This window comes from Eucyclogobius newberryi, unplaced genomic scaffold (genome assembly GCF_026437365.1).
Source record: "Eucyclogobius newberryi isolate DKJ021-1_F unplaced genomic scaffold, fEucNew1.0.hap1 SCAF_19, whole genome shotgun sequence".
In the NCBI taxonomy this organism is placed as follows: domain Eukaryota; kingdom Metazoa; phylum Chordata; class Actinopteri; order Gobiiformes; family Gobiidae; genus Eucyclogobius; species Eucyclogobius newberryi.
The window spans coordinates 25,580,752-25,714,174 of record NW_027315823.1 but is presented as its reverse complement, the minus strand read 5'-3'; the positions used below and the strand labels follow the sequence as shown (position 1 = coordinate 25,714,174).

The 133,423-nt window shown below is 40.8% G+C and overlaps 8 protein-coding genes across 11 annotated transcripts in view; 5 read left to right on the top strand and 3 right to left on the bottom strand.

The window, feature by feature from the left end:
• The first annotated feature begins 12,748 nt into the window (after positions 1–12,748).
• On the top strand, positions 12,749–45,862 carry grm2b (glutamate receptor, metabotropic 2b). The gene is made up of 5 exons (XM_072452452.1): positions 12,749–13,351; positions 37,000–37,837; positions 37,962–39,025; positions 43,540–43,720; positions 45,325–45,862. The coding sequence occupies exons 1-5, from the start codon at positions 12,833–12,835 to the stop codon at positions 45,396–45,398; spliced, it is 2,676 nt and encodes an 891-aa protein (XP_072308553.1). The 5' UTR covers positions 12,749–12,832; the 3' UTR covers positions 45,399–45,862.
• A 5,447-nt stretch (positions 45,863–51,309) lies between these two features.
• rrp9 (ribosomal RNA processing 9, U3 small nucleolar RNA binding protein) lies at positions 51,310–58,368 on the bottom strand. 2 transcript variants are annotated; one of them, XM_072452448.1, is made up of 15 exons: positions 58,144–58,368; positions 57,964–58,055; positions 57,762–57,874; positions 57,346–57,413; positions 57,226–57,267; positions 57,022–57,148; positions 55,965–56,089; positions 55,794–55,886; positions 55,546–55,646; positions 55,339–55,473; positions 54,754–54,816; positions 53,694–53,851; positions 53,539–53,618; positions 52,793–52,866; positions 51,310–51,496 (listed from the first exon to the last, which is right to left on the bottom strand). In XM_072452448.1, the coding sequence occupies exons 1-15, from the start codon at positions 58,222–58,224 to the stop codon at positions 51,391–51,393; spliced, it is 1,458 nt and encodes a 485-aa protein (XP_072308549.1). In that variant the 5' UTR covers positions 58,225–58,368; the 3' UTR covers positions 51,310–51,390. The 2 variants fall into 2 exon arrangements, with proteins under 2 accessions (XP_072308549.1, XP_072308550.1); XM_072452449.1 differs by having other exon boundaries at positions 53,706–53,851.
• Positions 58,369–58,483: 115 nt separating this feature from the next.
• LOC140365870 (uncharacterized) lies at positions 58,484–61,232 on the top strand. 2 transcript variants are annotated; one of them, XM_072452450.1, is made up of 6 exons: positions 58,484–58,791; positions 59,050–59,210; positions 59,297–59,450; positions 59,728–59,957; positions 60,469–60,700; positions 60,768–61,232. In XM_072452450.1, the coding sequence occupies exons 2-6, from the start codon at positions 59,055–59,057 to the stop codon at positions 61,001–61,003; spliced, it is 1,008 nt and encodes a 335-aa protein (XP_072308551.1). In that variant the 5' UTR covers positions 58,484–58,791; positions 59,050–59,054; the 3' UTR covers positions 61,004–61,232. The 2 variants fall into 2 exon arrangements, with proteins under 2 accessions (XP_072308551.1, XP_072308552.1); XM_072452451.1 differs by lacking the exon at positions 58,484–58,791 and having other exon boundaries at positions 58,908–59,210.
• A 708-nt stretch (positions 61,233–61,940) lies between these two features.
• LOC140366252 (probable G-protein coupled receptor) lies at positions 61,941–66,412 on the top strand. Its single transcript, XM_072452917.1, has 3 exons — positions 61,941–61,995; positions 63,516–63,909; positions 65,349–66,412. The coding sequence occupies exons 2-3, from the start codon at positions 63,562–63,564 to the stop codon at positions 66,270–66,272; spliced, it is 1,272 nt and encodes a 423-aa protein (XP_072309018.1). The 5' UTR covers positions 61,941–61,995; positions 63,516–63,561; the 3' UTR covers positions 66,273–66,412.
• Positions 66,413–75,505: 9,093 nt separating this feature from the next.
• Positions 75,506–77,960, top strand: cav4a (caveolin 4a). Its single transcript, XM_072452446.1, has 3 exons — positions 75,506–75,846; positions 76,373–76,560; positions 77,555–77,960. Exons 1-3 carry the CDS (start codon positions 75,622–75,624, stop codon positions 77,703–77,705), a joined length of 564 nt encoding a protein of 187 aa, XP_072308547.1. The 5' UTR covers positions 75,506–75,621; the 3' UTR covers positions 77,706–77,960.
• A 105-nt stretch (positions 77,961–78,065) lies between these two features.
• Positions 78,066–79,944, top strand: LOC140365867 (caveolin-3-like). The gene is made up of 2 exons (XM_072452447.1): positions 78,066–78,563; positions 79,195–79,944. The coding sequence occupies exons 1-2, from the start codon at positions 78,435–78,437 to the stop codon at positions 79,534–79,536; spliced, it is 471 nt and encodes a 156-aa protein (XP_072308548.1). The 5' UTR covers positions 78,066–78,434; the 3' UTR covers positions 79,537–79,944.
• Positions 79,945–80,050: 106 nt separating this feature from the next.
• Positions 80,051–84,207, bottom strand: oxtrb (oxytocin receptor b). The gene is made up of 2 exons (XM_072452445.1): positions 83,203–84,207; positions 80,051–80,693 (listed from the first exon to the last, which is right to left on the bottom strand). Exons 1-2 carry the CDS (start codon positions 84,101–84,103, stop codon positions 80,431–80,433), a joined length of 1,164 nt encoding a protein of 387 aa, XP_072308546.1. The 5' UTR covers positions 84,104–84,207; the 3' UTR covers positions 80,051–80,430.
• A 21,823-nt stretch (positions 84,208–106,030) lies between these two features.
• LOC140365864 (SLIT-ROBO Rho GTPase-activating protein 3-like) overlaps positions 106,031–133,423 on the bottom strand; it is a 43,909-nt gene continuing 16,516 nt past the window's right edge. Inside the window, exons 3-22 of one of the 2 annotated variants that reach the window (XM_072452443.1) lie at positions 131,731–131,893; positions 129,179–129,241; positions 124,770–124,955; positions 123,618–123,746; positions 121,808–122,029; positions 121,627–121,728; positions 117,686–117,883; positions 116,812–116,896; positions 115,571–115,598; positions 113,497–113,599; positions 112,365–112,425; positions 111,181–111,258; positions 110,686–110,820; positions 109,962–110,067; positions 109,532–109,759; positions 109,340–109,413; positions 109,075–109,255; positions 108,510–108,644; positions 108,059–108,359; positions 106,031–107,975 (exon numbers count right to left, since the gene is read on the bottom strand). In XM_072452443.1, coding sequence (XP_072308544.1) covers positions 107,514–107,975; positions 108,059–108,359; positions 108,510–108,644; positions 109,075–109,255; positions 109,340–109,413; positions 109,532–109,759; positions 109,962–110,067; positions 110,686–110,820; positions 111,181–111,258; positions 112,365–112,425; positions 113,497–113,599; positions 115,571–115,598; positions 116,812–116,896; positions 117,686–117,883; positions 121,627–121,728; positions 121,808–122,029; positions 123,618–123,746; positions 124,770–124,955; positions 129,179–129,241; positions 131,731–131,893 — 3,040 coding nt within the window. In that variant the 3' untranslated portion in view covers positions 106,031–107,513. Of the gene's footprint in view, positions 107,976–108,058; positions 108,360–108,509; positions 108,645–109,074; positions 109,256–109,339; positions 109,414–109,531; positions 109,760–109,961; positions 110,068–110,685; positions 110,821–111,180; positions 111,259–112,364; positions 112,426–112,685; positions 112,717–113,496; positions 113,600–115,570; positions 115,599–116,811; positions 116,897–117,685; positions 117,884–121,626; positions 121,729–121,807; positions 122,030–123,617; positions 123,747–124,769; positions 124,956–129,178; positions 129,242–131,730; positions 131,894–133,423 lie in introns of both variants that reach the window. The other variant, XM_072452444.1, reaches the window with a different exon arrangement.

Below are 133,423 nucleotides of genomic sequence, written 5' to 3'. Positions count from 1 at the left end.
TTGATATCATGGGATGTTTTTCAATGTATATTTGGCACTGTTAAAAATGGAACACAGTGCTTTCTAACTGCAAAAATATAGGCTGTAATATAAAATGAATAAAATATGGTAAAGCAAAATTCTGAACTGAATCCCACAATGTAGTTCTTATAAAAGTTGTCAAAATATGGCATGGTCTGGTGCACCTCAAATCTCCACAGAGAAACACCACAGACAAAGTTACAAGTCACTGTAGGAATGCATGTTTTTCAGTGTATTATGGCAATACAATCACTAGCAAATCAATGCATTCATTTATAGGTTTAATTTCATATCATGGAACTTTACTGGTGAATCCATAACATCTCCATGGAGACCAGCAGGTGAATCCCCCCTTCCACTAGAAAAGTTACACAGTGGACCTTTAAAGAGTTGGGGAAACTTAACTGTTTAGTGTCCCGATTCTGTGACAAACGCCAATTAAGATTTTGAAATGTCATTGTCTGATACGTTTAACGAGACGGAGGATAATGGGGACAAATTCTTCCAGCCAGCACGCATTTCTCTGCGCGTTAGAAAAGACGCATGTGTATAGCCTATACTTATTATTCTAATGAGTGATTATCAAGAGTCAAATCGTCTCCACGGGAAACGTCCAAATGAGAGCGTGCGGGAGAAGTGTTTGCGCGCTCTCAGACGTGCCTATTATTGGTTTCATTATTATTTTCAGCTCCATTCGCCCCATTATGAACAAACGCTGCTGCGCGCGGAGTGAAGGGGCGACACCACTGCTCTGCCTTTCATTCCAGACAGAGAGAGAAAGAGAGGGAGAAAGAGAGAGGAAGAAAGAGAGGGAGGGAGAAAGAGAGGGAGGGAGAAAGAGAGGGAGGGAGAAAGAGAGGGAGGGAGAAAGAGAGGGAGAAAGAGAGAGAGTAAGAAAGAGAGAGAGGAAGAAAGAGAGGGAGGGAGAAAGAGAGGGAGAAAGAGAGAGAGAGGAAGAAAGAGAGGAAGAAAGAGAGGGAGGAAGAAAGAGAGGGAGGGAGAAAGAGAGGGAGAAAGAGAGAGAGAGGAAGAAAGAGAGGAAGAAAGAGAGAGAGGAAGAAAGAGAGGGAGGGAGAAAGAGAGGGAGGGAGAAAGAGAGGGAGGGAGAAAGAGAGGGAGGGAGAAAGAGAGGGAGAAAGAGAGAGAGTAAGAAAGAGAGAGAGGAAGAAAGAGAGGGAGGGAGAAAGAGAGGGAGAAAGAGAGAGAGAGGAAGAAAGAGAGGAAGAAAGAGAGGGAGGAAGAAAGAGAGGGAGAAAGAGAGAGTAAGAAAGAGAGAGGAAGAAAGAGAGGGAGGGAGAAAGAGAGGGAGAAAGAGAGAGAGGAAGAAAGAGAGGGAGGGAGAAAGAGAGGGAGGGAGAAAGAGGGAGAGGAAGAAAGAGAGGGAGAAAGAGAGAGAGGAAGAAAGAGAGGGAGGGAGAAAGAGGGAGAGGAAGAAAGAGAGGGAGAAAGAGAGAGAGGAAGAAAGAGAGGGAGAAAGAGGGGAAGAAAGAGAGGGAGAAAGAGAGAAAGAAAGAGAGGGAGGGAGAAAGAGGGAGAGGAAGAAAGAGAGGGAGAAAGAGAGGGAGAAAGAGAGAGAGGAAGAAAGAGAGAAATAGAGGGAGAAATAGAGGGAGAAATAGAGAGAGAAAGAGAAGGATGGCGAAGGAGGGAGAGCGCGCACATGTGATCAACCAATCTTCAACGAGATTCTATAATGTAGCCATCCCTTGAACTTTACTTCACTCAGAGCCACCTGCACGACGCGCCGCACTCGTAAATCGCACTCGCGCGCGTTTCATCCGCGTCGACTCTCTTGAAGGCGCGCGCGCGCTCGCGGGGGATTCTCCTTTTACGCGTCGCGGGATCCACACAAAAAGGTGAGTCGGGGAGCGTCAGAAGTTTGTTTTTGAACGCGCTTCAGTACCAAGGACAGAGCACCACCGGGAGGCGACGCGGCGGTGCGGCTGGGAAACACGCGCGCGGAGTGTGCCACATCTGGACACGGCTCGCCACATGAAGCATCTGCCTCGCACAGACGCGCAGCCGGTGGAGCGGACGCCGGGAAAACACAACTAATACTTAAGAGCGAGCGGCGAGCGGGTGAGCATGTCCACTCACAACCGAACAAGATCACGGGGCACTGCGTTTTGATCGCGAGTCACGACGCGCCTGGTCGCAGCTCAACGCGCCAGCCACGCACCTTTTACGCACCTCACATTTTACGCGCCATAAGTTGATGTTCACAGCGGGATTTTCTCTCTCACGAGGCCAGTGCTCAATTACGCCGCGTAAACTTTCTAAGGAAATGAGACGCGCCGTTTGTTCCTCTTCAAAGTCACGCGTGGTTTTGTCAAGTTTACCACTGTCACTGTTGTATCTGCAGGTCTGTCGTCGGGGAAATGCAGGCTTTTGGGTGCATTCAGGCACTTATTATGGCTCAGTGAGTTACAGAACTACACTAACATTATTTATTGCCACGATTTGCAAGGCTAAATTACTGCAAACATCCCTTGTGTATAGGATTATTAAAAAAACACGCAATAAAATCTCTCATATTTAGGTAACGTTTGAGTTTTTACAGATCATTAACAGCAGTATGCTCCATGGATAGACCCTCCACCAGAAAAAATACATACAAAGATATATATTTATGTCATGTTACAAAATAAATGATATGAGTAACACAGCAAAAAACACATTAGTTATACTAATTATTGCGCATGTACACTTTGAATCCAGATTTCGTTTAGCGTACGCTCTTATTTGTGTTCATAACATCCGGTTGAAGTGAAATCCGACTTGAGAAGAGAATATATTGTGGTCTGTTCAACATCTGATCATGTATTTGTGCTTCAAGTAATCATATCAAACCAATCTGTACTGTTATTATGATTGCAATCTACGATTTATATGTGGTTATAACAGTTCAATGTGTGAAAATAAATAAATAAATATTGTCTCAGAGAGCGATTGAGTCATTAGATGAAGATCATATCGCCGCTGGGAAACCGGGGGCTGAGGTAGGCTTTGTGCGCAGACAAACAAACAAACAAATGAATTGACTATTGTTCAATTTCGATCCAGGACACCATTAACTTTATGGATATCGTTCTTTCTGTGAGGCCGGGAGAATGGTAGGACAATAAAACAAACGTGCAGGACGTCCTCATTCTTCTTCTTGTAGAATGCCGTAAAACGCAACAACAAACAGAGAACTCGGAGCATTTCCCCAAAGTCGCATTTTTGGGTTTCAGATTTAGTTGTGTTCTCTCAATGGGATTTATTTGCATTGGCCTCTTCTGTGCGGCGCAGATGGACGGATTAGCTGCCTCAGAGTCAATACCAATATGACAACCTGCAAGTATTGGCTGTCAGAAAGTAATTAAGTCGTTTCCAAGTTTGTCTTAAAGTCCTATTGCCGCACATTTTATATGATTCTCGATGAGATGTCTGGGTCACAAAACCAGTGTCAGAAACATCTCTAAACTGTATATTACACCACTGTATGGGTCCACACAGAGTTATGTTATTTAGTCTTGGTATAAATGCTTTGTCATGTGTTTAGTCTTTAGTATGACACCCTCTACCTGCCCTTAACCTCCTGCCGTTCTTATTTTCTCCCCTGAGTTACATCATTTAGCGTGCTCTGTGCAACACCAGTCACAGTCGCTACAGGCCACTTTGCTCTGAGTCACCCCGTCACACACTATAGACCTATTTAGAATAAGACTTGTGCATCTCGCAGCTGGAGGAGAGCACATTTTGTCTCCTGAAAGTGTAATTCTTGACTTTGTTGTGCCGAAATTTCTGATACAGTTCAGTGAATTTGCTTTGCGTGTAAAAGAAAAACAGTAGTTCTCAAACTGCAGTTGTGGTGATGGTTCATTGCTTCTGGTGGTTTGCAGGCTCCTTCTGGAATGGATTTAGTTTTCGTATTTTTGTCCTTATTTGGGTTAGCATTTGCTTAGAACTAAAGATGCTGAATTATTTTTTCCCCTGGTTTTAGTCCCCCGAAGGTCTTATAATCATTTAAACTTTAACAGTTCTACAAAGTTCATAGTTAGGCTAATTGAAGAACAAACAAAAGTTACATTACATACAGTATTTGAATTTGTTCAGTTGTTTGTTCACAGCTTGATATCTAGAAACGGCAGTTTACTCAGATTTGACTTAGAGATGGTGTTTTCCTGGGTCACTTTGTCATTAAAAAACATCACAATTTAACAATTATTCACCATTATTACTGAGAACGTGACCAAACAACGGTGAATTTTTCATTCTTCTATCTCTACATCTACATCATTCTCATTACGTTACTATTCTTCCAGTTTGTGATCATTGTTATGAAATCAAACTTTCTTAATGACAAAATCAAGTAAATGTCACAAAAACAACCGGATATAGAAGAGCTTTACACTTTACAGGTGTTTTGTTTAATTAGAATATTGAATGTTGCTTCAATTAACCTAATAATCTTGACATCCCTGGTCAGTTTTGGTTTAGAATCTTTCAGACTTGTGGTTTTGAACTTGGTCTCGTCCTGTTCTTTTTTTGTCATTGTTTGAACACCATTTTAGTCCTATTTTAGTTCATTCTTTCTTTCCACACAGATTCTTTTCTTGCTCAAACCTGAAGATGATGCATTCAAGTTGCCCTTCAAATTGTATCAATGCTAGTGGAGGGTACGCCCAAAGCTTTTCTCCATGCAGGCCATTCTTTGAGTAGAATGTTCCACAATGTGACTTTAGACTTATATTTATAAGATCAGATCTGTCGAGACGCGGCCCCATTCACAATTGCATGTTTTTCAAGGTATCTATGAGCCATAGAAGCGCAGGCAATGAGATAAATGCAAGATGGATACGTTTAATGCCATACTGTGGAACACTACAGGCAAAGCATTGGCATCTCCAAGGAGACAAGCAGGTGGCGCACCCCATTGAAGTAGGTAATTCCTCTGAGTGGTAGTCAAAGAGTGATGATGGTGCTTTAAGGCTGAGCGCCACTGGGATTAAATAAAAACAAGTTTGGAGTTAATGTTGGTCCAGGTCCTCTCATCGCATCGGCGTAATGGCTCTGAGAAAAGCACGGCGCCGTTTTCTTTTTGAACTCGGATTTCAGAAGGAATATTGTGCCGCGGAGCAAAGTGGCAGCGCGCGACGACAGTGAGTGGCTGCATTAAGATACTTCTAATGATGTGATCAAAGCCCAGTAGGGGAGACTCGAGAGCTATAAGCAAGTCTGTGCAGGAACGGGTATTGTTGAGTTACGATCAAGACGAAGGTTAATGTAACGATGCAGGAATATTCTCTCATCAAAGAGGGTCATGTTGATCTGGTGTACGCCTGTCGCCATAATTACTATATCGCCTCGTCGGTCAATAAACAACAGCTGGAGCAGTATTTTTTGGGTCTATATATGTATCGTGTGTACATATTGGGGAGTTTTTTGTTCTTTTTTTTGCAGTACCATAAGATTTGTAGCGTTTGTAATGGAATAAAGGACATTTCAACTGAATATAGATGCTAAATAAGTGCAAAGTTCTGCTGTTTTTTAAATGATAGCGTACATTTAGAAAACGTTTACTGGGATTGTCCTGCTTTAGAGATACTGCGTGGGTGGCATAACGTAGTGGTAGTATTATAATTTAGTATAATATTTTTCTGTAGAAATGTAAACTAGAATGTATTTAAATATAAAAGATTGTATCAGACATTTGTTGTAAATTTTTTAAGAAGCGCTTGTCACAGCTTTTCATTTTCTTCCATCAAATAATAATAATAATAATAATAATAATAACTTTTATTTATATAGCGCTTTTCAGTGACCCAAAGACGCTGAACATAATAAAAAAAAAAAAAAGGGGGGGGGGTATTTACAGACAGGGGGGACAACACGTACAGAACACATTAATATACAGATAAAATGAACAAGACAGAAGACGTAGAGAGAAAAAGATGGGGATGTAACAGGGGGTAGAAGTGTAGGCAATGGGGTAGAGGAGGCTAGGGGTAGGGGAGGTCATAGGCTTGGGTGAAGAGGTATGTTTTTAGGCGGGATTTGAATGTTGTGAGTGAGGGAGAGTGGCGGACAGGTTGGGGGAGGGAGTTCCAGAGTCGGGGTGCTGTTCGGGAGAATGCTCTGTCGCCAAAAGTTTTGAGTCGGGATGTTGGTGCAGTCAGGGTGAGAGAGGAGGAGGATCGGAGAGCTCGGGAGGGGCGGTGGGGGATGAGGAGGTCAGACAGGTAGGGGGGGGCAAGGTGGTGAAGAGCTTTGAAGGTGAGGAGGAGTATTTTAAAGTTTATGCGCTGCTTGATGGGGAGCCAGTGGAGAGAGCGGAGAACGGGAGTGATGTGATCACGGGACCGGGTGTGGGTGAGGAGGCGGGCAGCGGAGTTTTGGACCATTTGGAGTCTGTGGAGGGAATGGGAGGAGATGCCAGTGAGGAGGGAGTTGCAGTAGTCAAGGCGGGAGGAGATGAAGGCATGGATGAGGGATTCAGCAGCGGGGAGGGTGAGGCAGTGTCGGATTTTGGCGATGCGGCGGAGGTCTGACAAGGAGGTGGATACAGTTTGTACAATGGCTTTATTTGTCCTTTTATTCAGTAAGTTCAGTGATTAAAAGACATTTGTTTGCAGAAATGTTCAGTGTTCAGAACTAACTAAATATTGGTGTAGTGAAAGCTGGGTTAACCAACAGTCTTTGAGAGTGGAACCTGCATCTGCATTCAGTAAATGTGACCGTGCAAAGGTCTCTGTCTCTGACCATCAACATCAGCAACAACAGCACAGCACTTATTGTTGCAGCCCCCATAAGTATGTTTTAGTTCAGAAAATAGTGCGCAGCAAAAACTGTCCATGATTGGGCCTCATAATCAAACATTATCATCACCATACCGTTAAGCACCACATGTTGTAATCTCATTTATCTACCTAAATATGTAAAAGTTCAGTATCAGTTTATTACTAATACAGTTAAGTTGGCGATCATATCAGAGGCGGTGGTCTGCCTTGGGGGAAATTCTCTGTTGAATCAATTGGAAACGCAACTTTTTCACACGTCTATTACATTTCTTGGCAAATTATGTCCATTTTACGCACAACTAATTCAAATCAAGTCAAACCAAGTCATAATGGACTTTGTTGACTTGGCGTTACCGCTGCAAAATAAACAAAGTTGTTCTGTGGATGTATTAATAAGGCAGGTAGCACAAGCACCGCGGTAGCAATTAGCACGCAGCGAGTGTTAGCATTCTTGGAGTATATTCGATGAGTTTATTCTCTTAGTGACTTTGTGGCTGTATTTGAGTAACTCCAAAACTCTGCATTCGTCATTGTAGTTGTTGAACATGCCGTGAACTTACTGCGAGTGGGTTTGCATCTCCACCTGTAACTTTACCTGGTGATGCTTGTCTCTGTGAAGATATATAGATGAGTTTCAGCCACATCGTCCAGACAAAGGGAAAACACAGAACAGTGAATCTTTAGCTGATAATCAAACAATGACTTGCTGCTCAAATACATCACTTCATTCTTCAACTTTTATTCACAAACCAATTAATGGCAGGTTATTTGCATGCTTCATGGTGACATCGAAGGTCCTAGACGCTCCTTTCCTCCGGACGTCCTGCTGGGTTGTGGGTTCTGTCCTACTTACATGATTCGGGTCTAATTGGGCGTGTTTTATGGCGCCATTAATTTGGACGGTGACCCAGTCTTAGCACCAGCGAGCCCCCATCTGCTGCACAGACAGACCATATTCACATCATATTCTCCTCTTCATCACTCTCTCACCTCCGCGCTAATAATAGGAGCACGTTAGGGAGCTTTATTTAGATATTTTAGCCTATTCTAGACCAAAGAGGAGAGAAAGTCAGAGAGAGACGTAAAACTGTTAATACCATGTTTTATGCAACTGTTGCTTCAGATCACAAGCCGACAGGAGTTTGCGTGTCCATGTTTACAAAACAGCGTGTTCGTATGTCAAATGTACTCAATTTGTTTACTGGTGTTTCATGTGGATAGGTCCAGTAATTACACAGATATGAACCATACACCAGGTCAACAAATCAACAAGTTCCACCATGGAATACTGAGTTGCCTTACAGTTTTTGACAAAGGCAAATACACAAAGGAGACAGCCATTTTTGGAATCACCAAATCATCTTTTATGCACCTTATGTTACCCACATAAACACAAAGAGGACCAGAAGAGAGGATGAAGAAGCGCTCACCAGTTTCTTTATGAGAGATCTGAGCCACGAGCAAATGAATTAGTTAACGGCTTGGATCTGGTTCGATTCTGCCTTAGTCCTGATCTAGACTTGGTTTGGTCTTGTTCTAAAGTCTTGATTTAGTCCTGGTTTAGGATCAGTTCAGGGTTCATGCAATTATACATCTTATTCTATAAATCTATACATTTGTATCTTACAGTGGATTGTAAATTTGAGCAAAATATTCTAGTATAATATAGTTATATTTTTGCTTTATTTAGCTATTCATAATTAAAATAGTGCAACACTGGAACTATTGAATGCATTTTTAATGTAGTCATTTAGATATGCTCATTTTGTTCAATCTTATCCGCACTATACATCTGAGTTCATCACATTTTATCAAGTAATATATCAGTTTTTCATTACTTCCGAATCACTCTTTCATCAAATTTGAATACATACTGTATATCTCTCTTATATATCTTGAATACTTAATTGCAAACTGTTTTAAAGTAATTTGGTGTATTTCATAGTTGTCTCTAATTTATATTGTGAATTTAGCGTAAACAAGTCCACAACATCATTTTTATAGGATTTTATTTCTATTATCAAAACTAGGCGAGTGCAATTGTACATGCAGACTCTGCCATTGCTCCTAATATCTTTCACATCTCTTCAATATTAATTCATATTACATTGTCGGTCATGAATAGATAAAGATTATAATAAGCCCCCCGCTGTTGGTTATAAAGGGTCTCTGTGTAATTTCTTAAAGCTCTTCAGGCCTTTCCAGTATTACTTTCTAATCTAAATGTAAATATGTCTATGTTGCTTTATTGTCATACTTATCATATATCATATCAGTTTAAGTGCTTATGACAGGTCAGTGTAATCCCTCACTCATCCAGGAGCGTTCCATTCCATTGTCTGACAATTTTGGTGACGTTTTTCATTTTACTTCCTGGTTGGACAAGAGCAGCAGATGTGACATACGTAGAGGTAGTACCTGGATTAAACGGTTATAGCCACGCGTAATTTTTTTTAATTTTGCACATAAAATTTGCACCCATGTTTTTCAAATTATGGGATATAACTTGTGGTGAATAGTCATCATGGTTTTACATCAGTCAAGTTGCAGTTTGTGAAGCAAATATGAAAAATAAAAGTTGAAAAAAGTACAGCTGACACTCTATGAATAAGCAACATCCCAATCAAAATCCAGAGACAATTTACATGCAACTGACAGTTCAAACAACAAAACAAAGATGTTATGCGGTATCATTATTTGTCAAATAAAATACAGACTCCCCCATCACCACCGTGGACTCCCTCCGCTTCCTCTGCACCACCATCGTCCACGACCTCAAGTGGGAGCTCACCATCAGCTCCTTCATCAAGAAGGCCCAGCAGAGGATGTACTTCCTGCGGCAGCTGAGGAAAGCCAAGCTGCCAGTGCAGATGATGGTGCTACACGGCCATCAGTGAGTCCATCCTCACCTCCTCCCTCACCGTGTGGTACACTGGAGCCACAGCCAGGGACAAACCGAGACTACAGCGCATTGTGCGCTCTGCTGAGAAGGTGATTGGCTGCAGACTTCCATCTCTGCAGGACCTGTACGTCTCCAGGACTCTGGGACGAGCAGGTCGGATCACAGCCAACCCTTTTCACCCTGGACACGGACTATTTGAACCACTCCCCTCAGGCAGGAAGCCACTCCCCTCAGGCAGGAGGACACTCCTCTCAGGCAGGAGGACACTCCTCTCAGGCAGGAGGCCACTCCTCTCAGGCAGGAGGCCACTCCCCTCAGGCAAGAGGCCACTCCCCTCAGGCAGGAGGCCACTCCCCTCAGGCAGGAGGACACTCCTCTCAGGCAGGAGGACACTCCTCTCAGGCAGGAGGCCACTCCTCTCAGGCAGGAGGCCACTCCCCTCAGGCAAGAGGCCACTCCCCTCAGGCAGGAGGCCACTCCCCTCAGGCAGGAGGTTACGGTCCATCCGGACCAGAACCTCCCGCCACAAGAACAGTTTCTTTCCCTCTGAACACTTTATAACGCCTGCCGCTTTAGCAGTTATATAAATCGACAGTTATTTCATCGCTATTTTCTCAGTAAATTCGTATTTACCCATGAACATGTTTGTTATAAACCTACACTAATTATTTTAGGAATATTCAATATTCATTTAGTTTTATGTTGTACTTCTCTGTAATAATACAGATTGTGTAAGGTATAACTAAATAGAGGTGGTCAATATATTGAAAAAGGGATAATAACGTTGTTATGAAGGTATGCACAAATTGAATAATGTGCAAATCGTTGAATTGACGAGTAAGACAAAACCAGCACAAAACCAAGGACTAAAACAGGACTAAAGCAAGACAAAAGAGCACAAAACCAAGGACTAAAACAGGACTAAAGCAAGACAAAAGAGCACAAAACCAAGGACTAAAACAGGACTAAAGCAAGACAATAGAGCACAAAACCAAGGACAAAAACAGGACTAAAGCAAGACAAAAGAGCACAAAACCAAGGACTAAAACAGGACTAAAGCAAGACAATAGAGCACAAAACCAAGGACAAAAACAGGACTAAAGCAAGACAATAGAGCACAAAACCAAGGACAAAAACAGGACTAAAGCAAGACAAAAGAGCACAAAACCAAGGACTAAAACAGGACTAAAGTAAGACAAAAGAGGACAAAACCAAGGACAAAAAGAGCACAAAACCAAGGACAAAAACAGGACTTAAACAAGGAGAAACCAGGACTAAATCAAGACTAGAACAGGACTAAACCAAGGACTAGGTTCATAACACACATCTGTCTGAATATCATTCTGGGGGATACTTCAAAAAAAGTATTGAGGTATTCATTTTTACAAATATTGCCCACACTTATGACTAAAAATGTAAGAAATATCTTTAAACGCCTATAGCCAGACTCATCGAGCCGTGCAGCAGGTTTTCAGATGGAACCTCCAGGCCACTGAACTGCTCATACTGTATACGACTTACTGCCCTGCACTGCAGCCAAACTCTTTTTACTTACTCTTGGTTTCCTTGACAACTGCGCTCACTCAAGATTATTGGCTATGTGTCCTTTCTGCTCAATATTACACTTTATCCGAGGAGTACATTACATATGGGGTCAATAAAGGAGTACAATAGTAAACTTACACTGAGAAGAAGGCGTGGGTATAAAAAGTCATGTCTCGCAGTGGTGAAGATGCAGTGTCCGGACCACTTTTGGAAGCAATCAAACTACAAATCTTCCAATTCAGGGATGAACGCTCCTGTCACATTTTGAACTGCAATATATTGTAGAAGAAAATATTGACGAGAATAAATGACAATATACAAAGAACAGTACTTTACTTTAAGTCTAAAGCAGGATCCCCAAAACAGTTCTAAATGTGCAATATTGTAAAAACAAAGAAACATACACAACAGAACTTATTTATTCAGCCCTCTACTGCTCAAAGACAATCTTAGAATAGAAAAATAACAAAAGTTCCCCACTATTGCAAAGGAAATAGAGCTTTAATCTATTAAACGTTAAACTCGGTATAAAAATAAAAATGACAGACAGCCTTTTCCTTATGACAATTAGTTTAAAATGACACATTCGAGATTTTAATAAATCACAACTCAACAAGCCAACAATATTTAATACAGATGGGGGACAGTCACTGATAGCAATGATCATGTTCAACATTTGTTCAACATTAGTGACACCATCAAAGTGGCATTATAAAACAACAGAATCATACGTACTTTACTTAATGTAAAAATGTAAATTAATCCGAATGAGTAACTAACAGGCAAAAGACAAAATTACAAAAGTACAACATAAAAAATGAAGTAATCATGATGAGGGTGAAATTGGATTACAATCGTCAAATTGTTGTGACAGGCAACAAAAGCATGAAATAAAAGTGACAATAAAGGTACACGATGTAGCTTTTCTAGTGCTTGTCTCTCCATTGCTTTGTCGAGAATGTCTCACTGTGTAGCATTGAACTTGATCTCCAAATGCAAGATAAGATTAATGCCATACTGCTATGCCATAACATATCCATGAAGACAAGCAGAACTCCACACCATAGAAAGTTACATAGCACATCCTTAATGTATATATTATCACTTGTTTTTCACACTTTCGCTGCCTGTCACAACAATTGGACTTTTGAACGTTTTCATTTTGTACTTTTGAAATGTTCCTTGTTTGTCTGTTAGTGACACAAATGGATTCAATCTTTTTACAGCAAACAAAGTGCTTCATTTACAAATATTTAGGGCGTATTACTGTAACATTTTGCCCACATTTGAAGAAGAATCGCATACGTCCTACGGTAAAGTCAACATAGCACTCGTCTTTCTTCTAATTGCCTGTGTGAGTGCGTGCCACCTGATAAAAGTGTTTTTGTAGCATCAATACAAATGCCATTACGTGTCTGTAACATATCTGAGGATCACATTACACTGCTAGATTCTGTCTTGACTAACAGATCGTTTCATTTGATCTTTTGTCACCCAGGCTCTTTCCAACATGCTCGAGCACAGCCCTCCAGCTTTGTGAACGCTTTCCGTCCCAACAACGGCTCAATCCAATTACCTTACCATGTCGAGGATGTTGCACTGCCCCGAGACATTGCCAAAACTCGCTAGATTTACCCATTACTGGCCTCTCCATGTGATCCTCTTCGAACTGCTCATGCCAGGCGTCTTACCGAGCATCTCCAGACACGCCCCCGCAGCAAAACGGGAAATCATCCTCGAGGGAGACTTGGTAATCGGCGCGCTGTTTCCTGTCCACGAAAAAGGCGATGGTACGGAGGATTGTGGGAAAATAAACGAAGAGAGAGGCATTCAGAGACTGGAAGCCATGTTGCTTGCTTTGGACGAGATCAACGCCAACGATCGCATCTTGCCTGGGCTGCAGCTGGGGGCTCACATTCTGGACTCCTGCTCGAAGGATACGTACGCTCTGGAGCAGGCCCTGGACTTCGTGAGGGCGTCCCTGACCAAAGTGCACGACCCGGGCTTCATCTGCCCCGACGGGTCCCGGCCAATCCAGAACGAGGTCCCGCTGGCCATTTTAGGAGTCATCGGGGGCTCCTACAGCGATGTGTCCATTCAGGTATGTGTTTCTGCATGTGCATCTAATTATGGAAAAGATGATATAGCGTTTATGCTCCGAAAACCAGGAAGTGCGCTGTCAGCATGTTAGTTGTTGTTGGCGTTACCGTGATGGTCAAATACGCTCTGGCCTCTGAAAGGTGTGAAAAGCGTTTATAAATTTATGATGATGGTGAATAATTAGGAGAGTGCAAACAGTTTAAAATGAATGAGTTCTGTTTTTAAATGCTTTAAAACAGTAAAATTCAGGTACAACAATCTTAAGTCTGTAGTTATTAGTGTTTTAGCTTTGGTGAGTCTTCTTAAATAACCTTCCAATTATTTCAGCAAAAAACTTTTCAACTCAACAAAATAATTTCTGGTTGGGGTGGATGATAAAAGGAAAAAAATATTCTAATCTCTGTGACAATAGTTGATTTTGTGATCTCTAAATGCTGAAAGACACATGTTCAATCTTAGTGAGTGACTGGTGGATTTGATCAAAATAAAGTATGAACCTTCAAAAGTGGCAGATATCTTTACATCATTGTGACATCTCTTATTTTTTCCCTATTGCCAAATGACATCTTTCTGAGAAAGTTTGAAAATAGAAGTTGTAAACTTCTATTTTCAAACTTTTTCAGAACGATACCCTGACAAATCCATCAGTATTTGCTGAATACGAAGGTATTTTGGGAAAACAGAATTTTTGCATTTCAACAACAGTTAAATCTCCAAACAAGCACAACGGCCTGACACATAACGCCAACCAAATCACTTTATGTTGTTCCCCTGGTGATGATGATTATATATATTTTTTATTATTATCTCCAAATTACTTTAATCCCAGTCCATTATTTTAGCCGTAGATATCAAACTTAAATCAACAAGACTTATTATGTGTCGTGAATAGGACATAATTCAAAGAGATGGTACAAAGGGCATTCTTCAGTAATATTGTGTAGATAAAAGACTTAAGTTTGAGAAAATTATTGTTTTGATAGGAAGGGCATCCGACGAAACGTAACTATCTGATCATAAACATCTGGTTTGTGACTCTACCATAAAAAAGAAAGACACGTCATTTATGTTGTGCTGTAAAGCTCATTATTTTATATTTATGGAGCAGTTGTTGTTTTGGAGAAGTGCTAAATTAGTGTAACTTGTCGAGAAAATGTAAACAGAACAAAAACTTGGCCTGTAATCTTCCAAACAAGGATTTTATGTTATATTTCTGCACTTTCTACAGCCTAATCACTTTATGTAAATACTTATGCGCCTCACAGGACTTTACAAAGCTGTGGACAAATTAACATCAGAAACACTGAAACAATATGTATTTTGTTCTATGTTGCTCTCCCTGCTCCTTATTTTCCTTCTTTTACTGAAATAGTGACTGACACGTTTTCACAGTTTTCACACCAGACGTGAAATTCTGCCATGATCCGGCAGTGAGACATTTGTGAAGTGTTTCGGTGTGTTTTCTGTCACAAGTGGAAGTCTCCCGGAAACGCCGTACAACCTCAACGTGAATATGAGATAGTATTTGTGTTTTTGAGGCATCCGGAGCTTTGTCAGCGACTTCACAAAGAGCACTGACCTTCCACACGCGCAAGAGCCACAGGACATTCGCGTGAGCTTCGGTAATTAATTCCCAATGCCCTCACACTATCTAATTACCCACAATGCACTAGGAACGACTGTGGGAATGGGTAAGTTATTAGAGTTAGACTTGAATATGTAAAGATATGTTATTGGTGGAGGGAATGATGTCCACAGAGTAATCCAGCAGATGCAGAGTCTACTCAGTCGATAAGTTTCACACATTAATTAGTGAAAAAGCGGTTTAACATTATACATCTTAGTGTGATAAACATCGTCTTAGATCAGCTTGAATCATCCTAAAATGATAAACACAGAGGTGCTGTAAAACAAACGTGCACAAACGGGCAAAATGGTGTTAACCAGAAGAGGACATGACATTTGTGCTTCAGTTGTTGGAGCATTTGCACAAATCCACAGGTCGACGCTTCAATCCCAGCTCGGCTTTAATCAATGAATTAAGATTGATTAAGACGTTTTCAAATCGTCAAGGTTCACACTTTATAATACCTGCACTTATTCCTGCCTTAGTAAAGCATCAACAAAGACTTAATTCATAGTGAACAAATGGTTTATCAAGAATGATTCAGGCTTAGTAAGTACTTAACTAATACTCTAACCCCCTCTCCTAACCAATAACGTTAATTAAGTGGTTGACAATCCTGAATCAAGCATAACTTCATTATGAATTAAGTCTTTGTTCATGCTTTGTTAAGGTAAATTAAGGTGTAGTTATTATAAAGTTATTATAAAGTGTCTTTTTAATCGAGAAGTCCACATCCAATCCTGTCAGGAATAGGAGTGTCAAGATTATTCGGATAATTGTGATTAATAAGGTCACAATACAAGAAGAACTAATAATCGCGACCATTTTAGAAAAACAATTCAATGTTTTTACTTTTATCTTCTGTCCAAAAACACATATAAATCTGAACTACATAGTTTAGTTAGATTTATTATCTGTTTTTGTCACATTCACTTCATCTATTTCATTCAGAATGTTCAGTTCCGTTAAGCTGGTGTTAGACTATGGGAATGAAAGAAAATTAAAGTTGTCACTGTTCTCAATAATCAGTAAATTGTGTTGTTTTTCTCACAATAATGGTAACTTTGGAAGAATAAAATTGACACATGTTAATGTAAGTGGCTTTTAAAATCAAATGGAATGAAAATACAAGGGGCGAAAAAAACGATGAAAAACAACAGAGTAAGTGCAAGTGTTTTTTTCTGAACAATTTTGCATTTTCAACATCTACCACAGCTATAATGTGGTCTGTTCTTGTACTATTGACATGTTCTGTTCTGATCTGTCCAGTTTGGCACAACAACAACAACAACAACAACAACAACAACAACAACAACAACTTCCCATAAGTGTGAACACCTCTGTTTTTGAACAAGCAACGGAGCCCAATTTCTTTTCCTCCCTTTGCTAGGTTTGAATGAATGCATACTTCAAGTGCCTCTCTCCTTCACTGCCTTTGTGTTGTAATGAAGCCGGCCGTGAGAGCTGCTGAATCCTATGGTCAGTGATTTACACAGACCCCCATTTAAAACCGAGCGGACACTTTGTGAAGAGGAGACTAATGAGAGGATGTGCTGGTTCCCATCTGCAGGGCATCTCTACTCGAGAGGTGTCCACAGGAGAGGAGAGAGGGAGGAGGGGAGAGGAGAGGAGGAGGGAGGAGGGGAGAGGAGAGGAGGGAGGAGGGGAGATGAGGGAGGAGGGAGGGAGAAGTGGAGGGAGAAGTGGAGGGGAGGAAGTGAAAACGAGAAGATTAGGGAGGAGAGTAAAAGAAGAGAAAGAGGACGAGATGGGAAGTAGATAGAGAGGAGGGAAGAGGAAGGATAAGTGGAGGGGAGGAATAGGAAATAGAAATGTAGTGGAGGAGAGGAGAGGAGGGGATCAAAGAAAGTTAAAGAAGAGGTCGTGGAAAAGAGAGGGGAAGGACAGAGGAGAAGTAGAGAGGGTGGAATGAAGAGGAGGAAAGCAGGGAGGGGGCAATGGAGTTGAGGGGAGGAGTGAAAATGAGAAAATTAGAGAAGAGAGGAGGTCAGGAATGAGAAAGGGAGGGTAAAAGAGGGAGGAGAAAAGGGAAAGAAGAGGAAGGTTAAGTTGGAGGAGGAAGAAATAAAATGTAGTGGAGAAGAGAGGAGGAAAGAGAGGGAGAACAGGGAGCAAAGAAGGAGCGAGGGGTGATTAAAGACAAGGGAGATAGTGAAAATGAGAAGAAGTAAAGAAGAAAAGGAGAGGGGAGAGGAGAGGTAGGATGACAGAGGAGATGAGGAAAGAGAGAGAGGGAGGTAATGAAGGAGGGAAAAGTGGAGAGGAGAAGTGAAGACAAGAAGATTAGAGAGGGGAGAGGACAGATAAGGATGGGAGGGAGAATGAGAGGGAGTAAGAGATAGGAGAAAAAGAAGAAAGACGAAGAGATACATGGAGGAGAGGAGGTAGAGACAGAAAAGGAGGGGGAAAGTTAGCGAAGGAGGGATGGAGGAGGCGATGAGATGAGGAGGGGGGGATGGAGGGAAGGAGTAAGAGGAGAAAAAGGGGGAGAGAGACAGACAGAGCGCAGAGGAGAGAGAGCAAAAGAGAGATTTGTGGAGATGGCACTTCCTCAGCCGTCTCAAAGGACAACACCGTTCGTTTGCCAAATCGGATTTTTGGCAGTTTCAGCCACAGTTTGTCAGGATTTCTTCAAACCTGTCTTTTCTACACTCTGATTCACAATATTTAACGCAAACCAATAAGCGGAGCCAATTAATTCCGCCCCGGAATTCTTAAACAAACAAAAACTTCACTCTGAATTGATGTTATTTGGGCCTTTATGCAAACAAAGTCCAGGCCCAATAAAAACCTTCACTTCCTTTTACTGGTTCAGGCTTGATTCATATGCTCAATTTTGGACTGAACGTTGCAAGTATTTAATTGGCCCAAACTGTCCAGTGCCATTATTATTAAAGCGTAAATCAGCGACGCTGCGTTTCGTGTCTTCTTACAGACTAAATTGCGTTCTTTCCCAGTGTGAGTCAGAGCAGCCCACGCAAACAGACAAGATTTCTTTAATTACTATTTGCCGCGCTAAAAAAGAATACATTTCCAACTTCTACCATTTCAAATCCCCACACTGTACAAGCACTTGATTTGTCTTGGCTCCTTTTCCCGTGCCAAACTGCCCCGCAAAATCCAGAATCCCGCCGTAAATTAACCACAAACCAGGCTGAAATGAAAGGTATTCCCAATCGCGGGAGAAGCGCTCGTACCCTTAAAATTTAATATCGCCAAGAAAGTGCCCACTCTATCCTCATAAGACCATTAGACAAACAGAAAGTGAAGCGGCAAAGGGGTCTGTAATTAAGCCACGGAGAAGGTGTGTGAACAGGAGCATGTCATGACTGTTGTGTGCTTTTCACGTCAAAAACCATCAAAGCAACAAAATAAATTAAAAGAAACACTGCTGTTGTTATCTCCTCCGTTCCTCCTCCCATCCTCTATTTCCAAATTGTTATTTTTGAACTCCAGGTTTTAACACTTCGGCAGCGCGCTGTAGCTCACGCTAATTAGCACCTCTCAATGTCATTCGCAGTGAAGGAAACATATTCATGACTGGAAGGTGTATTGAAGTCGAGACCGCTGCGGTAAATATTGTTATGAGCGTATTGATCAGTAGCCGAGCTCGCCTTTGTTCTTTTTAACACACTTTTTTGCACATTGTTTGCTGGAGGAAAGTCTCTGCCGTGCTGTTCAAGATGCAATGATCAAATTAAGTCGCAAAGTAGTAGTCTAGAAGTATTTTATGAACCTACCGCATTGTACTTTGACTTAATCTCACGCTGGTGGCTCGAGTGTGAATTTACCCTACAGAGAAGTTTACCCCAAAAAACAAACACAAATCTTTAACAATTGACAGAGTCCTCTTTTGGCTGGGGCATTTGCAAATCTTTACTAATTTGACAACTGAATAACAAAAAAAGCAGTCATATCGTGTTTATACCTCCATAAGCTGTTAAAAATGTTTTATATTCTAAAAACTATGGCAATGCAACGTGAGCTAGAAGGGTTGAGCGTCTTACTAAAGCAATATATTGAACAAGTGATTATAAAATGGTGAATATGGTCATCTTTCATGGTCATGTTACAGTCTATTCATATTTGTCTGACACTTAAACCTCAACTAATACATTTAAAGACACGTTAAACACATTTCTGTTGGATGTACACAATACTGTCTTAATATAATTGTTGTATTCTCCCAAAAGGTATAAGATAAGATAAGATAAGATATTCCTTTATTGTCCCACATGGGGAAATTTCATTGGTGCAACGCAGGTAGATACAGAGGTAGATACAGAAGAACAGATCACTTATAGGAAGTCTGAAAAACACTTTCAGTAGAAGATCTCCTATAAATAAATAAAAACTCCCATAGACAAATAAATAAATAAATAAATACATAAATACCATTGCATGTGATCACGACAGTAATTGCACATGAATATGTGTCACGACAGCACATAGATTGCACATGAATTTCACAGTAATTGCACATAAATTGCACACGTGTTGTCCCCCCTGTCTGTAAATACCCCCCCCTTTTTTTATTATGTTCAGCGTCTTTGGGTCACTGAAAAGCGCTATATAAATAAAAGTTATTATTATTATTATTATTATTATTATTTACATGAATTCCAACAGCAATTGCACATATGACAGAATTGCACATCAGTATTAGGTTAGGTCAGTATTGCGAGTGTTCAGTACTAACAGTTTTTGTTATAAAGTCTGACAGCAGCAGGAAGGAAAGACCTACGGAACCTTTCCTTCGCACATCGAGGGTGGATCAGTCTCTCACTGGAGCTGCTCTCCAGAGCGGAGAGAGTGTCCTGCAGGGGGTGACACTCATGGTCCAGCATAGATGTGAATCTAGCCAGGACCCTCCTGTCCCCCACCTCCTGCACCGAGTCCAGAGCACAGCCCAGGACGGAGCTGGACTTCTTGATGTCTCTGTCCAGCCTCTTCCTCTCCCTCTCTGTGATGCTGCTGCTCCAGCAGGCCACACCTACAGGAGCTGATGCCACCACAGAGTCGTAGAAGGTCTTCAGGAGTGGCCCTGTCACTCCAAAAGTCCTGAGTCTCCTCAGGAGGTAGAGCCGACTCTGGCTCTTCCTGTACAGTTTGTCTGTGTTATGAGTCCAGTCCAGTTTGTGGTTCAGATGAACACCCAGGTACTTGTATGAGTCCACTCTCTCAATGTCCCGTCCCTGGATGTTCACTGGTGAGGGGGCAGTGGGGTGGCGTCTGCGGAAGTCCACCACCATCTCCTTGGTCTTCCCCGCGTTGATGAGGAGGTGGTTCCGCTGACACCAGTCCACAAAGTCCTGCGCCAGTCCTCTGTACTCCTCGTCATCGTCGTCCGTGATGAGTCCGATGATGGCAGAGTCGTCAGAAAACTTCTGCAGGACACAGCTGTCCGTGTCATGTCTGAAGTCTGCAGTGTAAAGGGTGAAGAGAAAGGGCGCGAGGACAGTGCCCTGGGGCGCCCCCACACTGCAGGTCCGAGTGTCAGACACACAGTTCCGGGCTCTCACAAACTGGGGTCAGTCTGTGAGGTAGTCCAGGATCCACTCTGCCAGGTCATACTCCACACCAGCCGTCTCCAGCTTGTCCCTCAGGAGCAGCGGGTGGATGGTGTTGAAGGCGCTGGAAAGATCGAAGAACAGAATCCTCACAGAGCTGCCAGGCTTTTCCAGGTGAGAGAGAGAGCGGTGCAGCAGGGAGATGACGGCGTCCTCCACTCCGATGCCAGACCGATATGCAAACTGCAGCGGGTCCATGGCTGGGCTCACGGTGGAGTGGAGGTGGTCCAGGACCAGCCGCTCCAGTGTCTTCATCAGGTGGGACGTGAGAGCCACTGGCCTGAAGCTGTTGAAGTCTTTGGCGCGCGGTGTCTTAGGCACAGGTACCAGACAGGAGGTCTTCCAGACCTGTGGTACCACCCTCAGCTTCAGGCTCATGTTAAAGACATGCTCCATAACTCCACACAGTTCATCTGCGCAGGACTTAAGGAGCCTGGGGCTGATGCCATCAGGTCCTGCTGCCTTCCTCACTTTAATCCTCTTCAGCTCACTCCTTACCTGTGCTGCTGTGACAGTCAGTGGTTGGCAGGGGGACCGTGTGCTGGGGGGATGGGTGAGTCCAGGCCAAGTAGGGAGCTGATGGTCCGGGGCAGATAAGCGAAGAGGAACAGATGCAGGGCATATGTCCAGCTGTGGAAGAGGGAGCATGCAGCTGTGCAGGGGGAGGGGCGGGTGACCGATCAAACCTCAAGAAGTGAGCATTTAAATCATTCACCCACTGTAGATCCCCCTCTGTCTGGGCAGGGGGGATTTTGAAGCCCGAGATGGTTTTCAGGCTCCTCCACACTCCCTGAATTTTCTTTTGCTGCAGCTGCTCCTCCATCCTCCTCTTGTAGCCGGCCTCAGCCTGCCTGATCTTCCTCCTCAGCTCCTTCTGCACAGTCCTCAGCTCCCCCTTGTTCCCTGACCTGAAGGCTCTCTTCTTCTCCTTCAGCAGAGCCTTCAGTTCACGGTTAATCCATGGCTTGTTGTTTGGAAAACACCGCACCGTCCGGGAGGGAACAATGTTCTCAAAACAGAAGTTGATGTAGTCCGTGATGCACTCTGTGATGTTGTTGATGTCCTCCCCATGTGGGTCATAAAGCTCAGTCCAGACAGTGGTGCTGAAGCAGTCCCTCAGAGCCTCCTCGCTCTCCGCAGACCACATCCTCACCTCACGGGACACCACAGGCTGCCTGCGCACGATGGGTTCATACACAGGCCTCAGATGTACAAGGTTGTAGTCCGAGCTGCCCAGGGGAGGGAGGGGGGAAGAAGAATAAGCCTCCTTGGTGTTGGCAAAAAACAAGTCCAATGTTCTATTGTTCCTGGTGGGGCAGGCAACATACTGGGTGTCTGTTGGTAGAACAGAAGAGGGAGAAGCGTGGTTAAAGTCACCAGAGATGAGGAAGAGAGACTGTGGATGCTGTGTTTGCAGCCTACAAGTGCAGGAGAGCAGTGCTTCACAAGCATTTTCAGCATTGGCAGACGGGGCCACATAGACTGCGATCAAAATCACATGTGAGAACTCCCGGGGCAGATAATATGGCCTCATGCCAATAGCCAATAGTTCAATATCCTTGTTACATAGCTGCTCCTTCACTGTGCAGTGTTCGAGTTTGGACCAGCTCGTGTTCACATACACCGCCAGACCTCCACCTCTTTTCTTCCCGCATTCTCTCGTTCTGTCCGCCCACAGCAGATGAAAATTGTCCAAACCTACAATAGAGTCTGGCATTTCTGCTGTTAACCAGGTCTCTGTGAAAATCAAGACGCTGCTGTCCCTATAAATCCTCTGGGACCGCATGAGGCTCGCTATTTCCGTCATTTTATTTTGAAGGGACCTCACGTTACCCATGACTACGGCGGGAACCGACTTCCTGTTTTCTCCTCTCTTCTCTCGGAGTTTTACGTCCAGCCCGTCTGCTTCGTTGCGTTTGACGTTTGGCGTTTGACGATCTCCGGGTAAGACGACTGTTCTCCGCAGTTTCATGAGTTCCTCCTTTGTGTAAACGCGGTACGGCGCCGGCGGGGGGGCGGGGCCGGAGCCGGGGGACTCAGAGCGTGTGTGTCTTGACACATCGCAACGACACGACAAAAACACTCAATCCAGCCGAATAAAGTCAAAACAAGTTAATTTAAAGCGATTCCAGTGCGTGTCCCGATCGTTCGTGAAGTTCCTCTTTCATATAAACGTGTATATAAACGTGTACCGACGACACGCCGTACTTTAGCGCGGCCGGAGGGCGCGGGGAGGGGCTGGTGGGCTCGCTCGGAGCTAGCTCACGTCACAACAACACAACGAAAAACGCTCAAATCCAGCCGAAAAAAGTCAAAAACAGTTGAATTAAAAAACTATTCCAGCGCGTGTCCCTACCGTGCAGTAAAATAGAAAAAATATACTAACTATATTTACAAAATATAGGAGATAAAGCACAATAAGTGTGAGAAAGAAGAGAGAGCGTTTACACTGGGCTGCCAGCTGTACCAATCATATTTGTCAAGATGGGGCCAGCTCTAAAGTTGAACTGAGTGAAGTTATCTAGGAATGGTGGAAAAACCTGTCCTAGTCATCTCAATCCACAAAAAACTATCAACAATTTTACCCCGTTGCTAACATTTTCAAAACAAAACGGATATTCTGTATTTTTAAAGCGCTTCAGAGGCAACATGTTTTTCTCGCTGGAGTAAAAGTTTGACTCTTACTGTTCAATGCGTGATGAAAGCTGGAGGCTCCGAGTGATATTTCAAAGCTGTGATGAAAAATCCTGGTTTCTCAGAATGTCTCGAAAGGTCGGCCTCATGCACTGGAGTGTTCGGAGGTGGGAGGGAAATTATACTAAAGTGGAGTGACAAAACTTCTGTGCGATAAAACAATGCAGAACAGCGAACACCTACGGTCACAAACATGCGGCGTTCAACAGCAGTTACTTAAGGATACAAAGGTTCTTTTTCAACGTTTTCCTTCACAACCAGCATGTTTTGAGGGTACGTTTTTGAGTATGGCAAGCAAGTAAGGCAACGGTGTGGGCTAGTTGCATGTGCTTTTCACTAATTACATCAATTGAATCTTAAATGATAGAATCTTTTCTCCATACCGGGCTTGACAGCGCGTTAGATGCTGTAAAGTTAACGTCGATTTGGTTGGAAAGCAGAGCAGATGAATGCCAATAAACAGGACCAAATTTAAATATAAAGGTGTAATTTTTTTGGGGGGGAATGGGTGTGAATGAATCATTTATACACAGCTTGGGACAGGCTGATGAATGTTACCCCAAAAAACAAACACAAATCTTTAACAATTGACAGAGTCCTCTTTTGGCTGGGGCATTCGCAACTTTAAAAATGCACACGCCTGAGATGTTTTATAACGCAAAGTAGGTTTCTTTGGATAAAACGAGTGTGTGCAATTACTGAATAGTTGCTCATTTGCTTGAGAGGTGAACTGTTGATTACCTGTGTGGGTGGCTGCATGCTGCGTACATTTTACCGTTGCTTGAGGGGGTTGAACAGAATTGCAATTGCACTAATTTCACTATCTATAATTCTGAAGCTGGACACGTATGAACAATGCCACGCAGTATTGTTAATCCACACGAATGCGCAGCGCTCCTGTACTTTATTCATCTTAGCCTATAGCGCGGTTCGGCCTTGTTGCGACCGTCGTCTGTGGGCGCTAACATCAAAGGGCACATTGTTACATGCCGTATGCAAACGAGTCATGCGTGGCGGGCCGCTGGCATCATGTCCTGTGTGTTGGACATTGACTGGATTGATCCTAAATTGGACCTAACAATTACTGGCAATGAAAGATGCATAAAGGACTTTGATTTGTTTGCAATGTGACAAAAACGTGCGGCTTAGTGGTGACTCGAAGGCTGACATCTGAAGGATTTAGATGTGTATTATAGAGATGGGTAAAATGAGAGTTGGATTTAACAAGCTGTTTCCTGCTCCTTTTGAAAGTTTTTTTCTTCTTAAATGATCTGGTAAATTTACTTTTAAATGTGTTTTATTTATAAATGAAAATGAATGTTTTTTACCCCTTTCTTCTTCTTCCCTTTTTAAATGTTCAAATATTGTGCTTACGCCACAACAACCAGGGCTAAACAGGTGTTATTGACAGCTTTGAATTCACTGTCGTCTTGCACGGACCAGCAATTTTTTATACAGATGGCACAGATGGTACAGAGGATTATTCAAATTCAGTTTTTGTTGTCATTTAGCAAGTTCTAGTATCTAGTCACTGACAGAAATGGTCAGGTTCAACGTTGGGTTATTTTTCCTTATGGATGTTTCTGTCTTTTGAATACAGCTGCTCAAACAAAGACACATTTTCCCGCCCACACCTCTTTTTGGTCAGCCTCTGCTGTAAAGGAGTGATTTATCTGACAACAACAATGTGTGCAGAGGACGCTAGGTAACTCTTCAAGGCAATTTAAAGATGAAATCGAAATCGTGATCTTATTAGTTAGGCAAATCGCCCACCCATAAACGTTGCCATGGCAATTAACAATCCGAAGCATTAATAATCCAGCAGGTGTAGAACTAGGTTCAAAGATTAGCATGTTTGATCAGGAACAGTTTCATTTGATCTGATCCGGAGGCACTAAAGTATGTGTCTTCAAACAGCTTCGACTGGGGATTGTTTTAACTGTCGATTATTATTTTATTATTTATAGATGACTAGTCAAATGATTATTTCTGTTGCACATTTACACTCTTTAGATTATTTTTTAACAAAATAAATGTCAATAATGTCAATATAAATATCATGATTGAAGGTTTCAAGATAGAGAATATTTTCAGACAAATTGTTGGTGAAATGGTGAAAATCAGATAATTTGATTTAATAATGCCACTGTCTTTGTTGGAAATTAAGTTTTCCTACAGTTTGTGTTTGAGAGTCTGAATAGTCCATGCAGATAATGACACAACATACGTAACGTTATGACCAGTGCACAAGGGACCTTTAAAAAATTGGTAGGTTGGTACAGTTTGTTCCCAAAGTTTGTGCATTAGAAGTAGAAAAAAAATAAATGAACATAACAATTTGAGTGAGTTTGATAATAGACAACAGGGTAAACGAACAAACCAGATTCATTTAGATGATTATTCCTGTCCTACCCAAAGGAAGCATTCACATATTATATCCCGATCAGTGGATGTGTCTTCAAAGTAGGCCATAGTGAAAAATTGCCTGTACGTGTCCTTGCTCTGCAGCAGGAATTCAGTCTCACCTTTTTGGCCTGGCTGCTCTAATCCGCGGCACATCTAACTCCTCCATTTCCTCTCCGGTTTGTCCACTTTGCCCTTGAAAGTCCACGCGCTGCCTGCTCTCCGGTGCCTGACATGTTACGCAGGATTTGTGACAGCTCACAGCGGAGGAAGGGCTTCGTCTCCATGACCCATGCTCCGGCCATATGTGTGCGCAGATCTGTCATGAGAGAACTGATAAGATAAATAAAACATAAAACAAACATATATTCACCACACTTGTCTGTTTAAGCAGCGTGCAATTGAAGTTCCTTGGTTTAAGTCTAAGGCGGAAGTCATTTCCTCATTTAGTTGTGTTGGTTGACTAATTATTTTATGAAGATTATGAGAATTTCTATGGGACAACAGCAAAAGGGAGAAGGAGTGATAAACGATAATATCACGGTGATGTTGTATTCAAATCACTGTAAACTCTTTTCTGAAAGAACATATACCCATGAAACATAAGCTGCAACTAACAAATAGCACAAAGAAACACAATGTATATTAAGTCATTAAGTATTAAGTTAGTTATCGATAATAGCCAAAATTGTTCGACCCAATACAGCTACAACATTAATGTACCACAAAAATTAAGAAAAAAAGCTGATTCCAGTGCAAAAACGGATGTACCATTCATTTTGACCCCTAAAGATTATTGTTCATTCTTTCATTTATTGAACGATAAATCAGTGTACTAATTATTGTGACAGGCCTGCCAGTTACAGGTCAGATCTGTGGAGGTGTGAGCCCGCTAATGTAAAGATACAGTACATGTGTTTGTCCCACTGTGGAGCAAAGCAACAACATCTGATGGAAACAAAACAAAAAAAGCAGATGAACAGAATGCATGATATAAACCTCATAGAGCGCTATAGTTACACCTTCAGACGCTGTTGCCTCCATTGGTCGACATTCCTCTGCACCAGCGCTGCACATCCCGTTAAAATATACTAAAATGTAACATTGTAATGAATCCGATATAGGTCTTTGGAGCATTTTGTAATTATACATTTCTACTGGGGAAGCTCTCTTTGCTGTGAGGAGAGCAGAGTAAAGTACTGCATTGATATCGGCAAAGTGCAGATAAATACTTAACAATAAAGCCTTATGTAGTAAAAACAATGCGCACCAAACCCGTTCCCACCGGGTTTAAGGACAGGACAGGTGCTGATGCTTCAACCTCGTCTATAGTTAATATCGTTGCTATTACTGGAAACAAGACGCTGAGTTCTGTCTTCACAACAGCTTCAGAAAGTGGTGCCATTAGACTTGATTGTTGTCCAGGGTAAGCATTTCAAAGCGATAAAGATCAACACGGCAGGTTTGCGGAGCCGATCCCAAACGAATGACACGATGAGAGTCAACGTTTAGCGGATCAAGTTTGGATGTTTCGTTTGAAAACAGTAAATCTCCCATAGAGTTATAGGCTTCTGTCCTCTGAAAATATGGTTCTAGATCGTGAAAGTAAGTGCCCACTCGCACGCTAAAAGACGCAGTTTTGCACAGTAGCGTGATCATAATCTTCTATTAGGTTATATATTATTTAGACAAAATACCATAGATGAATCTGTTTTGAACTTGCAGTAATAGACCCGCCACTGCATTGTATTTCGTGTGTGTCGTTGTGTACCTACAGAGTATACAGTAAGCCTGAGTACCACATGTTGCTCTGGGTGTGAGATATTCCCCACGGAGCCGCAGTGGATCAAAGAGACACTGCAGCAGTGCGCTACATCACCGCAAACCTCCCTTTAGTAATGAGACTCATGAATATTGAGACCAAGTAAGACGTTATCGGCGAATGTAGTGGATAATCCCTGTGATTTATGGGAGATAACCTGCCGACAAAGTCATCTATCTGGTCCGAGCAGAACAAACGGTCATCTCCAAATCGTACTGGAGATGGTTCGGATACGTGGTTAATACGCGCACATAATCCACGATAAGAGCATCAAATATTGTGAATAGTTTGGAGATTGTGGGAAAGAGAGCGACAGGAGCCAGAGTTGAAAGCAAAACTGGAATAAGGAATAAACCAACATATTCGCGGCAAATTTTGTAGTGTTTTATGATTTCTTGTCTTAGATTTTTGTCTTAAAAATGTTTTGAAAAACTGAAATGTTTTTTAAGGTTCAAAGCCAATATCATTTAACTTGTTTCAACTGTTTCAACTTTTTAACCTAAAACAAGTGTATTTTTCTGTTTTGCAGTGTCAGACTGTCACAAAAACTATTATATTGACTATAAAAATAAATGATAACTGGAACAATTCCTTTTGAGAGTACATTTTTTTGCGGATACTCTTTGCATTAATTTGGGACGTTTTGTTAGGTTCTTGCAATGACTTATGATCCGTAGACGGTTGAATAAAATAGTTTTATGACTCATTACAAACACAATTTAACAACTAGTATTTAATTCTGCTATTCATTTATTGCAGCTCATGTTTGTTTTAATACAATTGTACATTTAGAATATTTAATTGCCAGGATACTACTGGCATAAGTTAGTTTTTATATTATCATTTATCGTCTACATTTTCTCCAGCAATTATTGTGACAGACCTAGCAACTATTTCTCCACAAAATAAACATTTGTCCAAGAGTGAGTTACTTAATCACATCCAAATTCAGACTAAACCCATAACTTAACCTGGACTAGAACAGGACCAAACCAAGTCTACACCAGGACTAATCTGAGCTCAAACCAGTGAATAAGATTAGTACAAAATATGTCGATGATGAGTTTTGCTAGTTATTTCAGCGCTCAAATAGTGATGTTGTTTTATGTAGAGTGAAGTATTATGGGAAACATCCATCAGCGTTCAAAAATAGTTATTTCGCTTGGCGGTAATTAGCAAATCACAATAACTGCAATTACTTAAGTCACATGATTTCCTCCACAAACAACAAACTGCTCCTGCAATACATAAGGTCCTGCGCGTGAAATAAAGAATAAGAAATGAGTACAACACAGGGGATACTTGATGTTTTGGGGATGAAGTCAGATTCAGGTCATTTGTGAAAGGACAAAAATGGAAAGTGAGAACAGTAGTGGGAAGATTTATGAACGGAGAACGGGAGGATGGAAACAGGGTAGTTTTAGATGTAGGAAAATGAATTACTTTGTCAAGAAGAAACCTATTAGTAGAGTGCAGTCATTCATTCCGTGTAGTTCTACGTGGTTTGGACCTGCTCGGATCTGCGTTGTAGCCGATAATTTAAAACGTGACAGTACAGTCTCTCTCACTTTCACACCACTGATGACTGTTTCTCTCTAACGGTGGAGGCAACATTTCTCACTCCTTCTCCTCAACGTGATGTTCATTATCTTCATCAGTTTCCTTAGTTTCGTTTTGCTTTCTTTTCCAACATGCCAAATTAGCACATCTTTATTCCTGATATTGTTAAAATTCTGTTCTAATGGCCGACATGGTCTTTAACTAATTACAATGCAAAATTCACCACACTTTCACTGCCTCATTTGTTCACCCTGAGCAAAACAATCCGGGCGACTGCATTGCATCACCCACCGACGCGAGCGGGAGAGATTGAGAAATGCTGTCTGTCTGTTGCTATAAAACAGGGAAACTCCTCGTTATCATGCGCCGACTGCCTCCAGAGGTCCCCAAACACTGTGCAATACCTGCTGCATTCAGAACAGCACAATCACAGCTTCCAGCGCCACTGCAGTGTAGGAATGGGTTTGGGGTTTCAAACAGGGATAGCCACAAAGTCTGCAAAACTATTTGTCCAGTGTCCAGAATGCTAACACAGATTTTGTATTGATTTTGTGTTATCCTACATTTATAGATTTTGTGATGATGATAAAGAAGCTCATATTGGTTAGTGCGGACTTGGAAAACCCCAGAAGAACTGAAGTTTTGTTGTAAATACATTTGTTCCAAGATTAAAGTTGCAGTGTATAACTTGTGTTCTTTGCCAATGTCGCCTCACTATGGGATCAAACTTTCATCTATCTAGCATTTTCTTTCATTATGAGTGTTTTGCTGCTCAAAAATATCGTTAAAAAAATCTGACCTGTTACATGAATATGTGGCGTCACCAGATAGAGACACAAAAGTTAATGTCATACTGTGGAGCGTTCTAGTTGAAGCAATACCGCACCGGCAACTACTACGGTACAAGGACAGTACAGTCATCTTGCAGCGCACAATATCACTAAAAGATACTAACATTTCACTGATGCTGTGGGAAGGAAAAGGAAGAAACTGATGCCCGAGCAAGGACACGACAGACTTATTCACACTCAGCACCCAAAAGCATCCAGAGCAGCACAGGGCCACAGTGAACACACAGGTTTGTAACTGTAACGGACACACATCTTGGACAATATGACTTTTTACCAGATCTTGTAGATTTAGAACGACCAGTTTTCCAAATCAGTGACTATCATTAACACTATATTGAGAATTATATTGATCGAATTACAAATGACTGTTGTAGAAATGTTCTCTACTATTCAGAGACTCAATTCAACAGTTCAATCACAACAGAAAAATTTCAACTTTCTATAATACATTTCAGACGTAGATTGTACGCACTTTTTTAATATTTTAAATAACAGTCGAGAGTATAACATTATCAGAAACTTGGCTGAAGAGTAAAAAGGGGCTAGACTTTGAAGTGGAAGGCTATGAATTAATTTGTAAAAATGTTGATAATAAAGCAGAAGGGTGTTGCTTTGTTGGTGGAAAAAAATATCAATTATAAAGAATAACAGAAGAATGTTGGAAGTTGTGGATAATGTTCTTAACAATAACAATAGAACTAATTATGGAAAAATGTCAAAGTAACTTGTATTTATAGAGCACCTGGGTCTGATATAGATACATTCAACAAATGGATTAAACAGAATTAATAAATAAATAAAAAATATATGTTAACCCTTTACCTTACAGTCAAATCACAACTCACAGCAAAACATCGATCGACACTTTATAAAACATCTTAGTAAGTGGATTCCTCTTAAATTCGATCACAGATCACTTGCCCCTCCTTGAACCGACACCTTAACGTGGTGGAGGGGTTTGAGTGCCCGAATGATCCCGGGAGCTATGTTGTCGGGGGCTTCAAGCCCCTGGTAGGGTCTCCCAAGGCAAACGGGTCCTAGGTGACGGGTCAGACAAAGATCGGTTCAGAAGCCCTTTATGATGAGTTCAAGAACAAGGCCAGTTACGTCGCCCGGATCAGCGTCACCGGGGCCCCATCCTGGAGCCAGGCCTGGGATGGGTGCTCGATGGCGAGCACCTGGTGGCCGGGTCTTTCCCCACGGGTCCCGGCCGGGCACAGCCCGAAAGAGCGACGTGGGGCCGCCCTCCCGTGGGCCCACCACCTGCAGGAGGATCCATAAGGGGCCGGTGCAGAGAGATCTGGGCGGCAGTCGACGGCAGGGGCCTCGGCGACCAGATCTCCAGACACAGAGACTAACTCTGGGGACATGGAATGTCACCTCGCTGGGGGGGAAAGAGCCTGAGCTTGTGCGGGAGGTTGAGCGATACCGACTAGATATAGTCGGCCTCACCTCCACGCACAGTTTGGGCTCTGGAACCCATCTCCTCGAGAGGGGCTGGACGCTCCACTTCTCTGGTGTTGCCCGCGGGGAGAGGCGGCGGGGCTGGTGTGGGCTTGCTTATAGCCCCTCAGCTCAGCCGCCACGTGTTGGAGTTCACCCCGGTGGACGAGAGGGTCGCGTCCCTACGCCTTCGGGTGGGGGACAGGTCTCTCACTGTTGTGGCGGCCTACGGGCCGAACAGCAGTGCAGAGCACCCGGCCTTCTTGGAGTCCTTGGGAGGGGTACTGGACAGTGCACCGACCGGGGACTCCGTTGTTCTACTGGGAGACTTCAACGCCCACATGGGCAATGACAGTGACACCTGGAGAGGGGTGATCGGGAAGAACGGCTCCCCGAACTGAACCCGAGTGGTGTTCAGTTATTGGACTTCTGTGCTAGCCACGGATTGTCCATCACGAACACCATGTTCAAGCACAAGGGTGTTCATCAGTGCACATGGCACCAGGACACCCTAGGCCAGAGGTCAATGATCGACTTTGTTTTCGTGTCATCTGACCTCCGGCCGCGTGTCTTGTGGAGCCCTCTGTCAGCAGGGTATTCAACTCGCACCTCCGGGAGAGCTTCTCCCATGTCCCGGGGGAGGCTGGGGACATTGAGTCCGAGTGGACCATGTTCTCCGCCTCCATTGTTGATGCGGCTGCTCGGAGCTGTGGTCGCAAGGTCTCCGGTGCCTGTCGTGGCGGCAACCCCTGAACCCGGTGGTGGACACCAGAAGTAAGGGATGCCGTCAGACTGAAGAAGGAGGCCTATCAGGCCAATCTGGCCTGTAGGTCTCCGGAAGTCATCGACAGGTATCGGCGGGCCAAGCGAGCCGCAGCTCGTGCTGTCGCAGAGGCAAAAACCCGGGCCTGGGAGGAGTTCGGGGAGGCCATCGAGGAGGACTATCGGTCGGCCCCAAAGGAATTCTGGTAAACCATCCGGCGCCTCAGGAGGGGGAAGCAGTGCCTCACCAACACTGTTTTTTAGGGTGCGGGTGGAAACTTGCTGGCCTCGACTGGGGATGTCGTCGGACGGTGGAAGGAATACTTTGAGGATCTCCTTAATCCCTCAGTCACGTCTTCCGAAGAGGAAGTAGAGACCGGGGACTCAGAGGCTGGCTCATCTATCACCCAAGCTGAAGTCACTGAGGTTGTTCGCAAACTCCTCCGTGACAGGGCTCCGGGGGTGGATGAGATCCGCCCTGAGTACCTAAAGTATCTGGATGTTGTAGGACTGTCTTGGTTGACACGTCTCTGCAACATCGCGTGGCGGTCGGGGGCCGTGCCTCTGGACTGGCAGACCGGGGTGGTGGTCCCTCTGTTCACGAAGGGGGACCGGAGGGTGTGTTCCAACTACAGAGGGATCACACTCCTCAGCCTCCCGGGTAAGGTCTATTCCAAGGTACTGGAGAGGAGAATCCGACCGATAGTCGAACCTCGGATTCAGGAGGAGCAGAGTATTTTGTCCCGTTCGTGGAACACTGGACCAGCTCTATACCCTCCATCGGGTGCTCGAGGGTTCATGGGAGTTTGCCCAACCAGTCCACATGTGCTTTGTGGATCTGGAGAAGACTTTCGACCGTGTCCCTCGGGGTGTCCTTTGGGGGGTGCTCCGGGAGTACGGGGTCCGGGGCCCTTTGCTCAGGGCTGTCCGGTCCCTGTATGACCGGAGCAGGAGCTGTGTTCGCATTGCCGGCAGTAAGTCAGACCTGTTCCCAGTGCATGTTGGACTCCGCCAGGGCTGCCCTTTTTCACCGGTTCTGTTCATAGTTTTTATGGACAGAATTTCTAGGCGCAGTCAAGGATCGGAAGGTGTCCGGTTTGGGGACCACAGGATTCCTCTGCTGTTTGCAGACGATGTTGTCCTGATGGCTCCATCAAACCCGGACCTGCAGCTGCACTGGGACGGTTTGCAGCCGAGTGTGAAGCGGCTGGGATGAGAATCAGTACCTCCAAATCCGAGTTCTCGACCGGAAAAAGGTGGCTTGCCCTCTCCAGGTGGGTGGGGTGTCCTTGCCCCAAGTGGAGGAGTTCAAGTATCTCGGGGTCTTGTTCACGAGTGAGGGAAGGATGGAGCGTGAGATCGACAGGCGGATCGGTGCAGCGGCTGCAGTGATGCAGTCGCTGCATCGGACCGTTATGGTAAAGAGGGAGCTGAGCCGAAAGGCAAAGCTCTCTATTTACGGGTCGGTCTACGTTCCTACCCTCACCTATGGTCATGAGCTTTGGGTAGTGACCGAAAGAACAAGATCGCGGATACAAGCGGTCGAAATGAGTTTCCTCCGCCGTGTGGCTGGGCGCTCCTTTAGAGATAAGGTGAGGAGCTTGGCCACACGGGGGGAGCTCGGAGTAGAGCCGCTGCTCCTCCACGTCGAGAGGAGCCAGCTGAGGTGGCTCGGGCATCTGTTCCGGATGCCTCCTGGGCGCCTCCCTCGGGAGGTGTTTCAGGCATGTCCCACCGGGAAGAGGCCCCGGGGAAGACCCAGGACACGCTGGAGAGACTATGTCTCTCGGCTGGCCTGGGAACACCTCGGGATCCCCCCGGAGGAGTTGGAGGAAGTGTCTGGGGAGAAGGAAGTCTGGGAGTCCCTGCTCAGACTGCTGCCCCCGCGACCCGGCCCCGGATAAAGCGGCAGAAGATGGATGGATGGATCACTTGCCAATATTTATCGTCTATTACTGTAACTACAAAAAAATCAAAGACCACTCAAGATCAAGACAGGGATTCTCTAACAGCTCTTAAAGACGATTTGGCAGTTTATGTTTGGGATACAGGATAATACGAAGAAACTAATGTAGATAACGAGTACGATAAATATCTTACTATTTCACAAAAAAATTCCATATATTGCTGTTAAGATGAATAGGAAATATAAAGGCTAAAACATTTTCTGGGAGAAAATAGAAGCAGAAAGAAAATATAAAAAGTACAATAACAAGTTAATCAATATTATGAGGAAATGTGAAAAAAGACTATAACTCTAAATAGCTATACAACAACAAAACAATATGAAAAACACATGGGATATTCGAAATAGTATAATCAGAAAGAAATGCATATCTGATCCTTATTGCCAATACTTTATAGAACGAGAAAATGATGTAATTAACAAGGACAACAAATGTAATCAATATTTTGCAACTATTGGACTAAACTTGGCAAAAACGATTCCACATTCCTCCTTAAATGTAGAAGACACACTCATAGACAGAAATAGTTGCTCTATGCACTAAAAGAAATTGTCAATACTGTCAAAAACTTAAAAACAAAAATGGGTAAATGTGGGCATAGGTAGACGTGTTATACATTTGTTATCTGTCATTGAAAACTCAATGACAGATAACAACTTCACAATTATGTGAAGATAGAGAATCAAAATGTTAGTATTTAGATTGGGCGGATTACTGCAGAGTTCACTACTTGGGCCAATTTTATGTCATTTATATGACATCTGCCAAGTATCTAAGTTCATAAAAGTAGTTGTGTTTACGGACAATACAAACATTGTAATTGTTATTTGGGAATGCCAAAAATAATACTCCAATCCGGGTACAAATTGATCGAGTAATGTTAGAAAGAGTAAATGAAAAAAAATGTCTAGGTCCAGAAGTATTTAAATCCTAAGGTTAGCACTTTATGGTTCCCGTAGGGCCATTTGTCCTTTGCATTTGATCCATCCTTCCATGCCACTGGGGCATCTCCTCAGGAGCAATGGTCACCCAGGGACTCATCTCCAGATCTTTGTGCTAGGCTTGGTCAGGACTCTCTTTTACCTTTTGTGCACGTTTTTTTGTTTCTGGCAAAAGCAAAGAATGTTCTCAACAAGAAAATCATTTATTTTATCTTATTTATCTCACTCTTTAGTATTTTGTGGTAACACTTACAAAAGCACATTACTATCTCTGCATATATTACCCAAAATAAATAAATCTCTAGTAAATCAATCAAAATTGCAATTTCAATGGCCGTAATTAACAAATTGCCAAGGCAGAAAGTTTTGAAGTACCGTAATTCCTTCCACAAACAACAAACTAATCCCTTGTTCTGCAAAACAAACTGCTAACCCTGAACCCCGTATTTAGGTACAAACAATACATGAAATACATTGTACTTGTATTTGTTCGTCAATTCAATTTAGCATATATTGCAAATCTAATCATAATCACACAATTTGTCAGAAAAGTTGCAGGTACATATTTTCTCCAAATTGCTCAGCACTTATATCTATGTATGGGCTCTTATAAAGTCATAAACCTTAACTCAATGTTCTGAATGCATGCAAGTCTTGTTTTATTATGTTGTAATGCCCTGTGTTTAAAATGTGCACATAAACTGTAAATCTTGTCACCAGCAACTATAGACATTTTTCCATATCGTTAAAGCCCGATTGTCTAATCATACTCTTGTGCCTGTTTTTCTAGATCTAATAGATCACACATTCACCTTGTAATTCCTATAGCTTCATGCATTTGTCTACATACATTACATTCATAACCCTGAAATGTTGGAAGTAGAGTTCTCTCCTGCTCCCGTCTTCAGGCGATTGAGTTAAAGAAGGTTAAACACTCGCCTGATCGCAGTTAATGTCAACAGAATCTGAGGCAAAACACTCCAAGTACTGGTTGCCACGCTAATGTATGTTGACAAGCGGTTTTATTATGAAGGACTGCAGAGTAAAATTTGCTATTATGTTGTGGTAAACATTCAAGAGTAGATGCAGGATTATTATCATTATTATTATTATTATTATTATATTATTTTAAAAGTATTTTCCCCAACTACAGTACATAGTATTAATTAGACCTGAATCTGAAAACCTGTGTCTGTATTTGAATGGACATAGTGACTGAGGGGTGCACATCACAGACAGTGTAAGATTCCAGTCCGATCCATAGGGACAGTATTGTTTAGGACAGCTGCAGGTGTGAATCAAAGCTTGAGAGGAGATGATCATTAAAACTCGTACGTATTCACTAATCAGTGTCTCCAGAGAATCTCCAATGACCGACTGTGATGTTGTGTGGGAAAATAATTGCTACGGCTTCATGAGTCTGTCAGAATTATAGCTGTAAAATAAAGATGGTTTTGAGCTAAAGATTATAATGTAGTTCACACTATGTGCCCAAGTAAAAAATAATTACTATAATAATGACTTTATTGGGGGGAGCTGGACTTCAAATGTATAAGCCAAAGGCTATTACCATTAATATAAAATGCATCTCTCCTCACATACAAAGCAGCAAGTATTGGCTCGAGGATCCCAAACAGAACCAAATTAATCATTGAAAGGGAAATTCAAATTAGAACAAAATTGGAAGTTCACTACAACTGCTGTAAGAACAATATTATTGATGAATTGTGTCCTGTTTTGTGTTGGGTGGAGCAAAAGCTATAGCTGATTCATCTGAGACCGTTCCACACACAGAAAGTATCAAAACCTCAAGTTTGAACTTCACTTTTATTGAAAGGTATTGAAAGTATTCCATCGAAAAAAGCTTCCAAACCAAACAAAAATGTTTTATAAAGACAGGTGTAAGAGAAGGTTGTTTTTGTGTATCCTCTAAAGCTCCTTGTCTTACGTTACGTCAACTTTACAATCTCGTGTTTGTGTTTGTGCAGGTGGCCAACCTACTGCGGCTCTTCCAGATTCCTCAGATCAGCTATGCCTCCACCAGCGCCAAACTTAGTGATAAGTCCCGTTACGACTACTTCGCCCGCACTGTACCCCCAGACTTCTATCAGGCCAAGGCCATGGTCGAGATCCTGCGATACTTCAACTGGACCTACGTGTCCACAGTGGCGTCAGAGGGCGACTATGGTGAGACTGGGATCGATGCATTTCACCTGGAGGCTCGAACCAAGCAGATCTGCATCGCCACATCGGCCAAAGTGAGCCGCTCTATGAACCGACAGGGTTACGAGAATGTCATCCGCAGTCTGCAGCAGAAGTCCAATGCGAAAGTAGTCATCATGTTCACGCGCAGCGAGGATGCCCGCGAGTTGTTAGCGGCAGCGGCCCGGATGAACGTAAGCTTCGCCTGGGTGGCCAGCGACGGCTGGGGGGCTCAAGAGAGTGTGGTGCGAGGCAGTGAGGCCTCGGCAGATGGAGCTTTCACCTTAGAGCTGGCCTCTTACCAGATCCGAGAGTTCACAGACTACTTCACCAAACTCAACCCTTACACCAACACCAGGAACCCCTGGTTTAGGGAATTCTGGGAGAACCACTTCAGCTGCAGCCTGCAGCAGCCGGGCTGTAGTGAGCACAGCCTCCGGGACGGCATGTTTGAGCAGGAGTCCAAGATTATGTTTGTGGTGAACGCGGTGTACGCCATGGCCTATGCTCTGCACAACATGAGACAGGCCGTGTGCTCTAACACCTCCAAGGTCTGTGACGCCATGAAGCCTGGCAACGGGAGAAGGTTCTACAAAGAGTTTATCCTCAAGACCAAGTTCGAGGGTCAGTAGAACTTGTGATCCAATTTATACACAATTCTCTCCACTTATAATGCTGTATCATTTTTCTGCTTTCGCAACATTGATTTTGCAGTGTTTTTAATTAAATCTATACTATTTCTCTGCAGCTCCGTTCAGACCTCCAGACACTGACAGCATGGTCCGGTTCGACTCAATGGGCGACAGCATCAGTCGCTACAACATCTTCCACTACCACAAAGAGGAGGGCAAGTTCACCTATAAGAAGGTGGGCTACTGGGACCAGATCCTGACCCTGAACACAGCACTTGTGCCCTGGCGTGGTTTAGGGCCCCCCACATCGCAGTGCAGTGACCCGTGCAGGAAGAACGAAATCAAGAGCATGCAACCCGGAGATGTGTGCTGCTGGATCTGTATACCCTGCCAGCCATACCAATATCTACAAGACGAGTTTACCTGTGCCGACTGTAGCTTCGGAGAATGGCCTTTGGAGAATCTGACCGGCTGCTATGACTTACCAGAGGAGTACATCCGCTGGGAGGATGCTTGGGCTATCGGGCCGGTCACCATCTCCTGCCTGGGCATTCTCTGCACCCTTTCGGTCATAGGCATCTTCTTCAAAAACAACGAGACCCCTGTAGTCAAAGCGAGCGGGCGCGAACTGTCTTACATCTTACTACTCGGCATTTTGATGTGCTACAGCATGACTTTTATCTACATCACCAAACCCTCCACCACAGTCTGCACTCTGCGTCGACTGGGCTTGGGCACCTCGTTTGCTGTCTGCTACTCCGCTCTACTCACCAAAACCAACCGCATCGCCCGAATCTTCAGCGGGGTAAAAGACGGCGCTCAAAGGCCGAGATTCATAAGCCCGGGGTCCCAAGTGGCGATCTGCGGGGCGCTGATTTCTTGCCAGTTGCTCGTAGCGATCGTTTGGCTCGTGGTGGAGGTGCCTGGGGTGAGAAAGGAGGTGACGCCCGAGCGGAGGAACGTTGTGACACTGAAGTGCAACAGCAGGGACACTAGCATGCTAATGTCGCTAACCTACAACTGCGTCCTGATCATCCTCTGCACCGTCTACGCGTTCAAGACCCGAAAGTGCCCCGAGAATTTCAACGAGGCAAAGTTCATCGGGTTCACCATGTACACCACCTGCATCATCTGGCTCGCCTTCCAGCCCATCTTCTATGTGACCGCCAGTGACTACAGGGTGAGTATGTGTCAGAGGTCTATGGTTTTCTCCCATCTTTTCGATCTAATGATTATTCTCGATTACTGAAGCAAGGATTTCAACAGAGAAAACTCTCCCTAACATATGTGTTACCAGGTTTAGGAAATCGAGATTTGTGGATGACAAAATAAAAGTTATTATGACAAAAACAGCCAGTATTTTTTTTTTTTTAATTTAGGTGTAATTTTTGGACTATAGACGGAATTAAAATACTTAATTTTGCACCTGAAATAGTCACAATACATTTTTTCATGTCCTAACGATTATAAGGGGACCTGACTAATCACAATTGTCTATAAACCAAATAATCTTGGCATATATCTAAACTATTTTCCCTTTTTTTTGTGTGGTGTCTGACCCTTGTCAAAAGAGTTTGGAATCGGACCATAAGGAGTGTCAAAAAGCTCTCCTAACTTGGGATGGTCCAACCACAGCTGCTAATTTGTAGCATGTGTCTCTCAAATATTCTGTAACATTCAGAACAAAATATATTTACCTCAGATTTATACAGTAGAGTTTAAAGCTTCCCTTGTTGACTCCGCTTAAATCTGTGCCGTTTTATTGTCCTCCATGCCGCTATGTTTTTTATACACAAACGGACCATGCTATTCTCTTATTGGTTAATCCGCCCGTCAATCATGCCCTTTGGAAATCGGGAAGACAGGGTATAATTCCAGACCAAAACATATTTGTAAAGTATTTTAAAAGCATGTGGTCGTGGCCGGTCAAGCAAGTTATATTCTCCCCAAATCCAGTTGAGCCCATCATTTTCTCCTTTTGAGTAATTTAGTATGAACTGTGTATTGCTGGGTTTCAGATGACGTAACAACAATAGGCCAATAATATCTAATACAGAAACAAGTGAATGTGAAATCATCAGATTAAAGATTTTTGAATTTACCTATAGATATTTCATGACAAAATACAATGTATCAATAGGAAAATGTGGCTCTTGCCCCCCATGCTAGAGTAGGACTTTATGACATTCTACAATCTGAAAACAATTAATTGTCTATGATTATTCTACAGATCTTCAGGATTTTTCCGATGTACAAAAAGTATGTTTGAGGTTTTTGTGGATAAACTGCCAGAGCCAGAAAAAGGCAGAGGGTTGTATTATTGTCGAGGGGCTATTGATAGAGAGAGCAGTCTGCTCCTCACTCTTGCCAGGATAGACTGCAACAAGTCACTTAAGGAAATGGACTAAATTAAATCAGAAAATGAATTTTTGATTTTGTTCTTGGAATAGTATTGACAATGTTGAGGAAAGTCGTGTTTTAAATCAATGTCTTACTTTTAAATTCCATTATATTAAAATTTACAAATTTATCTTAAAACTACAAGCTCTCAAGACCGGACTTAAATGCCGTATGTGCAGAAGGAATAATGAATTACAAGAAGCTGGTTCATTATTAATAGATTATTGTCAGAATTTATCGCCAAGAGCAGCATTGTAATTTTTTTTAAAAGCCAAGTGCAAAAACCTCAAAGCATCATCTGTTCTCCACTATTACTCTCTATTAGCAAGTTATATTTTAACAAGTCTTATTTATGTTATATTTAAGTCAAAACACAATGATTGTAATTGAACAAGAGCTGATTTACAAAGAAAAAGCAGAAACTCTTTAAACACAAAGAGGAAACAAAGCATGTAAATTACAATGTTCTACACACTGGCCATACTGCACAGAACACCTGCATTAACCACATTATGAACACGCATGCCCCCTAGCTATGTTGGTAAGAGAAAAAACAATTTTCATTTCATTTTCTTGTGAAACTTTATAGCTGGGGGAACTAAACTCTCATCCACTGTGTGCTATGTAAGACAAATAAGACCAAACAAATGCTACACGGCTGACAAAGCACGTAAATTATGAGAGCGGTGCCTTGGGCGAACACAGCGACTGCCTCTGCGCTGGGTCTGGCGCTGTAATGAGGGCGTTTTAACAGGCCTGCGGTTCAAGATCATGGAAGAGTTGTACTGTCATAACATTGCTCTGACTTTCCTGTCAGTACCGTGTCCATAAGCATCCATAAGCTGAATAGGAGAGTTAAGTTAAAATGCTGGTGTTTTGATAACTCTTTTCTTCTGCTGGTCATCTGCATGTCTGTAACAAAAAAACATTTAAATTTAGGGATGAATAAAAGTAATTCTGAATTTCAATAAATAACATTTGCCAAACACAGTATTTGGGATCAGTTTTATGTTAATAATGTATTAACAAAAGTAAGGTCATTTTCAGTCTCTCCACTGCTATTGAACTGAAAAAGCTCAGTATATCAAATATAGGAGAAAAACTGTCTCACAAAGCGATGTTCAAGTTCTCAGTGAAGTCAGGTTGAACATTCAAACCGCATAGTAGCCACCAGTAGCTTCTCCAAATCTTTATCACTCCCAAATGAACTGTATTTGGCAATCCACATATTCAAAGAACACAAATGGGAGTGGCCAAGCGCGCGCGCACACACACACACACACAACACACAACACACAACACACAACACACAACACACAACACACACACACACACACACACAACACACACACACACACAACACACAACACACACACACACAACACACAACACACACCACACACACACACACACACACACACACAGTTTTTTTTTATTTTGAAAGTCTGTCGATTTCATCTAGCGACTTCTCATAGAACTGCTGTGTTTAGTCGGGATTTGACTTCACGCTGTGGCTCTGCAAATAGAAGTTCCTGGACCGCGAGGGAGACCGGTGGGGTGGGGAGTGGAAGATGACCCCAGCAGTCAGCTCACATTAGCCACTGAAATATGACTACCTAATGTTGCAGGACGACCAGCTGCGATCTACCAAAGGACTGCCGCTGCTCTTTTGGCTGCTTGCACACATTAAAGCACATTATAATTACAAACAGACCTAATAGAAAATGGAGATGTGGAGATTTAAGTGTAAGGAGAGGAAGGAGGAGCCACTGGAGAAATTAAAGCTCTCTTGGCTTCAGGATATAGTGGTGATGTAGCATTAGAAATACAGTAACAGTATGTGACAGGCTAACATACTTTCAAATGCATTCTCAAACCAAACCATAAATGTCAATAAATGTGAAATTGAAAGCGTGGAAATTAAGCATTAACTCGGGTGGCGTTTTTTTTTTTTCTTATCACATTGTTCTGCTGTGACTAAAAACCCCACAATGTTTTTCAATTTCATGTTGTTGTTGTGTCCTGGGGCAAGACGTCAAACCATCCCTATTTCCGGTGGTGTAAGTGCGATTGTACGTTTCTTGAGGTAGTGATTTACCGCTACGAAATGAAAATGTGACTATTTTATCTACACGCTCTGATCAAAACAAAGCTGCCGCCTGAATTCAACCAAGCAAACACAGTAGGTCCTTTCAGCTGCAACACAGTATTTAAACCCGACTGATGCAGTGAGCGGCTTCTCATTTCTGAAACAACCATGTGGAAAGACAAATCCCGTGGTAATGGAAAAGATGTCAGTGTGTTTGAGAAGGGTCAAATCATTGGCAAAGATCTGAGGAGAAGCAGAAACTAATGTAGTACAGATCTGAACCAGTGAGAGTGTTTGGGACGAGCTGGAGAGGGTTTTGTGCAGTGGTCACTCTATGCAACTGGAAATAATCATTTTAATATTGCTTATTGAAACTACGCCACAGTGAATGTGTGTTGTAATCAAAGCTAAAGGCGCTCGTGCCAAATATTACAGCGAGTGACTTGTTTTCTGTGGAGAGTTGTTGTTTGATCAGGCAGTGCAAAGTGACGTAACACTGTGTATCAGAATGAAACGATTAGAAGACTGTCAGAGTCAGACTTCATCCCAAGACACACATAAGGAAACTGTTATTGTACACTTGTTCTGTCCACGCAGTAGTGACAGCTCATAGTAGAAACTAATTGGATATTTGAATATTATACTAGAGTTTATGCATCTGTGCACCATAAATGTTTAGTCTTTTTCTCTTTGCTGTAAAAACAATTGCCTCATTGGGGCCACAAACAAAGAGAAATTGAAGTTGAAATCTTTAGCGAAATGAACTTGCAAAATGTTCATTTTTACTAGTATAACTTTTTAACTTTTCTAAGTAAATAATCTGTCCCCTCGTCAGTCATGTGTGCACTCCTAGCTCACAGCCAGAAGGTCCTGGGTTTGATTCCTACACGGGACCTTCCTGTCTTTGCAGATGTCCATCCATAATCAAACTTCCTATAAGTGATCTGTTCTTTTCTTCTGTATCTACCTGCGTTGCATCAATTAAATTTCCCCATGTGGGACAATAAAGGAATATCTTATCTTATCTTATAATACAAGGTGAAAACATAAATAGAGCTATTATTTATAACAAAGTGGTCAAATGTAATGAAATCTTCTCTTTTTGATGTGCCAACGATTGTATTCCCATTTGTGTTTCGCTGTGTGCCCACATAACATAATGAGCTGGATTTGGACATCACCAGTGACATTCTATTGTCTGGCAGGTTCAGACAACGACCATGTGTATCTCGGTGAGCCTGAGCGGGTCGGTGGTGCTGGGCTGCCTGTTCACTCCGAAGCTCCACATCATCCTGTTCCAGCCGCAGAAGAACGTGGTCACGCACCGAGTGACGACCAACCGCTTCAGTGGCACCGCCTCTGCCCCCAGTTCCAGCTACTCCAAAGGTCAGCGTCCGCCTTCACACACCTGTAATGGCACCAACGGTCAAGAAGGTGAAAAGTATCTCCCGCAAGTCGTAAATCTGTAACACTGGTGCTGAAGGAGACAGAGGTCGCACAAACGCCGCATCCAAATTAGTTCTAAACTGGGACTAAATTGAGAATAAACCAGGACTAGAACAGAACTAAATTAAGTCTATTTTCGGACTTAAACTGGACTCAAACAATGGCAAGTGATTAAAAATGTCATTAACATTAAATAATAATAAGCCAACATCAATCTCAAACTGTGCTTTTACTAATACGTACTATGTTATATGATCTACCTTTCACACAAAAACATTTGACATAATCTGATGTTTGCTTCAGAAAGCAGTTTGAGCTCCTCACTTGGGGTCGGTTACTGAAACTTGCTTATTTTATGATCTCTACAACCAGTTTGCAACTAAAAGATCTCGTTGTATCAGTTTATTTGGAGGTGATTGAAAGTTGGTTATTAAAAATCATGGAAAGAGTAGTTTAGTCACTGAAGAGCAGTGTAACTTTAAAAAACCGACTCTAAAGAACCCGGTTTGCAGAATTACCAGCAGGAATCAATCTCCCCACGCTGAGGCACAGAGCCTGGCACATGTGCTACGGACCACTAATGCAGCTGCGATGGCCCTGAGTTTAAACACTGTTGTTTAGTCATTATTACCAACCGCCTAAAATAATGTTTTTATTGGACACTGCAGCTGAATAGAAGTATCAATTTGACACTTCCTTTGTACTTACCTTGTAAAAGTACGGGGAAAATATGAACACGATTTTGAACTGTAATGTTCTATTCAAACAAGACATTTATGTATAAAAATGGGCAAAATTACACATAAAAATCAGATTGCTTGCTTAATTTTCTTGAAATATTACATATTTAAAAGGTATGAAAGGAACTTTGGGAATGTAATATTTGAGATCTAGATCAATGGTTCTCAAACTTTTCAAGAAAATATTTGGCCTCATTAGTAAAACCAGATCTAAATCAGAACTATTCTAGGTCTATACAAGGTTTAAAATAGGACTATAATATTGCTTTACTAGTTTCAAACCAGGATTAACCCAAACTATGACAAAAATGTGGATAAAATTGACTCTAAAGTCAGCAAATACGTAATTGAGCTGCTGTGGAATCCACGTACCGTCTGAATGAGCTTGCAAACCACCAGTACATGAGTCAGGTAACTTTACCGACTCAGTACATGTCCCACAGTTTGACAAACAATTATCTAGAGCTTTCTGAAGTCAGGATTATAACTAGATATCGACAACTTCTATACAATCTATCAAAATCCTGTGAAGTATCTGTGTAAAAAATATTGATTTAGAAGAAAACTGCCTTTGAAGTTACAAAGTAAAGTCCCACATAACTAACTCTATGGATGCAAGTTGATAATAACTCATTAATAACACATTATAAGATACAGCGTGGACATGTTTCCTCTAGTGTGATGTCGAGAGAGCAAACTGACCAAAAAACATGGATTTTGCCTGAAGTGTTTCACCTTTAAATTGAACAAATCCATCCTTTTGAAATGTATTTTGTGCATTTACCGTGTGTTCATTTTTCTTAGGCTCTGCGTCCAACTACGTTCCAACAGTGTGCAACGGTCGAGAGGTGGTGGACTCTACGACTTCCTCATTATAAAAAACAAGAATCGACCAAATTCCAACAGTATGTGCGCACAACAGAGATACTGCCCAGAGCGACAAGCTAAAGTGTAAAGATGTTCCCACTGCAGGCTGTATGTATCCAGTATAAAGCCTTTTTGTATAGATTTAACATGCTGTGGTTTTGGTTTACAGATAGATGTAAAATGCACTGTGCCTTGTCCTCAGAAGTCGTGTTATTTTCAATGGATGGTTGTGAAGCAATAGTGTTATTTAATAAAGTTCTTAATTGTGTCTTAATACAGTGGTGTAACTATAACCAAATGTTTTGAAATCTGTAAAAAATAATGCCATGAATGAATTCTGTCATTGTATCTAACTGTACTGGTGAAAAGTAGAAAACTAGGTATATATTATACTTCAAGATGTGTTTTGTTCATAATGTTTTTCTGTAACTTATGTAAATAACATGTTTTTAATATTAAAATATCAAACCAATAAGTGTAGTTCTTGATCCACAAGTTGGTTGTCACAAAATTACCTTTAACATAGAACAATAATATTTTATTGTGTCGATTATTGTGACAAGAAATGTCAACATATTACAATTGTCACCTTAATTTGCCTTTAGTCAGTGTGGATGAATTGTGGTTGTACAAATGCAAAAAACAAATCGTAAAAAGGATTAATAAAGAATATGTATCGATGTCTCTCTCATGGGACCAGCTTTGAGATCAATCTTTCAGAATAATGTGTCAAGTAAATTAATATGACAGACAAAAAAGAGGAAAGCTTTACATTTAGGTATAAGGCTGTTTTCTTTTTTTTACATTGAAATGAGTTTTGCTTCTAAAACCACCATTCTTATACACTTGTTTTTATTGTGAGCTGAACAGTCACGATTATAGTTAATCAAATAACCTCATAACAACATGTGAAAGAGTTTGAAGACTGTACTTCCATCCAAAGGGTGCACGACTTCATCTCAAACTGCTCTGGTAGTTTGGTCCATGGAGCTGCAGCACATTTCCTACATAAAATCTGGTGTCGGAAAAGTTTAAGCGGCGAGTGTGATCGCAAGTGCCGAGTGAGAGCGTAAGCTGCGAGTGTGAGCGGCGAGTGAGAGCGTAAGCTGCTAGTGTGAGGGTAAGCGGCGAGTGAGAGCGTAAGCGGCGAGTGAGAGCGTAAGCTGCTAGTGTGAGGGTAAGCGGCGAGTGAGAGCGTAAGCTGCTAGTGTGAGGGTAAGCGGCGAGTGAGAGCGTAAGCTGCTAGTGTGAGGGTAAGCGGCGAGTGAGAGCGTAAGCTGCTAGTGTGAGGGTAAGCGGCGAGTGAGAGCGTAAGCTGCTAGTGTGAGGGTAAGCGGCGAGTGAGAGCGTAAGCGGCGAGTGAGAGCGTAAGCTGCTAGTGTGAGGGTAAGCGGCGAGTGAGAGCGTAAGGGGCGAGTGAGAGCGTAAGCTGCTAGTGTGAGGGTAAGCGGCGAGTGAGAGCGTAAGCGGCGAGTGAGAGCGTAAGCTGCTAGTGTGAGGGTAAGCGGCGAGTGAGAGCGTAAGCGGCGAGTGAGAGCGTAAGCTGCGAGTGTGAGCGGCGAGTGAGAGCGTAAGCTGCGAGTGAGAGCCTAAGCGGCGAGTGAGAGCGTAAGCGGCGACATAAGCTGCGAGTGAGAGCGTAAGCTGCGAGTGAGAGCGTAAGCGGCGACGTAAGCTGCGAGTGAGAGCGTAAGCGGCGAGTGTGAGCGTAAGCGGCGAGTGAGAGCGTAAGCGGCGAGTGCGTAAGCTGCGAGTGAGAGCGTAAGCGGCGAGTGTGAGCGTAAACGGCGAGTGAGAGCGTAAGCGGCGAGTGCGTAAGCTGCGAGTGAGAGCGTAAGCGGCGAGTGTGAGCGTAAGCTGCTAGTGTGAGGGTAAGCGGCGAGTGAGAGCGTAAGCGGCGAGTGAGAGCGTAAGCTGCTAGTGTGAGGGTAAGCGGCGAGTGAGAGCGTAAGCGGCGAGTGAGAGCGTAAGCTGCTAGTGTGAGGGTAAGCGGCGAGTGAGAGCGTAAGCTGCTAGTGTGAGGGTAAGCGGCGAGTGAGAGCGTAAGCGGCGAGTGAGAGCGTAAGCTGCTAGTGTGAGGGTAAGCGGCGAGTGAGAGCGTAAGCGGCGAGTGAGAGCGTAAGCTGCTAGTGTGAGGGTAAGCGGCGAGTGAGAGCGTAAGCGGCGAGTGAGAGCGTAAGCTGCTAGTGTGAGGGTAAGCGGCGAGTGAGAGCGTAAGCGGCGAGTGAGAGCGTAAGCTGCGAGTGTGAGCGGCGAGTGAGAGCGTAAGCTGCGAGTGAGAGCCTAAGCGGCGAGTGAGAGCGTAAGCGGCGACATAAGCGGCGAGTGAGAGCGTAAGCGGCGAGTGAGAGCGTAAGCTGCTAGTGTGAGGGTAAGCGGCGAGTGAGAGCGTAAGCTGCTAGTGTGAGGGTAAGCGGCGAGTGAGAGCGTAAGCTGCTAGTGTGAGGGTAAGCGGCGAGTGAGAGCGTAAGCTGCTAGTGTGAGGGTAAGCGGCGAGTGAGAGCGTAAGCTGCTAGTGTGAGGGTAAGCGGCGAGTGAGAGCGTAAGCGGCGAGTGAGAGCGTAAGCTGCTAGTGTGAGGGTAAGCGGCGAGTGAGAGCGTAAGGGGCGAGTGAGAGCGTAAGCTGCTAGTGTGAGGGTAAGCGGCGAGTGAGAGCGTAAGCGGCGAGTGAGAGCGTAAGCTGCTAGTGTGAGGGTAAGCGGCGAGTGAGAGCGTAAGCGGCGAGTGAGAGCGTAAGCTGCGAGTGTGAGCGGCGAGTGAGAGCGTAAGCTGCGAGTGAGAGCCTAAGCGGCGAGTGAGAGCGTAAGCGGCGACATAAGCTGCGAGTGAGAGCGTAAGCTGCGAGTGAGAGCGTAAGCGGCGACGTAAGCTGCGAGTGAGAGCGTAAGCGGCGAGTGTGAGCGTAAGCGGCGAGTGAGAGCGTAAGCGGCGAGTGCGTAAGCTGCGAGTGAGAGCGTAAGCGGCGAGTGTGAGCGTAAACGGCGAGTGAGAGCGTAAGCGGCGAGTGCGTAAGCTGCGAGTGAGAGCGTAAGCGGCGAGTGTGAGCGTAAGCTGCTAGTGTGAGGGTAAGCGGCGAGTGAGAGCGTAAGCGGCGAGTGAGAGCGTAAGCTGCTAGTGTGAGGGTAAGCGGCGAGTGAGAGCGTAAGCGGCGAGTGAGAGCGTAAGCTGCTAGTGTGAGGGTAAGCGGCGAGTGAGAGCGTAAGCTGCTAGTGTGAGGGTAAGCGGCGAGTGAGAGCGTAAGCGGCGAGTGAGAGCGTAAGCTGCTAGTGTGAGGGTAAGCGGCGAGTGAGAGCGTAAGCGGCGAGTGAGAGCGTAAGCTGCTAGTGTGAGGGTAAGCGGCGAGTGAGAGCGTAAGCGGCGAGTGAGAGCGTAAGCTGCTAGTGTGAGGGTAAGCGGCGAGTGAGAGCGTAAGCGGCGAGTGAGAGCGTAAGCTGCGAGTGTGAGCGGCGAGTGAGAGCGTAAGCTGCGAGTGAGAGCCTAAGCGGCGAGTGAGAGCGTAAGCGGCGACATAAGCTGCGAGTGAGAGCGTAAGCTGCGAGTGAGAGCGTAAGCGGCGACGTAAGCTGCGAGTGAGAGCGTAAGCGGCGAGTGTGAGCGTAAGCGGCGAGTGAGAGCGTAAGCGGCGAGTGCGTAAGCTGCGAGTGAGAGCGTAAGCGGCGAGTGTGAGCGTAAACGGCGAGTGAGAGCGTAAGCGGCGAGTGCGTAAGCTGCGAGTGAGAGCGTAAGCGGCGAGTGTGAGCGTAAGCTGCTAGTGTGAGGGTAAGCGGCGAGTGAGAGCGTAAGCGGCGAGTGAGAGCGTAAGCTGCTAGTGTGAGGGTAAGCGGCGAGTGAGAGCGTAAGCGGCGAGTGAGAGCGTAAGCTGCTAGTGTGAGGGTAAGCGGCGAGTGAGAGCGTAAGCTGCTAGTGTGAGGGTAAGCGGCGAGTGAGAGCGTAAGCGGCGAGTGAGAGCGTAAGCTGCTAGTGTGAGGGTAAGCGGCGAGTGAGAGCGTAAGCTGCTAGTGTGAGGGTAAGCGCCGAGTGAGAGCGTAAGCGGCGAGTGAGAGCGTAAGCTGCTAGTGTGAGGGTAAGCGGCGAGTGAGAGCGTAAGCTGCTAGTGTGAGGGTAAGCGGCGAGTGAGAGCGTAAGCGGCGAGTGAGAGCGTAAGCTGCGAGTGTGAGCGGCGAGTGAGAGCGTAAGCTGCGAGTGAGAGCCTAAGCGGCGAGTGAGAGCGTAAGCGGCGACGTAAGCTGCGAGTGAGAGCGTAAGCTGCGAGTGAGAGCGTAAGCGGCGACGTAAGCTGCGAGTGAGAGCGTAAGCGGCGAGTGTGAGCGTAAGCGGCGAGTGAGAGCGTAAGCGGCGAGTGCGTAAGCTGCGAGTGAGAGCGTAAGCTGCTAGTGTGAGGGTAAGCGGCGAGTGAGAGCGTAAGCTGCTAGTGTGAGGGTAAGCGGCGAGTGAGAGCGTAAGCGGCGAGTGAGAGCGTAAGCTGCGAGTGTGAGCGGCGAGTGAGAGCGTAAGCTGCGAGTGAGAGCCTAAGCGGCGAGTGAGAGCGTAAGCGGCGACATAAGCTGCGAGTGAGAGCGTAAGCTGCGAGTGAGAGCGTAAGCGGCGACGTAAGCTGCGAGTGAGAGCGTAAGCGGCGAGTGTGAGCGTAAGCGGCGAGTGAGAGCGTAAGCGGCGAGTGCGTAAGCTGCGAGTGAGAGCGTAAGCGGCGAGTGTGAGCGTAAACGGCGAGTGAGAGCGTAAGCGGCGAGTGCGTAAGCGGCGAGTGAGAGCGTAAGCGGCGAGTGTGAGCGTAAGCTGCTAGTGTGAGGGTAAGCGGCGAGTGAGAGCGTAAGCGGCGAGTGAGAGCGTAAGCTGCTAGTGTGAGGGTAAGCGGCGAGTGAGAGCGTAAGCGGCGAGTGAGAGCGTAAGCTGCTAGTGTGAGGGTAAGCGGCGAATGAGAGCGTAAGCTGCTAGTGTGAGGGTAAGCGGCGAGTGAGAGCGTAAGCGGCGAGTGAGAGCGTAAGCTGCTAGTGTGAGGGTAAGCGGCGAGTGAGAGCGTTAGCTGCTAGTGTGAGGGTAAGCGGCGAGTGAGAGCGTAAGCGGCGAGTGAGAGCGTAAGCTGCTAGTGTGAGGGTAAGCGGCGAGTGAGAGCGTAAGCTGCTAGTGTGAGGGTAAGCGGCGAGTGAGAGCGTAAGCGGCGAGTGAGAGCGTAAGCTGCGAGTGTGAGCGGCGAGTGAGAGCGTGAGCTGCGAGTGAGAGCCTAAGCGGCGAGTGAGAGCGTAAGCGGCGACGTAAGCTGCGAGTGAGAGCGTAAGCTGCGAGTGAGAGCGTAAGCGGCGACGTAAGCTGCGAGTGAGAGCGTAAGCGGCGAGTGTGAGCGTAAGCGGCGAGTGAGAGCGTAAGCGGCGAGTGCGTAAGCTGCGAGTGAGAGCGTAAGCTGCGAGTGTGAGCGGCGAGTGAGAGCGTAAGCTGCGAGTGAGAGCCTAAGCGGCGAGTGAGAGCGTAAGCGGCGACGTAAGCTGCGAGTGAGAGCGTAAGCTGCGAGTGAGAGCGTAAGCGGCGACGTAAGCTGCGAGTGAGAGCGTAAGCGGCGAGTGTGAGCGTAAGCGGCGAGTGAGAGCGTAAGCGGCGAGTGCGTAAGCTGCGAGTGAGAGCGTAAGCGGCGAGTGTGAGCGTAAGCGGCGAGTGCGTAAGCTGCGAGTGAGAGCGTAAGCGGCGAGTGTGAGCGTAAGCGGCGAGTGTGAGCGTAAGCGGCGAGTGTGAGCGTAAGCGGCGAGTGTGAGCATAAGCTGCGAGTGCTAGCGGTGATACAGGAGAACTTATGAAAAGTGTGGCGTTCTCTGGCCCAATAACAAAATAATTAAATTTAAGATATGATATGGTGTGAATCAAATAGAAATGATAAATGACGATGTGACAGCTCATCTAACCCCGAAAGTCTGAAAATAAACACACCACAGAAAATAACATGTTCCGTATTTTATTTTCTAAATGATGAGTTTACAAAACATTTAAATCATAAATCCATAAAAACAAAACATGTCACGCCTCAGTCCCGCCGGCTTCTTCTGCGGTGGGCGGTTTCCTCTTCAGCGGAATGATATAAATCCCATTCTTTGCTTCTTTTAGTCGCCACCATCTGCCCAGTCTGCAAAAACACAGCACAATTAGTTTAAAACGGCACAAAGATATCAAGACAAAGAAAACACAAATCAGAAGTAATAAAATGTCTCCTTGAATTGCGCAAACATTTACAATTATTCAAGATAGTTTATTGAAGGAAAGCTCAGTGAACTGTAAATGTTTTTTGTCAGATTTCAGCTCGTTTTAACTCGTTTTAGCTGCAAAACAAAACCTGAGGTGTAGAGATGTCACAAGGGCTGCAACAATTACAAAAAAGCTTAGATTATCATTTTATTGCCTTGCTGATTAGTTTAATTTACATATATAATTAAAAAGATGTGAATCTGTGGTGCACGGAACGACTTGTGGCGCTTCAGTTCCTCTCTGACCTGCAGCGTCTAAAGCACAACAGAGAGAGCGGCGTGTTTTAAACTCATGAGCGCGACCGGGAAGTTTTGTTGTGTGAAAAAGCACGGTGTCCCGAGCTGCCACTCTAACCACAGCAACTAGTTCCGTGCTGCCCATCCCAGCCCCCGCGTCTTCGCCCCGCCACCGCGGACCCCCCGCACCACTCACGGCCCCCCGCGCTCCCCCACACAACAACTCTGCTTCCCAGTCACACTCGTGCGTTTAAAACACACCGCCCTCTCCTCTGTTGCACCTTGAAACAGCAAATACATCCATGGAAACAGCAGGAGGACGAGACCATGTTATAATAATCTGACGTGAAAGTCAGTCCGCGACGTCACGGAGGCTAAAGTGAACGGCACACGGAGCCAACGTGCAAAATGCAGCCACCGAAAAATGGTTTACAGAATGTACAATGGAATTAACCGATAATCGAAGAACTGATTACTCGATTACTAAAATAATCGATAGCTGCAGCCCTAGATGTCAAGTTTAAGTGTGACAATTATGAAAGCGATAGGTGCGTTTTATGATTGATACGTGGCAGGACAAATGATTTATCCACGCCACGAGGAAATATGATAAAAAAAAAATGCTGAAAAAAATCGTCCATACCACCTTTAAGTGGCGAGTACGGCTCAAAAAGTTCCCATTTACAGCTTTGTGGACCTTTGAATAAAATTGACAGATTTGCTGTTATTTTTCATTTAAAATCTTTGAGAACAGTTACTAACCACACTGACGCCGGAGGAAATGCAACTTTGTGAAGTACAAAAGGTCAGCGCAAACTTAAAAGCAGACGTGTAGATGCACACTGCCATCTAGTGGAGACGGCGCAAAGTGCGTGTTGAACGTGACATGACACCCGTTTAAGTCGTGTCCCGTTACCATGGAAATAAGCGAAGAGAGGTACCTGTGCTCCTGTCCCACGCCTGCCACAAGGAACTGACCCGAGCTGGAGAACTTCAGACTGTTCACAAAACCAGGCTGAGGAGAAATGCGTCATCTTTAGATTATAGGAGATATGTGCAACAAAACTGTATTCAATTCAAGAAAACAACCATGAAATCTTTATGTTGTACAGTTAAGGTTCTATTGACTGAATATTATGCTGTAATTACTTGTCCAGTGGAGTGGTGAAAACAGCTCCCATTACATCTTAAAATCAATACACAAGCGACAGTCTTTAAGAGTATAGAGCATCTTCAAGCCGGAGTGTCTGCTGGCAAAAGTGCAGCCTGGGATAAGATACTTAGAGGTGGAAGATACAGTATATCGAACTATATATAATGTTGCAATTGTTGTCTTAGAGATGTGCTAAATTAGAATACAGTCTATTAATCGACTATAATGTCTAGAGTAATTTTAAAATAAGGCGACATTAGTGACATTTTGGCCCTTTAGAGGTTAATTGTATGGGCCATTCACATTCCTTGAACCCAAATCCAGACATTTACAGGCACATTTAGCAGATTCCAGATGCAAAATATCATCTGAATGTTTTTTGTCCTCCCCTTCAGGAACCTTCTTTTATGTGATGAAATGTACCACGGAGTCTTTAACTTGGAAAATCCATTTGGCTGAAGTGTTGTATGTGTTGTACGTGTTGTACATGTTTAGGTACATTTAGTGGATGAAAAGTAGTTATTGCAGTTTTACCACGGGCACAGTGAACAGCCGCTCCATGCCTCTGTAGTAGGGGCCACACTTCCAGATCTGCACCTCAGAGCTGTGAGAACCTGCAGCAAACACACACAGAGTTGTGGTTCTGACACCGACAGTGAAGTGTGAACGGTTTAATAAAGCGCCCTCACAGCTGCAGGCACCTGAGGCAACGGTGTCAGAGTTTTGAAGCGCAGCCACCGACGTTATCCAGAGGGGGCGCTCCAGGCCAGGGTCACCATGACAACCGTGGGCCTGCTTCACCACGGCAACGGGCTTCTTCTTGTTCACGCTCCAGAGACACACCGAGCTGCAGTGACAAGAACAGGAGACAGAAACACAAGTGACTGTTAAAGGTAAAGCAAATACATTCAGCAGTAAACTATTTTAAAAGTTTATTTTTGAGATAGTATTAAAAGCTTTTTGACTGAAAACGGTACCAAAACGAAGACTTACAATACATTTCCATTCCCAAAGCACATTTTAGACATTCAGTTCAATTTATTTTAACTTTTATCATTGACTTACCCAGAATACATTAAATATTTGAGTGAATGACGAGTATTAGGCTACCCCAAATAAATTGTCTGTTTGCTGTAACCCATTTTTTCAAGTGGGTCGGTCGGTGGGTAAATTCTTATTTTTTTACTTTGAAGGCAAAAAAAAAATCTAAATGTTGTCTTTTTTTGTATTTTGATCGCGAAGGCGAGCGGGGGGAACATGCATCGGACACGGGCGCCGCCATGTTTGTTGTGATAATGCTGCTGGGCATGTTTCCCTCCCAGAATGCATAGCGTAAGTCAAATTTAAATGAAAACACACGATGACGCAGAACGGTATGAGCAGTGGCCAGCACAATGGCGCTGACAGAGCCAAATCAACATGTAAAAGGCAATATGGGTTCCCTCCTGCATGGTCTGTTCAATACAGAAACCTATGGAGGACCGAAAATGAAGACACACATGCGCTGCGCAATGCGTTATTTGTCCCTTGGGATGAAAGATAGGTTTACCGGCGCTATGAAATCCGGCGCTATGAAATCATTCTACACGGCGCTTTAGGAAAGACCGGTCGGTGAGTCAGCAAAATATTTGAAAAATAAAATATTTTTCCCCCCCTTCAGTCGGCTAGTTTTATACCGGGTCGGTCGGGTTACGGCAAACAGACATATCATTTGACTCAGCCTTACAGTATTACTGTTTTGTGACCTACCCATCGTCTGCTCCTGTTATCATGTGCTCCTCATTTATGAGTTGGACACAATCAATTGAACCACTGGAAAAAAAAAAAGAACAAAAAAAAGATGAGTTTCACACATAGCTATTTGACTAGAAAGTGAGACAAAATATACATATTGCATAATATTAATGCTGTACTCAAAATATCGTGACGGACGTAGCAAAATCCATACATAGACCGTGACACTTTTAAATAACAAATTCATTCAAGTTCTACACTTAGTAACTTGCTGAATCTGCTGAGCTGTTATTTTACAGTTTATGACATCACTTCTCATTTTAATTAAAAGGTGATATTTCTGCACTTTAGTGATTCATGTTAGACATTTCTCATTTGTCAGCTAATTAAACCTAAACTAATACATCTACAGACATGTTGTAACATATTTCTGTTGGATTTATCTTCATCTTCGGGACACACCATAAAATAAAAAGAGTCAATTTTGTCAATATCGCCCACCCCTAATCTCAGGTTTTAAAATGTATGAACAGTAAATGCATTAAACTGGGCACAACGTTGTATTACAACTTAGACAAACCGCAGACCAAAAAGCCTCACTTGTGTCCGTGAAACACGAGCTGTGACTCCTCCGTGACCTTCCACACTCTGACGGTGCCATCCCGACCGCCGACCGTCGCACATCGCTCACGACTCAAGCTGTCCAGCCCCATGATGGCGTCCTGATGTCCAAATCTACAACCACAACATATTTTCAGATGCCACAAATTCGACACCAACGAGACTTGGGATCCATCTGCCACTCACAGCGTTTCCACGTAGGCATTTTCATCCACGTTCCAGACTTTCACAGATCGATCGTGTGACGCGCTGTACAAATCGTGGGATCCTCTTCTGAACGCAAGCCCCTGGGGAAATGAAAAACAAGCAATATTAATGAAGAGAATGTACTAAACTGTTTAACTGTAGTGAAGTAAGTGTGCTGCTCTAGATCTTTAAACATAGTTCTAACTGACTTGTTCATTACTTAACACAGAACTTAGAGGTGAACTTACAGACACCGGACCTTTGTGCCCTGTAAACTTGTAGAGATGTTTACACGTGTCAGCTTCCCAAATCATGATTAATTTATTCATATCGCCGGTAGCCTGCAGAAAAATGCTCATGTCAAAGAACGTTTCCTTAAAATAACAAGTACGTGTTTAATTAGTATTCCTGCTGCTCACCAAATACTTTCCATCAGACGAAATGGTCATACTCAAGATGCAGGCAGCGTGTCCCGCCTGCTGCTCTCCGGAGCCTTTTCTTACACCCTTAATTGTATGTAGCCTCTTTCCACTTGAAAAGTCCCCTACAACGAAAAAACAAGATTAGAAAAAAAAGTTATGATTTTCAAACGAGACCTGGAGACAGCATACCACCGCACACATTATACACAAATCTCTCAAATTCAATATCTCGTATAACATTTTACTACTCTGACTGGAATTAATATTCATCTTTTATGACTGGATTGGAATTTTGGATAATAACGAATAAAGCGCTTATCTAAACACTCATTAGGGCTGCAACAAACGATTACTTTGGTGGTCGCGTACATAAGTCAGCGATACATTTTTCAATCAGTCAACTTGTCAAACACTATTGTTCTTTGAGATTTTCCGGCCCAAACGCTTCATTAATCAAGACAGTTGTAGCGTAAAAATGGTAGAGTATACGGACAATCAAATGGTCGAGGCCTGGAGGAAAACCCATAACACTGGAGAGCTAACAACCACACTGCCTTAAACCACTGCACCACAGGCAAGTACTTCAAAACACCCTAATAAAAGGTTGTAATGTGGTGGCTGAAGGCTTCTAGATACATATTTACAAATTAAGTGTAATACTGACCGAACAGTGTTGATTTTTTTTTTTCTTACATTTTAATATTCTAAATGTGGGTTTTAGAGTCTGTTTAGTCCTGATAACGACTATAATTACAAACATGTGGGCTTTGTCAAAACTAGTGCAAGAAAGTACAATTATCTTGGTATTGAAATGTCAGTCATTGGTCTGAAACATTGACGTAAAAAGAGCATTTCTAAATTGTCACTATGGTATGGAGAATCAAGTATATGCCTTAGTATTTGAATCGAGATAGATACTTTAGTATCATGAGCTAGTCAAGATGGCAATTTCATGCATTTCTCAGTCACTCCATGACAATATAATTTCACACTTGCAGTTACCAAGTTAGCTTATTAAAACTTAACTCGCTTTTCATATTTCAAGCACACGTACATTTAATGATGGAGCAGTCTTTAGAAGCAGAGAAGATGTATTTTTCATCAGACGAGATGACCAGACAAGTGACGGGGAGTTTGTGACCCCTTAAAACACGGACTTCTGAGGCGTCAGGCGGCAATAACTACAATGAGGAAATATGCAATCACATTAGATGAACTGGACAAGCTAAATGTGAGCTGCTATTGTTAATATACTTACATCTTTAGCAATAAGTCGCTGGAGTTTTCCTTTCTGTTCAAGCTACAGTTAATGGCAAATATAACCGTTAGTTTGTATTGGAATTACAGAAATGCATAGAATAAAAGTGACATTACTTACAACTTCTTCTTGAAGCCGTCCTGCTATCAAATCTGTCTCAAAGGACTCATCATCGTCCTTTTTCTCATCTGAAATTACATTAAAAGTTAGTACAGAGTATTCACATCACTGCTCAAGTGGGAGCCCACCATCAGCTCCCTCATCATGAGGGCCCAGCAGAGGATGTACTTCCTGCGGCAGCTGAAGCCAAGCTTTGCACAACCCTTTTTTTATTTTATACATGTTTTATTATTGCTCTCGTTGTATGTTGCAACATATCACCAAAGCAAGTTCCTATGTTTGTGAATTTTCTTAATTGGCAACAATGGCAATAAACCTTTTCTAATTCTGAGAGAGATATATCTATATTTATATATCTATATCTTTATCTATATATCTATAAAATATCTATATCTACACTGGAATTAAACTCTTACCTTCTTCTTTCAGCTGGTCAAGGTACTTCTTTGCTAATCTAAGCTTCTTTTCTTGTGGCGTTTCATCATAATCGAACTCTTCTCTAACCCGTTTCTTCTTTGGCACAGCAGCACTACAGAAATACAAATTAAACAGTTTCTTTAGGGAGACTGTTTTTTACGACAGCAGTTGTGTGTCGTAAAAAATATATGCGAGACAAACCTTTCTGTTTCAGAGTCGCTGGAGATTTCCTCGTTGTGTTTACTGGGCTTCTTGAGTTTGGTGTTAGCTTTACCACCAGTGTCTCCTTCATTCTGCAAGAGAAATTAGTGTTTTGTAATGAATAACCAAGAGTACTCTGGTAGATGGGTGCGTTAGCTGCTCAGCTAACAGTCCACTTACCTTTCGTTTAGACCCCGTGAATTTGCGCTTTTTGGCCAAATTGGGGTTTTCTTTTCCCTTGATAAAAAATGACGACGCCATCGCGCAATGGTCCCCGCGTCAAATCAAAGTAGATTAGAAGTGTAAATTAGATCCTTCTTCAACTTCTATCATCAACATTAAACCCACATGTATAAACGCGCACGCCAACCAAACCAGGAAGGTAAGTGTGCATGTCTGAACGCTAATTCGTCCCTTTGCCATAAGTCCCGCCTTTCACGGGAATTGAGCGATTTCATTCGATGGATATTTATTTTGGCCGAGCAGGAAATTGTACTGTAGCAAAATACTTCCCTCGGGGAAGGCGCTGTGTGTAATATTGTTCCGCACCCAGTTGTAAACATTTTAAAATTCAATACTCGTCTTCACGTGAAGGTGGATACAGTCTGAGGCTCTTGTTAAATACGACAACGACATTTCCAACATATTCATACAAAATGTCACAGCACGGGCTTTACAAATACGCCTTTACTAAACGGGACAAATCAACTGTAGTACTGCAGTAGTAGTACTACTTCCTCTACTACGCAGTATTTCCATTTACTGCGCAGTCTTTGTCCTCAGAGACTGACATTGCTGTTTGTACACGGGGTCGAGGCATACGCACAGGTGAGGTCCTTCTCAGAGGTTTCACACGCTGCACACACGTGCTTTTATCCCATACAGACAGATGGACCCCAGAGGCGTAGGACATTGTGAAGACTGGAAGGAGGGGACGGGTAGACGGGGGTGGGGATGCGACGTGGAAACCAGAGCAAACTTATTTATAGATTTTCTTTAACCCGTGAAGATTATCTAAATTTGTTCATCCTTGAAATATTTCAGTCTTTGCTGATACACTTGTGAGCTCACATGCCTCTTTCTCAGACTCAATGCCACCCAAGAGAGATGCGGGGGCCCCTTCAACAGCTCCCCCAGTGAAGATGATCAAGATCGGCACAGACGGACAAGAGTATGGCTGTGATCCAGATGAGAACAGGTACAGACTGACAGAGGAGGGCGCCTACTCCCCTTATGTCAACAATGAGGTGAGACATTACCATAAAGCCCATGAACCACAGGTATTAACCCCCTGTGCTCAGGTCTTTTATTATTTATGTCTTTGTGGCTGCAGAATGAGAATGTTTTTGATGAAGAGAACATCACCAGCACTGGCCTCAGAACAGACACCATCAGTCTCCTCATGAAGATCGAGCAGCTCCAGGCTCAACTCAAGTACGAGCGCAGGTGTAGGATCCTGGCAGAGAGAGAGCTACGGGAGCTCAAAGGTACAGTTTACTTTACCACAGCTGTTCACTCAAAAAATATTACACAAGAACTATATTTGATGCAGTGGACTAAATTGTCACTTCTTTTACTGTATTATATTGTTTTCAGTGAGTTATTTTTATGGGAAATGCAAAATAAACTTTACTCCAGTTCCTTACAATGGAATCCAATTGGACTGACCCATTAGTGAAGCCTAATTATTCACTTCTGCCTTTATGTAGCCATTACTTTTAATTATTTTTGCGCATTATTTTTTTGCGATTTGAATTTTTCCAGAGATGAACACCCTGATGATGCAGATGCGGCACACAGCCCACGAGCTGAGAGTAACTTTGGATCATGTTCTTCAAACAAACGAGCCTCCTGCCACACAGTCCAAAGCTCCGGACGAGTCCATGTCCTACATGTCGGAACCCGACACAGACATGAGAGCAGCTCATAACATGCAGCCCGAAGTGCACAATGCGCCATCTACCCACACGATGCCAGTGCAGGATCTCCCAGAGGTGAGGCCCAAACATCAGACATTCAAAAGGCTGATGTTCAGGTCTAAGTTTGATTTAGGAACAATCCACATCTCTCGTTTAATGATGAATGAAGGATAATGATTTTATGGAATCAGTCCAATATAAAAAAAAAAAATCTAAGCCACTGACTTTCTGTCAGTATATGTATATGTAGCAGGATTCATCAATAAAGTTTAAAATTATCATGGACCTCATAAGCTGTGTTTACACAACACTACAGCAGTTGCCTCGGAGGGCGACACTGAAAAACAGATTAAACAATGTTCATAGAGACTTTGCAATGTCCCAGCATCCCGTGTCCTTAGACCCTACTTCTCGGCCAGGAAAAACTACAACATTAGAAATAATATAATATAATATATATTATTTTATATATTATACACACTAACCTGTACAATATCACCTTATAATATTTCTTGAAGCCTATGATGTCCATCATCATTTTAAACTTTATTGTTGACTCCTGCTGCATTTAATATGTTTTTTCCAGGACGATGAGAATTATCTATACCTGGCGGAGAATATCCGCGTGCCTAGGAATCTGTACGAGCGAATAGCGGAGATCGAGGACTATAAGAAGTACACAGGCGCATTGCTCATGATGCTTTTCGACAGAGACACTTTAGCCACACACTCCCTACAGGGACGTAGAGGCACCCTCAGCGGATCAGACGACTCCCAAAAACCACAACTACCACCGGACATCCTCAGAAATATAATTGGTAAGCCTAATTGTTGAATTAATTTATGCCTCTTTATTTTAATACATTTCAATTGTTCTCTTTTCAGAACACATTTCAAGTAAGTTTGGTGTTGACCACGGTCTTATTAAAACTGCAATCAGGACAAAGTTGAATAATGAGGACAAACTGTTCAAGAAAAGGCATGGGTTGGGCAAATCGGAAAATAAAATAGCTCCCGTCTTTTGTCCAGAGATATTGAACAAATGTGAACCTAAAATAGAACCATCCTATTTCCCACTTCTGCCTGAAGTTGTTGACAATGGAGGGGATTTACAGAAGTAACTTTTCATTCAAATGAAGACTTTAGCCTTTTCTGTACAACTGTTCTATAGTATTGTTCAGCACATGTAATGCAACTTTACACTGTAATTCTAGACCTCCTCAGAAATATTTAGCACCTGTTTTGTCCACTGTGTGCATTAACCTGTGACCAAACAAAGCTGTCTAACAGCATCTTGAAATGTAGTCCAACTAAGTGTTCTTAATACAGTTTACTTCTTCAAGCTCGTAATGTCTCTATCAGGTTTGTGACTTTTGTCTTGGTAACTATATTCAGTGCATAGCAATAGTCATATAGAGGCCTTAGACTGTAATATACTGAAAATATAATGGATGCAGAATGTGTCCTGTCATTATGACAAATTGTGCATTACAAAGTGATACTGTGATATTACGTAATACACAATAATCTCTTGTTAATCAATTAACCTCTCACTGTGCGGATGTATTTTGTTACATATGGTTCAATAAAGTGGAAAAAGTAAGGCTGTTCCTTGTTTTATTTACTGGGTCAATATTGAGTATGTGGGGGCTTTGCTTATCCAACAGAGGTCAGCACTGAGTCTTACAACCCTGTCAGTTCAAGCTTTTTGTTTCCACATCAAACCTTGAAATGCATATACTTTTAATTACATTTTTTAATGTGGTGTTTGGAGACAGGACAGTTGGGACGTGAAGTGCCTGAAGGATCTGAACCATCAGCTCCGCCCCTGATGAGCCAGGTTCCCGCCCCCTCCTGCTCCTCTCTGGACAGTGCAGTCTCTGCACTGCAGCGCATCACCTCTGATATCAAGACTGCTCCCTGAGACACTATCCCCAGAGACACGCTATTATTTATTTATTTTCATTTTGTTTGAAGGAATCTGGATAGTTTTTTTCTTAATCAGGCAATTGTGATTTTTGAGGTTTTGGTCTGATCTGTTCCTCTATAAAACGTCTTTGCATTTGCAACACTTTTGGAAAATCCCAGAGAAGAACAGCCCGTATTACAACAAGTAAGAATTTAAGAATACAGATATTACTTTTGTGCCTGAAAGTTTTAATGTTCTACTATATCAATGTTAAGAAGACGTTTTATATTATTTCATTCATGGCTGTAACTTTAAGGGTTTTTAATTTGAACAAAGCTTAATTCACATTTCATTTTTACATTTTATTATTTTGATGCTTAAAGGAGTACATTTTCTAATCCGCCACCTTGTGTCCATGGAGATGCTATTGGTTTACATGGAATGTTACACAATATAGCATTAAACATATTTATTAAATAACTTACTGTTGAACATGTAAGGGAAAGCAATACCATCTCCTTGAGACCAGCTGGTTGTGGAACCTCACCAGAAAAGTTACTTTGAGCACCTTCCAACTGCTGTCCAGGATTAGACCTATACCTGGATCTTAGACCTGGTTTAGTCCTGCTTTAGACCCCAATATTGTGTATACATCTTGGTTTGGAATCATTTAGGTCCTTTAATAATTTGATTGGCAGTCATATGCATTTTTTCAAGTGTGAATATTTTTGTCTATGATATGTTTCAGTGCAGGAGGAGCACACTATAAGCAGCACATCCTTACATAATGTGGATGTACATGTTGCCGCTTCCCCTGAGGTTAAATCAAACATGGCAGGGGTGTTCCGGCAGGAGATTACGGCTCTCCATCATTTACTCGTTGGCAGTAAGAGAGCACATGGATTTAGGACACCAGCCTGAAACCTGCCCCTCGAGGGCTTAATATTAATTCTATATCAGAGGTGGAAAGTAACTAACAACAAAGTACATGGTAGAAAAGGTGTCAACAGTTCACACTGTTTATGAAAAAAGTAATGTTCAATCTAAAGGTACTGGTTTGAGGATCAACTGCCCTGAGCAAGTCCTGGCCTAATGGGTGAGTTATATATTCACTGGTAATATCAACCAAAATTAAACTTGTTCTTGGAAGCAATCTATAACAATTGTATTGGCACTTTGAAATGAATACCTCTTTCTGCTGAATTTGTTTTAATTTTTCTTTCAGCTTTAATGTACTACTATTATAACATGCTGTGACACAGGCCCATATCTGTGTCTCTTTGGTGAGGGCTCTTTCTTCTTATTGCACCGAGCAGGGACTCTGAACTCATACTAATCACTAAAGAATCATGCAGCTGGACAACACAAGCCCACTCAGTATCTTTCATCTCAAAAGGGTGACCGAAAGGGTAGAAGTACAAAATTATATTCCTGTAGCTACTTGTTCTGTTAATTAAATGTGATTTAAGTTTTGTGATTTTATTTTGGAGTTTAACAAAGAATCGTCAACATCTTCAAAGAACAGTCTCTAGGCCAAAAAAATAAATCAGATAGGGAAAGTAGTCTTTAAATGTGACTATTTTGTGGTGTTTTGGATCAATAAGTTTAGATCATTTGTTACATTTGTGTAAATGATCAAGTTCAACATACATTGATTGGACTTTCTTTGTATTAAATCATTACATTGACACTAAAAACAACACTGTTGTTATTTTTCAACACAGACAAGCTCCAGGGATCCATGCAGCTTGTGGCCCAAGACCATGAACGATGGAGGAGAACGGTTCATTCGTGAGTCCTGAGTACAATGGCAGTATCGTAGTATGGGTGACTCTGCCTTCACTCGCCAGCAGGCAGCTCAGCAGCACTCCCACCTCCAAAACCTCCATCAAGGGCCTGATTGGTATATTTTTTATGGTGATCTTGAACATCCTCGCTCTTGTGGCCAACACTGCTGTCCTAGTGGCGGTTGTCAAAGCCCCACACCTCAGGAAGTTTGCGTTTGTGTGTCATCTCTGTGCCGTGGACCTGCTGAGTGCCGCGCTGCTGATGCCGCTGGGAATTCTAGTCAGCTCTCCATACTTTGCTGCGGTACTCTTCACTGTTTTGGAGTGCCAGGTAATCATTGTCCCACGTGTAGTCATTACCTTGTTAGTTTCCTCGAAATTCCAAATACATGACACCAAAAGGTTGTGTTTATGTGACGTCACAACCTATTAGAAAGCTGGTCAGATTTATATGGTAAACTTTGTCACAATGCAGAGGTTTTGTGTATTACATCCATATGGAATAAAAACTGGCCCAAAGTTTAGCGTTTTCTCTCTCAAAGCAAATAAACAAAAGTAGTGATTGTTGTCGGTTGAAAGGAGTAATCATAAGACAACCATAAGATTTGTGGGTTTTCAGTTTGTATGATGTTTGTATGCAAACCTCCCATAAAGTCGTAGAAAAAGATTCACTTGTAGTCATCTGGACACTGTTTTTAGAAAAATAAACCGTTTCCACTCTCATCCAAGAGTTATTCTCAATCTGCGAATCGAGTCTGGGAACTCAGATATTTATCCCTACTCTGAGTAAGCCCTGCCCACCGGGCGAGACCTCCTGGTAAAGGGAGTTTTTGGTTTCACTTGAGACTCCCATAAAGTTATATATATAAGATAAGTTATATATCTTATATAAAGATAAATATTTATAACATTTAAAAGGGAAATATTATGTCAAATTAACTTTTATGAACTGTTTCCTCATCATTAACTTAGTCAGCATTGAATTATGATTGATTCCTGCACATTTGAGTAAGCCTTTATTCATCTTGTATTTTTCAATTCTTCAAAAAACACAAACAAGAAATGGAATAAGACCAGAGAGAGAATAGACAAAAGAAAAAAATCACATGATATCAAATTAAAAGCACACAAACTCCAAAATAAATGTCAGGTTAGAAATGTGTCCAAATGTAATCTTCTCGATAGTACGTACAGTAGTAATAATGTCGGTCCAGTCCTTAATTGGTGGTGCAGTTTGAGTCATCAATATGTTTTCCTTTTTGCTCTTTTGTTTCTTTTTTTTGTTCTTTCCTGTCGCCACGAGTATAGAGCTAAGACGGTTGACGCTTTGTTTTACCATGAACAAAATGTTAAATAATGCTCATACTTTTGCTACGTACAGTTTGTTATAGATTATATTAATAGGATTAAAAACTAAAACAACAAAAAAACAAGAAACAACACAATGCCGTCTTCTTTAATATATTGGAATCATAGTTCAAAAGTAATGTTTACTTCACTAAACTGAGATCTGAAATGATCAGAATTAAATGATGTTGTAGAGATGTCTTGTAGGCTTCTTATACAGATTTGTCACACATTAGGACCTCTTACGACAAAGACTATTGCTTCACACTGTAACTGTCATGAAGTGAACAAACAACGACTTCATTGTTGCACTTTAAGAGGCTTGTCAAGCTTGGGAAGACATAATTATATTTTTTAAAAGAGTGAATAAACAACCACATTGCAGTATTTATTATTCTAACACATTTTGTAAATGTATCTCAGATGTACATCTTCCTCAATGTGACCCTCGTTGCGGCCTCCATCTTCACCATCACCGTCATCAGTGTGGAGAGGTACTACTACATTGTTCACCCGATGCACTACGAGGTGAAGATGACCCTCCGCCTCACCTCTGTCGTCATGGCAATAGTGTGGATCGCTTCTCTGGCTCTGGGGTTGACCACGGTTTTCAGCTGGCCCCCCTCCAGTGGGCAAAGCACAATCCCCCCTGCTAACTGCGCTCTACACTGGGGCCATAGTAAACACAGACAAGTCTTCTCTGTCTTTTTCAGCGTCATGTGTTTCCTTGTACCAGCGCTGGTCATTTTTACTGTTTATTGTAACATTTATAAAGTGGCAAGAGTCGCTGCCCGCCAACATGGACCACTGCCTTCTTGGACGCAAAACAAGCAAAGATCTGACTCCATCAACAGCCAGACGACTATAATCACAACACAAACTGCTCCTCTTAGACTTGTCCGGGATAGGCCTTTCGGAGGGGGCAAAGCAGCACTCACTCTCATAGTTATTGTGGGGCAATTTCTTGTGTGCTGGTTGCCTTATTTTGCATTCCACTTCCATGTCAGTGTCAACACAACATCACAAATCCCAGATGACTTGGATGAATCTGTCACCTGGTTGGCATATTCCTCCTTTGCCATGAATCCTTTCTTCTATGGGCTTCTGAACAGACAGATCAGAGAGGAGCTGTGCAAACTGAGGCGATGTTACTCGGGACAACCCATAGATTTGGTGTCTAGTCACGAAGGTTCAGGTCATGAGAACTTTATGCAGTTTCTGCACCGGACAAGCTGCACAGTGGACACCAGGGCGAGCTTCACTGCCTCCACCCCCAGGAGCACCCTGGACCAGATGGGACGGAGTGGGTTTAGGATACCAGGACAAATACCAGAGGAGTTCACTTAGGTTCAGCTATACTAGTTTTGTATACTAGGCTGCTATATTGTAGGCTATATCAACTGCCTTGTCTGACTGTCTGTTTTTTGTTCAAATAAAGACAGTGTTTCTTATTGATACATAGCATGTATGAAAGGTGCTTTAGACAATTAAAATCACCGACCCACCTACAATCAGTAAACCTACAGTATACTGTGTTTTGTGAAGCACTTTGTGACCTCTGTCTGTGAAAGGTGCTATATCAATAAAATTTACTTACTTACCTACTTAATCACCCAACACCACTGTCAAGTAAAAGTAACTCATAAAAAAATAAATTCCCTTTACATTGCAGTTTTTCAAGTGTGCTTTTTATTTATTTTTTTATTTTTTAAAGGGGACTTCCAATGTCAAAAATATTTTTATGAGTTTTCAACCATATTATAACAGTGTTCCCTCGCTATAAGCTTGCATGCATGTTTGAGTAATCCTGTATTGTCCTACGTTCCTCTCACCTACCCCCTATCCTCACCCTCTGCTCTGTTCTTACTTGCAGTTATTCCAAACAATCTGATTGGTTAGGTTAAAAAATGCCACATAGCCTTTTCTTCAACAATGAAAACATGTGAGTTAAAAAAGTTCTGCTTTCTACAGTGACATTTGACAAAGGGGCGGAGCTTATCTCTTCTGCAGTTTTGACAGGAAGTCAATGGACCTATCTCTATTATTGTGCTCCCTTCAAAGTGCGCTGTTTAAAACACTTTTTCTTTTTTTTTTACTTTTTATGTTCTAAACATAAAACAACAAAAACAAAGATAAAACAAACAAATAAACACACACAAAATAAAAATAAATATTTTCATGTTGTGGAGGGAGGGGGAGGCATTCTACTACAGACACCTGTGGGTCATCCAGACCCAAACATAGTTTTTATATTGTATTATATTGTTTAATCCCATTTTAGACGTGGCTTTGTCCTAGTTTATATCTAGAAGAGTCCAGTTTCAGACCTGATTTAATCTGGTGGTACTTGGAAAGATAAATGTTTTCTTAGGTGGTACTTGATGTGAAAGGTTTGAGAGCCACTGCTCTATGTATATTATAAATTTATACCAAAAAATAGCATAACATGTCTTTAATGATTTGGCTGGACTATTCTGGTTTGTCAAGACACTGTATTACAACTGTAAAAATGTATAACCATAACCATGGCTGTTCATGTAGGAGATGTCTCTGATCTTACAGAATTATAAATGTGCACATTGACCAGACTATACTGTTTTCCTTCATAGTGGCAAATATCCAATGTCTGTTCTGTCAGTTTAGAGCCAGTGACTGGTCCAGTGCACACGATTACATAAGAAGAAAATACCATTTCATAGCAACTCAAAGGGCAGCACTAATACTTGTCACCGGTAAATATATTTACAAAAGATTACCATAATGGACATTTATGACCATTTTCCTCACCAGGACACTGTGTCACACTGTGTCACGCGGTGTCACACAGGTAGCACTAGACCGATACATAAAACATATATTAGTGAATTTTGATATTATGAGCAAAGTTGAGTGTTAAAGGAAAACTTCTTAGACAAGAGGTGTAATCCCTCATTTGTCCAGAATGATTCCATTGAAGAAAAAAATGAAGTTGAAGTCATCTGGACTCTCACTTTCAAAACTCATTTTCAATCTGCGGATCGAGAACTTTGATTTAGAGCTGGTCCCGTTAATCTAATTGTTAGTACTGTTTTATGTTTCCCCTGTAACTAATCTTCTTTGTTACCCTAACAGCCCACCCCACGGCTTCAAATTGCTGCTGTATATTATGGGTAAATTGAACCTTAAACTTCCATTTGGGTTTAAAGCGGGATCCTCTTTTTTAACAACAATGGCCTTCTCAACTCCGCTTTCAAACCAACTCTTCTCCCCCTAAGACTTTCCCCCTCACTGTCTTCAAAAGAGTTGTACCTGGTGGGCAGGTCTTATGCAGATACAAATCCGAGTTCTCAAACTACATCCGCAGATTGAAAATTACTCTTGGATGAGAGGAACAATGTCATTAATACATCAATTCTAAATACAATGTACACAAACGGCAAAAGCACAAGACAAAACATGTCTTGCCCAAGAACACAACAACAGTATACAATAGTCAAATAAATGTTGTCAACACTTAAATGCAACATCTGAGCGACACTATTGATACTTATGTGTTTTATATTAATTATCAGAAACAAAAAATTACATTTGTCTATGTTTTATTTTGTATTACAGACAGAATGAATGGTGAAGTAAAACTCACATAATGTATTGACACAAAGTATGGATTTTGAGCGGTCCTCACAGAGAACATTGCTAATTAAGGTGAAGGGCCTCCTGTATTCTTCCAAGACTATCACACTTATGTATGTGTGTGTGTGTGTGTGTATGTATGTGTGTGTGTGTGTGTGTGTGTGTGTTTCAAATACATCAAACAATAATAATTATCTCAATAATTCCCCGTTGAGCTGGCCTTAAGGGTCAGTTCACAACTTAGAATTTTTAACATCAAATTTCACATCTCCTCTGTTTGTGTGGCCTGAATAAAGTCACCCATCTAATGTAATATGTTCTAATCTTCTATATGTGCTTCAGGTGAGTTTCAAACCCTTGGTTATAATTTTCACTATCTTCAGGTAATCTGCGGGTCTCGTAAAATTTATTTTACTCCCCCCAGGCCCTTCCTGTAGTCTAACCCCTCTTGGCTCCGACCTGAGTCCTATAATGTTTAAGTCCTGTTATCACTGGTTTTCATAACTTCTATAGCGTCTAAATTTAGATGATATTGTCTTATTTAAATCTATTCAATTCTTGATTGAATCTCCACAATCGTTCAGGTATTTACTTTAGAATGTCAAATTCTTTCCCTGTTAATTTTAACTCTTCTCCTTATTACTCATCACGTCAACTCCCCCTGAGGTGTAACCTCTTGGTGTCCCTGTGATCCGTAAAGTTAACGGACATCTGCTCCATCCTGAGTCCTCCAGATTCTTTGCCAGTCAATAGCCCCTGTTATATCTGGCTATCTTTATGACTTGGTGTCCTGTTGCCTTTAGTTAATGACCCATTCATGTCTTTCCAAGGAGGACATCGGACGTCACTATTTAACTTATTCCCTCACTTACGTCTACATGCAATACAAGGTTTCCTCATGATAATACAAATAAATAAGTTACTGATATAACTTTTACTATCACTTTACTTACTACTCATTCTACTCCTATGTCCAAAAACATCAGTAGTCACTCATTTGCCCATATTATCACTTCCAGGCCTGTGCCTGCATTTGATCCTAAATATAAAAACCCTTCTGTCTTTTCGTCCTGTACTTTCATCTAGTCATGCATTATGGTTACATAATAAGTCCAAAAGATAATTTTGTCAAGTCCAAAAATAAAACAAAACAAAACGTAGGTTTGTTCTGTGCACTCAAAAAACACGATACCGTAAAAACACAACTTTTGTCTTCTATGTCGGGGACAGGAAATGTCCTGTCTGTGATCACATTCCCCCAAAATATTGGCCATTTATAAAAATCTGAATTCATCTTCATCTCTTATCAAGTTTAATACAATCTTTATAATTGATTGTTGTCAATCCAAACAAAACCCTTAAATTTGTTCTACAGAGCTCTCAAATACTAAAATTTAAAACCAGCTGGGTTTAATTCCTAATTTCATCAGTTCAGAGCGTCCTCTGAACTGCTTTCTTCCCTTTCTCCTGCCTTGTTGACCCCCCTTATCTCCCCCTCTCTGCCACGTCATCTGAGAACACCGGAAGTCTCCCTCCAAAATCCTCTTATGACTTTTCCTTTGTCTTTTTACAGTTTGGGGTGATAATTCTGGCATTATGTGGTCTCGGTCGTCTGAGAGAAATGCTACTTGCTTTACAGACACGGTCAATGTCAAGCTTCTAGAGAAAATTCCTTATTAGATTCCTCCGGACATAAACGTGGTGTTTAAGATTCACCCGTGACTGCAAATTTTAGATCTCTCAGAATAACGCCTTGTGACCCTTGTATGATTAATTGTGATTCACACTTGTTAGTTAATCACTTATTAATCCTCATTCACACATTCACACTTCTCTCTTACTTACTTCGCTCGTGCACAGCGCTTACATTCAAACATCTTTCCTCAGTAATATTAAACTGGGTATTTCCTCAGTAATACCTAAACTGCGTATTTCCTCAGTAATATGAAACTGGGTATTTCCTCAGTAATACCTAACTGCCTTGCTTTATGTGAGAAACTTATCTCGTCCATAAGCCTACAATATTTTTCCAGTAAATATCAAACTAATGCATAAAAACGTTTTATGGCTAACTCTTTTTCACACACAAAATTTTTGTCTGACCTTCTTTGTCGCCTGTGTTCTCCTGCTGCTTCGAAACGACGCGCTCTCCTCGCGGAGACTGAGGTGCGATGGGCGGCCACGGGAAAAGTGGACTTCTTTCAGCTGTGCACAGACTTCACCGATTCACCCGTCAAACTCCGCGAAGGGCTGCTTGTCGTCCGGCTCGATAGGACCAGAAAATGTCATGGAATCAGACATACACCGATGCTATTCCGTAACACATCGAGAACACAATTCAACCTAGAATATGAAACGACACAGAAACGTCAGACATTTGTGTGGCATGCATGGGAGAAAACGCGGGGACTGTGTCAGCCAGGCCGTTGTAAGGAGCCTGGCTGACCCTCCTGCGTCTCACCCCCGCGTCTCACCTCGTTTTTTCCCATGCTGGTTGGTTTTATTAAATATTCTGGAATAGGCGGGTCACATTTCTCATTGGTCAGCCTCACATCAAGGCACTTGGTATTTTTCCGTAGAGATAAAGCCTGCAAGGGGGGGTGCAACTCCCCCCCTGGGGCAACATTCTTTGGCCCATCTTTATGATACCTTCACAAACAAATGCAGTTTGTCAAACACCCGTTCTTCTCTTAGACTAATGATGCAGATAAAATATCACTATTATGCAGATAAAATACATCACAGAAATATAATCATATATTCACATTTTATCACAGTTTTATATTAATTATCAGAAACAAAAATTTACATTTGTCTATGTTTTATTTTGTATTACAGACAGAATGAATGGTGAAGTAAAACTCACATAATGTATTGACACAAAGTATGGATTTTGAGCGGTCCTCACAGAGAACATTGCTAATTAAGGTGAAGGGCCTCCTGTATTCTTCCAAGACTATCACACTTTTTATACATCCATATTGATCAAACAGTCCCTTTCTCTATTGGAAATTATCTTTGTTATTCTTTGTTATTCAGTGGCTAATAATGGTAAATGTACCTCTCTGCTAGCACTGGGTGCATGTTGTTTAATGAGACGACCACTCAAATCAAAGGACGTGCTTGTGCGACCGCTGTGGATGAAGAGAACAACAAGGCTTTTTTCCAGGAACAAGCCACTTAAAGCCCAGACTGGACTGAATTGTTTAGCATAATATCCAGATGCTAGTGCTACGTAGCCTGCAGCATCAGTTAGGTGAATTTAGTGTGATTTTGCGGCTAACCGTCTGACCTCTTGTTCTGTGCACATCTGGACTGACAGGTGCTGCCTGTGGAACATGACCCACATAAGCTTCACAAATTACATTTATGGCTTTCATCTTCCTATTGAAAGCAATGTTCTGGGTACTTTTCACCATTCAAAAGATTGGATATTCCCTTTTAAATTATTTATTGCTATGTCATCATTCTGAAATCCATAAGCAGACAGATGGTGTAAATATTATTGTTTTAGCTTAAATGTTCCAGAGTCTGGCATTAAACATATCTATCTACCAGATGTTTATTGCTCAAAAAATCTCTTTGAAAAATATTGCTGTGAGCTGCGTCACACAGATCTGACTTGTAACTTGACTTGGTGACGTCACCTGCTTGTTTGTTTGTTTGTTGAAAAGTCCAGAATAGATCAATAGCCGTTTGGTCACAGTTTCATCTCACCAAGTTCAGATGGTCATGACTGACAGGTGGATTAGCCAGTCAGGGGCAGGTATGGTCCGGTATCAAAACAAACACGGCTGCTTGCAAGGAACAAGAAAGGGAAAACATATCACGGAGCCTGACAAACCTGATTTTGCTCTAAATGAAGCTGACCAATGAAAACAGATAAACAAATAAATCCGGAAGAAAAGGAAAAAAACACAGATTAAACAAACAAACAAGCAAGCAAACAAACAAACAAACAAACAAACAAAGGATATCCAAATAAATGCCAATAAAACATTCAATACAACAATCAATAAAATGAACAAATACATAAAAACACACCATGAGATAAATGTATATAGTGTGTTTCCTGTTTCTGTGTTGACACGGTGAGATTGTAAAAATGTCCTGAGATCTCAAGCAGTGAACACCTAATCTGATGTTCAGCAAACATGATAAATAATCTGGCAAAATGTCAACTAGAGCCTTATACACAAACAAAAGGCAGTGCTGTTCTTGCATCCAATGATTGTACTTTAGAATATAATTGACATTGGTGAGTTCTGTGTCCTTCTTCTGTAATGAACCTTAAAGCTGAACGATAAACCGAGTTCAGAGGTTTTAACACTGTTGCTGTAGAATGCATATAATATCACCATAATCTAGAAATGAAAGAAATGTAGCCTGGATTAACTGTTTTCTACAATTAAGATGAAAACACTTATTTATTTCTAAAGAAAAATGACAATCTGGCTTTAAGATTGTTTGTTAGCTCTTGTATGTGTTTGTTGAAGGAGAGTTTATCATCGATCCAGATGGCAAAGTATTTCTAGTAGGGAAATTATTCAATCATATTACCATTAAGCGTAAGAATAGATCATATTTCTGTGTTACTTAAGTGTCTTTTGGAGAACAGCATAAATTCGGTTTTATTTGAATTCATTAACAATTTTAGATTAACAACATTTTGTTGGATGAATCACTTGTGCGCAGAAGGCTCCCTAGTTTGAGTTTGACCCGAGGCGTGAGGAAGAGGTGACCAGAGGTAAAAATGTCATATTGTGGACCATTTCCAAGAAGTAGATGGTGGACCACCACCAGAAACGTTACACACCACAGTGTGGATAGCACACATGCCATGTGGGCAGGCTGCAGCGCCGTGATTTCTGATCCAGCTCTGACAATTTCACGCTGCAAGGTCCTGGTAAATAAAGCCTACGAGCTAAAAATCCTTTACAGAAAATAAATAAATACATTTAAAATCTAATTCTGTGTAACTTGATACATGGACATTTCAGACAAAAACAGACTTTACTTTAATTGAAGTATTTTTAAAATCTTTAGTTACTCACTATCTCCATGACATCACTTGTTCTGCAGAGGACACAAACACAGTCCATATGTTCAGGTGAGAGGCCATTAGCGTAGCTCTGTCTCCTGAGCTATGTCAACAGTCTACACTGCCACAGCTCAAAATACTTATGCTTATATATAGCATTCTGAAGCTCTTTGTTGATCCTTGCGGTCTAATTAAACAACTCGGCAAATTAAACTGAAAAAAATTGTTGTATATAATTTTTGGTTCGGCCACATCTCCACGAAACCCCTGGATGAACATGTATAAATACTAGTACTAGTCCCTCTTTTGTTAAATAGAAACTTGACAGACAGAGACAAAGTGTGGGGTGATTCATCTAAAGAATAGAATATATGCCAGGGACCAGGGTAATTTTTTGATCTGTCAAGTAAACCTCGATTAATCAAACAATGTAAAGCTGAATGAAGTTAAAGTTAAACCATAATACAAATATCTGAGCTCTGGTCAATCGGAGCAGGTGATACTGTGTTGTTCTGTGTGTTAAATGTAATGAAGTATATTTAACTATGGCTCCAATTTTATTTAAGTAGAAGTACATACAATGTGTAGTTATAATAACGAAAAACTAAAATTGAAAAATACCCCCAAAGATCTACTCAACTACGGCATAATCATAAAATATCTCAATATCTCAATTCTAGTGTGATTATCGTTGCATATAGAGGCTACAACCACTTCATTACATACTATTACTATTGAGTTTAACTATCATGGAAATTCCGTGAATAAACCGGGCAAGGACAATAATGATGGCCACACAACACATTTTAAAACAGGTAGTAGACACAAAGTTGTCATAATTGAATGATAAGGTGATAGTCAGTTAACAGCAATGGTGCAGTGGTTAATGGGTCCAAAGGTTGAAGGAGAGAGGATGTTGTATTCAGAAGCAGGATGAGCACAGTTACAGGGGAATGTTCCTCACCGGGGGAACAAGCAGGTGTCTCGCTCTCTCAGATTTGAAATGCATTGTCAGCACATGTAGTGTTAAAGGCAATTAACAAACGGAATTACTGAAATACAATTGCAAGTATATGTTTAGCATGTAGAATTTACAACTTCAATCTAGTTGCTGTTTTATTCAAACTTGAAAGTATTTCTAAGCTTAGAGCTAAGAGTAGAGCGTGGCAATATGTTTTGGCGTCATCTGGTGTCAAACTTTGATATTGATGTTTATGCTGTTTACATTTCTACACTGCAGAAGCTCAGCAACATTTATTGAGCAGAGTAGTATGTAAATAAGCCTCTAACTTTGAATATGAAAACAAATTCTAAGAAAATAAATGCAAACAAACAACATACATAAATATACCTACATCAACCGAGTAAATATATAGTTGTTACTACTTTATAATAACTAAAACTATATTATAATGCATTTAATAGCATGTTTTAATTTAATCAGCCTCAATAAAGCATTACCTGATTCATAAAAAATACATTAAAAAAGTTCAAGAATGATTGAGGCTTAATAGCAACTTAATTCATGAGTTAGTTAGGAGTTTGTAATAAAGTAGTTGAATAATTCTTAGTAAACTATTTGTTCATGATGAATTAAGTCTTTGATCATGCTTTTTTTGAAGCATATAAGAGCGTAGTTATTCATAAGTTATACCAAATAGTCTTCTCCTTTTCTACAGGCACAAACTGCATGAATCTAAATCGGTCCTGAATACATTCCCAGTCAATCTGAATCCACGGGGCCATTTCCGTCCCAACTGTATTTATCACTCGTCTCCTGCGCACGGTTTGACTCGGGAAAATGATCTCCAGTTGACAGCCCATCTGCAAATACCAACTGGAGCTCTGTAACGTTCCCAAAATACACCCCGGGAATCACACACGCACACACGCGCGCGCACAAACACACGCACAAACACAGGCGCGCGCACAAACACACGCACAAACACAGGCGCGCTCACAGCCAGATAGCACCGGGGCTTCTTCAAAACCTTTGATTCTGGTCCATTGGCTGGGCTCGTTTCCTCTTCTCCGCGCGTGCTTATGGAGAACGTGAGAAAAGGGGAGGAATCGGAGGAGGTAGAGATCGACTTGGACTCCAGCGATGAGTTTGAGAACGGCGAGAATCCCGAGGTTTTGTGGCGGAAGGCGCCCCCTGCGTTCGAAGAGGAGGAGGACAGCATTCACACGTCGACGTTGGTGGAAATCAGTGACACTAAGCCATTGATTACTTCCAGAGACCCGAGAGGCATCAATGAATCCCTCAAGGTAGCCTACATCCTTTAATTTGTATTAGGAGTCGCAGAAAACAGACTAATAATCTGCTCATACACAGCATCTGGCATGTTTTTGGTCCCATAGTGGCTGAAGAGTGACAAATATATATATATATTTCTATTATTATATTCGCACACTCAATTAACTAGGGGACGAAATGCACCTTGATGTAAGCTGTAGTTTGGGACCACAAACGTAAAAAGTAATGTTCTGTACATATAAGATGGTGCTCAATACATACATGACATAAGATAAGATAAGATAACATAACATGCTGATTTTACGTTTTGGGGTAAATAGCTTTCTTCCTGGACCTATTCACATAAAATGACACTTGTACATCTTCTGTGTCAGACAAAATCATCACCCCTTGGCTGGTCAGAATTGAGGCCTGCTAAGAATACATGTTTTCCAATAAAAACACAATATAGATTCAAGGCAAACAGAATCTGAATCAGAAAAGGTTTATTATAAAATACATTGAGGGTGCACACGTGACTGTATTATGTTATCTTAGGTGACATTTGAGGACGTGATCGCTGAGCCGGTGTCCGTGCGCAGTGGGGACCGTGTGTGGCTCTGGAGCCACGCCCTGTTTGAAGTGTCCCGGGTGTGGATCTACAGGGCAGTGTCAGTGCTGCTGGCCATCCCTCTGTCTGTCATCACAGGACTGCTGTTTGCACTCCTCAGCTGCTTCCACGTCTGGTGAGCACTCAAGAGATATGTAGATGACTGGATTTACACAGAAAACTAAATATACACGTTTTAATTCATTTCAATTATAACAATAGAGGTTTGGTAACGTGCTGTTTATTTTTTCTTTAGAATATGGGTCCCATTAGCTGGAAGCTATGCAATTAGGTAGTCCATTGTAATATATATATATATATATATATATATATATATATATATATATATATATATATATATATATATATATATATATATATATATATTATAGTATTATATTTTTATATTATATTATATTTTTATATTATAACCATACGAATAATTAATATTAATAATCAATAAATTACATTATGTATGATATATGGTAGCCTTGCAAAGAATTGCATTAAAATATTTGATAAAAACAGGGATTTTAAGGGCCAGTGTAATTTGAGCAACAAAGGAAAAAAAAATCTGCTTTATTTTAAGCAACTTGTATTTTTTGCAAAAATGTTTGGTGATGCTGAAGACCACATTTCAGAACTAAGTAAAACAGAGTTAATTTTGTGACGGGAAAGGTAAATCATTAATAAAAACAGGAAACAAAAGAAGACTCAAACAGCTTCCTTTTGGAAGTCCATATTCTACTCTTTTGCTGTCAGAGTGCCACTGGTGACAAATAACAAAGCAGAGAGCTGTAATTTTCCATGACCTAAACCAGCTTCTTATTGGTATTGCTCAGCTTCTTGATACATCTTTCTTCATATTTTATTCTTGCGACTGCCATCTAAAAGTCCCTGTAAACTATCACAGTGACTTTGTGCCTTAGGCGGGGTTCACCCTGGACAGGGGCCAGCTCTTGGCAGGGTTAACGCAGAGACATAGACACAGAAAACCATTCACTTCGACATTTATTCACTAGAGTTGTCAATTTACCTAACCCTGTAAACTAAACGTGTCTTATTGCTTCAAATTTCAAATCAGAAGCATATATATTGTTGTGGTGTGAAGCTGTGTTTCTCTGTGTTAGGATGGTGGGCCCATGTATCCATTGCATCCTGATTGGCTCTCGTTGGCTGCAGAGTTTGTGGAGTATTGTGATGGAGGTCATAGTTCAACCCTTCTTCACCAGTGCAGGACGGTGCTGCGGAGGATTCAGCATTCACCTGGCTAAAGAATGACACTGAACATAAAGCCTTTGTATATTGTTAGACATTTAGGGCAATATGAATTTATTTTTTATTGAAAACAAATATTTGAAAAGCAAAAATTCAGGTATTCACTGCGCTGATGTTTAACATCTGTTAACATTTTTCTAATTTTTATGAGTGAAACGCTGATTATCTTAAATGCATTTTGTTGGATTATAATGTATTAAGGGTTAACTGTACATATCCAATATGTAATGTTCACTTGAAATGTACATTATAACAGATAATATAATATATTTGATTATTCTCAAATGACTGTTTGCCAAAGAAATGTCACTTTATTAACATGCATTAGACACACAGTGATCACACTTATAGAGTTACACAAAAATTGTGAGTAACAGTAAGTACATAGAGTAAGTAAGTTTAATAATAAAACAACCTTCTCTCGCTCTTTTGCCACACAAACATTTTACCCGTCTGTGAGTGACCACTGCCCCATTACAGAATGCACAGCCCGGATTTAAATATCTCCACAAATAGGACCATGGAGCGTGCACTTTCATTGAGCGGTGTGAAATGCAACACGAGCCTGCTTCCTGCTTTAAGAAATACTTGTCACAGCTGTACCAAAAGAATGGCCAATGGGCGTGAGTCTGTTTATGAGCTTCTGAAAAGAGATAACGTTGGGTTAGTGAAGGACAGTCAAGTCTTCTGTAACTGCCACTGCGTTTTCTGCGGAGCATTTTAGATTATTATATGGAAATAGAAATGGACAGCCCTGACTTGAACCACAACGAAGAGCAGAAATTCAGGAGGGACAGCCGCACCAAAGAGATCGACCTCATCAACAGGGATCCCAACCAAATTAACCAGGACGTAGTCAAGGTATTGCATTTTGTGACTATTGTGTAAAGGGAGATTTAAAAAAAAGAACATTTCTGAGTGTATCTGGTTCATTTTAAATTGTAACATGACATAGTTATTTAGACATTACATTTTGAGTTTGTTTTATCAGCACATGTATCTATGTTAAAAGCAATAATTTATCTTCAACAGGTCTTATTCATCAGATTTATGAGATTTCCAGTAGGGTTTATCTTGATGCTATACTCTTATAATTACATGCACAAAGAACTAGTTTGATTTAATTTAGATAAAGGTTAATTGTAAAAACAATAAAATGATCATTAACAATGTCTGTAGTCTGAACAATGTCACATTTTGTAAAATGTACAAATCAATCTTTTTTGGAATGTTCAGAAAACAATATATTTATGTCATTCCAACAGAAATGTGTTAAAGCAGGTCAATAAACATTTTCAATGAGGTTTAATTATCAGACAAATATGAAATGTCTGTAAAATTAATAGCAAAAGTGCAGATTTTTTTTAAACTACAAATGATATAATCAAATGTATCTCTTCAAAACAGCATTCAAGATATTATCTAAATGCGCATATATGTGTCCCACCTCTTTGTCAAATCATAATCATTGTGTTCCTCTCCCCTTCTCTAGGTGGAGTTTGAGGATGTGATTGCCGAGCCTCATGGCACTCACAGTTTGGATGGTGTGTGGAAGGCCAGCTACACCTCATTCACAGTGTCTAAATACTGGTGCTATCGCCTTCTCACGGCCGTCCTGGGCATCCCTCTGTCCCTGCTGTGGGGGTTCATGTTCGCCTGCCTGTCCTTCTGCCACATCTGGGCTGTGGTTCCCTGCATCAGGAGCTGCCTCATAGAGTTCCAGTGTATGGGGCAGATTTACTCACTGCTGGTGCACACGTTTTTCGATCCGCTCTTTGAAGCGCTGGGGAAGATATTCAGCAAAGTCAAAGTGGCTTTACACAAAGAGGTGTAAGGATTTTACTTATAGACATTACTTCTATTGACAAAGTATTGTAATAAGTCATGTTTTTAATTTAGGTTGTAATAACAATGTAATGTGTGTTGTAATCATGCTTTGCCCAAAAACTGTTGGTTTGAGGGCCAAAAAGGGGACACTATGAAAATATAACAATATTTAATGTAATTTTTAACTCGTGTGCTATCTAAATACTGTCTGAATTACATCACAAAGAAAAAACATGTACCAACATATTTTGTGTTATTAAAAGTATCAGTTGTGTCAAATAGTTTCAAACCACAAACATGTTTGTATCCCACATTATATGTATAAACACAAATATAATAACATACTAATAGATACAGTTTTCCACAATCTGTTTGTAGAGTACAGACATTGTACATGTCAATGTCAGGTGGTGACACATGGTGTATGTACACTAAATGTTCAGTAGGGGGAGCCCCTGCATTGGTTTGTTTACATTGTACAACTGCAAAGATGTACTGTATGGATATGTGAAATGATATGGAATTGAATTTAACTCCAAGCATTTCTGTGAGTTTGTGAGTTTTAATTTTGACCTATTATACCTCATATGTGCATATGAGAATCACAAACTTCGGTATAAGTCCATTTGTTTTTTTGTTTTTTTCATTTTATTATGGATCATTAATAGTCTGTTGTTGTGTGGAGTAAACACCAACAAAACAACGTTTGAAATTCTATTTTGGTTTGAAAAGAATGAATAAAATACACATCAAAACATTACAAGTAGCATGGATGGATCAAACGTGTTGAGCTCAAAAGAATGTGTTTACTTTTAAAAGCCAAGAGATCACACGAGTTTTATGTTTTCGTTGGAATTTAGTCTGTGCACCACAGTCAGAAATCTGCTACATAACCTGTCAGTCACTGGGTCTGTCCCCCGGTGCTGGAGGTGTGCGTCAAACTCCGCTGGCTGCACGCGTTCTTGATGGCGTGCGTGGACGAGCGACAATTCTGTCCGCACTTTCGGTCACAGCTGCACGTGGACACGGCCAGGTACCGACCACAGCAGCAGAAGAGGCACTGCGCCCCCTGGTGGAAGAGGTGCCCGGCGAAGAACATGTAGATCCAGGGGTTGCAGCAGCTGTTCAGACTGGCCAGTAACATAGAGATGATGAAAGCCATTTCTGAGGAAACATATGGGGGCAGTTAGGGACATGTTCCTGCCTCTATCACTATTTGGTTACATAGCCTCATATCATAAAAGAATCGTAAAAACACTAGCTTCAAACTCATGCTGACAGTCTTTAAGTGCATGTGGCAGGTTATCATGGTTTTCTAATCATTACTTGGTTTGGTGGGATGGTCCCTGTGGTAAACAATTACCATAGTTTTACGTCAGAGAAGTTGCAGTTTGAGAAGAGAAACGGAAAAATAAAAGCAGAAAATGACTAGTGCTGACTTCTAAAACAGAATCCCTCTGTGATGTCATCAATAACCATTCAAAATGGGATGGGACAATTTACACGCTGACAAATTTTAAACAAAGGCTCAACAAAATAAAGGTGTTATCAGGTGTAGAAAAATATTCAGTTGTAGTCATCTGGACATTATTTTTAGAAAACAGAGGGAGTAGCCCGGGGCATTCGAATGCAAATCAGGTACTCTGTGAGGAGGGTGCGAAAGTCAGTTCACAATAGGATTTTGATAGCGCATTACAGGGCTGATGACTGCAAACACCCTTTGTCAGGAGGTCCCGCTCGGTCGGCAGGGTCTACCCAGAGTATGATATACTGTATATCTGAATGAGCAGACTAGATCCACAGATTGAGAATGACTCTTGGATGAGAGTCAAAACATTTAGTTTTTCTAAAAACAGAGTCAAGATGACTACAACTGAGTCACTTTCTAGAATGGAACACCCCTGGGCAAATGAGGGATTACACCGACATGTTATAACATAACTATTGTGTATAAATAATTGCACCCTTGTTTGTAATATGGTTGCTATGTAACAGTTATGGGAAAAACTGTTGTATCTGCTGTTCATGTCCAACCAGGAAGTGACATTGTAAACATCACCAAAATTGTCAAATGTATAGTCAAACTGTGTGGTTTAATCATATGCACTTTAAACAAGATAACTAAACTCTACTCTTTGAAATAGGTAATATAGGTTAGATTACATATGATTAACAATTCGTAAGTGAATAAGTGCAGTCACCATTTCAGCCCAACAAATTCAGCTTTGATACAGCAGTTTGCAGGATAACTTCGCAGTTTATTTATTTAATTTAAAATGATCAAAATACACATCTTGCATATTGCCAAGACGTCCATCACGATCTATTGCTGTATTGATATTTCGAGTACGGCCTGGTTCAGCAAAGTAAACATGACCAATGCTGATTGGGTGAACAATAACATTTAAACATAATTTCCTTCATGAATATTATTATCCTTTGGTCATACACATGTTGTTCGTTTACAACATTCAAATTAGTCCAATATGGATTTACTTGTTTATTGTGCAGTAAATATAACCACGGATTATGGCAGTGGAAGTTCAAGGCTAGGATTATTCATCAAATCTTGGCTCACTGAACTATAATCTCTGCATTTGGTCATAATTAAAATGGGTTTTGCAATATTTAAGGGTTACTGCTCTTGGCCAATGGTTCAGTTTTCAATATAAATAGCATTTTTTTTTATAACCTCAAAAACAGAAAAATATTTTGGGATTGTAATTTGTGAGAGGTTGATAACCTGGCTTCTGTACAACTCTCTTCACATGAAATACCATAACTTTTGCCTGGCAAGACAAACAAATGGATCAAGCCCATCAATCAATTGAGACGACTGGTACAACTGAAAAGGCCAAATCATTAAATGTAAAATTGTACAATAAAGAAGCAATTATTCATTGAGAAGCACTTATATTGACAAAGCTCAGGTCATCCACTTGCTCTTGTCTATTGAATTCAATTTACAGACGAATAAATTAGACTAATGTTGCTAACGCCACATACATTTTATGCACACTGGCAGGGAAGATCTGCCAGTACGGCTGTCCATGGAAGATTCAATACAGATTAAATATTTCCAGTCATTGCTCTTTGGTTGATGTGGAAAGTGAACGATGTCCAAGTTCAACAGCAGAGAAGGTGAGATTTACTGCATATTGTCCTCTTTAAAACTGCTGGACTGTTCTATTATCTCATACATCATATTTTCTCAAGTGGTGAGTCAATGCTGTCAATGTTATAGGGCCTTAAAATGGCCTTCAACAAACATACAGGAAATATGAATAATATTTTATATTTTATGGCATGGCTTTCATTTTGTCAGAAAAGAGGTTAAGAGGTCTGAACGTTTCTTATAACACAGTTGACTCAGAGCTTAAATGTTAAGACAATATTAAAATTACCACAAACTTATCAGATGATCAGAAAAGGTGATGACAGGACTTGAAAGGGCAATTCCCAAAGGAAGATTGGTTACCGCAAATACTGAGTAAACTCTGTGGACACAAAGCTATAAACATATCATGACTTTCAACTGTTATTGATTACTAGGGCCAATCAAATAGATGGACAAATAGCCTATATTTATTGTCATTTTTGCAATTTCATCTGAGAGCTCATACAATATGTGGGCCACGTTGAAAAGGTATGACATTCCTGTTGGTAAACTGACCTTCTCTGGGAGCAGCCGGGTCCCAGGCAGACCACATCTGGACTGAGAAGAACGGGGTCCAGCACATGATGTACGCAAGCACCACCACAAAAGTCATCTTAACTGTGCGGATCTTGGCTTTGGATATGAGCCTGACGCTGCTCACGCGGGACAGGTGATGCGCAGCCCTCTGAGACAAACAGCGCTCCCGTCTAGTTTTCATGTTAAAATTCTGCCATATCTTAAAACAAATGAGTCCATAGCAGACAGTTAAAATAGCGACAGGAAGAATGTATATGCTAATTGTCATCCAGGTGATGTAGGCTTTGGCACCCCACGGCTGCACAAAATCTCCCCAACAGTCGTACACACCGTTACCCACGTCCCGCAACGAGAAGATGTAGATCTGAGGAGCGCTGAAAAGCAGACTGAGCATCCAGGACGCAGCGACGTACAGCCGGTCCTTTCTTCTGCGCACGGAGCGGAGCGGCTTACATATGGCCATGCACCTGTCCACGGACATCAGCACGAGCATGTACGTGGACGCGAACATGCCCACGACCTGGAGATACTTCACCAACCGGCACAGCAAATCCGGCCCATAGAAACGGAAGGTGATGTCCCAGATGAGCTGCGGAAGGACCTGGAACACGGCGACCACCAAGTCCGCGATGCTCAGGTGCTTGATGAAATAGTACATCCGGGACTGGCTGTGCTTGGATGTGCGGATCGCCCACAGGACGCACAGGTTCCCGGCGAGAGCCAGGAGCAAAACCAGGACTAAAACGGTGACTTCCACTTTGGCCACGTCTTCGTTGCGCTTTAGAGGGTTCACGGTGATGTTTCCCAAATGAGTGTTGTTTCTGTAGCTCAAATCTGCCCACGAGACGTTCCCATTCTGCTCGCGTAAAAACTCCTCCATCGTGCGTAAAAGCACCGCCTGCGCTCGGTTAGAAATCACATCACAAATGACTAGGTTTCAGCAACATATAGTCTAATATTCACTTTGAATGTACAAATACATTGAAATAGACTTATTTAAGGTCCTTTCCTAACCTACTCAATTGTGTTAAAAACTCTGCCCAGTTCTGTCTCTCTCCAGTTCAACCTCTGCATCTCTGAGCGGCTCTGGCGCTCTCTCTTTCCTCTCTCTCCACAATAGTTTGGGTTCTCTCCCATCTCAGCTGGAAATACATATTCCCCATTATGGTATTACTCTGATTCATCTAATCTGTTTGCACCATGATGCTTTAAAAAACAATTGCTCACTGCTCAGTTTAAAGGAAAGGGAATTTCTATTTGATATGACAGAAAATCCTACTTTGATCCAAGAATCCAAGGCCTCTTGTTTTCTCCCAAAGAGGAAAATGATGTTATCTTAAATTGAATTGAATTACATACAAAAACAGAGGTGCTCTCCAGCATAGGCTTTCAAAATCAGTTACAAATAATTAAAGGTGAAGTGAAGTCAGAAAATATGTTTAAGCTGGTGATGAAATGTCATGTCAACTCCATGTGCAACATTTGTGTGTCCAAACAGATACATGTGTGCCTTAAAAAATACACTTTTATATTCAAACTACAATGTAACACAGATAGACTTATGTGAGCTATTTCTTTATATGTTTTTAATTTCTTTATATTTTTTTATGTTTTAGCACTGGAACCCCTTCTATATACAATGCATTAGTCCAGTATTGTACCATCTTGTTCCTAATGAAAGTGTTCGCATCCATTTAGTTAAACGCCATGACTCCATTAATCTGTCCTGTTAAAGCAGAGAAGAATTAGGATTTTCATATCTCTATAGAAGATGCTGTGTGAAACAGGGGCCTCCAATCTTTGGCCGAACATAAATAAACCAAACGTATTTTGATGGAACAGCTAGAACAAAGCTGACATGGACAAAAAGACAAAATCCTCCGAAAGCGTGTCCATTACATTGTGAAGAGACTGTGGCTGCTCTGTGTGTAAAATGGTGCTGGCTCAAACTCCCGTGTTTTTTGTTTGTTTTCCAAATTTTCCACATTGATTATGTTTAACTTTTTAATATGGTGCATTACATGACTCCATTCTGGTTTCAGAATCAAACGCTCAACGCTTATTTTGCCATCAGGTGCCCAACACGCTGACATATACTTTTCATTTGATGGGTTTAAACAAAGAATCTTACTTATTGTACACATTAGTGTCTTGGAATAATTTACCCCCAGGATATTCACTAAAAAGAATGACTGTGATACTGTCAAATATGATTGTGTGCTCTGGATAACATCATATTACCAATTGTCCTCCTTCCACAACAGGAAAAGGAATAATGTACAACTTCCACAAAATACGTATTTCCATATATCCTGAGGGGGGAGAACATATATCTTTATAGAAGTTTAGAAAATCCCTTACATTACTGAGGAGTTTAACCCCATGGTCTTGATCTCATCCAAGGCCAGATCACAGGCGAAGCAGAAACATGTCTCTGTACATTTGTAAAGGCCACCAAAAGTAGATCTGGCAAATTGTTTTAGTTTTCTTTGCCATAAATAATCAAAGTCTTTTCACGTTAGACACTGCTCCATAAAGTTTTTTCTGGACAGTGTTACGTCAGGTCAAGTGGTTTGATGACGTCAGGACACTGCTGCCCTTTGTGTTGAGCTTATTATTCAAATCAACGATCCCTTTGACATTGAAAATGAGAGGAAAGAGATTAGCTTCATCAAAGACAAAGCAACTCTCTTATCTGAGTGGAGTCTCCCGCAAATGAAAACGCATTGTCGGACACTGGGCGCCAGTCTTGTCATCACAGCAGCACCCATGACAAAGCTATCATTGGTACAACAATACACAAAATAGTGCTGTAATGAGGATGTTTTTGTCATAATACAGAGAAGCAGGGGGTAACACCTCTGAACCCCTATAGAAGTGAATATGTTCGGCATCAGATCTCTTCATCTAAATAAAACTGTACCTGTCACTATCCTTATTAGCTTGGATCGCTTTGAACTGCCTGTTTCTCGCAACAGGAGTCAAAGTCATTGTGTGGCTCCCCCTGAGGCCTGGCATCGCTTCACAGTTATCATCATACATTCTCTGTGCATTTTATAGGCACACATTAGCCTCTTCACGATATCGCAGCTGCATCGTACGTAATAAGATAAGATAAGTGTTACCTCTCGAAGACACATCATTACATTACCTTTCAATTAGCAGCATAGAAAAGCATTCCACCTGCAAGATGTTTGGCGCATATGCCAACACAATGCACAGTTGTATGTCAATTTCCCTAATACCCCAAGATAAAGGGATTTGGGTATGCGCTTGGGTGTCTGAGCCAATGCCAAAACACAAAAGACTAATAGCTTTCCTGGCTCTCGAGTATTTTTTTTCCATTAGCGTAACAAAAAAAACACTGATTTAAATGAAAAACATGCACAAATACACCTGAGAGGTTATCTGTTGTTGTCACTAATGGGAACTGAACTGTCAGTGGCTCAGTGGACTCAGAAATGTTCTACAAACGTCTGACAATATTCTCACATTTCCAGCACGGCCACATCAACCCGACTGCCCGATAAACACACACTTAAACTGTACAAAGTCATCTTGATACCGAAGTGTGTAACTGCAAACGGCTGCGGTAAATCACGTTAACGTAGCAGAACTGATACTCCATGACACACGGAGAACATCCACACATATTTAGTTTTATGTCGAGTGCACATCCTGAGCTGAAACAGATGAGCTCCTTACGCTGGCATTTCAGTTTGCATTTGACATGGTGCGGAACAGTAAATGGACCCTATGTTACACCGATGACGGCACAACCGGACCCCATGTTATGTATTTGATTGGGCGCTGTGTTGTGACAGTGGAGTGAGGCAAAACCCAGAGGTGTCCCGCGGTGGTGGAGGGTTCAAGCCCTTCTCCAGGGTAACAAAGGAGTGTGTGTTGCTTCAGCTGCCCCATGGATGGCTCCGGTCGAAACTAAAATGTGCAAATTTCCTATGACGATTATTTAATCTGTTTTTCACCGTTGCCCTTCGAGGTAACTGCTGTTGCTTTACAAAAATCAATGGAATTCGATTGAATAAACCAGCAGTCAGTCTATGGCCTAACCTGAAGCATGTGTGAGGAGCAGAGGTCAACAATCACTGCACCAACCCAATCATCTTAGCGGGACTGCGGCTGTGGGCTGGTGTCAACGCTGCCAATGAAAGCAAACCACTGTCCATAACACACAATACCTCTCACCTCTTTGGCTTTGGAATCTTTGAGGTGTGAAAGGATGCGTTCACACCTGGTTTGAGCCACCTTTACCTCAGATTTGACGTTGACCAATTTTCTAAGATTTCAGCAGTTGCGTAACAGTTAAAGAAAAACAATGACTAGTTTGGCCAACAAAACAGAATGGATCACAGAAATCAATCATAACAACAACAACAACAACAACAACAACAACAACAACAACAACAACAACAACAACAACAACAACAACAACACCACATATGACATGACAGGCTGATTGGGGCAAAAAACTGTGAATCTGTAATGGGTTGTTGGCTTTCCATGTATGTTGCATGTATTTGCAGTTGGAAGGAAGTCCATCGGTCTTTAATTTGAAATATTTTGTGAGTAATCATAATTGAAAATGAGGGGGATCTGGACAAAGTTTCAGTAGCACGAGAAAACAGAAAGCCTAATGCAAAGATGAATGATATGAGGAAACAAAAGGATGAAGCACGTGCGTCTTCATAAAGTTAATTTTATATGAGAGTTATTTAGAGACAGTGAAGTGGTATGATCTCTGAGAACTAACATATTGGAGAGGTATAAATATATATATATATATATATATATATATATATATATATATATATATATATATAAAAATACTGATGGAACAAATATTAAACCAGAAGCCAATAAATTTACAGAGGGTATAGTAGCAGCAGAACTATTAATAATATTGTTGTTTTGATGTCTTCTGGAGGAGGTTTTATTCTTCTGCCATATGGTGGTCATTTATCTTTTTATTTTCATTGAAGGAACGGTTTTCATCTGAACAAGCAGCACCGTTATGGGTGTAAGACTTGAGCGCTGCAGGTTCTGGAGGGAGTGTGCATGTGGAGCCAATCTGAGTTTGAAGGGCTGGACAAAGGCCAAGAGCCCGGTGTATCTCCACCGGCCCGGGGCACTGCTCGTGTGCAACATGTGATGAAATGTGTGACTGTTAGACCTGAGCATTTGTTCTGACTATGAACAATATGACGTATTTAATCCTTATGATTCAATTATCAGGTAATATTGGTCTCACATATTACAGACAGGTCATGGCTTCAGTTCTGGGTGAAAAGTAATTAAATCATAATTGATTCAAAATTTTATATCAAACCATATGCTCCAACCATAAACATTTCTCCTAATCAATTTGAATTATACTCACTCTATATATAAGTAAACTTGAAGCCTGATTGCTCTTACAGGGCAGAGAAGGTTCTCTGACACGTGTTAGCTGCAGTAATGGCAGTGCTAGTAGCAGCTGTAACTACTTTACCAGTTTACAATCCTTGATTTATTCTCAACAAATTTTTCTGTGAAATGTTTTTTTCCTTTGCCTTCTTTGAAATTCTTTTGACATCTTTTTAATGCCTTGGCCAGTCCAAATCTTCTTCAGTTTTAATGTATTAACTAGGCATTTATCCACAAAGCCACAATTCAAAAGGAATACGGAACAGTTTAAACAATAACACAAAAGCAAAGTGACGAAGCATATTTTTCTTTTCTTCTTCTTTTTTTTATTAAAGACATACAAAGTTGTGTTTTTGTCTGCTAATTATTATCGATGACCCTTGTAAATCATTATTTAATACTTTAGATAATTTTAGTTTATATTATTGATTTAATACAACTTAATAAAATAAACAAATCCACTGACTTTGGACTGAAAGTTGCAGTGCCACATCATTGCTCCACGCTGACAAGAAAGCAGCAGATTTCCCCCCCATTTGTACCAAAATGTCCACGTGACGCAGCTGTATTCTTCGTGTATCAACTACTAATAAAATAAATTGTAGCACAAAGTCATTTCTGAGCAGTGTGCGAGTATGGGAGGTCGTGAAAATGAGCATTTTTGGGGCAATGGCGTCACTCAAACGTGCATGACTTAGTGTGGAAATTATGAGGAAACCCAATTATAACATGGTTAAAAGGTCCTATAAGTTGATTTTGTATAATTGTCTGATTCAATAAAAAATACATAAATGACATCGCAAACACATATATTAGTAATTTATCAACGTATAATAAAGATTGTAGACGTCATCATCATTATTATTAGATACATTCACTGAAGGATAACGATTTAATCTCTTCAAATTTCACACATTTATTTGGTCCAGGTGATGAAGCGGCTGTTAAAACCACATCAAATTGAAACGCTTCATTATGCAACCTAAAGGATTCAGATTCCCACAGCACGGCGCAGGCCTGCGGCGGCTCTGGCACCGCTCGGCCAAAAGCCATAATGTGATAAATCTCTAAGTCAAATTGAAGAGATTGTGTTCTGTGCTGTACATTCGACTCACCACATGAAAACCCTATGTCCTATATGATAAAAGAGTCCATTTTTTGGCGCCAAAGAAGGAATGGAATAAACAGGCAGGGCATACTTATTGTGATGGATACCTATGGATTTAAATAATGTTGTTGCACAATACTTTGTAGTTATAAAAATAGTTTGTGTTGGATACAAATAGAGCTACTAACTTTATTCCTTTGACAAAGTTTTTACCTCTGGAATAGACGTCGTCATAAAATCTCATATCTATGATCAGCCAACTAGTAGTTTTATAGTAGTAATAATACTATTTACAGTGGTAGTTTACTGCAACATGTAGTGTTAACATGCTTAAAAACATCCCATATAACTGCCTTTTCTTGTTGTTGCGTTTGTAACCGGCCAAGGCCTTCGTGCAGATCAAATGCTGTTAAATCAAACAGAAGAAACAGTGGAACATGTGAGTCTGAGCTTTCCACATACATTTTTTTTTATATCAATTTGTATTATCAATAGTTCATATAGGCGTGGAGTCAAGTATTCCACAGATGCTCAGTGCTGCAGCTCTACTGTATGAACTGTTCGTGTTCCAATCAGGAAGCATGAAATAAAAGCAAGATGGCCGACTGCTTTTGAATTCTTGTCGAAATCCTTTGCTTCAGAAGAAGAGCCCTGTTAAATTGGAGCTGTAGATCCATGACAGAATATAAATAAGCAAGTTACTACAAATATTTGATGCCTACAAGTAAATCCCCGAGAGCTAATGCAACACAGTTGGTCGTTCAAATTATGCTGCCTTGTAAGGTTATGGAACAGCGGTAGAATTGTGGACATTTCTGTTAGAACATGTTTTAGTAACTGGTCATTTTAGTAACAGAATTGTGTTAAAATATGTGTCATAGACTGAGTTTTTGCTCTAAACAGTCACTTCTAATTTAGTAGAATCTTCCGTCTGATTGAAAAGGTTTTGTGCATAAGTCTAACAGTGTCCTCTTCCAATCACATCATAGCTAAATTTAATTTTTCCCCGGTGAGTTTTGTTTTAATTTTCTGCCTGTAACTTATCAGAGGATCATGCATTACGCACAGGAAATGAGCCTGTTCAGTGTTTATAGAAACTACTGTGGCAACAAGTGGATCTGGAGAGGATATTAACAATTCACTTTTACATGGACACCAGTTTGGTACACTCATATTACTACTTCCCTGACCCCAAGAAAATTCATTATTCCATTTCATAGTACATACAAATAAATGAAGATTAAATAAGAAAAAGGAAACATTTAGAAGCAATCTTTGAATAGACTGATTTGAAAATATGTGGTTGAGGAGGAAATGGACTCTTTCACTTGTCACTTGACTCTTTTGCAGACGAGAGAACAGTTTCGGTGACAGACTCCACCACATCACATCCAGCGCCAAAAATTTTATGTGAAAATCTGGAAACAATCTATCAATTGATGATAGCTGTATGGCTAAGTTTAAGATCAGAGTTAGAGTTAGAGTTGAGGCTAAAGGCAGAGGTTGTTAAAGTAGTCAAAACATTTACTCAAGTACGAGTAAAGTAACTTCAAAATAATATTATTCAAGTAAAAGTAATTAATAGTAGAATCAAGCAAAAGTATTTGGGGAAACTAGAGTAATTTTAAGAGTAACTGTCAAATGATGAGACAAAAAGGAGAAAAACAAAAGAACATCTGACGGAGCGGTGCAGGAAACACAGACGCTCGTATCATTTCATATTGTCAACATAAAGCTTTTGTCACTTGTTGATTTACTCACAGAGGGAAAAATGTAGAGTAGGTAAAATGTAAGTGAATAAATGTAGTATGTAAAGGCAGAAGAGTATGTCCCTCCTCTGGTTAGGGGTTGATAGTCCTCTACTTATCAGCTGCAGCTGGATCCTTCTTGGCTAGGAAAAATATAGTTGTTACAGATTGTTTCCACAGACACCTGCCTCAGACCTGCACATTGCTCCAAGGCTACTATGTGACTGCACACATTGTTTTGAATAACTTTTTATTTCTTGCTCGCATCATGGTGTAATATATCCATGGTGATTCTGATACAAAATACAGCTGGTGGTTAATTTTGTAGATTCTTTTTATTTAGAATTTTACTTTTCCCCACAACAAAATCATAATTTTCTGCTTTTCTCACTGTGTTTGCATAAATAACACATTGACACTGATTGTTTTATGCCTTTGTGACTGGACACTCGTTTTGATCTAATGTGGCCTAAAAATAAAACAATACAAAACCATGTCTAAAGCAGTGTTTGTCTTCATGCTTATCTCTAACTGTTGCTGGTTGGAATGTTTCCTTAAACCACAACATTATAGCCTTGTTAATCGGCACATCCAAGAAAAACATTCAGATTGCGTCAAATATTACATATTTTGCCAAAAGGAAGAATAATATTTTCAAACCCTGGACGAGTCAACAGAGAAAAAGTATGACATACTTCCTGCATGTACCAGACCTCAATAATAGAATGAGCTAATTTGTACTCCAACTTTTAATCAACATTAAATAGTTAGACTTCCGTTCATAAATATATGTGTAACTGCAAATATTTTCATGGTTTGGCCCAAAGTTTATATATTTCTATCTTTCCATCTTTACCATAGAAAACTGACTCAAATATGAGCAGTTAACCTCCGTGAAAGTTGGGGAATTATTTAGATTTTTTATTTAATTGAATCTTTGTTTTTTACTTTTGGCTGAAAACAACAACAACAACAACAACAACAACAACAACAACAGCAACAACAGCAACAACAACAACTCACATCTCCCTAACCCCAGAGTCAAAATTATAAATCGTCCAGCTCTAGTTCATTTTTTAATTTCAGTCATATACAAGCTAAACAAAGCGATAATAATTAGGCTGGATGCAGATAAATCATTTGATTTAGGTGTAGTCCTCAACAAGAGAGAACTACAATATACCTGACTTTTCTACGCTCTAATTTTTTTTTACTCTTATCTCATACCTAAATCAAAGAATTGTCGTAATCAATGTTTTGCCCAGATTTCTTTATCTGTTCCAAACTCTCTCAATTTCCAATCTATTTGATAATGAGTGGAATTAAATAAAAATGTGTATGGTAATGCGAAAAACCTCAAAAACTCAGACCTTGTATGACTATATTTCAGCTAAAATTGAAATGTTGCTGTACTGGAGTGACCCCAAATATGAAGGTGAATGGAAAAATGTTGAGTGTTATGTTGTGCCAGGGGTTCCTGTACAGGCCTTACTGGCAAATGACAAATGGTTGGGTCATTTGGAGGAAGTTAAGAATCCCTGTGTAAGATCTGTGTTCACAACCTGCAAGGAGAACATACAAACTAATTGCACCAAATTGCACTGACCTGAGATTCAAGGAAACAAAGGGTATAAATGTTCTTCACCAGATTAAAAAAATGTAATAAAATGAAAGGCAATATGTTGAAGGAGTCTTTTGGTTTGGAGAAACAAAAAGCTTTTATAAGTATTAACAAATAAGTAGTTACTATAACCAACATTTGTATCGAGGCATCAGAACTTTCAAGGGGAACATTATCTAAATCAATGCATTCATAATCTGAATTGAGCTTCTCAATGGGAAAGAGAAGGTCATTTTGTTTTGACAGATGATGAGTGGGAAAATGTGTGTACATCCCAGTGGAATATATTTGGAAAAAAAAAAAAAAAATACAAAGTCAAATTTCCTCATAATACCGTGACAAAATGCCCATTATTCACAGGGAATGTTGGAGAAATTGTAAACCGTGACAGCAGGAGACAAACCACTATCACGTGTTTTGGGACTATCTAGAAAATTTTGACTGAAATTAATGCACTGCAGACTGTTTTTGACATTGCCATCCCTCTCAATTTTAGAACTATGTATTTGGGCCTTCAAACTCCTGACATGGACACAGGGAATAGATGCCTTTGGAACATAATTTTGGCGGCAAAAAAGGGCCATCACAAAGAAATGGATGACACAAACTACAACGATGAAGGACTGGACTGACATTGTAACAAGGTTAAAAAGGTGTGCCTCTTATTTTCATTCAATGTGCAGAATTGTTTTTTTTTTAATGTTTAGTGTTGTACTTTTGATCTCTGGTTGGGTTCACTATATTATTATCACACTATTGCATTGGAGAACCTGATGCACAGCAGCCCATCCTGCAATATTAAGAAAACATATTTTCTCTGTTTTATGGTTCAGTTCTGGTTTGGTTCCGGTTTAGTTCTAGATTAATTCTGAGTTAGTTCTGGTTCATTGCTGGTTTGGTAATTTTGCAGAGGAATGTTGGCTAAGCCTTTTGTATTTTATTTATCACAAAAATCTAACTTAACGTAAAAAATATGTAGAACAGAAAAATACATTCCAACTATATTGGTAACAACCAAAAGGGTCATATAAGATAAGATAAGATAAGATATTCCTTTATTGTCCCACATGGGGAAATTTCATTGGTGCAACGCAGGTAGATACAGAAGAACAGATCACTTATATGAAGTCTGAAAAACACTTTCAGTAGAAGATCTCCTATAAATAAATAAAAACTCCCATAGACAAATAAATAAATAAATACCATTGCATGTGATCCCGACAGTAATTGCACATGGATATGTGTCACGACAGCACATAGATTGCACATGAATTTCACAGTAATTGCACATATGACAGAATTGCACATCAGTATTAGGTTAGGTCAGTATTGCGACGGGATAACGTGACGATCTCCGGGTAAGACGACTGTTCTCCTCAGTTTCATGAGTTCCTCCTTTGTGGAAACGCGGTACGGCGCCGGCCGGGGGGCGGGGCCGGAGCCGGGGGCGGGGCCGGAGCCGGGGGGCGGGGCCGGAGCCGGGGGGCGGGGCCGGAGCCGGGGGGCGGGGCCGGAGCCGGGGGACTCAGAGCCACGACACGACGAAAACACTCAATCCAGCCGAATAAAGTCAAAACAAGTTAATTTAAAGCGATTCCAGTGCGTGTCCCGACCGTTCGTGAAGTTCCTCTTTCATATAAACGTGTATATAAACGTGTACCGACGACACGCCGTACTTTAGCGCGGCCGGAGGGCGCGGGGGGGGGGGGGGCTGGTGGGCTCGCTCGGAGCTAGCTCACGTCACAACAACACAACGAACGCAACGAAAAACGCTCAAATCCAGCCGAAAAAAGTCAAAAACAGTTGAATTAAAAAACTATTCCAGCGCGTGTCCCTATCGTACAGTAAAATAGAAAAAATATACTAACTATATTTACAAAATATAGGAGATAAAGCACAATAAGTGTGAGAAAGAAGAGAGAGCGATTCAGGCATAAAAATATCCACTGAATTTGATCAGAATCCTCAAGCTAGTTCTCTACCTCTTTTATGCATAATTTAGTTTAGAACAATTTATATGTATCAAGAATTTCACTTTTTTTTAATTTATTTTTTTATTTTGACATAGTATTTATTAACTTAAATTCAGCACTGAGACCATTCCATATTTTGATTCCTAAAACAGATACAAATCATGACTTTATTCAATTCAAACTGAAGTAAACCTCTGAGATTACTGATACAGATTTAGTGTGGGGAAGATTTGATGCAATGCCAAATCAATATTAAAAGTGTTGTCGAGTTGTTCACACGGCCGACTGAAAAATCTGGCCCTCAGGAATAGTAAATACTACAACACGACATTACAGCACAAAGAAGATCCCAATTTCATGGAGATCCGATGTACATTTATAATATATTACTTTATTGTACTGCTATAGTAAAGTAGCAACAAACCCATCATCAGCATTCAAACTATTACATCAAACATTTATCATTTGTAGTTTTTAGACCTTGTCATGATCTTGTTAAATGTTATGTCATCAGAATATTCAAAATGCCGTAAAAAAGGCAACTGGAGGCAAAATGATGCAAACAATAACACTTTTTTCAGTGTGTGATTATGTCAGATCTAAATCCTAACTGTTTGAACTTTTCACAGCAAAACATGACCAACAATCTTGAATTTCCAGGATAGAAATGCCTAAGTATACATCTTATAACATGAAAAACTATTGTGGATTTTGTCATAATTTAAAACCCACATCTGGATTTTGCTCAATAAGAAAGTCTATCACAATCTCATATTGAATAAAGAGATAAAATACAATTGTTTAAACAGGGATATTTTGACCATATCCAAATTTCTCCATTGAAATCATATATTCGACTTCACGTTTGCCTCCATTTTGAAAAAATTAAACTACAAACACATATAGTATAGAATTTAGTAAGAATGTATTTTCTTCCATGTGCCATCTGCCATAAACTATATTGAATTAAACGCTAGAGCAGACCTGGACCATCAGCACAAGTTGTACACAATGGTCTTTCACTACCAGAAACATTTCCATTTTCTCTTCCACATGTAATGCTACATTACAGAACTGCCTTGGGCCTTTTAGAAAGTGCACCTGAACCACAAGTCCAAGCTGAATGACAGACACTCAATCATCAAGACACATGAATGCATTCTTTGGGACCTGCTGTGGCTTTGACTTTGCTCTCGGCTATTCAACAAAATAACACAATCAATGACAAAAACACTGATGAAAACCTTATTTTTTTGCAAAATTAGCCTATTCAATTATCGGATGCAAACTCACACCCAGGAATATATTCAGCTACTATATGTCTAAGGTGTGGAAATGGGAGTTTGTTTGGTGAAAAATGTGTTTTCACAGGATGGTAATGTGTCCGACCACTCAGGGTTACAGAGGCAGTCCATGGAGTAAAGTCTGGCTGCATGAGGCTTATGAAAAATGCATTAGGAAACAATTACCATAACAGACAACAGTGACTACAGAGATTTAATGATTTGGAGAAAAGTAAGAAAGTAAGAAATGCGTGCTAAACTAATGCAGATGCTTAAAGCTTCGTCTTTAAATACTTTTACAGATGTAGAGGGACGATTTGTGAAAAGAGACATCTCTGGGTTTATTTTACGTCTCATAATAAGACTGACAGGGTTCACAGACGATTATGCCCTTTGCAATGTTATTTCTGTTAAATAATATAATTGATAATGCATGACATAAACAGTTTCTGACACAAGATAGTAGAATGTAATTATGTAAGTAACCACTCAACACTAATCCATGTAAACAGTTTGTTCCTAAACTGTCAAAATATTTACGTCTTGTCAATGAGGATGTATGGAGGAATCCAAGAAAACACAAACTACAGTTAATGGAAGATTCATTTAGGCTTTATTGCTGTTGGAGGCTGTCAGATATAAGCAAACAAATACTTAAGACATGAGAAAGTTCACAGCATTCAGATGTTCGCCCAAGATTGTGAGTTTGATTCCAACCAGTTGTTGTTTTGTTCTTGAGCGGGACACATTTGCCACCTTGCCCGGTTGAATGAGTAGGATTGGAGGGATTGGAGGGATTGGAGGGATTGGAGGGATTGGAGGGACGTGAATATTGTCAAAGTAGGGCTGAGTAACTTTGAAGTGAGTTATAAAATTCAAAAGTGGCCCATTATGTTGTAATTATCCTCAGACTCAGACCTGGGGGGCCTGTGTTGTGCTTAAATTATGTTTGCACAGCTCTAAAATGACAGAGAGCTCATTTCTTTTTGTTTGTTCACTAAAATAATCACCATCAGACTGTCGTGGTCTGAGGAAAGACACACAAACAAACACAGGTCAAAATGAACTGTGAAAAAATAATATAATCAACATTCTGAAAGAGAGTAGCAGAGAAAGTGCTGGATAATAATTCTCATTTGAAACTGTGGCGTTTTATATTACCTACATCGATGCCACAAACTATTTCATAAGCAACACAAGAACTACATTGTATTGTTGACATGGCCTGTGTTTATTCTCGACAAGCTGGGAGACAAAAAGAACAGTTATCACACTTATAGGGGCCCTGTAAATTTGCACCATTTTGCCTGGAACCACCACGGTCTAAATCTTTGTTGCCCCTGGACTTGACAACCCCCCTGGACTTTAGTCCCAGAGCTTTCATAAGCCTAACATATGAAGCAGAGTCATGCACCAGTGAAGTTTCCCTTTCACAATATGTCATAACAACACTGCAAGATGAAATATTTAAAATATCTCATACAAGCACATAGTATCAGCTCAAAGCCCCTCTTTATCTCATAAAACATCTTTGGCCTCCAACTTTCACTCAACTATGCAGAGCAGGAAAAAGGCTGGTTCTGCTTTGGGTCAGGTCAAAGGTTACTGGGTTTCTATAGTGACAATGAACGTAGGGAATTAAGAGTATTATTGTAACCCCTTATTTCACTGCAAACGTTAATTCAAGTTAGTGAAGATCCTGCTGTAAACCAGATTTTTGAACATTTTGGTTGCTGCGTTTCAGTGGTTATTTTATGCATTTTTATTACATTTTTGCAGTGAGTGGTCAGCTCGGATCATAAACAAGTTCTAATTGAAGTGCATTGAAGTCCATTGAATTATGTTGGTGTCATTCTGTGACATGTTTTAGTATATATAAGGCTGCGGGACTGTGAACGATTAAATGTTATCTTACCAAATCAAAAAGTAATGCAAGAGACCTTAAAGAGATTCCAGAGCAGCTCAAGTTCACATAACAGTATATTTTACAGAAACATTTCGTATTTATTTGAAATCTCCCAAGACATAAAGATAATGTAATAGAAATGATAAAATCATTTAAAAAAAAAACATATTTTAGACTGAAAAGTAATAACCTGTTGATCTGTGAAAGACGGGGTCCTGCACACAGGGCAATATATATATATGTATATATATATATATATATATATATATATATATATATATATATATATATATATATATATATATATATATATATATATATATATATATACAGTATCTTTTCTGGCCGAGATGTCTGATGTTTTTCCTGGGATCTGCTCAAACCATTCCTCCAGTTTGGGGGTCACTGCCTCAAGTGCTCCGATCACTACAGGCACAACCAATACCTTCACGCTCCAGGGATTCTCCAGCTCATCCTTGAAAAAAGAAAATTTGTCTCATTAAATCTGTTTGCAAGTAGGCTAATGTTTATTAACTTAGCCACGCAATATTATTTAAACAATAGCCAGAACAAACAGCTCAATACTCTGGAGTAATTTCTGTCCACTGGTTCTTAGTTGTAGTAGCTCGAATACTATCACCATGAAGTCTTGGTATCCTTACACGTCTAAGGACGATGAACACCTCTATGACGAGGAGTTAGACCTACACCAACAGAGCCTGAGGCCAAGGAGACCCATCTCCAGGTCCCCTCACACCCAGAAGAAACCCCTCTGGTCGAGCAACTTACAGAGGAAAGCAGCCTGGTCCAGTTACTTGCTTCCCCTGAGAAGAGCGCTCTGGTCAAGAACCTTTGTGAGCAGCTGGAGCGAGTGACGACCAGGCCCGAAAATCAGGTCCAAGTCATCAAGTCATTGGACCAGAAGCTTAAGACTCAGGAAAGACTTGCAAAGACAAAGACTTAGCAAATTAAGGCACACAAGGACATCCAATATCTTTATAAAACTGCAGTATAGGACAAGGCGCAGCTAAAACAGGAAGTTGTCGAAGCCATTAGAGTCATGAAAAAGATGAAATACAAGCTTATAGAGCATAACAATGCAATTGCTGAACTGAAAAACACAGAATTCTCTATATTTCTAAATACAGATGGTTTCAGCTAATATTGATAATCATCAATTTGAAAATCTGTCTCTTGTATGAGTATGACATCATCTCAATAGAAAAAGGAGATGGGCGTGCTGTCCGGTGGTGGAGTGGTTAAGGCACAGCACACGTATGCCGGCCGCTTTGTTGTGAGTTTGTTTTCTGACAATGTACTGCATGTCCTCCCCTCTCTCTCATGCCCATTTCACACATTTGGGTCCAAAAATTCAAAAAAAAGAAAAAAGAAAAGAAGAAGAAGAAAAAATAAATTAAAGAGGAGATGGGAGACAAGAAAAGTGACATTGTGCAACTTAAATTCAGCAACATATCACACGTATTGATGATCTTAACCATGTGACCCAGTTACAAAATATTGTATTGTATCTTCTTCTACTGTGTATTATTATAGCTTACTAATTTTTAAAGAATATTCATTGTTATATCTATTTTTTTTACATTTGATGCTTGTATTATTGTCTTAACCCTCGAAAACAGTTGAAAATGAGCTTTGCAGCTAAAACTGGCACATTTGCAGAAATGTTCATTAATGTGCACTGTCCCTGTTCAAATAAACAAATACAATACATTCAATATATCAGTGTACAGGATTTTCTACATACTATCCTGTATTTACTTCCACAGAAGCTTCTCTAAATCATTTTTACGGATCGCTTATTTTATTTGAGTATATATATATATATATATATATATATATATATATATATATATATTATTCAGCACTAATGCCACAACATTCAGACACAACTCATGACTCAGGGACAAGCCAGTCAATACTGCCAACAACTGTCACCAGGTTTTTATTTCTGTTCCTAACTGGCCTGACCATAGTCTATTGGAAAGAGGAACATTTTAAGCCTGGTCTTAAATGAAAAGACTATCGGCTTCTTCCAGCATTTTGAGAGCAAAGAGCTCTGTTTGGAAGATAAGGTTCTTTGTAAGTCAGGAGTAGGATTTTAAATTTGATTCTAAACTCGACAGGAGCCAGTGAAGAGACTCGAGCACAGGCATAATGTGTTCTCTTCTTTTAGTTCCTGTTAGAAATGCTGCTGCTGCATTTTGAACCAGTTGAAAGCTTTGACACAGGGAGTTACAGTAGTCTAATCTAGATGTAACAAATATATTTTAAGCGTCAAATGACAACTTGAGTTAAAGTACTGAACTAATCACTGTAGAAAGGATAGAGATAGATTTAAAAGTGGCTTCAAAGACAAAATAAATCAGAATGAGCATTAGCTTATATCTTGTATCATTACTATTTCCAAAAAACAAAAGCAAGAATAAGACAACTCAAAGTTCTAAAAGAAGACATTATTAACGATCCCCTGAAGTATATTTAAAGTCTAACTAAACCCCCGTGGCAGTGCCTTCTAAAGCCCGAAGCAAAATTTGAAAAATCCTCCTCTGTGGACAGGGATGGCAGTGCCCGTAGGCATGGGGGGGTGATTGACAGCCCCTGCCGACAGAAGGAAACATGGCGCGTGCTGACTTTCTAATCTGGACAGGTGCGGACATTTGCGCTTGGATTACCTCTTTCCCGTCTTCTCCAGATCTGATGGACATTGCTGAGTCAAGTGGCCCTGAGCGGGTCCGAGCGGGTCTGAGCGGGGCTGAGCGGGGCTGAGCGGGGCCTGGACAGGTCGCTGGCCCAAGGCGGTGCCTCAGTTTGGCATGATATGCACTAAAATGACAAAATAAGGCCTGATACACATCCCATATATATATATATATTTTATATTTTAGTCCCATTTACAGAGTTCATACGTTTAAAAAAAAAAAGTAGTTTTAGCTTTTAGTTACTCTTTAAGCCAAGTCACAACAAACTGTGTGATCAGTGCCAACCTGTTCAGGGGAAAACCATCTTTATTTTGAGCTTTTAACAGCACATTTAAACAAATCTGCAGTGCGCTCCATGAGGCTTTAAATGGGACGGAACCCCCTCCACAAAAGTAACAATCACTTTGAGTCTTTTTAGAGATGTAGGGGAGTAGAAAGTATTAAATCAATATTAATTTGTCTGTACTGGAGTCAACGTAATAGGAACTCAATTAAAATATGACTTAATCTTAATGACTGAAGTAAAGTACAGTACTTCGATACAGTACATTTACTTCACCACTTCTGTTCACTGATCACATATGGCTTTTTTCTCAAACACCTTCAGATCACTAGAAGCTGTATTTTTTTGTACCTTCAACTTTTCCAAACACATTTCGTCACCATTGCAACTTCATCTATTGCCAACGTCCCAGCAAATACATAACCTTTACACGTGCTTCCTCTCTAATGTACAGAGCAGTTCATCACAACACCGAAATGTTTCCACAATAATGCCAGAAGGTTCTGTTCTCCTGTAGATTAAAGTCTATTTACTGTATGCTTGTTGAAATTGGTCATCTCTTTCCGACAAAACATTGTATACACTCATAAACAATAGCATAAACAATCTACATCCCTGAACATGTGTGGGAGACATTGTCCAAGATGGATGCCCCCGTCTATGTCTTGATTGTTTCATCTGGTTTCACGTTGCGTCACGCCTTAGCTACAGCCATGGGTCTTTGCCGTTTGTTTGATGAACCCTCGACTGGCCTTGACTTTTCCAGTTACAAAAATATGAAGCAAAATCAAATCATACAAGCGAATAGACAACAGATGACAGTTGAACGCTGCGGCAGCATTCGGGCTGACCTGGGTTTTTTTGGGCAAACAAGATGAAACAACGTGGAGGCGGAGGACGGCGGGGAGTCGAACCAGAGAGAGAAGACGAGATAACAAGACAAATGTTTGCAGCTGCCTCAAAACAAGGACTAAATCTAAACCTGTTTCCACAGAGCAGTGTGCACTACATTATACGCAAATAATGAATCAATTACTAAACCATGTATCTTACAAGGAATTCTACAAAGAGGTTATTCTGAATACTACAAAGAAAATTGCTGTAATCCAAAAGTACAAAGAAAAGTAAATGAGGTAAAGTTGTGTGGATATAACATTTGAAAATGTATGAAACACATTTGTCGTGACTACAACCCTCTTTATGAACTATAAACTTGTCTTATCAGCAAGGCACTGCACAGTTGTGGGGCACCAAATGCAACCAAACGTTTAAAATCCCCTGCCATTATAACCAGATATTGGTAGTTACATTTACTTAAAGGGTCTTATGTTGTGTAATTACTTTATTTGGTGGGATAGTCCTTGTGGTAAATATTTATCATAGCTTTACTCTAGTCAAGTTGCAGTTTTGTGAAGAAAAAATATAAAATAAAATAAAAAGTATTCTAAGTGTAAAAAATAAAAGGCACATTAAACAATCATTTAATGAAATAAAGGTGTCATTAGATATTTCTATTTGTCAAATAATAACTATAGTGTGGTTGATATTGATTGTGGCCCTTGTTTACAGTATGGTTGCTAGGTTACAGTTGTGGATCTCTACCTATGTCACATCTGTTGCACACTTCGGTGACGGTGAACTATGGGGTACATTGTTAGTGAATTTGAAATAGGTATTTGAGACGCTACAAATGTTCGAAGCTTTTGTCACACATTAAGGGTTGTATTTATTGCTCTGAACAAACACTAAAATATACTTTTCAAACCACAAGTTGTGCAGTGTCTGTTCATAAATCTGTCATATTTGCGTAAAGGAACACAGGGAATTATGCAGAGAGAATTAAACCCACAAACTCTATTCGATTCACAATGACTCGCTTGCTATGCACCGAGTTAGGTCTGCTCGCCTCTTTCTGTGCAGCTCACGCTCATTATAATGTCCTCAGACAGACCACAGGGCCAAACATAAAGATAACAGCGAGAAGCGAGATGAATTACTATGGCAGCGGTACAGATGAGAGTTGCTTCTGCCTCTCTTCTGCTCTTCTGAAAGCCGACGATGCACACAGTATAAAGGCAGTGCACTAGATGTAGCAATTTGTCAAGTCAGACTTTGTGAAGAGCAAAAGATCAAAAGGGAAGTAAGATTTAAGTGTATTTAGGACATCTGATACATGTTTAATCTGTAAATGTAACTGCACATAGTAAGCCTATTTTCAATTTTTTGTTTATAATAAATTTTAAAATTATTTTCTTGCTCTTTATGATTCTATATATCTTGTTTTTACTATTGTTCGTCATTGTATGTTGCACCGAATCACCAAAGCAGGTTCCCATGTGAATGTTGTTTATTGACAATGGCAATAAACCATTTCTGATTCTGAATGTGTGATGACTGCAGGGTATTTGCACAATGTTTAAAGGTTACTGTATATGGAAGCTTAGATTAGACTTATGGTACACGTGTTGCACAATACCCCATGGTACAGTTGTGAAAAAGCAGCCTTATTAGAAATGTGCAGTATTACAATGAGTGGAAACATAAACTTGTGTCTATAATAACTTTAGCAATTTGATTTCATCTATTAACAACTTTATCTATAAAACACCTGCTGTAGAATTGGCCCACACTCAAATTCTTTTTTTTACTCCCACGAATGTTAAATGTGCTAATAATAAGTAATATATGTTTCCTCATTCACATTTGTAAATATGAAATAGTTGGTAAGGAATACTGGCCCCTATGCCAAGTGGTAACACCCTTTTATTTCTGTGTTCTTTGATTAACCAGATTAAAGGGTGCACGATCACACTTGTTGTTATTTGGTCCTAAATTGAAGCGAGGTTAGTCCTTGGTTTGGACCTGTTCTAATCCTTGCTTAGTCCTGATCTACATGTTTAATTGAATGTTTTATCATGGTTTAGTTCCACTGTTGATGAATGTGAAGGTGAAAGTGTAATCTCACCCTTCAAGTACTTTCCTTTCCAAGGCCCTGCCCCGGCAATAATTCCCTTTATTCATAAATGTTCACATGTTTCAGAGGTCTATTGTTTCACATATTGCAACACTTGATCAGTGGCCTAAAATACAGATTTCGAAACAGCCGGCGGACTAATCACTGAATGATTGTAGTTTGGCTTCAGATCTTGACTCTGGTGACCGGTTGATCGTATCAGTGCATTAATGAAAAGGCCTTCTGAACTCAGGACGGGGCCGGGCCGATAAAAGGCGCGTGTCCATGGGTGGTCCAGGGCGCTCATGGCTCTGATGAAGGCCCAAGGCGAGGCTCTAACGTGATTACATTCTCACTTTAATCTCAATAAACACACAGCTAACTGCATTACAGCCGAGTCCATGGAAGAAACAATACAGACACACGGGATTAAGGTGATCACGTCAAAAATCGACAAAGGGCAGGAAATAGTCCAGGTGTCTATTTACGCAGTCATGCTCTTTACAGCTTAGCCTGCAGATGAAACACATGAAAAGGCTGTGCATGTTTGGAGGTGATCAATTCATAATCCATCTAAACCCGGATTAGTCTTTAAGCTTTGTGTAAAAGTTTTCAAATTCAACCAACATATTGCCTACAGAACATGTGGGGTCAGTTTTGAGTTACTGTTACTGTTAGAGTTACTGTTGGGCTGAACTGACATGGTAACTTTTAAAGCTTGGGTCTATTAAAGAAAACCTGCCATAGACCCACATTTATGATGTTTGGTTTGGACAATGCCGCCATCCACTGGTCACAAATGGTAATAGACGCTGTTCAAATGAATTATTCCTTGAGCAAAGCAAGATATTTATGTAAATGTAGTTTGCTTATAGTGGGCACACTTTGAAACACATAGATGATAAAAAAAAAAAAAAGACCATCACAACAAAACGTTGGACTAAATGGGACTTTTATTTTGGAGTTAAAGGATGTCTTAATTTTCTTCTCTTTGGATGTTTTCTCTTTTATTTACTTTAATTTGGATTTCTTTGTTCTCGCTGGTCTTGTTCTGGTTCTTGTTTTAGTTATCTTATGTTTTTAATTTGGAAAATGTAAGAAAAAGAAGAAGAAAAGAAACACATAAACTAACAATATGAAATTAAATCAATTGCTAACATGCATTTGCGAGGTCCACATAACTGATCAGTAACTTGAGCTTGTGGCATCACTTTCTTGTCTTCATTGCGTTTAATGCCACAGTGGACAAAACACAACACGGAGACAAACAAGTGAAGCAGCATAAAAGTTATGTAGTGCCCCTTTATTATTATTATTTTTTAACATAAATATTAAATCAAACCTAAGTGGATGGGTCTATTTTGTTTGAGATAAACCAACTGTGTCTACCAATCAAACCTTATCTTCTTGTGTATGAGCTACCCAAATATATTTATTTATTAACCTTTATTTAACCAGGTAAAACACCTGTTGATATCGAAACCTCTTTTTCAAGGGTGACACTAAAAAAGATTTCAAAAACATTCAATCAGAACTACATTTAAAAGCACAGGCAATTTCCATAAGATTCCTGCACTGTGTAAAGCATGTGTTGTTAATAATATACCACTAATTCGTTTTTTTAAATGCATTTTCTGCATTTCACCATTGTGACCATGAGATGGCGCTGTAAAACCATTATAAGTGACTTGATGCACCCTTTTCCTTTCTGCGTGTTGGAAACAAGCACAACAGAAAGACACAATTCTGTAAGCTCGTGTGTTTGAAGAGACAAAATCCACATGTGTATAATATTTCAAGAATTTATTGTTCCGCTAATGTTTGTGCAAGGATAAGAGTTACAAAAAGAGATGATATTATATTCCATTCCTATCATACAATGTTATTTTTTACATCTTAAACAGTATGCATATAGTCATTCAAATACCTACATTATTATTTCACAAGATATTATTTTTCATCCTCAAGACGACACAGCACAGACAGTAAACACTTGATATGGATGTGCTATATTTGTTTTCTAGTAAAATACAGGACTCACAATGCAGCAGATTCCCTGTAGTGTATAAGTGCCTTAGTCTCTTGATTTGAACTTGTTTTCTGAGGTAATGTTTATACTATATCTTTTCTATTTAGATTTTTACAATACCTATAGATGGAATGTATACATAATCCATAATAATTGCATTGTCCTTTATATGATGGTTACCTGGTTTACACTTGATCTACTGTTGTGGTATCGATAAAAGACTAGGGTTGAAAAGACAATGTCTTGTTCTGTGTGTTTTCTTCGAACGGCATGAGGACAGTATGGGCAGGACCAAGAAGCTCAAGGCTCAGATTACTATTGATTGTGTGTGTCTCTGCCCGACAGCCACAGTTGGTCTGGCTTCAGAGCGGAGAAATCAGAATGAAAGGAGAAGTCAAGGGCGTGTCTAACGCTTGTCACATTTGTGCTTCATTAAACGTTGTGTATTTTTAGATAGGTAGTGGCGACATAGCATTGAAACAAAAAGATATCACAGAAATGCAATTGTCACTTGTATGTTCTTGTCACCTGGGATCGATATAAAAAACTAGATCTAATTGTTTGTCATGAATCAGGGCCGGCGCACACAGCAATGAGTCCCACTAGGGTAAAATGTGTCACTAGTTTCTGAGGCATCTGTATTTGTCCGTGTGCAACTGCATCTGAGCTCAGACGAAAACACCCTGTAGGATTTGACCAGAGTGTGAAAAAGGCCAGTTACGACTGAAAACCTCTCACAGATTAGGCAAAAGTTTTATAAAGATATGTAACCCTGTGGGCCTATGGAGTGTGGTGGTTCTTGAATTGCATACACATTTTCTAAAGACTCATGTACACCACAAACCATTGTCATACATACACAGCTTAAAACATGTAATATTTCTCTAAAAGCTTTCCAGTGCATCCCTTTCTGTCCAGCGTGTTCAGCATCGCCGTATCTGATCATGGAAGTCTCTTTAAATGCTATTTATGTCTTTGATCTCTGTCCAGAGAAAGGCCGTGAGACAAGCAGCAGCAGCAGCAGCAGCAGCAGCAGCAGCAGCAGCAGCAGCAGCAGCAGCAGCAGCAGCAGCAGCAGCAGCAGCAGCAGCAGCAGCAGCAGCAGCAGCAGCAGCAGCAGCAGCAGCAGCAGCAGCAGCAGCAGCAGCAGCAGCAGCAGTGTTTAGGTAGTTTCATATTTATACAGACCAGGTGTCTTTGTATAATGTTACAATCATTCCACCCTTCACTGCCCACTGGGGTCTACATGTTGCTCTGTTTGTCTGAGGAGGAAGAGGAGGTGGAGGGAGAAGGAGACGGTGCTTTGGGGAAGCCTCTCTCGGTGGGAGTGATCCCAGGACTGCCTAAACCAGAGGAGCTGGAGCTGCTGGAGCGGTGTGGGCCTGCTCCCTGCCCCAGGACGGGAGCCGGCCTCACCGGTCGTACCGGAGGAGGCCTCATGGGGGCGCTGGGACGGCGGCTGGTTAGAGCTGGTTTAAAGGTGGTCATTGTTTCAGAGGAGGAGCTGCTGCTGCTGCGCCTCTGCACTGCGTCCGGGTCCCGGATCACCATGGTGTGAAGAGGGCTTCCCGGGAGGTCCTGCACCCCAGGGTGCTTCATGGGTTCCAGAGTGTCCAGCACCACATCAGGCGCATGCTTCGCTACGTTCTGACGCTCCAGCTCTCTCAATTCATGGAGCGCCGTGTTCATGGTCTTCTCTATGTCCTTATGGACCAAAATACAGAAAACATTAGTTTCATTGTTGTTGGTTATAAAGAATGAAATGAGTTAAAAAGCTCAGGACTCACGTCAGCCAGAGCCTCAGCCTCCAGGGCCTTGTGGTCCCCTAGGGAAGCGTGGCGTGTGGTGCTGGGGGAAGCGCGCTGAGAGTGGCTGTCTGAGAAGACCTTTCTATCGGGATGGTTGATGTGGCCTGCGCTCCCAAACGTGGTGAGGCGTCTCTTCTCTGGGCTGTCTCTGTTCACTGCCAGCTTCTGAGGGCTGCAGGGCCGTGGCAGAACTTTAGGGGGCTCTGCTCGGGGTGGACTGTGGCCGTCCCCAGCATTTCGGTGACGTGGAACTGCAGAACCATCTGAACGCATTCTCATCCTGAACAAGTATAAGATACACTCCATGTGTGGACAATAAAGGAATATCTTATCTTATCTTACCTTATCTTAACTAACAAAACATAATTGTTTCTATAACTAACAAATGCAATCCAAAATGAAAGAGTATTCAGAAGCTGCTCCGGTTTACCTCCCATGTACAGATCCAAAGCGGTGCTCGGGCGTGTGCCCAGTCTGGGGCTCTCTCGCTGCTCTGTTATCGTGGTGTGGCCCGCTGCTCGCCTCACTGTCCGTCCTGTGGAGCCCGTCTGAGAAGGCATCGTCCCTGAAACACAGACATCAGAGTCATTATCAAGGCCACTAAAGGAGGGTCCCTTTTTAATGAAAGTAAACTCATTATGTATAGCTACAATCTTCTATCACAGTGTTTGCAACAAATACGTTGCACTTCTCATTGTCTCTCTCTTGTCTCCAAGCTGGCCTTTTAAGCTACTGTTTAAACCTCCCGGTGTGGAAACATAGTCAAGCTTGAATAATACTAGAGCAATGTATTTAGTATTCAAGTTGCCGTATCTCAGACTGGTGGTAAATAAACTTCTCCTGCCTCAGACCTCCAGTGTCTCCTGCCTCTCCTCACTCTAGGACTCATCAGGACAACACTAATAGTATGCACATACATACAAATATCTGTTAATATAATTACCTATTAATATATTTCACTCCCTGTCTGCATGTTGTTTTACTTTCTTGCTTACATGTCCTGCACCACAATGTACTGATGCGGGATGAGTCCGTCCACTCCGTTGTGCCGTCCTTCCCACCAGTCGTCTGACGCCCGCGCGTACAGCAGCAGCGACGCCCCCTTCTTAAAGGACAGCTCCCTGGGACTGCGCCCGATATAGTCAAACTTCGCTATGGCCTCAATTTGCTCCAACTCTGTCAACACACATTGGAAAAGTCCATCATATTTTGTTTGACTACACATTTACAGCATTTAACACCTGATTCCCCATGACTTACCCTCGTCACTTGTGTTTGGTCCTGTGCCATTGTCCACTTCGTCAAGAGCACCAGCATCACTGTGAGGACTTTCACTATTAACAAATCAAACAAAATTGATGTAGTTCTTTCTCTTTTCTTAGTTAGTTCTTAGCGACTATAGCGCGTCTACAATTTTAGGGTAAATCTTGACAGAAAAGTGTCCTTGCTCACCAGTACTCCTCGCCTCCAGCCATGCATTTCTCATACATCGGCCCGTCGAGCTCTCTTTGCGTTGGGAAAATGGCCTCGTGGTGGATAATAAAGGTTTTGATGACTTCGTTGACATGGGCCTGACAGGAAACAGGGTCCTGCTCGTCTGGAATCGGCATCAACGTGGGACCAAAGCAGATGGCCAGGTTGTAGGGGTCCATCATGTTCTCATCGCTGTACTGGGACAGACTGAATAAACAGGCACAAAACAAGAGAGAACGTTGAGCTAATGCTTGTGTCTTTTGATGGAGATTGATGTTTTTTTTCTTGTTTTTTCTTTGTTAGAGCGCCTTTAAATTAAAAGATCTGTCTGTTTGTCAGTGGCAATAAAAGACTTAGGATGAAGAAAGTACAACAGTTTATGAATGCAAGTACACAAAGCACAACTTACTGGTTCAGAAAAGCAAAGAGATATCTCATGACAATAATGACAGGTCTTTGTAGAGTCGTAATGATTTGTTGGAGGTGACGCGCTCGTTCAGCCCCAGAATCCAGCTCTGCAACATAAGAATAAACACAATCAACCAGACTTTACAAATGCCACATAAAAGAAAGTTATTCTCAATATGCACAGTGCGTTGTTTATACAGTAACTGACTCAGTGTGACACCGGGCACATTTACCAGGCCAGTGACAATCAGACTAATAATCAGATAATGCAATAATTAGATCTGATTATTGAGAGAAATCTGATCATTTAAACCATGTATCATTAGTGGATTAGTGGATTTTAGACTGTTGTGTTTTCAAGACAAAGTACAGTACATTTATAAATTACTCTTTAAAATTTTCTTTTACATATTTGCCTTTGTCACATTAGTTTTTCATAATTTCAATAATCTGAAACTCCAAAAATCAGATAATGGTCAGATTTTTGTGTACCACGATGATAATAAAACAATATTTTTGATAATATGATGTCATTTTGAACATACATAATAGTGGTTTCTTTAACATTACAATGAGATTAAGACCATTCTACAACTTTTCAACTTCGGTCCAACGCTGTCCTGTTTACGTGATATTTATTCCAGTATCAATACTTCAAAAAGACATCTTGTTTGGATGGAATTCATTAGTATCTGGGTATCGGTTAGTTTGACGATCCTACTCACTGGTGGTGGAGATGAGGTCGAGGAAGCGCTCTTTTGGGAACAGAGCATTCTCCAAACCCCGGAAGTAAAGCTTGAGAACGCCAGCCGCAGAGTTGATGTCGTGGTCCGCCTGCTCGTCCATGAGAGGGTCTTCCCCTGCGCAGAGGAACCATTCAGAGGAACAAATAAGGGCACCGACTTTGCTTTAATGCGCATTACAATTCAAACAGAGAACAGTGGGGTTTTATTTCCTACTATAGAATTCTTCCCAAATGTAAACTATATTAATAATGTATTGAAATATGTGCTGAATTTAAATATACAAATGATGAAGGTAAACTGCCACACTTTTATCAAGAGTAAATACCACCTATCCAAGAACTACTTTTCATGCGTTTGATATATCACTACAGCTACTGCACTTGTAACTAGCCACTTGTGGAGGGAGAACGCAACGGTTATGAAAACATCAATTACATTCCTTTAGACAGGGTTAAAGACACAGTATCTACTGACCTCTTTCGAATGCATTCTTGATATCGTTGACCTCTATTTGGGATCCAGGAACTCGGAATATACCTTGCTGCTGTAGACCTGCAAATATAAACATGGTCATTCAGGTGCAGAAAGGCATTTATTTTCTATTATTCAAACACATTCTTTCTCCCAGCCAGATTTATTGGAAATTGTAGCGTCAAGACGGCAACTCTGTGTAAAATCTATATTAATATGTGCATTATTTAAAATCATGGCGCACAATATGGTTTATAAGATTGTGCTGAACATCATTTGTAAATTATAATCAAATCAAAAGTGGTTTATAAGTAGCAAATATGCATATTGTCCATGTCACTGCGTCTGGTTCTTAAACGTTTGTAAAGGTGATTGTTTTGCTTTCTTTTCAGGACCAGATGTTTGGACACTCCAAATTGGAAAATAATCACTTACAATGTTTACAAAAAGGCTCTAACCAATAACAATAATGCCTAAGAGCTTCATAAGGCTGAAGATGTGTGGACTGTGAATGAAAAATAGAGGCGTGTTTGTGTGCAGCGCTTGACGAGATGAAAAATACATGACGCAGACTCTATAAGATTAAGAGCGCCCCCCGGTGCGAGGCGTCTCTGTTAATTAAAAGGACAGTTCAGTGCGACTTACACATTGTAATGATGGTTTATGTGTCTGACCCTGACAGTATGTGCTCATTATATCCGTTTACATCTTACAATCAATCAACACCGCTCCATAGGTGTCAGGGCTTCTAATTGTAGAAGATAAAGCAAAACTTACGCCATGTACTTCTAGTTCAATGTATGACAAATAATGATAATAATATATAAATAATACATACACATAATGAAACGTTAGGAACCATTGGTATATTGCAAACAAATACAAGACAATACGCAACTTAGAAGGGCTGTGTATGCAAAATTACTAATCCTTTGGCAGTAAAAGCATTTGGTTTTGGAGGAATAAATTTGACAATTTTTATGGTATTAAATGGCTCTGATCTCGTTTATTTTCAAGAAAACAAATCCATATATATACGTTTTTAATAGGACAAAAACAAAGCTGAATCGTAAATTGTTTCGTTGCCGTTTTCTCACGTCTTTTCTTCTGTAGCACTTTGAGGTTCAGAGTTCAAATGTAAAGGCGCGTGCAAGTGAAAAACAACACCAAAACAAACCACAACTTACCATAGAGATTGATGTACCTAACGCAGCTCTCAACCACCGCTGGGATCGTCTGCCCTGAATCCTACAGCGAAAAACAACATTAATCATGATCAGAACGGAACAATCGTACATGAGAAGATTTGACTGCATACGATTCAAAAACATTCTTATTAGGAAGCAAGTTAGACATTTAGCAGGTGAGGAAACAGTTAGCGGATGCAGAGAAAAGGTAAATATATAGGTAGCAAAACACACGATTTAAAGGAAATGCCAACAGGAGAGCGGCAGAGTGGTTAGCTTAGTGTCTGGTGCCATCTAAGCCCGCTTTATAGAACATTATACCTGACTCCTGGCTCGGATATTTCTTCTCCCCCTGGACACACAGAGCAGTAAGACGAGAGGAAACAACAACAAGAGCAGGTTAGTGAGAGAGACAGACTTCACAGCGAGAGGCCTGGGTCAGACAGAGCCAATGCATCACCCGATTTCACAAAATGACAGCTATAGATGCGACTAGGCCTGTCACGATAATTACTACAGTACAAACGACTGAAATAAAAGTTGGAACAATATTTTTGGGGGATCAGTATCTATCGTGTCCGTTTTTTCTGTGCTTTTGTGATCCTAAATTCAAATTTTGGCAGTAGAGTGTTGAATAATTACCAGATACGGCTTATAAACTATAATAAGAAACTGCTTAAGTGTTTTATTCTGCTCTTTATGGATTACGCTCATGATTTTGACTAAATGGTTCAGTTGGATTAGTTTTTTTTCCATGTGTCAGCGTCATGATAGTTGAAATATCATCGTTTACCGTGATATTTACTGGAAAATCACATCAAAATTGTGACAGACCTAGATGCGACTTCCTCAGACTGTTGCTCGTTTCACTTCGCCTGAATGTAGGTGTTTTTACGTGGGGTGTACTCGAGTTCAAGGTTTGTGACAAAAACTATCGATTGAGAAGGAAGCAAAAGACACCACCACCACAGAGTACCTCTCCCCACCTAAGCCTTTACAGTAAAAGCAGCGAGCAGGAAGAAGTCGAGCGCATTTGAGCCAGGTTTTTGCGGTCGAAGGCAGAAAACAGACCCTTAAGGACACATAAACAGCCGAGCTCACGCAGAGACAGAGGGCACACGGGAGCTGGTACCTTGATGAACGCCGCCATATTGCCGTTAAACAGCTTACGGTTAAAAGCGGAGCGCGGTCTATACTTCCTCATTCTCTGGGGTTTAGGGGGGAGAGTGGGGGGCCTGGGGGGACATGGGTGGGTGCACTGTTGGTACAAGGTTATCACGAATGTTGACGATGAACACATGAAGCGGTGGAGCTCAACGGTGACCGGCCAGAAGTCAATTTACCATTCATTTTCCCGATAGATAAAATAAACTTAGTTAGTTATTCAAACTTCATTATTTTGCAAACAAAATTGTAGAAATACTACCTTTTCCTTTTAAAATGCCTTTACGTGTGTTTGTGCAAATCATTACTGTCATATTCCAAAGAATTAAGAGATAAATTCTTCTTCATGTTGTCTGCACTGAAATGTAGCAAAGGCTCATGGCCTATGTAGTTCCTTATGTTATGTCAGCTGCAAAATAACAATGAATGTAAACAAAGGAGCTTTAGGTTGCTACACTGTGAAAGAGACTTTTGACAATACAATGTTACGATATTTTGGTCTTGATTGTGGCATTTAAAACTGCACAAATAATGTTTAAAGCTAGTAGTAAATTGTTACAAAGACAAAGACAAATGTTCAGAGAAAGGGACGGAGGATATCACAAAACAGTTGAATTTTAAGATAAGAAAAATACGCACAGTGGGAAAGAGCTTTTGTATTCCCATCTGTGGCGTAAAACTGTGGAATTTTGGAAAAGTGATCAATTTTAAAAACACAGAATAGAATGCAATATGTTTTAAACTGCTTTCTACTTTTAAGAACTTTTTTGTTTTTTTGTTTTACTGATGCTCAAATAAACAAAAACTCTTAATATTACAATTGTTGAAAAAGGGGAAATGAATGGGATATTTACTTCAAAGTGGGCGGGGCTGTTGAGCTCCATTGAAACACTGTTGCCCATAATGTTTGAATTTAAGGTGGACTATGTTACTCTTGTTGCCATGGAAATGTTACGGCTTTGCTTAGTCAGTTCCAGAGTATGGCATTAAACGTATCTATCTTCATGGAGACAAGCGAGTGGTGCCACCAGAAGCAGGTCGGATCTGTGGAAAGGCGAGCCTGTATATTGAGCAACAAATACGCTCAAAATAAAACATGAATGCAAGATAAACAGGCTTAATGCCATACTGTGGAACATTCCAGACAAGGCAATAACATCTCAATCAAGACAACAGGTGGAGGACTCTTCTTGTTAGATGCAAGAATGGTTTCAACCTTCATTTCACCTGAACAAAAGGGACTTTAGAGAGTACTTATGTAATGTGTCGAAGTACTGGTTGAATGAACTAAGCAGAGGGTCTCAGCTCCTACCTTTACATTCTAATGTGTCCTTGGGCAAGACACTTAACCCTCCATGGTTTATGCATCAATGACTGCCGGTTGTGTGAATGGGTCAGTGGTCCTTCAATGTAAAGTGCTCAGAGTGTCCATGGAGGCACTTAAATGGTAAATAAATGCGATGAATCACTGGATACCGTGAGGTTAACTGGTCGAACTGATGTGTATGAAATGGAATCAAAAGATGACTCTGGATTAACATAAAGTGGCAACTAACGATTATTTCTATTGTATATCGAGACTTTTGAAATGCATTATCAACCAAATAAAAGCATCTAGACGGAAAATGTTAGCGAATAAATTGTATTGTTGATGAATGCACTTTATTCATCGATAATAACTTAAACTGTTTATTCTTTTGTTGACATTTGGATGTATTATGTCGCTGTTTTTGCTATAAAAAGCTAGTGTTTGAGTCTGTGCAGTTCAGGTAACAACTACAATTCAATTCAGTCAAATAGTCCCAATTTGTCGATTAAATGCTGCAGCCCTACCTAAAATCAAAGAACACAAATGTATAGGTATCACAACTTTATGGGCAACAGTGTATGATTGTACACAGCCTAAACACTTTACAGAAGGTATATTAGACAGTATTTTCTCTATAACTTTATTTGTCAGGGTAGTATTTGTGACGTATGAAGTGTGTATTTTATATTTATGAACTGGTTCTTTGGTTTCTTGCAGTGATTATGCATCTTACCTGGTTGTTCCATATTCGGCCCGTTCCCCTGCAAGAGAAAAGCCAAAAGCTGCATTAGAAAACTTGTTCTCGGACAGAAGTGACTTGTGTTCCTGAGTGCGGCAGAGCGCTGGCAGATGGAGACAGAAAGGGTGTTATGAGAGAGCGGGCCCCTATTCAGAGCAGTGAATAGGGCGAGCAGCATGGCGGGTTTGACTCAGGGCCAGGCCGCGGCCATTCAGCGGTCACCCTGGAAACGGCCCCAGAGGGAAGTGTATCCAGGAGCACTCGGGAGGTCACAACGAATGTAGATGGAGTTGAGAGGGTGCCAATTGTTGGGAAAAGAAATGCACTTTGTTTTATTGTTTGCCAGGTGTCTAAATCTGTAGAGCTGCGGATGACTAAAGACATTCTTGGTTTGGTTGACTTAAGATGTGCCCTGCGCATTGTTTAATCGGCGTGGTGCTGGCAGAAGCTTTCAAAATTAGTAGAAAAATCTTGCACAAAATGACTATGCATACAGAGAAGTACTGGTGAAGTGAAAAAGGAGACGGCAAACCTAATAAAAGAATTCAACTTGTCAACTAATACAACATTTGGTCGACCGATTAATCGACTAAAGGACTGAAGCTCTTCTAATCTGCACTATATTCTGCATGGATGTTACAATTTCACTACTATTATTGGTGTTGTACTATTATTGTTGTTATACTTTTTGTTCATATTTTGTGTGTGCATGTTTGCTAAAGTATGGTTGTTGGAATGAAAATAATATTCTATTCAAAGCTGATGTTATTTCATTTTTTTCAGATGGTTTAGGACCCTCCCCATAAGGGAAGTGTCTCCAGGGGAAACGGGGAGGAACTTAACTCTGTTCAGTGAGACGTGGAGCTTTCATGAGTTCTCGTGGACTGGCTGCAGTGATGAGAGCCTCACTTTGATCACAGACGGTTTGAAAATCACGTCATGTGTGAAGTAGCTCGTAGCAAGAGCTTACTTTATGTCAAATAAACTTAATCCCGAGATAAAAGCAAGAACTCTCAGTGGAATTAGGAGGCAGAAGAGGACATAAGCAGTAAAAAGGGCTGTGCAGGCTACTTGTTTACAAGCACTTAAATATATATGAAGTGCAGTATTTTAAAAAGAATTATGAGACTGTTTTGATTTCTGTAAATGTTTAGTCTGATGACCACAGCACGGTCAAGCTTCCAATGTAAACCCTTTAACCTTTAACTCTGAACATCAAGTTATGTAACGCTTACCTTCCCCGAGCGTCTGCTTCAAAAGGTCGTGCTTGGCCTGCAGTTTCACTATGAGGTTGCTGCCATTCAAGTACTCTTTGTATTTCTGCAAATTAAAACAGGTCATTATATGTTGATCATGTCAATGTACAGTATATAACAATATTTTAAGATAAAGCAGTTAAACATTATCAGAACCCCCAACACACAACTATGGAAAAGACTTGACTTGTTTAGCAAAAATCATGCAGTGTCACATAACATACACATGACATATGTATGGTATACTTCTACTCTGTGTACATTGTATTTAAAAACTGTCAGGTCCTTGTTGTATCCACTCAGTTTATACAGCTATAATTCTTTTATTTCCTTGTCGCTCTTTAAACTCTTTTCTGTGTGAGCGGCCGTTGCCTGCATGTTTCCATCAAAATGTTTTCACATCTCTTGCAATGTTCCACAGTATAACATTAAAGGTATTCATCTCCATGGAGACAAGCAGGTGATGCCACAGGGCAAAGTTACAAATCAAATCTGTGGAATGCGAGTGCGCTCTCACAGTAAAACATTTTAAACTATAAAAACAATTGTGATTAAATACAGACAACATTGAAACGCTTAATGCCACACTTTGGTATATTCCAGGCAAATGAATAGGAGAAAAGCAGGATGTGGACCCTCCATCAGAAAAGTTACACAATGCACCTTTAAAGAAATTATTTAATTGTATGATACAATTTAAATAGACTTTGCTCCTAAAATGTCATGACTGTGTTTTTTGAATACTACAAGTGCATCGAGATTATTGTTACGTCGACAAATTCCACAACTATAATACAAAATAGCCCAGGTTTTCTAATAACTTTGCTCATCTGTACAATATCTTCATGCTCACAGTGAAGTAGAAGCCCTCCGTCTCGTGCTGGTTTGCCCGCCTCTTGACGATGTTGGCTTTGCTCATGTAGGAGTCGGAGGATGCAGATTTGACAGACTCTGTGGACTGGCTGTGCTGAAAGGCGTCGGACACGTCAAAATCCTCCACTGTGAGCATGTCCTGGAGGGTCTGCAGCGTGGCATCCAGGGTCTTCCTCACCTGACACACACAAGAGGTAAGAATAGCATTTAAATACACAGCAGAAAAGAGATAGCCTTTGAGGTAGGATGTCACAGCATTACTCCATTTTTTGTTACGATTATTGTGGGAAGAAACATCATTACAATTGAACCATTCACAATCATCAACACATGAAAAGACTACAGTGAAATACAGCCTTTTCTTTCATACTAATGTAAAATAGAGTGCCATTCTTCTAGTATGTGTTCAGCTTTATTAAAATAAACTTAGCGAACAAAGAAAACGCTAATTAGGGCTGCAACAAGTTCAATCGATTAATCACAACTAATCAATCATTTAAATAATCCTCAACTAATCTAGTAGTTGAATCGTTAACTGGTTTATACACAGGTTCCAAAACATACCATGAGTTGAGAAAGGAAGCTTTATGACTCAAATTGAGTTGCAATTGCATAAAAATGGAATCTAAACTGTATAAATGTTGTGTATTTGAAGAAAACTCTCTACATTGTGCATTACTACACTACTGAATGACTAACCAAAAGAATAACCCGCTAGATAATTCAGCCAAAGTGAAAGTGACAAAAAAAAAAGATTGACGGTTAATGATGTTTTTGTTAATATTAACCTCTGAACTCGCGCGAATGAAGTAAAAAAAAGCTCAAAAATGAAAAGCAGATTTCTCCTCACTGTAGGGTGTAAACAAAGCTCCTGATTCCACAGAAATGATGCCACAACAGACCATTTTCACAGCGCTGACAGGCCTCGTAAACAGCAGCGTAATTAGCATGAAAACTGGCGACGGGAGAAATTAGGCAACTTCGGTGTGCGCCAGACAGTAAGAGAGTGTGACTCTACTCACTAAGTTGTGCAACATTAACGAATTTTAAACAACAATGCAACAAGAATTAGCCATCGACGGAGGAATAATTGAGTAATTTGCTTATCGTAATATAATGTATGTATTAAAAAAAGAAAATGCATGCAATGTTGTTCTGTCAGTGTGGATCCTGACACTGATTTGCCTTGTATCTACCTTAGCCTAAAAGTAGAAGCAAAGAGAGTCAGGATGAAAGTGTTAATTAAAAAGATCTTTACAGAGACAGCTCCACAATAAAACATGATCATTTTAACACGTTACCTTGACAACAAACCCTCACCAGACAAAACTATACTGTATTGTTGAATTGGGAAACACATAAATACAAGGAAAGTAGCAGAGTGTAGAATAGAACATTTAAAAAGGGAGTATTCCAATAATGATAATCAGTAGATATCTGGGTTTAGTTGAGGTTTAAGTATTAAAAAAACATGTCAAATTAAACCTGAATCAATCTGAATATAAAATCATTAACAAGGATGTCAATATTATTAGGTCAATCGATAATCAAGATTACTCAGGTCACAATAAGAACAAAAATATATATAAGTAGTGAGTAAGAGTAGTAAGCAGCAACAAGGAGGGATTTCAATGTAATCTATAGATCCACAAAGTAAAAGTACTTTTTTTCTCTGGATGTTTATGTGACAATATTTTTTTATTCAGATGAAGTTTGATGTCACAAATCTGGCAAAGAATGGTCATCAGATTAAGGATTTCACTGATCATGGCCAGAATAATCGTAAAAGGTTTATTCTCACAATAATCTCAAGACCACAATTTGATATCGTGACATCCGTAATCAACCAAGACATTTTGTATTACAAATGATATAGCTATTAACATTTGTAATATATCCACAACAACATTCGCAGTATTACAAAAATTATATTCCAATCCAATGCAGACCTCTAAAAGCGCAGGAAAGTATGTCATCCAAAAGTACAAATCCTTGTCCCAGTTTCCCCTGATGTTGTGTCACAAAAGACCACCGTGTTTGCATTTCTCCTGCGAGGTCCAGCTCTGTGTCGCTCCATATTCATGAGACCGGCCCCGACCTTCACTCAAACCCTGGTCACGTTTGAACAGTGTCTGCGTGGAGGCTCCTGAGCGGCTCCGGGGCCCGGCGTCGTCCAGCGGCGACACCACGGGAATACAGATGTGGAGTGACAGCCCACTGTTTACCCGCTGTTTACTGTTACGTGTCACAGGAACCAGAGCCGAGGGAGCTGCCGACCTCTGACGCGCCGCGGCTGGAAGTGTGCACGTTTTTCTGTTACGTCCATCGCCCTTCAACGAGCAGCCTTCGTGGCGACTGATAGTGCTGCAACTAACGGTTACTTTAGTAGGCGACTAGTCCAATGATTATTTCTATTGTACTTTTAAAATACATTATCAAGTGACTGAAGCTTAGAGACGGATAATTTTTACATGTATTATTGACTATTTACTCTTTTTTGTCATTCTGATTTAATAATGCCACTGCCTTTGTTATAAAAATGTCATTCTTTGTGTGTTTTAGTCCGAATAATGATTACAACGATCAAAACACGACTACGATTATTTCTATAGTCGACTAGTCACGATTAGTCGATTGATCGTTGTAGCGCCCTAAATATTAGGGTTGAAACAAGTTAATCAATTCATCTTAGCTAACCAATTGATTTAGTATTCAAACGATCGTTAACTGGTCTATACACAGACTCCAACAGAGGCCATGTGCAGAGAGAAGAGGTTTTATGACTCAGACAAAGCACTAATTACAAAAAAAGACACAGGAAATATGTGAAATGTTTGGATGAAAAGCCTTTTTGTCTGGAAGTTTACTCGATCAAAATGTCCTGAAGCAGCATCATTTTAGCTTCATCTGGGTCAAAGTGTGCAAAAATAAATATATATATTTTATATATATTTTGTATTTTATATATATATATATATATATATATATATATATATATATATATTGCAAACGTTCTATACACTCTAAATATTTTGTGACTAAGGATCGCTTTTAGTTAATGTGTTGTCAGTTCCAAACCATCTTTATATTCATAATTACTAGACATATATCCAGACTAAAGCTTATTCCTCCATAGAAATATGCATTAGATTTGTATAGTTTTGTTCAAAACCAGCAATAAATATATTTTCATGAGTTTTAATCTCTACGTCAACACAATAATGAAACATCAAGGCCTTTCTTAAATCTTCTGATAAAGATCTGCAATTCTCCCATCAATCTCCCTGCACTGCACCTCGGGTGTTTTGACAGACAGTAATTTCCTGCACAAAAGAATCAGATAAAACGATGGCATGACTCTGGACTTTAGTACAGACGGTCTGTATCATTTTAGAAGAAGCTAAATGCAATTACTTTGCTGCATATTGCAACAACATGGCATTTACATGGCAATACAAACAAAACATATTTTAAGCTGCAACTGAAAGTCAAAGGTAGTGATCACCTTTCGTTTTAGGTTGTATGTTTAATATTTACTTATATTTTACTTGTGCATGTACAAATCTGTTTTTTTGGTACTAGGCTACATTTCACCTAATTCATACATTTTGGTTCTATGAATATTATCATTATTATTCTTATGGAGTATTTTGTACTGTTCTTGTTGCTCTTTATTAGATGTTATTGAGCTACTGTGTCATCGTAAATTAATAGTTTGCCTGTGTCTACGTCTTAATTTGTAGTCTGTAAGTTTATAAAAAATACAATCATTTCTTACTTACTCTGGCTGGAATCTTGCCGCAATGTCACACTGACACATTGGCAACACTTCTAAATACATTACATCATGTCCAGAGTGTGTGTCCACATTTTTAATGTTGGCGTGTATGTCACATTATACTCGTCATCATTTTTTCTTACCTCTTCATTTTCTATCTTTAGCGTGGCGAGGCGAGACTGCAGCTGGTGGAAGCGCATGAGCAGCTCGGTTTGGACCGGCTGCTGCGCGCTCACCTGACACACCTGCCACAAAGGACGAGAGCACCTTGAATAAGAATCAGACTCCAAATGCATAGATTAGACTCCGTCGTGGCGCTCTCACCTCGTCTCCCATGTGCGGCTGATAGTCGAAGCGTGCAGGGGGGCAGAAGATGTGGCTGTGCATGTCCATGCACTTGAGCTTGTCTCCTCGGATGTCCATAGCGTCCACCGCTCCCTCCAACTGGTCCAGGCCTTCGTGACGAGAAGTCTCTAAGCTGTACTCTGCCGATAGGTAGGTTCTCAGTGTGCGCGCCAGGCTGGCATGGTAGCCCAGGTCACAACACTGTAGATAAATATATATATGTACCAGTGACAAACTGGACTATCAGATTACAAACAATGCTTCAAACTTGAAGCATTGTTTGTTTACCCAGTGGAGGTTTAGCATAAATTAAACTATAAGACTCTCTAATCCTCACTCATTCTGTGTTCTCTCTAATTATATTTGTATTAATTATTAAACATGTATCAATTTGTATTAATACATGTTTTTTTCTCTTTCCCTTGCTTGTGTTAAAGCTCAATCATAAACCTGTAGTATAAAGCAGTGTTTTTCAACCTTCTTTGGTTTAAAAAATATTCTGTGGCACACCATATACCGTATTTTCCGGACCATAAGTCGCACCTTTTTTCATAGTTTTGGCCGGGGTGCGACTTATACTTATATTTATACTTAAATACTTATACTTATACTCCGGAGTGACTTATGTGTGAAATTATTTGTTATTTTCACACTTGCAACCGCATTTCATACTTCTCTATTATGCATTTTTTGGCTGGTGCGACTTATACTCTGTGCACTACAATATTACCAAATCACACCATTCTAGGGAAAAGAGGGGTATTTATGATTGTTTTGCTTTACTTTGCTTAACTCATGGAAAACTAGTGTTCCATGGTGCAAAACATATGTAAGTGTCTGTTCAGTTCACTTCGAGTTGACAGTTTTAGTCGAATCAGAAACAACAACGCCATAATCCATTGGGTTCAGAGTAGAGTTGTCAGAAGTATCAATATTTAGATACTAATCCAAACCAAAACTAACTCCAATATCTCATTTGAGCAAGTATTCATACTACAACAAATGACAAACTGGACAAAATTGGACCATCTTTTGAACAATGATCTTGAGCGTTTTCAGAACTAGTATAAATCAGTAACATAAAGAATATATTATTGTTGTGTGTTTAGAATGACAAGCCTTATTTTAATAATCCTAGAACCTACTACTTACTATCAAAATCGAGTTTGACATTTTAGTATCGCCACAAAACTATTTCAGAGAGATTAAATAATAAGCACCGGTGCCACGGAAAAGAACTAGTCAAACAACATCAGTTTTTGAATGGTGAAAAGTACTCAAAATGGCTCCTATGCCTGACACACATACATTAAAACAAGACACTGTTTATAAGTCCCTGCATTTGTTCTCATCACTCACAAAACAGCACACATTTGAATAAAGTTTGACTCAGTTAGTCGGTAGTAGCTGGTATGGCAGCGTGGTGAGTTTAAATCAGAACTTCATTTCCAGAACATTGAACATAGTTATTGACTAAATCTGCCATCGCTTTAGCAGCAATGCAAAACAACATTAAAAAGTGAAAGAAAGCGAAACTGAAAGACATGATTAGCTGCTGGATACATTTTTCACCGTCAGAATACTTTTGAATGAGCGTTACATTTAGCATTTAGCATCTCCATAGGTTTAATATTAAGATAACTGAAAACCATGAGGATGTGTGACGACATAATCCCAAACTTCTGCCTTTAAAGAGCTTTGATAAACAGTTACTGCATCCGATATGGCAGACAAATGTGTGCTGCTGTAGTTTCAGTCAATATATCTGATGAAATAAAGTGCAACTTACGTCAATCATGTCCGACACGTCATGTATGTAGTACTTGGCCACCAGGGCGTTGGTCGCGGTGAGGTTGAGCAGATAGTCGTTGCGGGCTTTTGTGCATTTGAGTTTGTTCTCGGAGTACTTTGCTTGTCTCTGGGGAGGACGAGAAGAAGACAGTGCCATCAGTGGATGATGTAAAATGGATCTCTAATGCACTATAAATGCTTCTATACATTAAATTAGATTATGAACTATAGGTCAGTGCTCAGCATGAAATACGGTTCCACACGTTCAGAGCTTTATAATGTCCACACGAGACTCTACATCTAATGGTTTGTTCCTTTGTTCATTTCAAATAGTTGTAGTGTATTATGTTTCATTCAGTGCTGATCAATTTCACTTAAGGTGCACTATGTAGGTCAAATGACATAGTGCACCTTTAAAATAGACTGGAGAGCCCGGTAAAAGACTTGAACACGTAAACAAACATAAACAAATTCAAATGTGAGGTTTGGAGTTACACTGTACCAAATGCAGACATGGAGAACAATAAAGTGAGTATAAATGTGAGTATGAATATCAAACGATGCTAATGGCAGCAGTGGAATGAATGCTGCTTTTGAACATCTGCAGAACAATCCGGTTACATTACCGAGGTAAAGTCATGTCAATAACAATTGTTAAGACTCACTTGTGACTCAACTTTACCAGATTTTCTCAAATAAAGTACATTTTTATTACATTCACATCTCTTTTATGGCTCACTAAAGAGTCAGTATAATCTGAAAGAGTCCTATTGGTGTGAATTAGTAAATGTTTTATGTTCAGATTATTCTAAAGACAGATTTTCTCTATTTTGGCTGAAGAAACTACACTATATTCCTCTCTTTATTACAGTTGGCAGGTGTCAAAATGGTAAAAAAAAACTGGACAACTTGTGCAAAACTGGGACAAATGAATGGTTTTGGATAGACCTGTTGGGACATGGGACACAGGGCTCAAAACTGGGACTGTCCCGGGGAAATGGAGACGTCTGGTCATGCTAAACTTGCCTTAGTTGTGCTTAAATTTGCCTGGAAACGTCTTAGAAGAGGGAAAAAGTTGTGTTCCCTACTGAATGTGATTGTGGCAGTGATGATCCTGAATGTCCCTCATGGACCACCATAAGCCGCTCACCTTCTCCTTCATCTTCTCCATCTTCTTGACGGAGCTGCGTCTCTGCGGCCGCTCGTCGTGGCCGTAGCGCAGCAGGCCTGTGTCGTTGGATTTATGGATGTGCTTCTCCTCCTGTTTCTCTGCCTCCTTCAGCTTGTTCTCCGCGGTCAGGCTCTCGGTGTGGTACATGTGGTAGGTCTTCATCACCTGTTCAGTAAAGAGTAGAGAAGTGTAGCATTAGGAATGTCACAATGTAATTTTCTTCGTCGTAATTGCGGGAAGAAACATTGCAATATTGTCAAACGACTTAAATAAATAATAAATACAATCTTTCCATCAATAACTGGTCCTTCAGATTATATACTTTCACTCTTAGTTTGAGCCTAGTTTGGTCCTGATGTAGATTTGGTTCAAGTCCTGGTTTAGTCCTGGTTCCCATGTCGTTTAATCCCAGTTCACTCCCAATTTTTGGTTTGTGTGCAATAAACGCAACCTTAGATTAAGATGCGTCTAAAAATATATGTGATGAAGTATTTTTTTTACCATAGTTACATTTGAAAAAGTAAATCTCCACACACATTTAACAATTTGTATCTCAATTTATCTGGCACTCTTTAATATAAGCCCTTCAAACCATATATTGTTTGATTTTATAGGTGTTTCTGGGATTAATAAATTATGAATTTGCAATTTACGACTGACATTCAACCAGGAACTCGAGCCAGTGACAACAAAGGCCTTGCAAAACACCACATTTCCTCACGATCAAAGTTTATTGACACATTGACATGAGATGAGAAACCATAGAATCCCAATCAATCCACAAGCCATCACCAAACCAAATCCATATTTTTTTTTTCCACGGCCTGACACTGATTTACAGAGGACCGTGAGATCGATGGGAGAGAAGAACATGAAAATAGAAACAGGACCACACAGTGTGATATTGATACTGTGAGGTACACGCACAAACGCACACAAAGTCTCAAGTATCTGTAAGATTGTCTAATTCTAGTACCGTAGTCACTGCAGTTATTTTGCGTTATACAGTTTATGTAATGTAATGACTCAAATCAAATCATACAAAACATATAAGAGCTCAAATCAACTAAACTATGGATGAATTATGTTCATTTTCCAATCCGCACATTGTTATTACATCGATAAGTTATAGATCAACGTTGGAAAGTTAATTTCTGCTTTTTTTGTGATTATCTCAGTGTAGACGTTAACAACCACAACAGTGCATTTCTAACTACAGAGGCTGCACAGGAACAGCTTCAAAAACATCGGGGGGACAGGAAATAGCAACTGAAAGGACAATACACAAGAACTATGTTGCCCGAGTTTCTAAGTATGAATTCTGAGAACTGAGGCGACCAAGAACACAGAATTACTGTTACTACTACTAAAACCGCTACTAATATGTCATCAAATACTGTATTCCTAACAAATTATAGTCCTAATTTTCTCATTAAAAGCTCAAAAGTATACAATAAACAAAATAAGTGAGTAAAATTAGCACGTAGCAGCCTGCTATACTAAAAATAAGTGTATGAAATCCCACAAAAAGCAAGTACAATATACCGGCAATGTAACGTTCTAAGCATAAGGTTATCAAAGGTTTTGTATGAATCACATAACACTAAATATAGTGGACTTTAACAGTCTGCTGCTATTTCTTGTGCTGTCTGTGTGAGAGCTGAGGATGCTAAATAATGCATGAAGCGGACTGAGGAAAATCAATACGAGGAGAACAGTAAAGTGCTGGATAATGTTACACGGCAGGCGAACTCTGGTCATGCAAGTATCATATGAAAACCTCCACTCACTCTTAATTTACACTCTTTGAATGTAAAAGCTATGGAAATGAAAGAACCAAGGCAATACCACTTTGTCACATGTTCACTTAATTATTCTTGATTAATAACTGAGAAAAGTGTGACAATAAAAACCGTATTTTCATTTTAAATGCCTAATAACAATAGGCATTTAGGAAGAAGCTCATAATTATAATGTAATTCATTTAGTATCATCGCAGGCTGCGTACCACAGCCTGCGTGATCAGTCCCGGCGTTTTCTCCCAAGCTTGCCATACAAATGTCTGATATTTCTGTATCGTTTCATATTCTAAGTTGAATTGTGTTCTCGATGTGTTACGGAATAGCATCGGTGTATTGTCTGATTCAAGGACATTTTCGCTTTTAAAATTGACCAGAATGTACTAAAACATGTAGAACTAAACCAATATGAATCCAGATCAATATAAAGACTTTTGTGTAATGTACTAGGCCTGGAAGAAGGGCATGTAATAGCAATAAAAAGCATTAGCTCTCAACATAGTGCATTTAAGATAAGATAAAAGTTTCTATAGATGTTGATGGATTGGTCATTTTGTTACGGGTATTGAACCACTAACTTCTGGGCTGATGGGTCTCTGCCATCTCAATAACGATAATCTGATATTTCACAATCCATCGAAAATGTGTTGAAAAATGCCTTTAGGTGAATCACAAAATAGCTGACATTTTTATAAGCCTACATATATTTGGAAGGATTAACATAGCAAGTATCTCAGTTTGTTTTATTTTAAATTTTACTCTTCTATTTTCTGATTTGGCATTTCACGACACTAACATTTCAAACTCAATTTCAATACTATGGAACAGACTTGATTCTCGATATCTATTTCAAAACAAAATAGTAGTTATTTCTCTATCAAACTCTGTGGTCTTATACCAGTTCTGATAAATCTCAAGAAAAGTCATATTTTGTCCTGTTTTTGATTATTTTTTTTTCTTTGGTTTCTATAGTTGCTCAAATGATGATCTGATTTTTGATACTTTTGTTAACCTCAGCTACCATACTGAAAACAAACTTCAAATCATGGATGGTTTCTCTTTAGGGCTGTGCAGTAAAGTGAATTTCAATTGAATTTCAATTGAAAATTTTGAAATTGAAAAGATTTGGTCTGAAAATCATGTGTTTTGGAGCAGAGTTCAGACTTCAGAGGAACAAACGTGACTATTCGTTGTGTGCTAAGGCCACAGTTATTTTATTACTTGGTTTACGGATCCGCCGCACTTCAAATCAAATAAATTGTTATCAATTTTTTTTGATAAAGTACCGCCGACATCGAAAAATAGCATTAAATGAAATATAAAAAGCGGTATTAAGTCAAAAAATGAGAGCGTGTGAAGCAATTTTCCGTCAAAATCCTGCGGGAGTCATTTATTTTGGAAAGCATTATTGTGACGGAGCAGCGCCGATCAACATCGATCAATACGAGGAAAAAACATTGTGATCATTTTTTTAAGATCATTTCGCCCAGCTCTGCATTAGTCTGTCGGTCTGCTAAATCTCCTTCTCGCACGCACCTTCTGACACGTTAGCGCAACCGACACGCACCGATAGGGCCGGTTACACGTTAGTTTGGTCACGGACATCGCAGCTGCTCGTGTTTCCTGAGCACCACCTACAGCACAGAGAGACTGCTGACTCTGCCCGGAGAACGCGCTCTCCTTCAACTCATGTGGAAAGACACAGTGGGAGGAGGAATGCTAATTTTCTCCTTCCGTGACCCCCGGCAACGAGGAAGAGGAGACCTGTTCGGGAGCGCAGAGCTGATAAGGCGTATCTCCAGAGAACAGTCAGAGCAGCTGCTATTTCACAGGTTAGAGCCACAGAAGGTCGAACAATTTAGGAAACATTAAATTGTACGATTTTTTTGGTGTTCAATAAGATTATAAGTTATCTTTTAACATTGGGCACGTTAACAGTTGTGGTTATACTGACATATCAACTGTTAAACGAATGCAATAAGCACATCAGAACCAGAAACAGAAAAGGTTTATTGCCATTGTCAGTGAACTTGCTTTGGTGATTTGATGCGACATACAACGATGTTACAAGCTTAGATATTCATTTCAGAGCAGGTTTATAGAGGTCTAAGCTAGTGTTGTCCCAATACTAAAACTTCAAACTTGATTTGATACTAAGGGATCGATACTCGATACCACTGCCAAATACCACAATGGCTTTTTTTAAGGAGACTAAACCCCAAACGCGACCGGAACTGAACTGCAGCAAACTGGGCTCAAACAGGACAAACTTAGGACAAAATGTGAACACAACCTTAGAAAACAGAATGTAGTTTTCATCTTTCTGTTTCCATGTGGTCGTACACTTGATCTAATTCAAGATCATTCAAAAACTGAAAACACATTTCACATTTTGTCCTGTTAATGTGATTTTTTTTAGTATGGGTTATTAGTTTTGATACTGTTTTTGTATCGATTTATATCTGATTTTAGAAACTTTTGACAATCCTAGTCTAAACTAAAAGGGTTTTATACATAATTGTGCTATTTCAATTTGATGAGTACATTTTTAAAAGGGGAAAAGATCAAATAAAGAGACGGTTTACTCACAGTGTAGAGCTCGTTGGTGACTTTCACAAGTTCTTCATGCATCTGGACGCCAATGTCTTTGCTCTGTAAAATACAGCATAACAATTTGAATCCAATGCTCCCGTTGGAAGAGTCTCATCAAAGAGCTGAACGATTCTATCTATCTATCTATCTATCCAACATCTAAAATGTATAAAAGACTAAACAGGACAAGAACAGGAAAAAGATACACCAACTAATTATTATACCCTAAATTTGTATTTACATAATTCTAATCTTTCCACAACATTTTTCTTACTTATGCCTGACTTTACCTTCATGACTAGACAAACATGAACACATCCTGGAAGTTGTTTAATGCCTTTCAGCGCTCAGTATAACGTTATCATGGCCTGCACCAGAGGAGACCAAAGACAATGCCCAAAGAGCATCTCACTGAGACAAAAATAGCTCAGACAGGAGCGGTCTGCGGCACATTTGGAGCTCGTCTCTGCTGCGGCGGCTCCGTTACACGAGCTAAGAGCCTATGATGAATCGGACATGTCCCGTGACGAGGCTTAGGGCCCAGTGAAGTGTGGCTCCGAAAACCCTGCAGAGACGCTACACGGCCACACTCAGCCCCAATCACTCCCGCTTTTTGTCACATCCTAGGGACCACTTGTCAAAATGGCACCCGAGCATTTTGTGGCGCGTGTGACAGGAATTCAAAGTTTAGCACAAGAAGCACATTCTGACGTGAGCTTGACAGACTCCAGGCCTGACTCATTCCTGCGCCACATCTGTAATTCATTAGCCCCGCAGTGGTGTGAATGTGACAGCACAACTACGCCACTGTTTCTACCCACTTGTTATCATTTGTGTCACTTTGCAGATTTTGGCCTTTGGGTTATTAGTCGTCGTCTTTGTGTGGGCTACAATGACCCTCTTGTAGAATGTGCGCTCATCAGGACAACCCCCCCCTCTTTCTCCCCACCAAAGCTCCGACTGGGCATAAATTAAAGTAGAGTCCTGCTGCTGTCAAATGATAGTGATCTAACATCCCAAAGGCAAGGACTTCATCACAGCTCTAAATCACGAGCAGCATATGGAGCTTTCAGATGTATTAGAGGAGGAAATAGAAGCGTAAAAAGAAGCGTGACGCACAGATTGTTACACACGAGAGAACTGTGTTAATTGTCATCTGAAAACATGTAAAATAATAGGCATCAAAAATTGTGGCGCATCTACAAAGAAACATCTGGAGATTTGATATGCATTTGTTTCCATCATGTGTAAAAGGTGCACTATGCAACTTTTCTGGGTTTGACACCTGCTTGTCTCCATGGAGATGTCAAGCCTATGCTAAGTAGAGGTGGACAGTATATATTGAATTTTAGATAATATCATGAACGTTGTTTTGAAGATACGCAACATTCATAGGCTAGTTTAAGAAAAATGCGACAAAAAGATGATGTAAACTTTCAAATAACGGTCTAAGGAGCTATTTTTGCACTTTTGTGATTATTAAAAAATGGTTAGAGACACATTTCTTTTGAATTGACAATGAGGAATATGGAGGAATACTTTTTTTGTCAATATCGCCCAGCCCTATTGCTTAGTATGTGCCACACTTACACTGTATCCATGACACAAAGCCAAGTCACAGGTCAGTTCTGTGGAGAGGCGATCGCACTCACAATAAGAACGCATGGAATAAAAACACCTGTAGTTGAATGTAAGTAGGATAGATGTAGGACGTTTACTGAGGAACCTTACAGGCAAATCGACACATTTGCATGGAGACAAGTTACAAATAATGTATTTTCTTGGATTGAGTTCATAGATAATATCCATCCTCTGCCTTCATCCAGTTATTCAGAAGTGCAGAGGAAGCCAGTCTAGAGCAGTGGGCGGCTAGCGAGAATTGGCTTATTGTACGAGTCATGAAAACAGAACGCCAAGTCGGCATAAAAATCCATGGCCCAAGAATTTCTGTGATCTTTTAAAAATGTATTTAGCACATTTTAAGAGGCTGTACCTGGTTTTCAAGTACTTTAACCTTTGTGTTTTGCTCCAGTACATATATGTTACAAAAGCAGCTCTTAGGGGCAAAATGAGGCCGCTGTGTGCTGTCTACATCTAATAATAAGGCGTTTTAGTGTACGAGAACCAGGAAGTGCGCAGTTAGCATGCTCTCGTCTCTGCAAGTTGTGACAAGCGCTTACAAACCTGTTGTGGTGAATTATAACGATGCTCGGAAAAGGTGAGAAACTGAGGAATACTTTTGGATGGCTGTAAACTATATAAAATGAACTAATGCTGTTTTTTTCAAGTTTTTAAGACGGTAAAAATTAGATGGAGCAGCTTTAACTACCGGTACTCTGCTGAAATTGAGGTTAAATTGGAGCATTCTGTAGATTGGATACAAACTAAAAATGTTACACAATGATGACCATAACATACTTTTAAGGCCTTGATGTGACAATACATAACTTCTCGGTGTATTTTTATTAGCTTGATGTTTCCGTTGATTGTACCCATTGTTTGGTTGCCCATTTTCTCTGAGTTATGAATTACTTCTTCTCCGCTCTGACCTTTTTGAAGAGTCTGATGACATCCTCTGCGATGTGAGCGAGCCGCACAATCACGTTGTTGTTGTAGATGTCGCTGAGGGTGGCGTGGTCCCTGCTCTCTCTCCGAGTCTGCTCCAAAACCAAGTACCAGCAGTTCACCGTGGAGACGAGGTGCTGGTCTTTCCTGGAGGCGGGGCAAAAGAGTTATCATCCACTCAAGACACACCGAAAACATTACTTCGACAGTAGATAGGAACGCACGCAAAATGGCTCTGCTGATTGTAATTATCTGTTGTTTTGGATAATTAATGTCGACTTTGACAACATTTAATGACGATAATGTGTTTGTTTTCAACAAAAATACAAAATATTTATTAGGGGTGGGCAATATCTTATAATTTGACATAATATCTTGAATGTTGTTTGAAGATATGCAAAATTTGAAAATTGAGTATAGTAATAATAGTAAAAATAATGCTGCAAAAAGAGCTGATTCAAAATAAAAAATTAGGGTAAAAGTTGATATTTCTGCACTATTGTGGTTCATTTTACAGACATTTCACATTTGACTGATGATTAAATCGCAAAATAATAAGTTTAAAGACTTTTAACACATTTCAGTCAAATTGATATAATATCGTCTGACTATCTATTGGTGTGAGTTGTGCAATTAATCAATCAGATTTTAATAATTTCATATAGTCAAGGACGGGCTCAGGTTTCAGGTTGAGCATCCTCAGGAAAAGTATACGTGATTCAGAGCTGGGAGACATTGACAAAAATGAATATCCTTATATTGTTTTTGATAAAGATATTCAGACAATATTTTAACAAAGCATCAGAAATGTTCTAAAATGTGCCTGTAAATGTCTTTGTTGAGGTTCAAGTGGAGTGCAAAATGTGAACAAACCACAAACTGAACCACAAAAGGGCAGAAATATCAGCTTATCCCCTTGTTTGGGAGATTACAATAGAGGTTTCTGTTTCTTTTTGAGGTAAGTTTTAATAGCTTTAAATAAAGACGATACACTAGAAATTGTAATTCTGCAAATCTCCAAACAACAGTTGTGATATTATACATTTCCTCACCCCGCTAATGTAATATAGGCCTTGGGGGAATACATTTGTAACATTTATAACAAATAACAAATAGGAAAAAAATGCAATCGAAAACCGTGATTGATCAATAGAAGACACAACTAAACTAAAATCAGCCAGCCCTTATATATGTTGGCCTCTATGTAAGATCACATGAGCAGGATGGATGGTAAAATAACGCTTCCGGTGGAACTTCCTGTGGAACAAAAATTTGATTTCACTGATGTTTAAGGTGTTTGTGGTTTAGAAAAGAAGCTTTTGCAGTCAAATGGGTCCTCACTTCCTGTTAGCCCAACCATCATATAACCACATCAATCGCTTGCTGTCTCAGAATGAAGATACTGCAGATACCAGTGGATTCTAAACTTTCTTGAGTTTATTCTATGAAACAAATCCTAACTTTACATTACAATACAATAATAGCACATGGATTGTAGGGTTAAGTTTAAGGACAGGGACGTCAGCGTACTCATTGTGGTGAGACTGGCCTGACGGACAGGTTCGGTGATGACCATTTAAAGTGACGCGGCTGAATCTAGGACACCCGTGTGAAGACAGATAATGTGCCCTGCTTTCTTAGGTCTCCCCTCCAGCTAATGCTTCACTTATTGAAGTC

Bases quoted from the DNA above. Each gene is read 5' to 3' on its own strand.
- grm2b (XM_072452452.1), top strand. From the start codon at position 12,833: ATGTCGAGGATGTTGCACTGCCCCGAGACATTGCCAAAACTCGCTAGA. The intron at 13,352-36,999 runs GTATGTGTTTCT...GTGTTTGTGCAG, and splicing joins ACAGCGATGTGTCCATTCAG to GTGGCCAACCTACTGCGGCT. The intron at 37,838-37,961 runs GTCAGTAGAACT...ATTTCTCTGCAG, and splicing joins CCTCAAGACCAAGTTCGAGG to CTCCGTTCAGACCTCCAGAC.
- rrp9 (XM_072452448.1), bottom strand. From the start codon at position 58,224: ATGGCGTCGTCATTTTTTATCAAGGGAAAAGAAAACCCCAATTTGGCC. The intron at 57,414-57,761 runs GTAAGAGTTTAA...ATGTAATTTCAG, and splicing joins TGACCAGCTGAAAGAAGAAG to ATGAGAAAAAGGACGATGAT. The intron at 53,852-54,753 runs GTAGGTCACAAA...TTGTCACTGCAG, and splicing joins ATAACAGGAGCAGACGATGG to CTCGGTGTGTCTCTGGAGCG.
- LOC140365870 (XM_072452450.1), top strand. From the start codon at position 59,055: ATGCCACCCAAGAGAGATGCGGGGGCCCCTTCAACAGCTCCCCCAGTG. The intron at 59,451-59,727 runs GTACAGTTTACT...GAATTTTTCCAG, and splicing joins AGAGCTACGGGAGCTCAAAG to AGATGAACACCCTGATGATG. The intron at 59,958-60,468 runs GTGAGGCCCAAA...TGTTTTTTCCAG, and splicing joins CAGTGCAGGATCTCCCAGAG to GACGATGAGAATTATCTATA.
- LOC140366252 (XM_072452917.1), top strand. From the start codon at position 63,562: ATGGAGGAGAACGGTTCATTCGTGAGTCCTGAGTACAATGGCAGTATC. The intron at 63,910-65,348 runs GTAATCATTGTC...AATGTATCTCAG, and splicing joins TCACTGTTTTGGAGTGCCAG to ATGTACATCTTCCTCAATGT.
- cav4a (XM_072452446.1), top strand. From the start codon at position 75,622: ATGGAGAACGTGAGAAAAGGGGAGGAATCGGAGGAGGTAGAGATCGAC. The intron at 75,847-76,372 runs GTAGCCTACATC...ATGTTATCTTAG, and splicing joins GCATCAATGAATCCCTCAAG to GTGACATTTGAGGACGTGAT. The intron at 76,561-77,554 runs GTGAGCACTCAA...TCTCTGTGTTAG, and splicing joins CTCAGCTGCTTCCACGTCTG to GATGGTGGGCCCATGTATCC.
- LOC140365867 (XM_072452447.1), top strand. From the start codon at position 78,435: ATGGAAATAGAAATGGACAGCCCTGACTTGAACCACAACGAAGAGCAG. The intron at 78,564-79,194 runs GTATTGCATTTT...CCCCTTCTCTAG, and splicing joins TTAACCAGGACGTAGTCAAG to GTGGAGTTTGAGGATGTGAT.
- oxtrb (XM_072452445.1), bottom strand. From the start codon at position 84,103: ATGGAGGAGTTTTTACGCGAGCAGAATGGGAACGTCTCGTGGGCAGAT. The intron at 80,694-83,202 runs GTCAGTTTACCA...ATGTTTCCTCAG, and splicing joins CCCGGCTGCTCCCAGAGAAG to AAATGGCTTTCATCATCTCT.